The sequence below is a fragment of the Entelurus aequoreus genome, linkage group LG06 (assembly GCF_033978785.1).
Source record: "Entelurus aequoreus isolate RoL-2023_Sb linkage group LG06, RoL_Eaeq_v1.1, whole genome shotgun sequence".
NCBI classification, from domain to species: Eukaryota; Metazoa; Chordata; class Actinopteri; order Syngnathiformes; family Syngnathidae; genus Entelurus; species Entelurus aequoreus.
In genome coordinates this window covers 62,704,080-62,836,523 of record NC_084736.1, presented here as the reverse complement: position 1 = coordinate 62,836,523, position 132,444 = coordinate 62,704,080, and the positions used below count along the sequence as shown (strand labels likewise).

Genomic DNA, 132,444 nt, shown 5'->3' with positions numbered 1-132,444 from the left:
GGATCTGCCCCCCCCGGGAGCCTTTTGGCCATGGAGACCAGCTGCTGGGTCTCTGCCACACCTGAGTCCGTTTGGAGAGATTGGAGGAGATGCGGAAGAAGAGACAGGGCTGCGGAGCTGGGGCTGAGCGCCGGGACGGACAAGCTTCACAATGTCTTGGCTGAATGAGCAGGTATCAGACACCTCGTTCTCCTTAGACCAGTGGTTCTTAACACGGTTGGAGGTATCGAACCCCACCAGTTTCATATGTGCATTCACCGAACCCTTCTTTAGTGAAAAAATAAATAAATACATTCAAATTCAAGACAAAGTTCTATGTTTTTGGTAACACTTTAGTGTGGGGAACATATTCTAAGTAACAAAGACTTAATTTAAAGTTTTTTGGACACTAGGGGAACATATTCTAAGTAACAAAGACTTAATTTAGAGTTATTTGGTTAGGGTTAGGGTTAGAGGGTTAGGGTTATAATAAGGCCATGCCGAATAAGGCATTAATAAGTACTTAAAAATGACAAGTTAAGACATACTTGCCAACCTTGAGACCTCCGATTCCGGGAGGTGGGGGGTGGGGTGGGGCGTGGTCGGGGGTGGGGCGGGGGCGTGGTTGGGGGCGTGGTTAAGAGGGGAGGAGTATATTTACAGCTAGAATTTCATATACATTTCATATATATATATATATATATATATATATATATATATATATATATATATATATATATATATATATATATATATATGTATGAAATACTTGACTTTCAGTGAATTCTAGCTATGTATATATATATATATATATATATATATATATATATATATATATATATATATATATATATATATATATATATATATATATATATATATATATATATGCATATATATATATATATATATATTTTATTTTTATTATACATATAAATAAAAGAAATACTTGAATTTCAGTGTTCCGGAGGCTATCCAGTAGATGGCAGTATTGTCCTGTTTAAGAGTGTCACAACATTGCTGTTTACGGCAGACGAACTGCTTTACGGTAGACGAAAACGTGACTGCTGTTGTTGTGTGTTGTTACCGCGCTGGGAGGACGTTAATGAAACTGCCTATAAACCCACATAAGAAACCAAGAACTCGCCCTCGATCATTCTACAGTTATAACGTGATGGGGCAGGCACGCTGTTTATATCGTGAGAAAGCGGACGTGAAAACAGACTGTCGCCGCTGTCCCCACTCAGGTCCGCATGGAGCTGGAGGGGGCGTGGCCTCCAGCTCCGGCTGAATTCTGGGAGATTTTCGGGAGAACATTTCTTCCGGGAGGTTATCGGGAGAGGCGCTGAATTCCGGGAGTCTCCCGGAAAATCCGGGAGGGTTGGCAAGTATGAGTTAAGAGCCAATATGTTACTAATTTGCATGTTAATAAGCAACTAATTAATGGTGAATATGTTCCCCATACTAAGGTGTTACCATGTTTTTTTTACTGGTGCACAAAATGAACCGTGCATGAACATCACCTTGTTCAAAGAACAAAACCAACACAGTGCATAAACTTACAACAATTCAAATCAGTGTGACTTCTGCTGTTGCCGTATCCGTAATACGCCGATAGGGAGAAGTTTTTATTTACACGATGAGTCGGGTGTGTCTTGACCTCCGCCGAATCCCTGAGCCCGACTCACCGAACCCCTAGGGTTAGATCGAACCCAGGTTAAGAACCACTGCCTTAGACGCATCCTCGCTCATCCATGCGGACTGGACACTGGCCGAGAGTTAGTGGGCGGCCGAGGGTGGAGTCGGCTCTCTTGGTTGCTTTGTTGGGTCTGCTCCTGTCTCTGGCCATGATCCCCCCCACCCCAGCAGACGATGGCGTGGAACACCGCAGAGGCCACCACAGTGTATTTGTTTTGTTTTTTTGTTGTTTTACTTTTGTGGCTGTGTGCAGACCTGTCAGCGATCCTTTTCTGTCTCCCTGTAATGTTTGTCTGCTACTTGAATGGGATTGTGCTGAACATCTTAATTTCCCCTCTGGGATTATTAAAGTATTTCTGATTCTGATTCTGAATAGCACAGACTTTAAAGTGGTAAAAGGAAGGTGCATTTTGCAACTATTCAAAATATTTGGTATTCAAGGTGGAAATGAGGTGTCTTCCATCAATATTTCTAATCAAGATTTACGCCTCAGGAAGAATCACTTGAAGTTATACACAAAATAATAAAATTAAATAGTAAAAAAATTAAGAAAATACCCAGTCTAATTTATTGTATTCTTATATGTGATGTTCTTTCAAAAGACTAAGTAGGAAACAAGGGTTTAGTTTAGTTTACCATTGTCATGATTTTCTTTATAACTCTTTTGTTGAGGTACAATGTTTTATGTTATGTTATAACTTGAATTGTGGTATATGCCTTATTTGTGAAATGCATCCAGTGGCATCCCAGTAAAATAATGTGTTAATAATATAATCATGTGTTTATTTATCACATTACATTACATTATTTATTGTAATAATGTGTTTATTTATTACACGAGATGTGACCTGTTTGTGTTTTGTTACATCAGTTTAAGGGAAGAGCTGCTGCATATTTCAGTATCAAAAATGAAGTGCTGGACAATATAGATATACTGTATCGGACATCGGTAAGAAAGCCAATATCGAGCATCACTAGTATACGGTCATGTACACAACAGCGGGTAAAAAGAAAACCCAAAAAACTCAGTCAAGCAGGTTGGTGCAAACATACACAACAACAAACTTACAAACTAATGTGCTCTCGCTCAGGCGCTCATTAATGGGTTTCTTTTTTTGTTTTTTTTAAATTTCACAGTATTTTTGCTGAAAAAAAATCACCTGCTTGTTTCAGCGGGAAAAGGAGAGGCTGTGCAGAACATGACAGAATGAAGAGGATGATTCCTCAGAGACCTGTGGCCTAATTTCTTATTTTCAAGAGGAAACTTATCTAATTATATATAAGTTAACTTCCTGGTGGTCGATTCAAGGGCAGCACTGATTGGTATGAATAAAGAGCTTTAACAATCTTTAGTCTCATCTCATAGTCCCATATACATACATACACACATACATATAGACATACATACACACATACATACACACATACATACATACACACATACGTACAGTACATACATACATACAGTACATACAGTACATACATACATACATACATACATACATACAGACATAACCAATTGTGATGTTATTGTGTGGATACCAGATATTGCAGCATTTGCACGGATGTCGAAAAGATGAGGAGGAGGTAGTCGATCAACAATCACTTTGTTAAAATGAAAAAAACACACCAAAACAACATATCCATCTGTTTCACCTTGAATTTTCCCTTCTGCCTACCCCACAATCAACCATTGACCAGTCAGGACACATTCAATATGTTGGCAAATACATCTCTGAAGCAGGAATAAACTACAACTGGTATTGTTTTTAAGGTCACATTTCTTCATCACCGATGTTAAAATAATGTTTATTCTAAAAAAATACACATTAAGGCTGTCAAATTTAACGAGTTAAAGTGTGTAATTATTCACGAAACATTACTCGCATTAATTATTTATCAAGATTAATCACCCAATATAGAGGTGATAATCACGATTCTACCTGCTTCTTGTAATACATTATTTGGTACATAAATTATAATAAAAACCTTTTCAAAACAGGTTTCAAAACTCATCTTGGCTCCTGACCTATGACTTATACGTCTTTTGAAAAAAGATTTTTTTTTTACATATTATTTACAAAAAATCATAGAATATTAATCAACCTAATGAAAGAAACAGAGCAACCCTAACTCCAACCGAATCCCAGCTTTACAATATTTAGGATAGAAAGTTACAAAGCAATTGAGAAGACAAAAATACAATACTTGTATAATACTACAAAGACGAAAACCAAAAATAATATAAGTATCAATATTATTATTATTAATAATAATAATAATAATAATAATAATAATGATAATAATAATAATAATAATCAAAAAATTAAATAATAATTTGAAAAACTTTTTTTTTTATTGATCCTCAAAAATTGTGAATCAATTTAGAGTCTGAATAAATCGTGATTTGGATGTGAATAAAAATAAAAATAATTTGTTGTGCGATCAGTGATCAGTTATTGCAAAGATGAGTGAGGCAAATTTCACTTCAAAATACACCCTGCTGCGACTTAAGATTTTACTCTTACCAAGTTAAGAGCAAATAAGTTATATATATTTAGTAAAAAGGCTTACAAAAATGTTTGTGTATGACACTCTGACAATAAAACACAAAAATAACTATTTGACAGCATTAATGAAAACACATTCATCGACTTATAAGCACATTTTGTCCAGCCACAAAAAACATGACTGGCACATAACACCCATGTGTTCATCAATATAGTGATATACTATATGTCAGTGGCGGGCCATGCGTTTCCCACCTAGGCCTTCAGTGATGTCCGACTTCAATAATTACCTCTCTAAATACCACAATTTATGTCACCACATGACCATTGCTGGAGAAATACTTTACAGAAACACATTTACGCACTACTGGGCATTGAATCACCCCAACAGTTTACAAAAGCGGTTATTTTCTGGCGCATTTAAAAATAAATTGGTAGACTCAGGCACCTGTTTAAGGATACCACTTTAAAATTCGATAACAAAACAATCATAAAAAGGGACTTGGAAAATAATCTCCGTATTATCTTCAGCCCTGCTCTCTCGTTTTAAGTCACACATTAAGAGTGTTACCAAAACAACCTTCTTCCATCTCCGTAAAAATCCGTCCTATTGTGTCCATCAATGACGCTGAGCTCAAGGTCAAGGTCAAGGTTTCTTTATACATGCGTTTGTTACATCTCGTCTGGATTACTGTAGCGTATTATTTTTGGGTCTCCCCATGTCCAGCATTAAAAGATTACAGTTGGTACAAAACGTAGTTGCTAGACTTTTGACCAGTACAAGGAAGTTTGATCATATTGCGCCTATACTGGCCCACCTGCACTGGCTCCCGGTACACTCAAGATGCGACTTTAAGGTTGTATTACTTACGTACAAAATATTAAACAGTTTAGAACCATTATCTTATTTTGCTGATTGTATTTACCCTATACGTTCCGTACAAAAACCTACGTTCTAAGAACGCCGGCTTATTAGTGATCCGCAGAGCTCAAAAAAAGTCTGGTCTCTGTTTACCATGAATTGATTAACGTGGACCCCGACTTAAACAAGTTGAAAAACTTATCCGGGTGTTAACATTTAGTGGTCAATTGTACGGGATATGTACTGTAGGATAGGATAGGACTTTATTGTCATTGCACAAGTACACTGTACTGTGCAATCTACTAATAAAAGTCTCAATCAATGCAGGCTCTCGAGAGTTTTCTATTCAGGCTCCAGTACTCTGAAATGCCCTACCGGTAACAGTTGAAGATGCCATTTTGGTAGAAGCATTTAAGTGGCACCTTAAAGGCCTACTGAAACCCACTACTACCGACCACGCAGTCTGATAGATTATATATCAATGATGAAATCTTAACATTGCAACACATGCCAATACGGCCGGGTTAACTTATAAAGTGCAATTTTAAATTTCCCGCCACACTTCCGGTTGAAAACGTCTAGATATGATGACGTATGCGCGTGACGTCAATGGTTGATACGGAAGTATTCGGACCCATTGAATCCAATACAAAAAAGCTCTGTTTTCATCCCAAAATTCCACAGTATTCTGGACATCTGTGTTGGTGAATCTTTTGCAATTTGTTTAATGAACAATGGAGATTGCAAAGAAGAAAGCTGTAGGTGTGACCGGTGTATTAGCGGCGGACTACAGCAACACAACCAGGAGGACTTTGAGATGGATAGCAGACGCGCTACCGTGAGCACAGCTTTGGCTTTCAAACATTTGATCGCTTGCCCGTACGTGCGTGTCGCTATGTGCATGTCACGTACGTAACTTTGGGGAAATATATGTTTCTTGCCGACTCTGATGGCGGCCGGGGTGTGTCAAAAGCTACAACGCCCGCCGCCGCCGCCGTCCCGTAGCTAAGTTAGCTTCAATGGTGTCGTTAACAACAGCATTGTTAAGCTTCGCCAAGCTGGAAATTATTAACCGTGTAGTTACATGTCCATGGTTTAATGGTATTGTTGATCTACTGTCTATCCTTTCAGTCAGGGGTTTATTTATTTTGTTTCTATCTGCATTTGAGCCCGATACTATCAAGTTAGCTCAGTAGCTAAAGAGCTTTGCCGATGTATTGTCGTGGAGATAAAAGTCACTGTGAATGTCCATTTCGCATTCTCGACTCTCATTTTCAAGAGGATATAGTATCCGAGGTGGTTTAAAATACAAATCCGTGATCCACAATGGAAAAATGAGAAAGTGTGGAATCCAATGAGCCCTTGTACCTAAGTTACGGTCAGAGCGAAAAAAGGTACGTCCTGCACTGCCTCTCTAGTCCTTCACTCTCACTTTCCTCATCCAAAAATCTTTCATCCTCGCTCAAATTAATGGGGTAATCGTCGCTTTCTCGGTCCGAATCTCTCTCGCTGCATTGTAAACAATGGGGAAATGTGTGACGTCACGCTACTTCCGGTATAGGCAAGGCTTTTTTTTTATCAGCGACCAAAAGTTGCGAACTTTATCGTTGTTGTTCTCTACTAAATCCTTTCAGAAAATATATGGCAATATCGCGAAATGATCAAGTATGACACATAGAATGGATCTGCTATCCCCGTTTAAATAAAACAATTTCATTTCAGTAGGCCTTTAAAACTCATCTATATACTCTAGCTTTTAAATACACTGTTTTAGACCAGTTGACCTGCTGCTTCTCTTTTTTGCACCCTTTCCTCCAAGGGGAGGTTACCAGAAGGCCACGGATAATACCTGGAGAGGTACCAGTCAGGAGAAGGTGCAAGCTGTTTTAAATCTTGACCTGGGGTGGACCACTCCTGTATGATCTGGATGAAGACCTCCTACGGCCCTCTGCTTGCCCCCAATGGACTGGACTCTCACATTATCTTGAATAATTTGCAAAAACTGTACCCACTTGGCATCCATTGCAGCTGGTCACCTAGGAGCTGGGTCCTCACACCCGTGACCCCTTCCTAAGGTTTCTGTGTTTTCCTAAATTGGGTTTTGAGATGGCTTCATCTGGCCAGGATCTTCAGCTCTCACTGGATAGATTCGCAGCCGAGAATCAGCCGAGGGATGAGAATCAGCACCTTCAAGTCCGAGTCCATGGTTCCCGCCCGGAAAAGGGTGGAGTGCCATCTCCGGGTTGGGGAGGAGACCCTGCCCCAAGTGGAGGAGTTCAAGTACCTAGGAGTCTTGTTCACAAGTGAGGGAAGAGTGGATCGTGAGATCGACAGGCGGATCGGTGCGGCGTCTTCAGTAATGCGGACGCTGTATCGATCCGTTGTGGTGAAGAAGGAGCTGAGCCGGAAGGCAAAGCTCTCAATTTACCAGTCGATCTACGTTCCCATCCTCACCTATGGTCATGAGCTTTGGGTTATGACTGAAAGGACAAGATCACGGGTACAAGCGGCTGAAATGAGTTTCCTCCGCCGGGTGGCGGGGCTCTCCCTTAGAGATAGGGTGAGAAGCTCTGTCATCCGAGAGGAACTCAGAGTAAAGCCGCTGCTCCTCCACATCGAGAGGAGCCAGATGAGGTGGTTCGGGCATCTGGTCAGGATGCCACCCGAACGCCTCCCTAGGGAGGTGTTTAGGGCACGTCCAACCGGTAGGAGGCCACGGGGAAGACCCAGGACACGTTGGGAAGACTATGTCTCCCGGCTGGCCTGGGAACGCCTCGGGATCCCTCGGGAAGAGCTGGACGAAGTGGCTCGGGAGAGGAGAGTCTGGGTTTCCCTGCTTAGGCTGCTGCCCCCGCGACCCGACCTCGGATAAGCGGAAGAAGATGGATGGATGGATGGATGGATGGATGGATGGATGGATGGGTTTTGAGTTTTTCGTCACCCGGATGTGGGATGTCATTGTGGTTTGTGCAGCCCTTCAAGTCACCTGTGATTAAGAGCTATATAAAAATAAACTAATTGATTAATTGATAGATTGAACACTGACACTTGTAAATGTGTTAGCATATTCACTAATGCTAACAACGCTCGGTTGATTACGTTTTGTGAGCAGTTACACATAGGCATGAAAACCCTCCTAAACTCTTAAAGACGGTTTAGGAAGTATGAATTGTATAAAATATTGTCCAACTTACAAACGCTGTTAGGAGTGATGAATGAAGAATCCTTTCGAGCAAACGTGCTATAGACGAATATACTTTTGGTTCAAGGCACCAAACAGGAAGAACATTTTCAACCCGCTGCACCTACAGCGAGCAAACTTATCCAAAATATGGCGCAATAGCGAGAACAATAACACACATTTTTAGTGTCTCTTTTGGTGTTGAATACAAAACATTATGATCGTTTGCAAAGAAAAATCCATTAATTAGCTGCACCATTTTAAAAGTCACATGGTTCAAAGTGTAGGAAAAAAGTAGTGGCTTATAGTTGTAAAAATACGGTACTGCTTTTACGTGATAGCACACAAACCAATTGGCGTTTTACACAATGCACAGCTACTGTAATAGTGGGACCCAAATAATGTCACCCAGATTGTGATTAAAGAGTTTTTTCTTCATCCAATATCATGGGGATTCATTGAGATTTAGGTTATTCTATCCACATTTCCTTTTTCAATGACCATTTGGGGGCCCTGCAGCATACCTTGGGCCCTAAGCTTGTGCATTAATCCGTCCAAGGTGGCACAGACAGTTGGGTTTGGCCCAAATTTCTGGATCAAGGCCCTAAAAAAAGACTAAAGTAGACAATCAGGGAAGAATGCAAATTAATAATTCTGCTGTTCTTGCGTGGTTTAGACCGGACGACTTTGGAGGTAGGAGGATGTGGACTGATGAGGGCAAATTTGTATAAGTATATGAAAAGAAGAAGAATCATAACGGCAGAGGGACCCAAGATTGCATCATATGCAGCATTCCTCTTCCCCAAGTTAAGCCCAGAGGCATGGCCCAGTCTGCTTCTCTTTCTCCCTTCCTCCTTCGCATTGCCATATGGACACTCCAGATCTCACCAAGTCGTTTGCATGATCACTTTCAGCACACTATCTACATTCTTGCACATCTTTAAAGTCTTTGTTATAGACTGTAGAGCAGTGGTTCTTAACCTTGTTGGAGGTACCGAACCCCACCAGTTTCATATGCGCATTCACCGAACCCTTCTTAGTGAAAAATAAAATGTTTTGGGTTTTTTTCAAATTCAAGACAAAGTTATATGTTTTTGGTAACACTTTAGTATGGGGAATATATTCTAAGTAACAAAGACTTAAAGGCCTACTGAAATGAATTTTTTTTATTTAAACGGGGATAGCAGATCTATTCTATGTGTCATACTTGATCATTTCGCGATATTGCCATATTTTTGCTGAAAGGATTTCGTATAGAACAACGACGATAAAGATTGCAACTTTTGGTATCTGATAAAAAAAAAGGCTTGCCCCTACCGGAAGTAGCGTGACGTAGTCAGTTGAACATATACGCAAAGTTCCCTATTGTTTACAATGATGGCCGCATGAAGTGAGAGAGATTCGGACCGAGAAAGCGACAATTTCCCCATTAATTTGAGCGAGGATGAAAGATTTGTGGATGAGGAAAGTGCAAGTGAAGGACTAGTGGGGAGTTGAAGCTATTCAGATAGGGAAGATGCTGTGAGAGCCGGGGGTGACCTGATATTCAGCTGGGAATGACTACAACAGTAAATAAACACAAGACATATACCGTAATTTCCGGACTATAAGCCGCACCTGACTATAAGCCGCACCAGCTAAATTTAGGGGAAAATACAGATTGCTCCATATATAAGCCGCACCCGACTATAAGCCGCAGGGTTTTGATGTGTAATTACCGTAGTATATAGGGGTTCCTGCTACCACGGAGGGGATTGTCGGGACAGAGATGACTGTTTGGGAACGCAAAGCGTCCCATTTATTAACAGTAAATCTTTCAATCATTCAATCAAACTTTCACATCTTTGACATGGCGAACAGCATTCGTGCAGAGTACAAATAATACAACGGTGCAAAGTAATACAAAGTGCTCGCCTGTACATTATCAAAATAACCAGCCTACCGGTATATGAAAAGTCAGTCTTTAATCATTGTGTCATCGTCTTCCTCCTGCGTACTAAAACCACCGAAATCCTCTTCGTCGGTGTCGGAGAAGAACAGGCCGTAAATAAGCCGCACCCTTGTATAAGCCGCAGGGACCAGAACGAGGGGAAAAAGTAGCGGCTTATAGTCCGGAAATTACGGTATATACTCTATTAGCCACAACACAACCAGGCTTATATTTAACATGCCACAAATTAATCCTGCATAAAAACACCTGCGTGTTTGTTATGCTAGCTCCTAGCTCCTCTGCTAGCTCCTAGCTCCATAGAACACGCCAATACAATTCAAACACCTGATCAACACACACAATCACTCAGCCCAAAAGACCGTTCACCTAACCCAAGGTTCATAAAGCTTATATATTTTAAAAAAGTTACGTACGTGACGCGCACGTACGGTACGGTACGTGTTATGCTAGCTCCTAGCTCCTATGCTAGCTCCTAGCTCCATAGAACACGCCAATACAATTCAAACACCTGATCAACACACACAATCACTCAGCCCAAAAGACCGTTCACCTAACCCAAGGTTCATAAAGCTTGTATATTTTTAAAAAGTTACGTACATACGCAAAAAAAAGTTGCGCACATACGGTCAAGCGATCAAATGTTTAGAAGCCAAAGCTGCATACTCACAGTAGCACGTCTGCGTCTTTGTCATCCAAATCAAAGTCCTCCTGGTTAGAGTCTCTGTTATCCGAGTTCTTCCATCTTGACTGCATCTTTCGGGAATGTAAACAAAGAAGCGCCGGCTGTGTACTGTTGTTGCTGACTACGTTCGAAAAATACGTCCATTTCGCACCGACAACTTTCTTCTTTGCTTGTTCAGCTTCCTTCTCCATAATGCAATGAACATGATTGAAACAGATTCACGAACACAGATGTCCAGAATACTGTGGAATTATGAAATGAAAACAGAGCTTTTTCGTATTGGCTTCAATGTGGAAGGCATACCCGTGTTCCCCGGTCTACGTCACGCGCATACGTCATCCTCAGAGGCGTTTCGAACCGGAAGTTTAGCGGCAAATTTAAAATGTCACTTTATAAGTTAGCCCGGCCGTATTGGCATGTGTTATAATGTTAAGATTTCATCATTGATATATAAACTATCAGACTGCGTGGTCGGTAGTAGTGGGTTTCAGTAGGCCTTTAATTTAGAGTTTTTTGGACACTAGGGGAACATATTCTAAGTAACAAAGACTTAATTTAGAATTATTTGGTTAGGGTTAGGGCCAGGGTTAGAGGGTCAGGTTTATAATAAGGCCATGCCGAATAAGGCATTAATAAGTACTTAATAATGACTAGTTAAGAGCCATTTTGCATGTTAATAAGCAACTAATTAATGGTGAATATGTTCCCCATACTAAAGTGTTACCATGCTTTTTTTACTGGTGCACAAAATGAACCGTGCATGAACATCACCTTGTTCAAACAACAAAACCAACACAATGCATAAACTGACAACAAATTACACACCTTCAAATCAGTGTGACTTCTGCTGTTGCCGTATCCGTAATACGCTGATAGGGAGAAGTTTTTATTTACACGATGAGTCGGGTGTGTCTTGACCTCCGCCGAACCCCTGAGCCCAACTCACCGAACCCCTAGGGTTCGAACGAACCCAGGTTAAGAACCACTGCTGTAGAGGAACACTAAATTAAGGGAACTTACACAATATTGCCAAAAGTATTTGGCCACCTGCCTTGACTCACATATGAACTTGAAGTGCCATACCATTCCTAACCCATAGGGTTCAATATGATGTCGGTCCACCTTTCTTTTCTTTCTTTCTTTAGTTTATTTCGAACATGAACACACTTACATCATAGAATTTCATATCATTTCATTTTACATCATGCCCGAAAAGGAGTAGGGAGAAGCAAAGCTTATTTAATCCTACCCCTTTCCCACTTCAAAGCGTTTACAATTATATAGAATCATTTAAAGGTCAGTTTTTTTTAATTACAGCTTCAACTCTTCTGGGAAGGCTGTCCACAAGGTTGCGGGCTGTGTTTATAGGAATTTTCCACCATTCTTCCAAAAGCGCATTGGTGAGGTCACACACTGATGTTGGTGGGGAAGGCCTGGCTCTCAGTCTCCGTTCCAATTCATCCCAAAGGTGTTCTATCAGGTTCAGGTCAGGACTCTGTGCAGGCCAGTCAAGTTCATCCACACCAGACTCTGTCATCCATGTCTTTATGGACCTTGCTTTGTGGACTGGTGCATTGGTGATGCTGTAGTAGCTGCAAAAGGCGGACCAACATCATATTGAACCTTATGGGTTAGGAATGGGATGGGGCTTCAAGTTCATATGTGAGTCGAGGCAGGTGGCCAATATAGTGTATTTGGATTTAATCAATCAATCAATCAATGTTTATTTATATAGCCCTAAATCACAAGTGTCTCAAAGGGCTGCACAAGCCACAACGGCATCCTCGGTACAGAGCCCACGTACAGAGTCCCCAAACTTTACAGCAAAGATCAAAGATACATGTTATCACTTTAAGGAAATTGGATTATTTGATGTAAAGTATTCAGTTTAGCCCCTCCTGCTGCTGTTGCCTCCTATTTTCTTACTCGTCTTTACTCTGTCTGCCTGTCTTCAAAAGTGGTTTCATCCTGACCAGTCTGGGATTTGATCACGCTTGCTTTGGTCATTACATCACAATTATGGAGCTGTTGGTACGGTAGAAATAAGAGATGGAAAAAAGGAGGAGAGAAAAAAAAGCTACAGATAAAATATAGGTCAGTGGAGATGTGCTCGGGGCAGTTTCTCCCTCTCTGGTTGTGTGTGTGTCTCTCTCTCTCTCTCTCTCTCTCTCCGTGGGCCACAGCTAAAGAGGCTGAGAGACTGGGGGTGAAAGTGCCCCCTACCCACACCTGCCTCTTTGCTACCTCGACTGACAGAAGCATGGACAGTGTTAGCTCTCAGACAACTACTCTAATGGCAGACGCTGAGCACCAGGCGTGATGCTAACCATGTGTGACAGGAGGAGATCTTTTCAGCACCGAGAGGACGCACGCTCATTTCAGCACATTCATGTGATGTTGACTTTCTTACTTCTCTTTATATGCTCAATAATAACATATTCCACCAATCAAATCACTGAGAGGTAGGGTTGTACGGTATACCGGTATTAGTATAGTACCGCGATACTAATGAATCATTTTCGGTACGACATCCGTCTCTGAAACGTACCGGTCCCGCGTCGAAGTCACGTCGTGACATTGCTGGTTTACGAGCAGAGGAGCATGTCCGGCGGCACACAATCACTGAGTACTTACAAGCAGACACAGTGTGTAGACAGAAAAGGGAGAACGGACGCATTTTGGCTTAAAAACTAACAATAAAGGTGAAGTTATAACACTGACACGCCCACCGGAAGAGGTGCTTTAAGACATGGCTAAATCACTAATCCTGGTCTCCATGGCGACAAACAAAGTAAGTTTCTAACAAGTATCATCCCTGCAGGACGAGGAATAGCTAAACATGTTTCACTACACACCGTAGCGCACCGGCATCAAAATGTAAACAAACGCCAAGGGTGGATCTACACCTGACATCCACTGTAATGATTTCAAGTACAGGCACGTATCGAGTCGATACTACTAAGATTACGTTGATATTTTTTGGCATCACAACGTCTTCTTTCATTTTTTAAAAAATGTTTACCGTATTTTTCGGAGTATAAGTCGCTCCGGAGTATAAGTCGCACCGGCCGAAAATGCATAATAAAGAAGGAAAAAAACATATATAAGTTGCACTGGAGTGTAAGTCGCATTTTTGGGGGAAATTTATTTGATAAAACCCAACGCCAAGAATAGACATTTGAAAGGCAATTTAAAATAAATAAAGAATAGTTAACAGCAGTCTGAATAAGTGTACGTTATATGAGGCATAAATAACCAACTGAGAATGTGCCTGGTATGTTAACGTAACATATTATGGTAAGAGTCATTCAAATAGCTATAACATATAGAACATGCTATACGTTTACCAAACAATCTGTCACTCCTAATCGCTAAATCCCATGAAATCTTATACGTCTAGTCTCTTACGTGAATGAGCTAAATAATATTATTTGATATTTTACGGTAATGTGTTAATAATTTCACACATAAGTCGCTCCTGAGTATAAGTCGCCAAACTATGAAAAAAACTGCGACTTATAGTCCGAAAAATACGGTATAAACTCAGGAAATATGTCCCTGGACACATGAGGACTTTGAATATGACCAATGTATGATTCTGTAACGACTTGGTATCGGATTGAAATTTGTGGTATCATCCGAAACTAATGTAAAGTATCAAACAACAGAAGAATAAGTGATTATTACATTTCAACAGAAGTGTAGATAGAACATGTTGAAAGAGAAAGTAAGCAGATATTAACAGTAAATGAACAAGTAGATTAATAATTCATTTTCTACCACTTGTCCTCAATAATGTTGACAAAAAATAGAATGATAAATGACACAATATGTTACTGCACATGTCAGCAGACTAAATTAGGAGCCTTTGTTTGCTTACTTACTAAAAGACAAGTTGTCTTGTATGTTCACTATTTTATTTAAGGATTTAACTGCAATAAGAAACATATGTTTAATGTACCCTAAGAATTTTTGTTATAAAAAAGCCAATAATGCAATTTTTGTGTGGTGCCCTTTATTTAGAAAAGTACTGAAAAGTACCAAAATATTGGTATTATTACAACACTACTGAGAGGTCACCAGGGGTCAAGCACTGACCCTCATCTTATTACATTGCAGCATTTTTGAATGGTGAATATGATGCAAAGAGAAGCTCGTCAAATCCAGATATAGTGGAACACGCTTATCTCGACGGCCCTCGGACGGGCGGACTGACGTCAACGTTAAGGAGAATGGGCGATAATAATTTGTTTTATCTGGATTGCTCTGTTTTCATAATGATATCGGAGCGACAGGAATATTGTGTATGGTTCTGAGTTGTGATTCAGGGTTTGGCAATACACGTTTATCCGCCGGTTAAAGCTCATCCAAATTGCTGAGCCATGTGCTGTTTAATAGACACTGATATAGGGCATGTGATCTAGCAATGCATTGTGGGCCGCAGTCGACATTTTTGCAGGCCTAACTTTTTGTTTACATCGCTGAGTTGCACAAGAGCTAGTAACAAACTGCTAAAAAAAAAATGGACCGTACGAACAAAAAGGACTAACTCTAACCGATTCAAAGGCTCGGTACCTTGACAAAATCGGTGAAATTGATTCGTACGAACAGGCGATAAGCGATTTGAATAACCTGCCGCCATAATCCGAAGCTGAGCTTGTCTTTGTTAACGAATCAGTTTTCATTCCGACAAAGTCTGTAAAGGCTCACCGACAAACAAACTTTAGGCAGCTGCAAGACCTGCAAATTTTCTAACGGAAAGAGGAGGCTGTCGTCATTTCAGAGGTATATGTCAAGTCAAGTCAAGTCAAGTCAACTTTATTTATATAGCACATTTTCAACAACTTTTTAGATTGCACCAAAGTGCTTTACAGGTTAAAAAAGCATGGAGCAAACAAAAAACAAACAAAAAAAACCAACAACAAAAAAAAAAAAAAACAACTAAGCAAAACAAAAAAAACAAACAAAGAAAACATAAACAATGAGTGTGCTAAACAAGATAATGCAAATGCAATACGGTAAAAGGGGTCGAATAAAAATTTTTAAAAAATTTGCAGAATAAAAAAAATAAAATAAAATAAAAAAATTTGCAGAATAAAAAAAAAAAAAAAAAAGAAAACATAAACAATGAGTGTGCTAAACAAGATAATGCAAATGCAATACGGTAAAAGGGGTCGAATAAAAAGTTTTAAAAAATTTGCAGAATAAAAAAAAAACAACAAAAAAAACAACACGCCTTGACCTAACACACCCGGACAGTCATTTTTTAAATACTCTGATCATATGGCGCTTCTTCTCCAAAAATAATATTCATTTATTTTTGGGCCTAGAGATCACTGTAAGTAAATGATAACAAGTTTTTTTCCCCAAAATACGGTATGTTGTTTAGCTTGCCTAACACTAACGAGCTGAAACGTGCTTCGACTGTGTCACACCGCGGTAAGGGAGTTCTTGTCTTGGTTTTTGTCTTGTGAATTTCATGTTTACTCTCTTCTCGTTTCAGGTCACTTGCCCTTCCTTTTGTGTCATCAGTCTGACGTCATCCCTGATCCCTGATTGTTTCCACCTGTTTCCGATTAACCCCATGTGTCTTATAGTCCGCGTCTCCCTTTGTTCTGTGCCAGAATGTCTCGTTGACTCGTGCATCTTTAGCTTCATGCCCAAGCCTTGTCTCGTCTCGCTTTTGAGCATCCTGATCCTGAATTCCTTTGTTGGCATTTTGAGTTTCCTTTTCTCCTCTCCAGCTGAGAGATTTTTGGTTATATAGTTTTGCAGTCAAAGTGGTGAGTTTCAGTTATTCTTACAGTTCCTTCTTTTTCTAAATTTTTGAGTGAAATTCTGTTAACTAATTTTCTAGATCAGGAACAGTGAAGAAGTTTTACAGCCATTTTGGAGCGTTTTTTGTTATTGATAAATGTCATAGTTATATTCCGCGCTAAATATAGTTTGCGATTGTTTTGTTTTTTGTTTGTTTCCTCCTTTCTGAGTGATTTTCAGTTGTTCCCTTTTTGTGGAACCTTTTCGGCTAGTTTGTCAGATTATAGCCATTGTTGTATTGCCCTGTCTCTGGAGGTGAAAAGTAACATTCAAAATAAAAGCTGGATTGTTCCCCACTCTGCATCTGAGTCCTATTTTTGACCAAGCCTGACAGACTGTCATTAAAGATAGCTGATTTCGACTAACATAATGTTTTTCTCTCTAGTTAATTGCAATGTCTCATTATATAGACCTACTTTTTATGACATAAGTTAGTTACTGTAATGTATCGATGTCTCGAGTGTGAAGCCCTAACAATGTGATCAAATGTGTGTCCTTTATTACTGTTTTTATTTTAAATTCTTTACTTCATCAGGAATGATGTAATACACGGGTATGAAACTCAAGATCTGGCCTCGCCACATCATTTAATGTCTTAGCACTTTCTGGCTGAATGAATTTGTTCTGATCGTGCAACAAGATGTACCAAACTTTTTTTATTTTTGGTTATAAAAAATAAGTTCTTAAATATCTGCCACATTGATTTAGACTTTTAAAGCAAGCTATCCATGAATCTGTTAATACAATAAATATATAAGCTAAAAATAATTGCATATGCAAATTGTGTAACAAAGTTATTATACATTTGTATTCACATATATTCACTGTTACAAGCGGCCGTCTGAGAGCAGCCATTATTGCAATTTGGCTGTTTTGTTTAGTTTTTGACTCCCTCAGTTCTGTTTTCAGCACCCTTGGGTTTGTGTGTTTTTGGTTCCCATGGGTGCTGATTAACCTGCCTCTGATTAGTGTTCAGGACGCTCACCTGCCCCCGGGCACTAATCAGAGAGCTACTTAATCCTGTTTTTCGCCACACTCAATCTGGCCGTCTTGTTTGCAATGCAACAAGTTATGCGTGTTACCCATTTTGATTCCTGAGCTAAGCTTCGCCATTTGTTTACCTGTTTATATGCTAAGCTTTCGCGCTAGCCTTTTCCTTAGTTTGTTTTGTTTGTTTGGTATCCTGTATGATTTATGAAGAAATAAATAATTTCCTTACCTGCACCTTGCCTCCGGAGTTTCCGTCTGCATCCTGGGAAAGCGATGCATGCAGTAAAATGCGACCACGGCGTGACATTGGCCCTTAATACAAGCAAGTTTGACACCCCTGAAATGGGCTATTTTGAACTGGCTGACTGATGTCAACGTTAAGTAGAATGGGTGACAATTAAGTATTTTTGAACCTACAGCAGTTGGTGCATTATTTTAATTAGAGATGTCCGATAATATCGGACTGCCGATATTATCGGCCGATAAATGCTTTCAAAATGTAATATCGGAAATTATCGGTATCAGTTTCAAAATTATCGGCATCGGTTTCAAAAAGTAAAATGTATGACATTTTAAAACGCCGCTGTGTACACAGACGTAGGGAGAAGTACAGAGCGCCAATAAACCTTAAAGGCACTGCCTTTGCGTGCCGGCCCAGTCACATAATATCTACGGCTTTTCACACACACAAGTGAATGCAAGGCATACTTGGTCAACAGCCATACAGGTCACACTGAGGGTGTCCGTATAAACAACTTTAACACTGTTACAAATATGTGCCACACTGTGAACCCACACCAAACAAGAATGACAAACACATTTCGGGAGAACATCCGCACCGTAACACAACATAAACACAACAGAACAAATACCCAGAACCCCTTGCAGCACTAACTCTTCCGGGACGCTACAATATACACCCCCCCCCCCCCCCCCACCTCAATCTCCTCATGCTCTCGCAAGGAGAGCATGTCCCAAATTCCAAGCTGATGTTTTGAGGCATGTTAAAAGAAATAATGCACTTTGTGACTTCAATAATAAATATGGCAGTGCCATGTTGGCATTTTTTTCCATAACTTGAGTTGATTTATTTTGGAAAACCTTGTTACATTGTTGAATGCATCCAGCGGGGCATAACAACAAAATTAGGCATAATAATGTGTTAATTCCACAACTGTATATATCGGTATCGGTTGATATCGGAATCGGTAATTAAGAGTTGGGCAATATCGGAATATCGGATATCGGCAAAAAAGCCATTATCGGACATCTCTAATTTTAATTAGATCCTTCTGTTTTTATAATGATATCGAAGCAGCAAGAAGATTGTTTATGGTTCTGAGATGTTACCCAGGAGTTTGCGTATAGGTAGAAGAGGTGTTTGTCTGCCATTTCAAGTCAATCCAAGAGAGAAGAAGAGTTGCCGGGGCACATGCTTTTTTTTTATAGATGCTAATAAAAAGCTTATTTGTGCACAGCAGGGGTGAACTGGCCATTGGGAGTCCCGGAAGTTCTCCCGGCAGGTCAATCAATAATTATTTAGTTGTTTTTTTTGCTGCGCCTTGCATTGGTAATTACGATAACCTTCCCTTCATTGTACAAAAAACACATTCCCAGCCTTAAAAAACGCATGTTCATTTTGCTGCTCTCAGGTACGCATTTTGCCAGTTTAAGTTTCCGCCTTGCTCTTGCCCCTGCAAACACTCTTTTGTAGCATGAGGTGAAACTCCAAATAATATAACCAAAGACTGATTGATCAGTTTTAAAACATTTCCTGTATATGACTCATTCAGAGGGGCTACAGCACACCTCTACCATCTATGACTTTGTATCAACATTTGCAAATAAAAGTGTGTGTTTGCACATTAGTTCCAACTGCAATAGCACTCCTCTCAAATTTTCTCACAAGAAATGTAACTAGCAGTATAAATAGTCAACGAGAGTTGTGGTTTCCTACATCGCGCACGTCACGTCATGCACTCAAACCTGACAAGTAGGTCTTAAAGCAGGGGTCGGCAACCCAAAACATTGAAAGAGCCATATTGGACCAAAAATACAAAAAAACAAATCTGTCTGGAGCCGCAAAAAATGAAAAGCCGTATATAAGTCTTACAATGAAGCATGATGTAAGTGTCTATATTAGCTATATTAGCCTACTATCAAAATGACTATGTGTCGCAGGCTGAAACAAATCTTTGTGGACAGAAATGTTGAAATTTAGTAATTATTCCACACATATTTACAACATTAGAAACCATCAGTAAATCAGAGGCTACTCAGAAGGTGAGATAACTCCTGGAAGTTACTGGCTTTTAATGACCAAAGGTACAGATGTGTGTGTCCAAGTTAGAGTTGTCTCCTTTTAATAGATGTATTACAATCTTTGGCAAGCTTGGTAATGTTTGCTGTGGTCTGGAACAACATGGCACACAAACAACTATCTGCAATGCAGCCAATATTACATACAGATAATGTGTCATGAGTCATGCAAAACTAAATTATATACAAAGAGGGTAAAAGTAAAGGGTATTAACTGAGCCCAAATAGCTACAAATGAGGCATAATGATGCAATATGTACATACAGCTAGCCTAAATACCATGTTAGCGTTGATTAGCTTGCAGTCATGCACTGACCAAATATGCCTGATTGGCACTCCAACAAGTCAATAACATCAACAAAGAGCACTTTTGTGCATTCATGCACAGTATAAAATTGGCAGCCGTTTTTTTATTGGCCCGCAGTACATTGTAGAAATAAGATTTACATTTTGCTGAATTTGCACACTGACTGATCATATACGGGGCAGACACCTAAGAAACTTTAGCGCAGTCGTCCCCAAACTTTCTGACTCGGGGGCCACATTGGGTTAAAAGTATTTGGCCGTGGGCCGGGCTATATATATGTATATGTATATATATGTTAAAGCCATTTCGGACATATTTACACATATTTCTTCCAACGCCTTTGACGCGAATCCCTTAGGGGTGAAGAGCTGCAGCCTACCACCGTGGCCCCCACTCCCTCCCACCTGTTGCTAGTCTTGAGATGGATGTTGTAATATGTATATGTGCTTTGCTTTGGAGGTTTTTTCCCCACTCCAGACTGGGCCCCCTTAGGAGCCCAGTCTAGATTGTATTTTTTTACGTATCCTTCCCCAACGTTTACCTTTTTCCCATCTTTTACGGGGCCCCTTGTGGCCGACCCATCAGCGTTCCTGTTCTGTAACCCTGTACACTGTTTGTTTGTCTAATCTTGAACGGGTTTGTGCTGAAAACTAATGTCCGTTGTACTTGTGCAATGACAATAAAAACCTATGTAAACCTATGTTTACATATCATGCTTTGTTTAAAGTAAATTTGATTATACAGAAATAGCTTACATGACTGTATATTTGGTATTTTGCTATATTATTGGTATATAGTTTAAAATAGTATCTTTTACTTTCTATCAATGTAGTTGTGCTCTATTAGTTTGCTCTGTTTACACTGGGTGTCGTAAAGTGCCAGTAACTGTCGTAAATTGTCAGCAACTGCCGTAAATGTGACAATGTTTTGTTTTGGAAAGGTCGAACAGGGCATGGAGCAACAGCTTTTTTGACCGTGTTTAAACGTGTTGAACGTATGCAAATTTGACTCAAGACGTGTTTGTGCTAACGTCAACTGTATTATTTTTTGCTATTCTTGTTACCGTTCCTAAGGAAGAAAAGTGAAAATAAACCCTGTCATTTTTTATTCTTTGGATCGGCGTCAGTTATTGTGGGACGCAGGAACAGCTGATCAAAAGAAAACCACGCGTCAGAAACTTTATGCCCTGCCGAGGAAACGATAAAAGAAGGTTATTTGCCGTTACATTATATATATATATATATATGTATATATATATATATATATAATGTAACCTAATATATATAAAGATATACAGGTAAATATATATATATACATTAATATGTATATATAACAAAATATGTATAAAGATGTATACATATATATATATATATATATATATATATATATATATATATATATATATATATATATATATATATATATATATATATATATATAATATATATATATATATATATATATATATATATATATATATATATATATATATATATATATATATATATATATATATATATATATATATATATATATATATATATATATATATATATATATATATATATAAATTAATATATATCTACATTTTATTTATAATTTTTTTAGTAACAAATAAGGCAACACGAGAAGTATCCCACACTTTTCTTTTGTAAAGTAAATCTGTGTTATTACTAATTGGACAGTATTACTAATAACAATAACTGCAGATTAATGTCACACAATGGTGCAGTTTCCCTTGGTCACCATGAAGAAGTGGGGGCGTAGTGAGCTGGCAGGTGCTAGTTGCTACATCGAGGCAGAGCTAGAGAAAAATAATATCACAAAGCAGCTGAAATACTTTAAAATTTAAAGAAAATACAGAGGACTTTTACTAACAAAATAACAGCTTTCTGTACATAAGGATAAGCGCATGGACCTCTTAGACAAATAAAAGTAAGGTTTTCATTTTAAATCTAAAGTCTATTCTTCTCTATGTTCCTAATCATCCTGTCTTTAAATTGATTAAAAGCACAAGAAGTTAAAGTTTTGAAAAAATGTCACTTTCTCGGCAACTATGACCCTCACTGCACATCACTTATTTTGTTGTATACTTTTATTTTGAAGCTTTATTTTGCAGTGAACAGGAAGCCACTGTGTAAGTGTTAATGTTGTGTAACCAGACGATAGTTATGTTGCGGTAAGCTGGGAAGCGATAATATTAACATTAAAGTTAAAGTTAAAGTACCAATGATTGTCACACACACACTAGGTGTGGCGAAATTATTCTCTGCATTTGACCCATCACCCTTGATCACCCCCTGGGAGGTGAGGGGAGCAGTGGGCAGCAGCGGTGGCCACGCCCGGGAATCATTTTTGGTGATTTAACCCCCAATTCCAACCATTGATGCTGAGTGCCAAGCAGGGAAGTAATGGGTCCCATTTTTATAGTCTTTGGTATGACTCGGCCGGGGTTTGAACTCATGGTGACATAAATGGAACTGTTTTTAAATTAAAAAATGACCCCTTTGGTCCCCAAACATGTGTGTTGACGTCGACTTATGCATAATTTTTATAACAAGTTGTTTGGGTGGGCGACATACGGAGGGAGGAGTGACATAAGCGGGTTCCACTGTAAAATTTTGAATTTGTTAGGTTGTTTTGGTAAACACTATCATAACCAGAAAGATTCAAACATTTCTGTCTCTAAAGCTATTTAATCTAAATGCATTTTTGGGATTAATCACTGGTCTCCATGCTAACTGTTTGGGCCTTTTCAAGGTTTCAAGGTAAAAAAAACAACAACACACAAAGCCCATTGATTGATTGGAAGTCATTTGGTGTGTTTTTACTTACGTTCAGATAATTTCTGGCATTATGTAATGCATGCATTCTGAATTTGGTAATCAAATACAAATGGGTATATGCAGTGGTCTCTGTACTGTACGTACATGATTAGAATCACCTGAAGCCCACAGTACAGTAGGTCAGTCATTGTGCAGTGACTTCAGGTCAGGATTTGAGTGTTTCTCAGAGGAAGGAGAGGACCCCACCCTGAAATTCACCCTATAGGACATCTGAGACAAGTCCTGTCATCGGAGCTACTCTTCTTTCTGTGACATAACCTCCATATACAGTAGATTACCTTTTTGTTGTTGTCTGCAATACCTACAGGTATATACTCTTTGTAATACACACTGGCCCTATACACACAATGTTCCATATGATTATATATTACAAGTACAGGCCAAAAGTTTGGACACACCTTCTCATTCAATGCGTTTTCTTTATTTGTATGACTATTTACATTGTAGATTGTCACTGAAGGCATCAAAACTATGAATGAACACATGTGGAGTTATGTACTTAACAAAATAAGGTGAAATAACTGAAAACATGTTTTATATTCTAGTTTCTTCAAAATAGCCACCCTTTGCTCTGATTACTTTTTCGCACACTAATGGCATTCTCTTGATGAGCTTCAAGCACACCTGTGAAGTGAAAACCATTTCAGGTGACTACCTCTTGAAGCTCATCGAGAGAATGCCAAGAGTGTGCGATCCATTATAAAGTGCTCAATACCGGGGTAGAACTAAATATACGTTATGTCAAGAAAAAACACAGTGGCTATTTTGTCCCTACAAGCCTGTTTCGCAGGTTTCCCCGGATTTTATTTTTTTATTCTGACCTAACGTGTATATATATATATATATATATATATATATATATATATATATATATATATATATATATATATATATATATATATATATATATATATATATATATATATATATATATATATATATATATATACTGTATATATATATATATATATATATATATATATCTACTGTATATATATATACTGTATACATATATATATACTGTATATATATATATACTGTATATATATATATATATATATATATATATATATCTACTGTATGTATATATATATACTGTATATATATATATATATATATATATATATATGTATATATATTATATATATATATATATATATATATATATATATATATATTTATATATATATATATATATATATATATATATATATATATATATATATATATATATATATATATATATATATATATATATATATATATATATATATATATATATATATAAATTACAACAAAACAACAAATGTTGGATATTGGGGATGTGAAACATCGAACAACTAACAATTCCATGCCGATTCTCGGAGTGAGGATTTGATTCAAAATCAATTACCGATTCAAACCCATTCTGACAATATATTATTTGGTATAAAAATTTAAAAAACCTTTTCAAAACAAGTTATATGTTACAAAAGCCCCTCTTGGTTGCTGACATATACAGTAAGCACGAAGATGCCCTGAAAAAAAGAATTAAAAAAAAAAAAAAATGATATAGTGTTTGTATATATATATATATATATATATATATATATATATATATATATATATATATATATATATATATATATATATATATATATATATATATATATATATATATATATATATACTATATATATATATATATATATATATATTATATATATATATATATATATATATATATATATATATGTATATATATATGTACATATTATATATATATATATATATATATATATATATATATATATATATATATATATATGTACATATATATATATATATATATATATATATATATATATATATATATATATATATATATATATATATATATATATATATATATATATATATATATATATTATATATGTACATATCAATCAATCAATGTTTATTTATATAGCCCTAAATCACAAGTGTCTCAAAGGGCTGTACAAGCCACAACAACATCCTCGGTACAGAGCCCACATACGGGCAAGGAAAACTCACCCCAGTGGGACGTCAATGTGACTGACTATGAGAAACCTTGGAGAGGACCGCATATGTGGGTAACCCCCCCCCCCCCCCCCCCCCCCCTCTAGGGGAGACCGAAAGCAATGGATGTCGAGTGGGTCTGGGGTCACCCAAACAATTTTTTTGAATAGCCTTAATTTCTTAGAACAAGAATAGACTGTCGAGTTTCAGATGCAAGTTCTCTTTTTCTGGCCATTTTGAGCGTTTGATTGACCCCACAAATGTGATGCTCCAGAAACTCAATCTGCTCAAAGGAAGGTCTGTTTTGTAGCTTCTGTAACGAGCTAAACTGTTTTCAGATGTGTGAACATGATTGCACAAGGGTTTTCTAATCATCAATTAGCCTTCTGAGCCAATGAGCAAACACATTGTACCATTAGAACACTGGAGTGATAGTTGCTGGAAATGGGCCTCTATACACCTATGTAGATATTGCACCAAAAACCAGACATTTGCAGCTAGAATAGTCATTTACCACATTAGCAATGTATAGAATGTATTTCTTTAAAGTTAAGACTAGATTAAAGTTATCTTCATTGAAAAGTACAGTGCTTTTCCTTCAAAAATAAGGACATTTCAATGTGACCCCAAACTTTTGAACGGTAGCATATATATATATATATATATATATATATATATATATATATATATATATATATATATATATATATATATATATATATATATATATATATATATATAAATGATAAATGGGTTATACTTGTATAGCGCTTTTCTACCTTCAAGGTACTCAAAGCGCTTTGACAGTATTTCCACATTCACCCATTCACACACACATTCACACACTGATGGCGGGAGCTGCCATGCAAGGCGCTAACCAGCAGCCATCAGGAGCAAGGGTGAAGTGTCTTGCCCAAGGACACAACAGACGTGACTAGGATGGTAGAAGGTGGGGATTAAACCCCAGTAACCAGCAACCCTCCGATTGCTGGCACGGCCACTCTACCAACTTCGCCACGCCGTCCCCAAATATGTATATATATATATACATACATATATGTATGTATATGTACATATATATATATATATGTATATATATATGTATATATATATATATATATATATATATATATATATATATATATATATATATTTATATATATATATATATATATATATATATATATATATATATATATATATATATATATATATGTATATATATTTATGTGTATATATATATATATATATATATATATATATATATATATATATATATATATATATATATATATATATATATATATATATACATGTATATATATATATTTATTTATTTTTATTTTTTCTATTTTTTTTTCCAGTCGGCTCAGGGAGGGAAGAGCGTTTAGGAGAGGATTTTTTGTGTGTGTATATATGTATATATATATATATATATATATATATATATATATATATATATATATATATATATATATATATATATATATATATATATATATATATATACATTAGTGTGTGTACAATTATATATATATATATATATATATATATATATATATATATATATATATATATATATATATATATATATATATATATATATATATATATATAATATATATATATATATATATATATGTACATATGTACATATGTATATATTCTTCTTTTTTTATCTTTTTTTTTTCCAAATATGCATCGAGAGTGGAGTCGGCTATCTCGGTTGCTTTGTTGGGTTCGCTCCCGTCTCTGGCCATGCTCCCTCCACCCCAGCAGACGATGGCGTGGAACACCGCAGAGGCCACCACAGTGTAAATGTTTTTTTTTTTAAACTTTTTATTCATAGCTGTATGTAGAAGTGGCTGGTTGCATCAGCTCTGCTCTTTTAATGTCTTTAATGTCCTTTGTGTTGTTTGATGTTTCCCTCTTACACACATGTAAGAGGGATGTGTGCTATGGCTAGGAGTTGTTTTTTTTCTTTCCCTTGGCCTCAGTCTGGATCCCCTCTCCAGGGGCCCAGGCTTAGACCAATTTTTATTCTTCTCACCCCCCCTTCGGAGATTAATAAAGTATTTCTGATTCTGATTCTGACTCAGACTTGGAATTCAGTTATGTACCGGTATCTATTTTTTTTAGCACCCCTATTGGATATACTTCAACGTCCCATTAATTCAAACCTACACTAATTTGAATGACCTGCCAGTGGCAATATTTATAACATGTATTCCATTTTAAGAACCTGTCTAATTTTTGTGAGTACTTCAATACTATGAACAACTACTCATTCTGTTAAAGGCTTAACACCATTTATTTTGTCATGTATGAAAACAACTTAGAGTTTATTGTACTCGGCTGATTAAATGTGGAAGGTGATGTGTGTGTGTGTGTATGTGTGTGTGTGCGGGAGAGAGTGGGAGGAGCAGAAAGTGGTCCAGTCCAATCCGGGCGGGCGGGTAAAGCCTCCCCTCCTATACGCTCTTCCCTCCCTGAGCCGGCAGTAAAGAGTGAAACCTGCCACCGAGGTGAGAGCGCAGATGTCATGAGAAAAAGCCCCGGCCGAGTCCGACGCGATCACCGACACATCGAGCCACCTCAGCCCGCCTCCACTCGCCTCGCTCCGGGATGCTTTTAGCGCGCACACGCCGGCTACAACCAGGGCAGCAGCGGACGTCGACGCAGACCACCGGCACTCTTCTAGTTGTCAGTCTTGTTGTTTTTTTGTTTTTTTAAAACCCCAGGATCTTGTCCGACTATTATTTTGTAGCGTTTATGTTTGTATCTTCATGACTGCTGCGTTGGGAAGAGAGCCGCCACAGCAACACCATGCGAGGTAAGGCGCGCCAAATCCACCCACGAAAGCGCACAAACACTGTCAATGTCCACTGTGGACATTGAAACTTTATTAGGGGGGGAGTTTCTCTTAGCGGACACGTATTTTTTTTTTTGTTGGTGTTATCACGTTGCACGGTGCGAGTAGTGGTTAAAAAAGTGGATCACCAAAACGCACATGCGTAAAGACGCTTGGGAGTTGGAAGTGCACTATAGGCGCGGTGGTGTTTGACGAATTAATCATTGCATCCGTGCTGGAAGCTTCCACTCCGTGAGGGGGGAAAAAAAGTCGTTTTTTGTGTAGTTTTGATGCTAAAAGTTGACTTGACTTGTATTCACTCCACTAACCCATTTATCTGCTGAATTTTAACGTCAATGTCGTCTCTTTATCTCTCTTCTCGCTCTCTCCCTCTCTTTTACACACACATGCACACACACGCACATAACCCCTTTCCTAATATTCTTCATCCTATATTCAATGTCAAGCAACAGCATCATGAGCATTTCTGCACATTTGCCATAAGGTCTACCGTATTTTTCGGACTATAAGTCGCAGTTTTTTTTCCATAGTTTGGCCGGGGGGGCGGGGGGGTGCGACTTATACTCAGGAGCGACTTATGTGTGAAATTATTAACACATTACCGTAAAATATCAAATAATATTATTTAGCTCATTCACGTAAGATTTCATGAGATTTAGCGATTGGGAGTGACAGGTTGTTTGGTAAACGTATAGCATGTTCTATATGTTATAGTTATTTGAATGACTCTTACCATAATATGTTACGTTAACATACCAGGCACGTTCTCAGTTGGTTATTTATGAGTCATATAACGTACACTTATTCAGCCTGTTGTTCACTATTCTTTATGTATTTTAAATTGCCTTTCAAATGTCTATTCTTGGTGTTGGGTTTTATCAAATAAATGTCCCCAAAAAATGCGACTTATGCTATAATGCGACGTATATATGTTTTTTTCCTTCTTTATTATGCATTTTCGGCCGGTGCGACTTATACTCCGGAGCGACTTATAGTCCGAAAAATACGGTATATAGGCTTATATTTTTATTATTGATCCTTATTATTGGGGGGTGTTCCTTCATTGCATGACTTTATGTTAAAAAAAAAAGCATTCTAAAACACTTATATTAAACCTTAAATGCAGAATGTTACAATTTGTGTATAGGCCTGTATTAGACTGGATGTATTTAATGTGGAATTTACTGTCTAAATTCCTCACCGTGGATTGAAGTGGATGCTGCTGCATCTCCTCATTAGATATGTTTGGATGTTTAAGATATTTAAAATATCTGACGCATAGCAGACTTGTTCAGGGTGGACCCGGCCTTCCCGCCCGAGTGCAGCTGGGATAGGCTCCAGCCCCTGCCACCACCGAAAGGGGGAAAGCGGAATAAAACGGATGGATGGATGATGCATAGCAAATAATTCTGCATATACGCCAAAGCAATATTGTCAAGACCGTTTCAATAATAGCTATATATGGTGATGTAATGCGTGTTCGAAATGAACCGATACCCAAATGTAAACAAAATTAGGACCACTGCATGGCTAAACCTGCACAACTTTGCTGTCATATTTACAGTTTGAAGTTTTCTCCTGCAGCTTCAGGCCATTTAAAGCAAAAAAAAAAAAAAGGCCAAACATGGCCCACCTCTCTCTCTATATATATTATCTTACCTAACTCCTCTGCTATAATGTTTTTTTATTCACATTGTAGCAGGCCTTACGACCACTCTTGTGCATGGGATGCTTCGGTGGGTGGTGGGGGTGGGGGGGTGGTCTATATATACGAAAAAGCCCAGCTTTCACTTTACAACCATGGTTAGCAGTGGAGGCCCCTGAAGCGTCTCCCTCTCTCTCTCTCTTTCTCTCTCACCCTTCTTTCTGCATCTCTATCTCTCTCCCTCTCTCCATCTTCCTCTCTCCCTCTGCACGCCCGAAAGGGTTTTGTCAGATAGAATTAAATCAGAGTGGGCCGCACGCCCCCCACTCTCAACCTGTGTGTGTGTCTGTGCGTGTGTGTGTGTGTGTGTGTGTGAGAGAGAGAGAGAGAGTCTCGGCTGCCCTTACATAGAAATGTGCTCACAACCACAAGGTTATGAAAATTAGAGGCCCCCTCATGTGTCGTGGTAATTATTATTTAACAATAGCCACAACTTGTGAAGTTCGGATGATGTCACTTCATCGCCAGGCCAGAGACAAATAACAACCACAGACTTTTCTGCATTTCAGAAAAAATGTGTGCGTTGCTGGATGGCGTAAACTAACCCGACGTGATGCAGGAATTAAATGAAGCCTTTGCACCAAATCTCAGTATCGGTTTTTTGATGCAAGACAAAATAAGGGTACGGATGCATTTTAGTAACTGCAAAGTCATGAAAGAGTGGGGGACAGCTTTGCAAAACACGACACGGGACCCCGTTAGCATGTGTTGCATGTAGGTAAGAGAGAGAGTTTGCATCACTTTGGTGCTGGGACCGGTCACAGAGTTCAGCATAGTGGCGGCGGGGTGAAGAGACTGGCTTTTAGACCACCGGTCTTGCTCATGTTAGCAATACCAGGCAGGTAGTTGACCATCAGATGATACCCTGGCGGGAGCAGTCTGATGTACACCAGAGTACCATTCCAATCTTGTAACATCGCAAACTTTTTTATGTATGCAATATCAATGGCTATTGAGTGATACCCTTATGGGCATCATCTGATGGCTACTGCACTGTATGTGGACTTTGATTAAAAGAACTGCTGCACTTTATATACGTCTGCACTTTAAATGAAGCTGCTAAAATACTGTAACTTGACCGCCCACTGATTTGCAATTCACATACAAATTCAAAATTCTAATTCAAAGCCGCTGCCTGGACCAGGGCTCAGAAAATCTGCAGAGACTCCTCCTTGAGTGATACCCTTATGGGCATCATCTGATGGCTACTGCACTGTATGTGGACTTTGATTAAAAGAACTGCTGCACTTTATATACGTCTGCACTTTAAATGAAGCTGCTAAAATACTGTAACTTGACCGCCCACTGATTTGCAATTCACATACAAATTCAAAATTCTAATTCAAAGCCGCTGCCTGGACCAGGGCTCAGAAAATCTGCAGAGACTCCTCCCACCCCCACCAAGGACTGTTTTCACTGCTGGACTATAGAAAGAGGTTCCGCAGCCTCCGTAGCAGAACCTCCAGGTTCTGCTACAGCTTCTTCCCTCAGGCCATAAGACTCTTGAACGCATCATAATAATCCCCTCAATTCCCCCCCCCCCCACAAAAAAAAACCAGATTAACTCGCTGGAATATATAGACAATAATAACATACATCCATAAACGTGGATGCATATGCAAAAGTGCAATATATTTATCTGTACAGTAATCTATTTATTTATATCTGCACCTTATTGCTCTTTTATCCTGCACTAAAGCAACATGTTGTTCTTATCTGTACTGTAAAGTTCAAATTTGAATGACAATAAAACAAAGTCTAAGTCTACATACCCTCTATGTATTGTACTTGTATTTTAACATGTTTATCATTATGTAATTTTAATATTGGTGTGTATTTTTAAATCCTGTGTAATTTTATTGTGGATGTTAGATGCACCGTAAAAGGACCACAGATGGAAATGAGCATGGTGCTAAAACCTGGTGCAGCCATCTTCTTAATGTAACTGCACATTGTCCTTCAAATAAACAAATACAAAAAAAAAAAGAAAGACAAAAAAAAAGGGTGAACGTGGTCAAAGCGATATGTGTCAATCACTATCTCCTATAATCCTTCACTATAATATGAAAGAGAGGAACTGTCACAACAATACGTCTATAAGGTGGAGTGATGCTGTGCTTCTTGCCGCTTGTTAGCGTCTTTATTCTCATGCAGTCACACACGGCACAGTGAGAGCATCATTTAGCACCCCTACACGCACACACACACACACACACACACCAATACTACGCATGACAACCTCATGCCAATAGAATTAGTCCCATCCTGCTTTGCTGCGGAGGCTTGTGTGAACATTGATCTCTCTGATTCCAACGCATCCCCAAATCCATTTTTAGCACACGGAAGCAGTCTGTTCGGATAAATCTATGGCACGTCACTCGGATGAAATCAACTCATGTCTGTATACTAAAACGTAACGCATAGTTTTCCTGGTGTCGTACCAGGTGAGACGGGGGTGAGACTTCATGTCAGGATGAGTGGAACAGGTTCATTTCAGCCACAAAATTAACTGATTTATCTTATTTGATGCTCATAAAGTACTATCTATCTATCTAAAGCAGTGGTCCCCAACCACCGGTTTGGGGACCGGTACCGGTCCGTGACGCATTTGCTACCAGGCCGCAGAGAAACATTAAATAATTTATAAAGGACTGCATTTTCTCCAACTTAACTTTGGCCTGTCCCACTAGACCAGGGGTGTCAAACTTGTTTTCATTGAGGGCCACACCGCAGTCATGGCTGCCATGAGAGGGCCGCTTGTAACAGTAAATCAATAATGAATTTGCCTATGAGTTTAAATATATATTTTTAAAAAATCGTACGTAAAGAGTAAAAAAAATCTGCAAATTTTACCACTCTTTTTTACAGAAAAAAAGTTGCCAGACTTTTACTGTAATATATATGGTGTTTTTTTTAATTATTATTATTTTTACATCATATTATTGTAAATAGAAATACAGTATCGCTGTTTAATTTTATTTTGGCAACTCAGCTGCCAGTTTTTTACCATAATAAAATGTGGTACCTTAAAATCATCAACCGTGGATTTTACAGTAAAAACAAACAAACTGACAGCTCAGTCGACAGAATTTTACTGTAAAAAAACAAAAATTCGTCGTTTATTTTTCAACTTACAGTAATATGCTGTAAAAAAAACTCCTTACATTTTACGTAAAGAGTAAAAAAAAATATGCAGATGTTACCACTGTTTTTTTACAGAAAAAAAGTTGCCAGACTTTTACTGTAATATATATGGTGTTTTTTTTTAATTATTATTATTTTTTCATCATATTATTGTAAATAGAAATATAGTACCGCTGTTTAATTTTATTTTGGCAACTCAGCTGCCAGTTTTTTACCATAATAAAATGTGGTACCTTAAAATCATCAACCGTGGATTTTACAGTAAAAAAAAACGAACTGACAGCTCAGTCGACAGAATTTTACTGTAAAAAAACAAAAATTGGTAGTTTATTTTTCAACTTACAGTAATATGCTGTAAAAAAAAACTCCCTACATTTTACGTAAAGAGTAAAAAAAATATGCAGATGTTACCACTGTTTTTTTACAGAAAAAAAGTTGCCAGACTTTTACTGTAATATATATGGTGTTTTTTTTTTATTAGATAGATAGATAGATAGTACTTTATTGATTCCTTCAGGAGAGTTCATAATTTTTTCATCATATTATTGTAAATAGAAATACAGTACCGCTGTTTAATTTTATTTTGGCAACTCAGCTGCCAGTTTTTTACCATAATAAAATGTGGTACCATAAACTCATCAACCGTGGATTTTACAGTAAAAAACAAACGAACTGACAGCTCAGTCGACAGAATTTTACTGTAAAAAAACAAAAATCGGTCGTTTTTTTTTCAACTTACAGTAATGTGCTGTAAAAAAAACTCCCTACATTTTACGTAAAGAGTAAAAAAAATCTGCATATTTTACCACTGTTTTTTACAGAAAAAAATTGCCAGACTTTTACTGTAATATATATGGTGTTTTTTTTAATTATTATTATTTTTTCATCATATTATTGTAAATAGAAATACAGTACCGCTGTTTATTTTATTTTGGCAACTCAGCTGCCAGTTTTTTATCATAATAAAATGTGGTACCATAAACTCATCAACCGTGGATTTTACAGTAAAAAACAAACAAACTGACAGCTCAGTCGACAGAATTTTACTGTAAAAAAAATAAAAAATTGGTCGGTTTTTTTTTCAACTTACAGTAATATGCTGTAAAAAAACATCCTACATTTTACGTAAAGAGTAAAAAAAAATCTGCAGATTTTACCACTGTTTTTTTACAGAAAAAAAGTTGCCAGACTTTTACTGTAATATATACGGTGTTTTTTTTTATTATTATTATTTTTTCATCATATTATTGTAAATAGAAATACAGTACCGCTGTTTAATTTTATTTTGGCAACTCAGCTGCCAGTTTTTTACCATAATAAAAATGTGGTACCATAAAATCTTCAACCGTGGATTTTACAGTAAAAAACAAACAAAAAACTGACAGCTCAGTCGACATAATTTTACTGTAAAAAAACAAAAAATTGGTTGGGTTTTTTTTTCAACTTACAGTAATATGCTGTAAAAAAAACTCCCTACTTTTTACGTAAAGAGTAAAAAAAATCTGCAGATTTTACCACTGTTTTTAACAGAAAAAAAGTTGCCAGACTTTTACTGTAATATATATGGTGTTTTTTAAAAATTAGTATTATTTTTTCATCATATTATTGTAAACAGAAATACAGTACCGCTGTTTAATTTTATTTTGGCAACTCAGCTGCCAGTTTTTTACCATAATAAAAATGTGGTACCATAAAATCTTCAACCGTGGATTTTACAGTAAAAAACAAACAAAAAACTGACAGCTCAGTCGACAGAATTTTACTGTAAAAAAAAAAAAATTGGTCGTTTTTTTTTCAACTTACAGTAATGTGCTGTAAAAAAAACTCCCTACATTTTACGTAAAGAGTAAAAAAAATCTGCATATTTTACCACTGTTTTTAACAGAAAAAAAGTTGCCAGACTTTTACTGTAATATATATGGTGTTTTTTTTAAATTATTATTATTATTTTTACATCATATTATTGTAAATAGAAATACAGTACCGCTGTTTAATTTTATTTTGGCAACTCAGCTGCCAGTTTTTTACCATAATAAAATGTGGCACCATAAAATCATCAACCGTGGATTTTACAGTAAAAAAAACAAAAAAACTGACAGCTCAGTCGACAGAATTTTACTGTAAAAAAACAAACATTTTACAGTAAAATCTATTGGTCATTTTCATAGTGTACAATTTGATGGATAACTTGCTTCGAAATCATAAGTTAAGCAGATATTTAAGTATTTATTTGGATTTTGACCAACAAAGTTAGATAATATAATATTTGTTGCAATAATGAACAGGATTTTTTCCCCCCTGTCAAACTAGAAAAAAAAAAAAACCTAATACCTTTAGTAAGAAAATAAGAAAGTAAAGAAAGAAAACATAAGGTATTTTATTGACACATATTTCCAGGCTTTTGCGGGCCATATATAAAATGATGTGGAGGTCCAGATCTGGCCCGCGGGCCTTGAGTTTGACACCTGTGCACTAGACACACCAATGAGCTTGTTTATAGATGTACAATAAAACTCCTCATAGGAAGTCGCCATTTGTTATAACTTTGTGACATGATACAATGCACATTAATAAACATATAAAATATAAATGTGACAGATTGTAGCCAAAGGCTGATTTTTTTACTTTTTTTTTTTCCATTTATTTATTTATTTCAGGCAATGACATAAAAAAGTACAAAGTTGACAGCACATAATAATATAAATTAATATAGTGCAAAAGGTAATCAATCAATCAATCAATGTTTATTTATATAGCCCTAAATGTATAGTATGTAATGCATGATTGTCCAGTTTTGCCTGAAAGGGAGTGGGAAGAAGATAATTTATTTAATCCCACCCCCAGTTCTCCATTCAGTGATTATTCACATGAGTTTCACTCTTACTTTGTTCAAGGATTATAATACATATGTTGTATCATAGTGGCATTACCACAGGTAACAATAATTATTACACTGTAACAATAAATTGTATCAACAATGTAGGAAGAATGAATATACCAACAATGGTAATAGACAACATAGTAATAATGGTAATAGACAACATAGCAATAATGGTAAGGTAACATTGAGCACATGTTAACACTTTGAGACAGAGTATAGCAGCAGGTCAATTTAAAGACCCTCATCTCTATATTTGAACCAGACCCCATGTTTGTATAACAGTTTAAATCGATTAATAGTTTGGCATTGCTTGTGTTGTAAGTCCAGTTTGTTCCATAGTTTTACTACGCATACAGACACACAAAAACGTTTACGAGTGGTTTGAGCTCTCGGCAATAAGAAATATCCCCAAAAAAATAAGAAATATCCCAAAAAAGTAAGAAATATCCCAAAATAATATTTCCATCTGCATCTCATTGCAAAGAAACACGCCGAGGGCTCCCACTAATTCAGCGTTATAGTGAGTTGTATTTTTCATACACTTATTTTTGCTGTATTTATCTGGCAGTCCGTGGCGCAAAAAAGGTTGAGGGACCCCCTGCTCTAAAGTATACACCACGTGCACTATCACCGGGGTGTGAGCACTTCATTTTCAGGCTGGGTTCATGTCGATTGTGTTGTTTATTGTGTGTTTGTGCTGACTAATGGCCGAGTGTTATGTAAGAAGCGAGGAGAGATTACCTCAAGCCCGTGGAGGCCACATAGTTAATCCCTCAACACAGCCCCACTGACTGAGCTACGGTCCCTCAGTGCTGTTGCAACACACATATTTTAGGACGCCTATCCCATTGGCAATACTCTTGTCTAATAGATAGCCAGTGTGTGTGTGCGCTTGTGCGCCCTGTGGTCCCACTGAGCCGCTATCATAGCTCATGTTTGTTTAGCATAGACTCCATGTTGGTTTTATCCCTCGAGCTGTCTGGGTGTACTTGAGGCGAACTTCTATGCCCTTTTCTCCCCAGTCGCTGTTTTTTTAATCTCCACGCGCACAAAGCGTGGGCTATACGGCACGCTTGGGTTTGTGTCGCCGCTTTATCTACGCCAGGAGGGATTTTCAGCCCTGAACAACTTCTAAACTCTAAATCTGCCTTGAAGTCATAAAGTCCTCGTACTGCTGCGCCTTCTGTCTTGCCAGTTTTACTTATCCATAAAGGAAGTGTGTCTCCACGGAGCGACAATAATATTTAATATTCACATTTTAATCCGTTTTACTGCACTCCTTAATCGCAAAAACATTATTGAATACAATTTTTTTTTTGTGGGGGGAATTACTTTCAAATGTACACCAGCTGAACAGGACTATTGCGTTTTATTATGATGTGTGTAAGGACAGCAAATACACACACACACTTGTTATGTTTACATGCACTAAAAATCTAATTATTGCATGGATTGGGTTGAAACCAGCTTTTCAAAACACAAACTTGATTAGGTTATTGACTTTTTAAATATGGGATTAACACATCTATAACATAACTACAGTATAGTAACCCCCCTAAACATTTTTTTTTTTTTTAATTTTTTTTAAAGTCCGTTTTTGGTTTTATTTTACAAAAAAGTGCCAACAAATTCATTATAAAGTGGCCAGAATATGAAGTTAAATAATCATATAAACTTTCATTATTCACTTAAATATGATTTTACATGTGTCAAGTTTTCCTTTACTTCAGAATGTAAATTAGAGATTATAACTGTAGTATAGTAACCCCCCTAAATACATTATATATATATATATATATATATATATATATATATATATATATATATATATATATATATATATATATATATATATATATATATATATATATATATATATATATATATATATATATATATATATATATATATATATATATATATATATATAATTTTTTTAAGTCCGCTTTTGGTTTTATTTTACAAAAAAGTGCCAACAAATTCATTATAAAGTGGCCAGAATATGAAGGTAAATAATCATATAACCTTTCATTATTCACTTAAATATGATTTTACATGTGTCAAGTTTTCCTTTACTTCAGAATGTAAAGTAGAGATTATAACTGCAGTATAGTAACCCCCCTAAATATATTATATACATATATATATATATTTTTTTTTTTAAAGTCCGTTTTTGGTTTTATTTTACAAAAAAGTGCCAACAAATTCATTATAAAGTGGCCAGAATATGAAGGTAAATAATCATATAACCTTTCATTATTCACTTAAATATGATTTTACATGTGTCAAGTTTTCCTTTACTTCAGAATGTAAAGTAGAGATTATAACTGCAGTATAGTAACCCCCCTAAATATATTATATACATATATATATATTTTTTTTTTTTAAGTCCGTTTTTGGTTTTATTTTACAAAAAAGTGCCAACAAATTCATTATAAAGTGGTCAGAATATGAAGTTAAATAATCATATAACCTTTCATTATTCACTTAAATATTATTGTGTCAAGTTTTCCTTTACTTCAGAATGTAAAGTAGAGATTATAACTGCAGTATAGTAACCCCCCTAAATATATTTTATATATATATATATATATATATATATATATATATATATATATATATATATATATATATATATATATACATATATATATATATATATATATATATATTTTTTTTTATTTTTTTTTATTTTTTTTTTTAAAGTCCGTTTTTGGTTTTATTTTACAAAAAAGTGCCAACAAATTCATTATAAAGTGGCCAGAATATGAAGTTAAATAATCATATAACCTTTCATTATTCACTTAAATATGATTTTACATGTGTCAAGTTTTCCTTTACTTCAGAATGTAAAGTAGAGATTATCTGATGTAGGTGGTTAATAAGACTCATTATTATTAAAATATTGTCAGTGCATCTCCTGGGAGTTACGTCTCTCACTGTCTTTAAAAACGAGGAACACCTCGATTTCTAACTTTGATAGAGAGTCCTTGAATGCACCACAGTTGTGGGCAAAGAGATGCAAATTTGAAATGTGTACGTAACTTTCTCCTATGCGACCACAAAAAGAATTATAACATTTTAAACTTTTTTTTCTGTCACCTCATCTTAGTTCCAAAATATTGGTGCCTGTGTGTGAATGTTTAAAAGTGAGTTTTGATGACGTTATGACGTCTGTGTTGAGTGAAGTTGTTAAATGTTAGGTGTGCCGCTATACAAAGGTATCAACCCATTATGTATTTTTGATAGGAGGTGTAGGCAATTTTACAAGTTATTAATTTGATTCAAGCAACCTTATTATTGAACTTTCACGGCTTTATTAATTGTATCAGATACATAATCAGTAGGGGTGTGGGAAAAAATAGATTCGAATTCGAATCGCGATTCTCACATTGTGCGATTTAGAATCGATTCTCATTTTTAAAAAATAATTTTTTTTATTTATTTATTTAAAAAATATATATTTTTTTTTTTTTAATTAATCAACCTAAAAAAACAATACACAGCAATACCAGAACAATGCAATCCAATTCCAAAACCAAACCAGACCCAGCAACACTCAGAACTGCAATAAACAGAGCAATTGAGAGGAGACACAAACACGACACAGAACAAACCAAAAGTAGTGAAACAAAAATGAATATTATCAACAACAGTATCAATATTAGTAACAATTTCAACATAGCAGTGATTAAAAATCCCTCATTGACATTATCATTAGACATTTATAAAAAAGAATAGTGTCACAGTGGCTTACACTTGCATCGCATCTCATAAGCTTGACAACACACTGTGTTCAATATTTTCACAAAAATAAAATAAGTCATATTTTTGGTTCATTTAATAGTTAAAACAAATTTACATTATTGCAATCAGTTGATAAAACACTGTCCTTTACAATTATAAAAGCTTTTTACAAAAATCTACTACTCTGCTTGCATGTCAGCAGACTGGGGTAGATCCTGCTGAAATCCTATGTATTGAATGAATAGAGAATCGTTTTGAATCGGAAAAAAAAATCGTTTTTGAATCGAGAATCGTGTTGAATTGAAAAAAAAAATCGATTTTAAATCGAATCGTGACCCCAAGAATCAAATCGTGGGACACCCAAAGATTCACAGCCCTAATAATCAGCTTTATTGACCGAGTACGTTTAACAAATGAGGAATTTGACTTGGTAGACTGTGCTCTCTTTGTTAGGTGAAAGAAACAAAGGAAAACACAACAACTATATTAACATTTATGATGTCGTTTTAATAGCTTATAAATTTAAATGGTGGCAAATAAATCTTCAGACTTTACAAAAGCCCAGGGGCCCCACTTATCCCCCACCCCATCCCCCCTGTGTAAAGATATATATATCAGTTTTATTGTGATTTTCAACGGCCTAATATGTGTGATCGGAAAATAAAATCTCGGCCACGTTAACAGAAGACATAAAGCTGGTACAGTAGGATTGGTTTCGGCAATTATTATTTTCTCCTTCATTTCGGACGGATTATGCGTGAAATTATTCCCCATTCACACTTGTAGATGGGAAGCTGATTTCAGGTGAACAAATGTTAAAGCACTTAAGATAAAAGAGGACATAAGGGAAGGGAGAACGAGTCTGAGATAAGAAAGGAGCGCAATTCCAAGACTTTGGGGTTATATAATAAAGCAATTGTGTTGGGGGGGAAAGTAAGGAAGAGCTCAAAAAACGCTAATTTCCATGAACTGTGTCGTGTGTAGGCATGCGGTCTACATGATTAACACACAAAAACATACTGTACATAGATACTGTGATCAGATTACACTCGCAAACTGCAGTGGTGAGTAACGCCTGCACCCATAACGGCTGCATCCAAAGTCCACGCTCGCAAAACTTATCCAACACAAAATCAGATTAGTCTGTAAACTGCACGTTGGTGTCAGTGTTACATTTCAACCTCTTTTTTTAAAAACCTTTTTTTTGGAAATGCTAAAATTGCTTTAGAAACAAATGGGACTGGGTTTACCGCACGTACAAAAGGGGCTCGTGTAAAAACGACATGCTATTATTTGATACTCAAAATTACAGGGGTTCCTGAATGCAACCTTGCCATCATTGCAATGGTCATTAGTGCATAATGAGGAAGTGCTATGTTGTTGTTTGCAGCTACTTGCTAGAACAGGCCTGGGCAAATATTTTGAATCCGGGGCCAAATTTAGAGAGAAAAATGTGTCTGGGGGCCGGTATATCTATTTTTAGGAACACTACTACAAAACCTCACAATAATGTCTGATTGAATGCTTAAAGGCCTACTGAAAGCCACTACTACCGACCACGCAGTCTGATAGTTTATATATCAATGATGAAATCTTAACATTGCAACACATGCCAATACGGCCGGGTTAACTTATAAAGTGCCATTTTAAAATTCCCGCCACACTTCCGGTTGAAAATCTCCTTTGGATATGATTTATGCGCGTGACGTCATAAAATGCACGGAAGTGTTTGGGCCCTATTGGACACAATACACAAAGCTCTGTTTTCTTCGACAAAATTCCACAGTATTCTGGACATCTGTGTTGGTGAATCTTTTGCAATTTGTTTAATGAACAATGGAGGCTGCAAAGAAGAACGTTGTAGGTGGGATCGATCGGTGTCTTAGCGGCTAAGTACAATACTTACAGCAACACAACAAGGACTACTTACCCTGATAGAAGACGCCTAGCTGATGCTTGCCGCCAAACCCACGGATGAAGTCCTTCGTCGCGCCGTTGATCGCTGGAACGCAGGTGAGCACGGCTGTTGATGGGAAGATGAGGGTTGGCTGGCGTAGGTGGAGCGCTAATGTTTTATCATAGTTCTGTGAGGTCCGGTTGCTAAGTTGCTAAATTAGCCTTAGCGTCGTTAGCAACAGCATTGTTAAGCCTTACCAGGCTGAGAATTTTTAACCGTGTAGTTACATGTACATGGTTTAATAGTATTGTTGATCTTCTGTCTATCCTTCCAGTCAGGGGTTTATTTATTTTGTTTCTATCTTCATTTGAGAACGATGCTAGCACGTTAGCTCAGTAGCTAAGTGTCACCGATGTATTGTCTTGGAGATAAAAGTCACTTTAAATGTCCATTTTGCGTGCTCGACTATCATTTTCAAGAGGATATAGTATCCGAGGTGGTTTAAAATACAAATCCGTGATACACAATAGAAAAAGGAGAGAGTACATAGTTCTGTGAGTTACGGTTGCTAAGTTGCTAAATTAGCCTTAGCGTCGTTAGCAACAGCATTGTTAAGCCTTACCAGGCTGAGAATTTTTAACCGTGTAGTTACATGTACATGGTTTAATAGTATTTTTGCTCTTCTGTCTATCCTTCCAGTCAGGGGTTTATTTATTTTGTTTCTATCTTCATTTGAGAACGATGCTAGCACGTTAGCTCAGTAGCTAAGTGTGTCACCGATGTATTGTCTTGGAGATAAAAGTCACTTTAAATGTCCATTTCGCGTGCTCGACTCTCATTTTCAAGAGGATATAGTATCTGAGGTGGTTTAAAATACAAATCTGTGATCTACAATAGAAAAAGGAGAGTGTGGAATCCAATGAGCCAGCTTGTACCTAAGTTACGGTCAGAGCGAAAAAAGATACGTCCATCACTGCCTCTCAAGTCCTTCACTGTAACGTTCCTCATCTACGAATCTTTCATCCTCGCTCAAATTAATGGGGTAATCGTCACTTTCTCGGTCCGAATCTCTCTCGCTCCATTGTAAACAATGGGGAATTGTGAGGAATACTAGCTCCTGTGACGTCACGCTACTTCCGGTACAGGCAAGGCTTTTTTTATCAGCGAGCAAAAGTTGCGAACTTTATCGTCGATTTTCTCTACTAAATCCTTTCAGCAAAAATATGGCAATATCGCGAAATGATCAAGTATGACACATAGAATGGATCTGCTATTCCCGTTTAAATAAAAAAAAATCATTTCAGTAGGCCTTTAAAAACGTTATGACAGACCGCCTTAAAAAACGTAATGGAATTTTATATTTTTCTATCAACGATAAAACACTGAATATTGACAACATATGAACGTCACGCCCCCTTTCGATCGACATATTTTATAATCAGGTGAAACGCAACAAAAATGCAACAAACAGTGAAATATGAACGCGAAGGGTACAAAATAAACCCACCTACAATCTGATATTTGCTGAATTTCCCCCAGGGATCAATAAAGTACTTTCTGTTCTATTCTATTCTATATATCACAAAGCTTTAGAACAGGAGTAGGGAACCTGTGGCTCTTTTGATGACTGCATCTGGCTCTCAGATTAATTTTAGCTGACATTGCTTAACACAATAAGTAATGAATAATTCCACTGGTAATCAGTGTTAAAAATAACGTTCAAAATATAGAACATTCTCAGGCATTTTAATCCATCCATCCGTTTTCTACCGCACCTGTTCAAGAAGTCGCATTAATGGTAAGAAGTATTTTATTCATTATTAGTTAGTTTCAGAATAAAATGTTATTCAAAAGAATAACTCTAATGTTGCTTACTTAAAAATGCACGCATTTAGTTGTATTCAGTGTTAAAAAATATTACATGGCTCTCACGGAAATACATTTTAAAATATTTGGCTTCCGTGGCTCTCTCAGCCAAAAATGTTCCCGACCCCTGCTTTAGAACTTTGTTGTGAAAATCTCCTTCCGCGTCTGTGGAAACGCTTCCCACCCACACTGCTTGGTGCCTCGTCTGAGCTGCTGTGACGTAGATTAGCATAGTAACTAATTAGATGACCATAGTAACTAATTAGATTACCATAATAACTGGTATATTATCCATAAGCGGAGATTCCAACCATTGAAATACTTTGTATAGTTGAAGACTTACGGTCATTAGAAAACATTATTTGGGAATGTCCGGCGGGCCAGATTGTAAAACTCAACGGGCCGCATGTGGCCCCCGGGCCTTAATTTGCCCAGGTCTGGGCTAGAATATGAGCATCAAATAATAGCGACGAGTAACTTGGAGTCTCTGAATGTGTCTACTGGCTGAAGGTGCTGAGAGTGTTGGCAGGTGCAACAATAAGCCTGTGACTTAGCCAACTGCATCTTTTCTTAATGACAAAGATTAGGCTGTTTTAGTGCTTGTAATCCCATTGAAGAGATTCTTATTAGGTCTATCTTTCCTTCTCTTTATCCCCCTCTCTTTCTCTCTCTTGAGCAACATCACTTAGCCGAAGTGTGTGTGTGTGTGTATGTGTGTGTGTGTGTGTGTGTGTGTGTGTGTGTGTGTGTGTCAACAAAACTGCTGCGCAGGACACACACAGTGGCCAGCAGTTGGCACGAGCTCCCTTCGCCTTCCTTCGCAAAGGGAATGGAATTATGAAACCAAGACTATTGCTGCTTTTACTCACTCAACTCCAATTTAAGCTTGATAATTTATTCTGTTAAATCATGCCACTAGAGAGAGAGAGAGAGAGAGAGAGAGAGAGAGAGAGAGAGGGGGAAAGCAGGTGAAGAGCAGAGCAGGCTATGTGCGAGTCTTTGTGATCAATTTGCCTCTGCGAGAGATGCCCCTGGGGCCACTTTGGGGAGAACCTTGTTAGGCTGAGTTAAATTGTTGCCCGAGGCGAGCTATTAGTGGCCATCCCTGAGAGAGGACACACACATCGCATGCTCCCGCACTTTAAACAGAAACGCACACACATGCATTGAGACACACACATCGGGTCCAACGGGCTCTCATTCATAGGCCCGAGTTCACATGAACATACAAGCCGTGCGGAAGAAGAACCTTACTATAACATCACCCAAATAGAGAAGTGCCCGTTCATGCAGTACTTCCTCCGCTCTGCAGGAGGCAACAGCGAGACAGATGCGTCGCAATAAAGCAGCAGTATAAGTAGGCAACTTCTACGACACAAATATGGCTAAGGACGGGCACTGTAACCCAGTTCCATAATTACATCGGTGCCGACTTATGCGGTAGTAACCACACCGAAAAAATAAATAGCTACACCGCAAAAAGTCAGTGTTCAAAAACAAGAAAAAAAATTACCAAAAAAAGGGGTATTTTATTTGAACTAAGCTAAATTATCTGCCAATAGAACAAGAAATTTCAGCTTGTCAAGACTTTCCAAAACAAGTAAAATTAGCTAACCTCAATTAACCCAAAAATACCTTAAAATAAGTATATTTTCACTAATAACAAGTGCACTTTTCTTGGTAGAAAAAAAAATTAGACCTTTTTGCTCAATATTTTGAAAAATATTCTTAAATTAAGTAAATGCTAGTGCCATTATCTTGACATAATGATATGCGCTCGGCATCATGATTTTTTTTTTCATGCTTGAAGTAAGAAATGATTTCTTTAAAAATGTAGTTTTATACTTGTGAGTGTTGATGACACAGCCTTGCAACAGTTGATATTCTAGTTTCAAGCATGATTTATTCAATATAGGTCATAAAATCTCAGCTACAAGCTGTAATATCTTACTGAGATCATTTAGGACCAAAACCCTTAAAACAAGTAAAACACTCTAACATAAAATCTGCTTAGTGAGAAGAATTATCTCATCAGACAGAAAATAAGCAAATATCACCCTTATTTGAGATATTTAATCTTACTTATATTTCAGTTTTTGCCTTATTCCGGTGCTAAATTGATGCAGACTCGAGGCCATGTCTACATTAAGTCGTTTAACCCCTTAAACAAATAATTATTTAGCCTAAGCCCCATTTCAGCCACACTAAACCAGCGTTTAAGGTCCCCCTCCTCAGACAAATTTTTACACGGCTAAGTGCACCGTGTATTTCTTGAATCTCCGGCTCTTAGCTTTGTATGGACTCATTGCTCGTTTACAAACTGAGTTCGGAGAGGAAGTGACGCCAGAAAGACCGCGCCCCACACAGGAAGTGACGTCAGAAAGAACGCGCCACAGCCGGCTTCATAATAAAGCGGTTTCGTAACTCGGAGGTAAACAATGGAAATATGAAGACGTCATCCAGACATGCCCGTGTTTCTCATTCTTCTACATGTACAGACGCTTGTGGAAATCACACATGAATACCTTAAGAGAAAGCGATTGCAGCTATTTTGGATACAACACTTCTCAGACGGCAAGAGAACTTTCCAATGTCATCTGTGATTCTACTTTAGTGAAAAACTTTGTCCATTTAACAAAGGAGAGTCAACAAGAATGCGGGCTCCCGTGGATGTGATAAAATAGGTAGAGTGTGCTTTGTATTACCTGGCCGTCGAGGGAAGACGAGGGAAAACTACGGAAAACGGTGAATGCTTTTGGACTTGCAAAGCAGACTGTATCAGTTATTGTCCGCCATGTATGTCGCGGACTCAACGTCTAGGTCCAGAGTATATAAAGTCACCAAAAACTAATGGACAATGGTGGAGAAGGCAAAAGAGTGAGGAGTGTCCTGACCAGATATCTAGATCACTAGATTGATTGAGTTAAAATGTTCTTTATCACATTGTTTACGTGTTCAATAAAGATTTGATTAATTTATGATGGCTCAGGTGTAATTCACTACAATAGGGCCCCACAGCACACTGGATTCCAGTTAATTGAAATACCACAACACTGGATATTGTTCAGATAAGTTACATTTAAGAACTTGCACACAAAACAACACTGGAGATGACTATGACGTGCGCATTTTCCGCGCATGCGTACTAGGTCGGAGGGGGGCGGACGGAGGGGGGCGGGGGTCTTGAACGGTGGCATTGTTGTGTGTGGACACGGATAAGGTTAGTTGGGATTTACCCTGGATAACCTTATCCGGCTTAGTGTAAACGGGGCTTCAGCAACCTGCATCAAGTGCTCGGTGCGATATTTAACAAGTAACATTTTGTAAGTCGTTATCAAATTTTATTGCGGACCTTAACACGCCAACAGCGGCCATTATAACACTGTTAGCGCCGCGCCAGGCTATTCTAGCCAGTAGCTACAAAAACAACACAGCACTTCCTCATTAATGCACTAATGACGACTGCAATGAGGGCGAGCCAGGTTGCATTCAGGAACCCCTGTAATTTTGAGCATCAAAGATTACAACTCAAGTAAGTTTTTCTGTACGATATCTATGTTCTGTATTGCTGCAATCATTTTGTTTGTTGTGGATTGTATTACTTATTATTTATTTATGTATTACTTATTTTCGAATGATATAAGATACACTATACCACTAAAATACCCACGTACCTGTCTAGATACTTCTAAAATGTAAAATATGTTCACCACTTTAACACCAGAGGTAGGTCTACAAATCACGTTCAACCCAAAAAATGTTCTAATTTGTTCGGCTGCTAATCCACCAAAATGTGGAAGTCCCTACCAATAGCCAAAAAGGGGTGTAGATCCATTCCTTCTTTCAAAGCCGCTTTTACTCATAACTGGGAATAGACAAAGCCTTTTACTTTTTTTGCATTTTCATGCAATATTTTGGTCTTTTGATTCCTACTTTCTGCATAGTACTGAGTTCCATCTGTATGTTTTTCAATGTTATATTGAGTTTAAAAAAAAAAAAAAAAAAAAGGGATTTCCATTGAAACAAGCTCAGGTTTTCTTATATAATTTCATTTTAGTTGACCTTGTACCAGTGAATCTGTACTGTCATTAAACTAACTAAATTCTTCAATCAATCACATTTAATTTATATCACTGAAGTATTTAAATTACTAGTCTGTTAAACCTGAATCGTAGAAAAAAATTCATAAACTGACAACGGCATTGTTTTTGTTTTTGCAAAAATGTGCATATTTCAAACTTTAAAAGTACTGCTTTGGGCACCGTTTAGATAGATAGATAGATAGATAGATAGATAGATAGATAGATAGATAGATAGATAGATAGATAGATAGATAGATAGATAGATAGATAGATAGATAGATAGATAGATAGATAGATAGATAGATAGATAGATAGATAGATAGATAGATAGATAGATAGATAGATAGATAGATAGATAGATAGATAGATAGATAGATAGATAGATAGATAGATAGATAGATAGATAGATAGATAGATAGATAGATAGATGGATGGATGGATGGATGGATGGATGGATGGATGGATGGATGGATGGATGGATGGATGGATGGATGGATGGATGGATGGATGGATGGATGGATGGATGGATGGATGGATGGATGGATGGATGGATGGATGGATGGATGGATGGATGGATGGATGGATGGGTGGGTGGGTGGGTGGGTGGGTGGGTGGATGGATGGATGGATGGATGGATGGATGGATAGATAGATAGATAGATAGATAGATAGATAGATAGATAGATAGATAGATAGATAGATAGATAGATAGATAGATAGATAGACAGTTAGATAGATAGATAGATAGATAGATAGATAGATAGATAGATAGATAGATAGATAGATAGATAGATAGATAGATAGATAGATAGATAGATAGATAGATAGATAGATAGATAGATAGATAGATAGATAGATAGATAGATAGATAGATAGATAGATAGTACTTTATTGATTCCTTCAGGAGAGTTTCCTCAGAAAAATTTAAAATTCCAGCAGCAGTGTACACAATTGAGATCTAATTTAAAAAGTCAAAAGTAAATAATGGGGGAATACATGGAAACAAAATAGAAAAATATTACAATAAGAATACAAATAAAAAGCAACAATGAGAATACAAATCTAACAGTAAAATAAGAATATAACAAGAGAAACTAGGCAGTAGTGACCATGTTATGAAAAAGTATTGCACTGTTATTGCTTTGCATCCCCTTTCATCCTAGTACCCCCCTGCCCTCCGCCCCCAGATAGTTTAAGCACCAGCGCCATTTTTTTATGTATTGATTTGGTACTAGTGTCAGTTCAAATGTAAACGATACCCATCCCTAATTATGGCGCTATCCAATCGAGAGCAAAAAAAAGGATGAACAGCTACTGGACAACAAAATGTGCATTTACCGAGAATTTAGTGGTGAAGCCAATGTTTCTACTGTGTAACGAAGTAAACGCTGTTTCACAGGACTATAACATTCCAGACGAAACATCACAACTTTAACGCAGTCCATCCCCCGCTGATTATTGAGGACTGTGCGGTCATGTATTTTTAAATCTGGATAGGTGTAAGACTCTGGACTTGCCACAGTATAGGTAATATGAACCGCCACAAATAGATTTGGCGCTACCGATTAGGGAAAAGTATGTGTCGTATCTCTGCTCCAAATTCCCATGTTAGAAGTGATTGAGGACCACTGGAGTAAAAAAAAAATCAAACTTAATTTAAAAATGTGTTTCACAAAGTGACATTTGACTGTGAAAAGTACTACAAACAATTATTTATTTCCCTTGATAGATGCGTCGTGTCACAGCAATTGATCACCAACTAATAGTGGCCTCAGTATGTTTTTATTGGACGTCCCGAAAGAAACATTATTCAGTGTTTTTCCAGAAAGTATTTAGTGTACCGTATTTTACGGACTATAAGTCACAGTTTTTTTCATAGTTTGACTTATACTCAGGAGCGACTTATGTGTGAAATTATTAACACATTACCGTAAAATATCAAATAATATTATTTACCTCATTTACGTAAGAGACTAGACGTATAAGATTTCATGGGATTTAGCGATTAGGAGTGAGAGTGTTTGGTAAACGTATAGCATGTTCTATATGTTATAGTTATTTGAATGACTCTTACCATAATAGGTTACGTTAACATACCACGCACGTTCTCAGTTGGTTATTTATGCCTCATATAACGTACACTTTTTCAGCCTGTTGTTCACTATTCTTTATTTATTTTAAATTGCCTTTCAAATGTCTATTCTTGGTGTTGGGTTTTATCAAATAAATTTCCCCCAAAAATGTGACTTATACTCCAGTGCGACTTATATATGTTTTTTTTTCCTTCTTTATTATGCATCTTTATTTGCGACTTATACTCCAGAGCGACTTACAGTCCGAAAAATACGGTAATTGAAAAAAGAAGGCCACGTCACTTATAAATGTAATGCAGCACTTTACAAGCCAAGACACCATATTTGGTAACAAGTATCAGTTGAGAGGCAACCAGCAAAGAAAGGTAGTAGTGAAAGATCAAACAATACCTGTTATCATGAACTACAGCAGTGTGTTAACTCATGTGAGTACCGTATTTTTCGGAGTATAAGTCGCTCCGGAGTATAAGTCGCACCGGCCGAAAATGCATAATAAAGAAGGAAAAAAACATATATAAGTCGCACTGGAGTATAAGTCGCATTTTTTTGGGAAATGTATTTGATAAAACCCAACACCAAGAATAGACATTTGAAAGGCAATTTAAAATAAATAAAGAATAGTGAACAACAGGCTGAATAAGTGTACGTTATATGACGCATAAATAACCAACTGAGAACGTGCCTGGTATGTTAACGTAACATATTATGGTAAGAGTCATTCAAATAACTATAACATATAGAACATGCTATACGTTTACCAAACACTCTCACTCCTAATTGCTAAATCCCATGAAATCTTATACGTCTAGTCTCTTACGTGAATGAGCTAAATAATAATATTTGATATTTTACGGAAATGTGTTAATAATTTCACACATAAGTCGCTACTGAGTATAAGACGCACCCCCGGCCAAACTATGAAAAAAACTGTGACTTATAGTCCAAAAAATACGGTAATCCAAAAAATAATGATTGCAATAATAATTTTTAAATGCAGAATAATCACGCAATTTATTACGACAGCACATGCTCCTTTATATTAACTGTTGATGGTTACCTGAAAGGTGGCATGAGTTGTTACAGGTGAATGCATACTCAGGGAAAAAGACGAGCGAGGAGACTGTGTGCTCACAGGCTTATTTCACTCTAAAACACACCTTGTGTTACGCTTTGTGTCACGGTTGTGTTGGCCGTGACCCCAGGACGCAGGCAAAGTGCAGGTTAAGTGTATTTAGCAACAAAAAAGCAGGAAAGTGCACAAAAAGCTTGTCCTCTGGACGAGCCTGGATCGGGTGAGGGAGCCAGCGCTCAGACAAGGGAAGTGATGGCAAATGGAGGCAAAAAGGAACTGGGAGAACGAAAATAAGAAATTAATAATAAATGTCATGAAAGATCACGACACACTGACTGGACTTTGGATTAAACTGTTACCAAGTTTTGAGCAAATAAATGACGTACATTCAAGTAAAAAAAACAACCAATTATTATGGAAGCGAGTAATCCAACTTCAAAAGTGTGAAAAACATAATTGTTTGACAGCATTATTACGAATATAATGAGCATGAATATGTATTTTCTGCTGTTAATTATGAAAAATATTAAGCATTAAGCATTGGTACATTTAGACTCCACTAAGGAACATAGACGCCGATCCCGTGGGTGCTTCGGGCCCGAGCACCCACGCACAATGCCGAGCACCCACGTGGGATTGATTGCAACTATCAATCTTAAACAAAATGTTTGAAAAATCAATCTTGCATCCATCCATTTTCTACCGCTAGTCCCTTTCAGGGTCACGGGGGGTGCTGGAGCCTATCTCAGCTGCATTGTGGCGGAAGGCGGGTTACACCATGGAGAAGTCGCCACCTCATCTTATTGTTGTTAATTTTGTAGCGAGTTTGGTCTGATTTACACAATAAGACAATCACAAATCATATAGACTATAATTGGCAAAGCTTAACCGAGATCTCATTGTGCCCGATAACGAACTAATGACACATTCATCGTGACTTTAAACACGCTGCACACGAGCGAATGAAGAACATACTTACTCAACAGCCATACATGTCACACCATACCATGAATTGATTAACGTGGACCCCGACTTAAACAAGTTGAAAAACTTATTCGGGTGTTACCATTTAGTGGTCAATTGTACGGACTATGTACTGTACTCATAAAAGTCTCAATCAATCAATTACACCAAGGGTGGAAGTATGAACAACGCCAACACTGTCATAAACATGTGCCATATAGTGAAACCACACTAAACAACAATGACAAACGCATTTTGGAACAATATTTGCACCGCAACACAACATAAACACTACAGAACAAATTCCCAGAATTCCCTGCAGCACCAACTCTTCCGGGACGCTACAATATAAACAAACGCCATTGGTGGATCTCCACCTAACATCCACTGAAATGATACCAAGTACAATAGCGTATCTAGTCGATACTACTATGTTTACATCAATATTTTTTAACATCACAAAATCTTTTTTCGTTTTTTTTTTTAAATGTATATTATGTTTATAAACTCAGGAAATATGTCCCTGGACACATGAGGACTTTGAATATGATCAATGTATGATACTGTAACTACTCTGTATCGGATTGATACCCAAATTTGTGGTATCATCCAAAAGTAATGTATCCGAACAACAGAAGAATAAGTGATTATTACGTTTTAACAGAAGTGTAGATAGAACATGTTGAAACAGAAAATAAGCAGATATTAACAGTAAATGAACAAGTAGATTAATAATTCATAATAGAATGATAAATGATACAATATAGAATAGAATAGAATATAAAGTACTTTATTGATCCCTGGGGGAAATTCAGCACCACAGTTCGCTCACAATAGACTATAAACACTTAGGTATTTTTTACATGTGAATAATATAAATACAGTCTATTATACAGCATTATTCACATGTGAATAATATAAATACATTATACATTTAAGTACAGTCAATATGTTACTGCATACGTCAGCAGACTAATTAGGAGACTTTGTTTGCTTACTTCCTAATAAAAGAAAAGTTGTCTTGTATGTTCACTATTTTATTTAAGGACTACGTTGCAATAAGAAACATATGTTTAATGTACCCTAATCGCTAATTTTGTTAAAATAAAGCCAATAATGACATTTTTGTGGTCTCCTTTAGTTAGAAAAGTACTATAAAGTACCAAAATACTTTTGGTATCGGGACAACACTACACACCGAGCACCTATGCGCCTATGCTCAGGAATAATTGCAGTGTGTTAATGATAAATGCATTCATTCCTTCCAAAAACTTTTTACAAGTTTTCCTCTCGCCTGATGATATTGGTCAGTGGTCACTATCATGACCAAGTCCAGCAATATGGAGATATTCTGCCCTTAGGTAACAAACATGGAACAAGCATGGGTGCCCCTCTCTCGTCTTCTACTAGACTCCCTGCTTCTCCGGGATGGCCACCTTTGCTCTCCCTTCCCCCCTTCAAACACACACACACACACACACACACACACACACACACACACACACACACACACACACACACACACACACACACACACACACACGCACACACTGTCATCTACAATTAGACTCAAGAGTAACACCATAGGAGGAGCGTTGAAAGAGGATGAGGACATGGCTAACGCCAACAAACATTATTTTCCCACCCCAGGAAGGCGTGACCCTGCTCCGTGTGTGTCAACATAATCTCCTACTGTACATTGGTCGCCTCAATCCGAGCCAAAATACGGACCCTCCGTCGGTGTTGCATGCATGTCTGCTGCCGCGAGGGCCCAGGCGTGACAGTAAGAGACACAAGACTGCGCTTTAAGCAGTGTGTGCTCCTTATTGTCTGTGAGTGTGTTCTCACGGCTGATTTCGAGGACGATAATGACCAGATGCAGACCTCTCACACTTGGACTCGTTCTTTCCACTCCGACGGACTCACTCTGTCCTTAAGGAAAGGTCAAAGGCTGTCAGGGTCCTACAGGTCACCCAGGGGACTTCAGTGCACGCCTGTGTGGGTGTGTGTACAGTGACCATGAGAGGCAGATCAGAGAGGGCAGATGGGCAGACTCCATGCGTGTGTGTGTGTGTATGAATGTGTGTGTGTGTGTGCAGGGCAGGGGTTGGGTTTACCCTGTGGATTTTTTCCCACGCCTCCATCGCCTCTTATCCATCTGAGGACACATGCTGCATTGGGTGGGAGTGTGTGTGTGTGTGTGTGTGTAGGGGGGGTTAAGCATAGAATGTCATACTGTAAAGTCGTTTGTTTTTTTTCAAAAGCAGCTTGCAGTAATGTATGCATTCAAGCATATCCGAATGTGTTGCAAATGTGTGTGTATGAATCGATGCACTGGGTAACAGCCAGCGGCCCCCTTCTGTTCCCTCGCCGTGGTGTCCAATCACGCCGCAGCACAATATTCTAGGAGCAAACTCCAGCTGATCCCAGACCTGCTATCTGAGCAATTACCCAGAGTGCTTTGTGGCTGCATGGCAAGCTGGACGGGCTCATGCCCTCTGACACACAGCATTGAGAGGACTGTTTTTTTTTCTGACTGTTTGTACATATGTGTGAAGACGGTTGCACTGGCAAATGTGGAGGGGGTTGGGGTGGGGGTGGGGTCTGATGATGATGATGATGATAGACTTTTAGGAGGTTGGGAGAAGCAACGTGCAGCAACAGTGTGGCAATCCATATTTTGATTACTATTATTGCAACACACAAACACAAAACTACACTGTAAAAAAAATAAAACAATTTTATGGTTAATTTAGTCTAAATTTCTACTGTAATTTTTCTATTTTTTTTAAATAGTTTATAAAACTGTAGAATCGAAGACATTATCTGTAAATAAACAATCCGCCTGTTATTTTAAGTAATATGCCAGTAATGACAAACTATGTATATGTCTATTTTTTTACAGAAAAATACCAAATTAATTATACATAGCATTTTCTGTTTTCTTAAATTACTTTCAAATTCATGTAAAATTACAGTAATGATCTTTCATTAAATATGTAGCTTGTTATATAAAAGTCTATGTCCATACTAACAATCGAATAAAGGTATTTTTCTGCAGAACTGTTTGCATCGTCACTTTATTAAAGGTGGTTGATCTTAACAATTCAGAAAAAATCTGTAAAATTACGATATTTTTCCGCAAAACGTTTCATGAAAATTTCTGTAAATATAATGTTTTTGATCATTATTTGGTTTACAATGTTTTACTTAAATTTTATGGTTTTCGTTTGGCAGCCGTAGCTGCCAGTAGATGACCGTTTTTTTACATAATTTTTTTTTACAGTGTAGGTTGTGTCGAGCGTCATATAGTATTAGCACGGCAGGTTTACTTTTGTGTGCAATACAAATATTACATGAAACATCAACAATGTATCATAAAGCTTATCAGTTTCCACTAAGTTTAGTTTAGTACATTAAGAGTGTGTTTTCATTGTCAAAAGCTACTGTATAACCTTACATTAAGGTACCAACCACAGCGGTTGGTGGAGCTAGAAATAAATCATGTCTTTTTGTCGTTATAAAAAGTGTGTTTATTGTGTGTTGCATTTACTGCTCCAAACCGTGAAAAACAGAAGTGAACAGTACCATCTAGCAAAAACATGCAGTGAGTGTACAGTTTTGTTTGGTACAGCTTGGGATGTAAATAATAAAGGTGGCACTATATATGTGATCAATATGTAATTTTAGCAATATAATGGTACCTTGGTTTTTGTGAGTAAGCCGTTCCAAAAGCAATTTTTCCCATAAGAAATAATGTAAACCCAATTACCGTATTTTTCGGAGTATAAGTCGCACCGGAGTATAAGTCGCACCTGCCGAAAATGCATAATAAAGAAGGAAAAAAACATATATAAGTCGCACTGGAGCCCGGCCAAACTATGAAAAAAACTGTGACTTATAGTCCGAAAAATACGGTAATCTGTTTGAGAAACCCATAAATGTTAACACAAAACACGTTTTATTGAGAATAACTATAGTTTTGCAGGCAGAAAATAATGCAAAACACATATACTGTAAATGATGAATGAAGAGGATAAATGAACATCTAACATCCCTTTTATTGATTAGTTTGCTGGTGACACACAGACGCCACATTTGTATTTTGGTACACATTTGTTCTCATTGTGTTTCTTAACGTCTTTATCAAAGTGCTGGCACTCTCAACTTTATTTGGTCCCATGGTGGCTTACTTCATACATGGATATGCAAACTACAGGGTGACCCAGAAAAAAACTGACACAAATACTTGACTTTTTTTTTTTTTTTTCAGGGTATACAAGTTGACTTTGTGCATTAAATATTGGAACAATAGTCTCCCCAAACATGTCTTGAAGAAGACATATTGCCTGGAGGCCTATTTCTCCAACAAATCATACACTGTGGTGCAAGCATATTTTCTGAGAATGTTTTTCGGTGTCATAATGCTTCTTTAAAAAGCAGAATTTATGACTGGCTTATGAAGTTCAGAGAGTACAAAACTGCACAAAAATGTACTTGGAGTTTAATTATTGCTATTTCACATAAGGTGAAGAAATTGCTAAATAAAAATAAGTGTATATTTTTTATAAGTCACTCGTGCAGGGAAGCCACAAAACTGATATATGAACATTTACATTTTTTTTTAAATGTAATGAACTGTTAGGGGAACATACTTTTTATGATGAAGCGTATGCAGCACTTGGCTTCACTGTAACCACGGTGGGAGACGAGGAACGACCGGTGTGTTGTTTCCCTTAATGGTAATAAGCTTACAATGTTATCTAGAGGTATGGTTACAATTTTCTACTCAAATTATACTATTTGTAGTCACGGTGAAGAGCGCAAATTTTTTCTTATTCCTGGGGGGTGAGTAACAGAAACAAATTGAGAAGCACTGGAATGGGTGCAGATATTTTAAGTTTTTACTTCTTTCTGCTCTTTTTCATTCATGATTTATTTTTATGTCGTATCAATTATTTTTATTTAATATTGAGTGAATTAAACAATTCTGTTGCTTCAATTAATCGTTGTTGAGTGTAACTAATAAAAATTGCTGAGTGCCTGGAACTTTAAATATGTGTTCATAGCTTCAGCGTGGCTGCTGCAATAGAGTGGTGTACATCTGTGTGGTGGGTGTGTTATCTGTGTGGTGAAGAACAGCTTGAGTTTTTTTTTAAAATTATTTTTATTAAATCCGACATTTTAAAAGGGCAATTTCAATGTTGATGATGTGCATTTATTAAAAAATAGATATAAAGGCATCATATATATATATATATATATATATGTATGTATATGTATATATATACACACACACACACACACACACGCATGCACACATACGTGTCTTGTATTTAGTAAGTATTGAATTTGTATTTGTCTTCTCAATTGGTTTGTAAAATGTTCTATCCTAAGTATTGTAAAATTGGGATTAGGTTGGAGTTGGGTTTGCTCTATTGTCTTTTATTAGACTGACGACATGTGTGATTTTTGTAAATAATTTGTAAAAATATTTTCAAAAAAATATTTTCTAAATATATATATATATATATATATATACATATATATATATATATATATATATATATATATATATATATATATATATATATATATATATATATCAATAACTGAACATTTAAGGTTATGAGTGAATAAAAACAGGCTTTTTCTCTGTATCATGGGCACTTTAGCTACGTACAGAGCGTTTTTCACTGTGCTTTTTTCAGTTCAGTTTAGTTCAGTTCAGTTTCAGTTTATTTCGAACATGCATACGATACAAAGTAATGCATCACACAATTCCAGTTGTTTCATTACAGCATGTCCGAAAAGGAGTAGGAAGAAGCAGAGCTTATTTAATCCTACCCCTTTTCATACTATAGCAATTTTATCCCATTTCCTTGTTCTCTGTAACAGAACAGTGAACCAATAAATAATAAATAAATAATATACCATAGTAAGCAAAGAAATATTAAATACATAAATACTCTTTGTCTCAATAGAAAAAAAAAGGAAACGTTTTTCTCATCATACATGGTACCCTCTCTAATGATTCCACCACAGTAAGCTGAATTTTAGTGGGAGTCTGTTGTCGGTTGTTACGGTCTTGGTCACCTCGTAAAAAGTAGCATTTCCCGCACTCGGTTTTACGCTTTGATATCAGATGTATGAAAAACTGCTCTCTTTTTAAACAGACTTTGCAAAGTGCATTGGCGTCTTTTGCTGCAAATAAACTATTATATCTAAACCATTGACAACATTTTTATTTTCTTTGGAACAAACTTCTCGCTCTCATTTACATTTTTTTCCCATTTGCTTACACACAATTTTACTAACTGTGTGTCTTTTTCCAAAAGGATTTACACACTTTTCCAAAAACAACATTCAATTTTCTTAATTCCTAGATTATTTGCAAAATGACACACTTCGGTCAAAACATATGCCCATTCATCAAAATAAAGCAAGCATTTGTAAAAATGCAGTTTTATTGTCATCTCACTCACACAGACTTCAAATGATAAGACACTATTGGAGTGAGTTACCCAGAACAGCGATAAATACAAAACACATTTGTAAAAACCCTATTTTACTATAAAAAATCACATGTTTGGGACATTTTGCCTGACCTTTTTAGCATATGTAATGAATGATTACTGTAACTTGACAAAATATATTGGCAAATCCATAGCAATCGTCATTGTTTACTTTGAAGTGGGCCTACATGTAAGGACCTAAAGAGAAAGTAAATAATATCCTGTAATCTTTTCAGGAACTGCTCAACAATGATGCTGCAAACTGCAAATATGTATTGTTACCACAGTCAGGTAAAGGGACATATCCCAGTAGTCAACAATGACATGCAGTACAAATTACTGTAAAATCTGAGACAAATAAAAATGACAGCATAGAGTATAGGCGACATGTGCAGACTTAGGCAACAGCAACTCTATGAAAGAACGTACAGTACTCAAAAACCTCAGTTACTGATTCTAATCATCACCTTCCCGTCTAGCTGGATCAGGCCATAGTATTTTATCCACATCACATGTGCAAGATGGGAAGGTGTGTGTAAAGCAGTGGTCCCCAACCACCAGGCCGCGGACCGATTGGTACCGGGCCGTGCAAGTAATTAAAAAAAAAATATATATATATTTTTTAATTAAATCAACATAAAAAACACAATATATACATATTGTGTATGTGTATGTCAATATAGATCAATACAGTCTGCAGGGATACAGTCCGTAAGCACACATGATTGTATTTCTTTATGAAAAAAATAAAAAAATAAATAAATAAATAAACCCCCCCCCCCCCCCCCCCCGGTCCGTGGGACACATTTTCAAGCGTTGACCGGTCCCCAGCTACAAAAAGGTTGGGGACCACTGGTGTAAAGCATTGTGTGTAATATTTTGCAAAAACTGTGAAGCAGAGTCTATGCCTAATATTAGGCAAATCTGCACAGTGGTTTTGTTTACTGTGTGTAGACTTTGTTAACTGTGTGAAAATGTCAAATTTAGTGTGCAAGCAATTGGAAAAAACTGTATGTTAGCATTATCCATGTTTTGCTGGGCTTGTGAATCTCAGCTAAGGAAGTTAGAGGGAGGTTGGAAGCTCTTGAAGCTCATGGGGGCAAAAAGATGCGTTAGCAAGAGGAGAAAAACATACATTTTTTAATCTTTTAAATTTTCTGCTACAAAAAACCTGCACTTATTGATAAAATAAATTTTTTGCCCAGGTCTATACTCGATTACTAAAATAATAAATAGCTGCAGCACTCAGAGGTAAAGCAGCAAATTCCCAATAGTTCTCAATTTCAGGCCACACCTTATGTTACTGGTACAGTTGTTAATTAATATCTGAGGGAGAAAAGATTATTTATATTTCTAGAATGTAAAAAAAATGGGTACTGAGTATTTGCCAGGTACAGCGTAGAACAGGGGTGTCAAACTCATTTTAGATCGGGGGCCACCTGGAGAAAAATCTACTCCCAAGTGGGCCGGACTGGTAAAATCACGGCACGCTAACTTAAAAATAAAGACAACTTCAGGTTGTTTTCTTTGTTTAAAAATAGAACAAGCACATTCTGAAAATGTACAAATCATAATGTTGTTGTTGTCTTTTTACAATAGTATTCTATCTTTATTTGTCGTTATTTATAGTTTTTGAATAAATTATGTGATAATGTTTATCAGTCAACTCATTGTTGTTAATTTTCAATCTATCAAGATAAAAAAAATGATATCAAAATCAAATTACAGGACGTTATTTATGTAGTTTGCTCATTTTCCTCGACTGGTGCACTAAAATCATGTGGTTTATTTTTTTTTTTTTACATATGTAGCATAATCTACAAAGATACAACAAATTGCTATTGTGACATCTAGTGGACACATTTAGAACAGCTGTTTCTTTCTTTTATTCCAAAATTTTGGCTCATTTTTATACTTGGCAAACTCATCCCGCGGGTCGGATAAAACCTGTTCGCGGGCCGGGCCGTACGTTTGAATTAAGAATTAAGAACCCCTCTATATCATCAATGCATGGTGTTCAGTTGCACTGATGCCAGACATCCACATAGAACAAGGCGAGGCAGGCGTCTGAGTCAGAAAGAGGCCAAAAAAAGAATAGAAGCTGTATGGAAGAGGGATGAAAGCGACTGAAAATGAGTTTGTAGAGGAGCGGATAGTACGCCGCTCTTCACTGAGTTTTAGATGTTTCATGCAGCAAGTACGACGACACACTGCTCGAGTCCATTTGAATCCATAGGCAGTGGCAGCGTTTCTTTGATTTCAACGGGACAGTATGACGCGCAAACATGAGAGGAGGCACAAGGGAGACAACCCAAGCAGCAGTTGAGCGCGCAATTCCCAGCAGTGTGTCTTAATTCACTCAGCAATCACGCCACCAGAAGTTTTCGCTGTGTTTTTTCATCATCAGCGGGTGGAGGGGAGGGGAAAAAAAATACTTGTTTCTCTCTCTCTCTCTCTCGGCTATATAAGATGAGGAAGAGTATTGCAGCGAGATGGAAATAGATCATGAAAAAGCGAAACCGGAATGATTTCCAAGTCACACGGCAACTTACAGCACGGAGGAAGACTCAGAGACGAGCGTCGATGTCAAACAGACTGAAGTGGAAGGGATGGCGAATAGTGATAAGATCATTCGGAGTATGTAGACATCTAAGACCAGCGCCAGGCGTGTTCACATTTAACAAGGAGGGGATGAGGAAAGTGCTGATCTCCTTTATTTCCCCACAAGATATCTAGTTAACTTCGAAAGAAGCGGTGCATATTTTTAATAAAGTGCAGGAGACACCACCCACATTCATCCCCGACAAGTCAACCCCTGGGACCGCAGGAGTTTTGTTTGCCTTTCTGAAGTGCCTCACGCTGGCAAAAGTTAGGATGGAAAGTGATATCAATTGTTCCCTAAGCTGCGATACTACACCGCCAAGCTCACTCATGTTATTGGCACTCTATGCAATTATGGGTGTGCTTTTTTTCTGTTTTGGAGCCATCATACTGCACATAGGCGCTGATCTACATTTCTGCCAGTGGGTGATCGGTGTGTGTGTGTATTAGTGTTGTCCCGATACCAATATTTTGGTACCGGTACCAAAAGTATTTCGGTACTTTTCTAAATAAAGGGGGCCACAAAAAATGTCATTATTGGCTTTATTTTAACAAAAAAATCTTACGGTACATTAAACATATGTTTCTTATTGCAATTTTGTCCTTAAATAAAATAGTGAACATAGAATAGAATAGAATGGACTTTATTGTCATTATATCTGCATATAACGAGATTAAGGACTCCAACTTAAGGTGCGGTAGTGGGAACAAATACGGGGTAAAAAATAAATTACACAAGAGGTAATAAAGAAAAAACTAACAATTGAAATAAACAGACTACTATCCAATAAAAATAATAAGCAATCCTGTACAATATACAAAACACTATAGAAATACAAAATACTGTACAATATACAGAACAAGACAAGAGTACCGGAGTAATAAATAACAATCAGTGATCGGATGTATTGCACTCGAAGGGTAATTTGGTACAGTAGGGTATTAGGGTAGGATATTGTATAGGGGTGAATTATTATTATAAGTTAGAGTTCAAACATACAAGACAACTTGTCTTTTAGTAGTAAGTAAACAAACAAAGGCTCCTAATGTAGCTGCTGACGTATGCAGTAACATATTGTGTCATTTATCAATCTATTATTTTGTCAAAATTATTAAGGACAAGTGGTAGAAAATGAATTATTCATCTCCTTGTTCATTTACTGTTAATATCTGCTTATTTTCCCTTTCAACATGTTCTATCTACACTTCTGTTAAAATGTAATAATCACTTATTCTTCTGTTGTTTGATACTTTACATTAGTTTTGGATGATACCACAAATTTGGATATCAATCCGATACCAAGTAGTTACAGGATCATACATTGGTCATATTCAAAGTCCTCATGTGTCCGGGGACATATTTCCTGAGTTTATAAACATAATATAAATTTAAAAAAAAACGAAAGAAGATTTTGTGATGTTAATAAATATCGATGAAATCATAGTAGTATCGACTAGATATGCTACTGTACGTGGTATCATTACAATGGATATTAGGTGTACATCCACCAATGGCGTTTGTTTATATTGTAGCGTCCCGGAAGAGTTGGTGCTGCAGGGAATTCTGGTAATTTGTTCTGTAGTGTTTATGTTGTGTTGCGGTGCAAATATAGTTTCACTATATGGCACATGTTTATGACAGTGTTGGCATTGTTCATGTTGCCACCCTTAGTGTGACATGTATGGCTGTTGAGTAAGTATGCCCTTCATTCACTCATGTGCATTGTGTTCAAAGTCAAGATGATTGTGTCATTAGTTCATTGTCAGGCACAATTGAATCTTGTTTAGGCTTTGATAATTATAGACTATAAGATATGTGAGTTTTTATCATGTATAGCGGTCCAATTCCGCCACAAACTTAACAACAACAAGATTGATTATTCAAAAACTATTTCAGAGGTTAAAATTTGCCTTCAATCCCACGTAGGTTCTCGGTAGTGATGGGTTGATGAGGGGTCATGAAGCGTTTCGACACATTGCAAAACTGTATTGATACTGTGTCACTAAATATTGACATCTGCTGGACATTAAAAATCCCTACAGGCAACCTATGGACCGACTCAACTGACACTGATTTTATGACCTAGTATATACAACAATATAAACCAAGTCATTGTATTTCATTTAGGATTAGTTCATATCTTCATTTAAATAAAAATATATTTGTATCTTTTTTAGATACAGTCAATAAATAATGGGAACATGTGTCATAACATGGAAATCTAAGAGAACGTGTCGTGACTGAGGATGTTTGTGGACTGGGAATTTTTTTTTTTTACACATTTCTATTAAAAAAAAACAGTTTTTCCAACGTATAAAATTTTAGACGATTTCTCTTCTTAGTTATTATTTCTCCGGCTGTAGAAAAGACCCGCTCACAGGGCACAGAGGCGGCGTCAGTGCGACACAGTTCGCGTATCGGTCACGTGACCGAAACAGCTGATGATCGGTCACGTGACTTTCTAAAAGCGGTACGCGCTTTTTTTTTCCACAGGGTTTTGCTCTATGAGCTCGACGCATGCGCCGATGCATCACTAGTTCTCGGCAATGTCCGCGGGTGCTCGGGCCCCGAAGCACCCACGGGATCGGCGCCTATGCTACTGCAGGCTGAATGAATGAAACATGCATGTCCAATCTGCCTCTTCTCAGCTCTAACGCACAAGCTGAACATTTCCAGCAACACCTAGTGGACTAGATTTGCTGTACATGATTTATGTGGACAAAAAAAGTCATGCCACTGTGTACATTTCTAGTCAGCGTGCGATAAGATGAATTACTGAGAAGATACTAGCGCTCGGCTGTCCCCCCACCCCACCCCAAGTAGTGCACAGTAGATAATTAGGACTCTATTTAAAGAGGGGCAGCCCAGGAAATACACAGGAGATCCTCACTTCATTAAAAATCAATTATGATAACACACGTGCCGGTGCAATATAGCCCTCATGGCCACAATCAGATACGCACACGTGCTGCAGCTATTTGGCCTTGTTATTTCTGAAGTTGTCTTTTCCTTTCTATCTCTCTCTCTCTCTCTCATGCGATTGAGACTGATCCTCCTCTTAGCTGAGGAATCGCCAACATTGCAGTCCTGCTCTTACATAACAACCTCGGGATAACACTCGCACTGTCGCTGGTCAACCGAGCTGTCAGTCACTCAGCTCAGAGGAGAGGAGATCCTTCTCCAACAGCAGGAAGGAGGAGAACGGCACCAAACTTATACAACAATGTCGAGGCCCATCTCTTATGTGCTAATACTAATAGTCTTATGTCCCTTAATTGGTTCCAGACATAACCGCGATGCAAACATTTTGGCCAAGTAGAAATCATTAATTGTAAATAAAATATTTCAATTAGAGATGTCCGATAATATTGGGCTGCCGATATTATCAGCCGATAAATTCTTTAAAATGTAATATCGGAAATTATCGGTTCGGAAATTATCGGTATAGGTTTCAAAAAGTAAAATGTATGACTTTTTAAAACGCAGCTGTACGTAGTGGTACACAGACGTAGGGAGAAGTACAGAGCGCCAATGAACCTTAAAGGCACTGCCTTTGCGTGCCGGTCCAATCACATAATACATACGGCTTTTCACACACTCAAGTGAATGCAAGGCATACTTGGTCAACAGCCATACAGGTCACACTGAGGGTGGCCGTATAAACAACTTTAACACTGTTACAAATATGCGCCACACTGTGAACCCACACCAAACAAGAATGCCAAACACATTTCGGGAGAACATCCGCACCGTAACACAACATAAACACAACAGAACAAATACCCAGAACCCCTTGCAGCACTAACTCTTCCGGGACGCTACAATATAAACCCCCTGCTACCTCCTACCCCCCGCCCCCCACCTCAACCCCGCCCATCTCAACCTCCTCATGCTCTCTCAGGGAGAGCATGTCCCAAATTCCAAGCTGCTGTTTTGAGGCATGTTAAAAAAAAAAAAATGCACTTTGTGTCTTCAATAATAAATATGGCAGTGCCATGTTGGCATTTTTTTTCCATAACTTGAGTTGATTTATTTTGGAAAACCTTTTTACATTGTTTAATGCATCCAGCGGGGCATCACAACAAAATTAGGCATAATAATGTGTTAATTCCACGAATGTATATATCGGTATCGGTTGATATCGGAATCGGTAATTAAGAGTTGGACAATATCGGAATATCGGATATCGGCAAAAAAGTCATTATCGGACATCTCTAATTTCAATGGTTACAGCATAAAAACCTGCTTTTCTACCTTCTAAATACATTTTTCAACATTATGAGAGCCCTTTAGACATAACATAGAAATAACACCCTGTAGTCACCTTTACACTCTTCGATTTCATATAGCATGGATACTAAACTAAATTGTTTTGGGGACCACATTTCTAGGAATCTAATGACAGAGGGGCCAGATTTCGGAGAACTGCAGCGTCCTCCACGGAAGACATTTTATTTTGGTCTGTTTATGTTATAGAAATGCTCTGCTGATTTTAAGCACCTTCTGCAAAAAAGCTAGTCAAACAACATATCTATGACGGCATAGGTGTGTTTTTTTTAAGAATCTGCTGCAAAAATGTGAGAACTCTTACAAGTTTTTAGTTCTAAACTTGGGCCACCAGTAGGGACGGCGTGGTGCCGTTGGGAGAGTGGCCGTGCCAGAAACCTGAGAGTTCCTGGTTCGATCCCCAGCTTCTACCAACCAACTTAGTCATGTCTGTTGTGTGAATTGAGCAAGACACTGCTCCTGATGGGTCGTGGTTAGCGCCTTGCATGGCAGCTCCCGCCATCAGTGTGTGACTGTGTGTGAATGGGTGAATGTGGAAATAGAAAAGTGCTATACAAGTATAACCCATTTACCATTTACCAGTTGAATAGCTCAAATGATGAAAGAGAGAACTAAAGCGGAACCTTGAAGAACACCACTAAAGACGTTGAGCAATTGACTACTGACTGCATCTGAAGCTACAACAACATAAATCAAATTACAAAAAAAAAATGTAAATGCCAAAAAGGAGAGAAATTAAAAGGGTGCTTTAAGAAACGACTCAGTGATGTAAATCATAAATTTGGACACCAGTGTTCTATGTTTGCTAGCAAGGTACAAATGTCAAGTGGTCCAAGTTCCTCTATAAAACCGGAGCACCCTATTGTTTTAGGAATTTGCTGCAAAAAATGTTTATCTCACAAGTTTTGAACTGAATTCGGGGGCCAATATGTTGTCATTTCTGGGCAGGATTTGCCCCCTGGGCCGCCAGTTGAATAGAACTACAATATATTATTGGTTTCTGAGGCTGAGCCGACTAGTGGCCAAGATACAGAACAGCAAGCGCTGATCGGTTTGGTTCCATCTAGTGGCCAATACTGCTGTAGTATTTGTTTGTCCTCTAGTTAATTTAGCTACGTTTATGCTTAAACATGCTTAATTTAGTCTAAAAGGGAATAGGCTGATTATGATTCCATCCATTTTCTACCCCTTGTCCCTCTCGGGGTCGCGGGGGTGTTGGAGCCTATCACAGCTGCATTCGGGCGAGTACACCCTGGACAAGTCGCCACCTCATCGCAGGGCCAACACAGACAGACAACATTCACACTCACATTCACACACTAGGGCCAATTTAGTGTTGCCAATCAACCTATCCCCAGGTGCATGTCTTTGGAAGTGGGAGGAAGGCAGGGTACCCGGAGGGAACCTACAGAGTCACGGGGAGAACACGCAAACTCCGCATAGAAAGACCCCGAACCCGCCTTCTTATTGTGAGGCACACACACTAACCCCTGTACCACCGTGCTGCCGGATGGGCTTATTAGCAACACTAAATTGAGTGTGAATGTTGTCTGTCTATCTGTGTTGGCCCTGCAATGAGGAGGCGACTCGTCCAGGGTGTCCGCCTTCCGCCCAAATGCAACTGGGACTGGCTCCAGCCCCACCTCAACCCTGAGATGGATAAGCGGTAGAAAATTGATGGTTGGGAAGGTTCTAGAACAGTGGTTCTTAACCTTGTTGGATGTATCGAACCCCACCAGTTTCATATGCGCACTCACCGAACCCTTCTTTAGTGAAAAATAAAATGTTAGTTTTTTTCAAATTTAAGAAAAAGTCATATGTTTTTTTTATTGGTGCACAAATTGAACCGTGCATTAACATCACCTTGTTCAAAGAACAAAACCAACACAGTGCATGAACTCACAACAAATTACACACCTTACACACATTACCATGAATTGATTAACATGGACCCGCGACTTAAACAAGTTGAAAAACTTATTCGGGTGTTACCATTTAGTGGTCAATTGTACGGATTATGTACTGTACTGTGTTGACTGTACTGTTTCATATAATGTATTCTCTTCCTTTGCAATCTGCTAGTAAACGTTTCAATTGATCAATCAAACAACCTGCAAATCAGATGGAAAATTAGAGGGAACATTGTTTGGGGGTATCCATAATACGCCGATAGGGAGAAGTTTTTATTTACACGATAAGTCGGATGTGTCTTTACCTCTGTGGCGGAGGCTCCACCGAACCACTAGGGTTCGATCGAACCCACCCAGGTTAAGAACCACTGTTCTAGAATAATCTTTAAAAATGTTTATAAAAGTCTGCGATGTGAAGCCGCAATGTTATAAGGGCGAGGTGGCAAGGGACGACTATACCGGGATTTTAAGAAACACTTACAGAAAATGCCTTCTGATGTCAAAATAATCAAGTGGAATCTAATTCTCGCATATCTGACACTCTAGCACAGTGGTTCTTAACCTTGTTGGAGGTACCGAACCCCACCAGTTTCATATGCGCATTCACCGAACCCTTCTTTAGTAAAAAATGAAATGGTTTTTTTTCAAATTCAAGACAAAGTTACCGTAATTTCCGGACTATAAGCCGCTACTTTTTCCCCTCGTTCTGGTCCCTGCGGCTTATACAAGGGTGCGGCTTATTTACGGCCTGTTCTTCTCCGACACCGACGAAGAGGATTTCGGTGGTTTTAGTACGCAGGAGGAAGACGATGACACAATGATTAAAGACTGACTTTTCATATACCGGTAGGCTGGTTATTTTGATAACGTACAGGCGAGCACTTTGTATTACTTTGCACCGTTGTATTATTTGTACTCTGCACGAATGCTGTTCGCCATGTCAAAGATGTGAAAGTTTGATTGAATGATTGAAAGATTTATTGTTAATAAATGGGACGCTTTGCGTTCCCAAACAGTCATCTCTGTCCCGACAATCCCCTCCGTGGTAGCAGGAACCCCTATATACTACGGTAATTACACATCAAAACCCTGCGGCTTATAGTCGGGTGCGGCTTATATATGGAGCAATCTGTATTTTCCCCTAAATTTAGCTGGTGCGGCTTATAGTCAGGTGCGGCTTATAGTCCGGAAATTACGGTATATGTTTTTGGTAACACTTTAGTATGGGGAACATATTCTAAGTAACAAAGACTTCATTTAAAACATGTTGGACACTAGGGGAACAAATTCTAAGTAACAAAGACTTAATTTAGAGTTATTTGGTTAGGGTTAGGGTTAGGGTTAGAGGGTTAGGGCCAGGGTTAGAGGGTTAGGGTTATAATAAGGCCATACCGCATAAGGCATTAATAAGTACTTAATAATGACTAGTTAAGAGCCAATATGTTACTAATTTGCATGTTAATAAGCAACTAATTAATGGTGAATATGCTCCCCATACTAAAGTGTTACCATGTTTTTTTACTGGTGCACAAAATGAACTGTGCATGAACATCACCTTGTTCAAAGAACAAAACCAACACAGTGCATAAACTCACAACAAATTACACACCTGCAAACCAGTCAGCTGTTGCCGTATCCGTAATACGCCGATAGGTAGAAGTTTTTATTTACACGATGAGTCAGGTGTGTCTTGACCTCCGCCGAACCCCTGAGCCCGACTCACCGAACCCCTAGGGTTCGATCGAACCCAGGTTAAGAACCACTGCTCTAGCAGCATCAGGTGATTAATTTATTGGCCCTCCACAAAGTTGTAGTTTTCGTGAAATCTTGTTTACTAACTTTACGTAAACACACAACAATCAAAACATAATCTTCTTGGTTGAGGATAAAGAATAGACTGCCAGACTACTGTTTCTTCTTCAGATATGTTTGTAGTAGAGCCATGATAGTGTTTTTGCCTAAAGTTTAACGTTTCAAATAAGCACACACATATCTTAATGCTGCTATAATCCACCTGTGCACCTGGAAGCAAACATTGTTCAGTGTAATAAGAAGTGGGAGTCATTTGCTTAACAATCCCTAAAGCCTCAGTAACTGTCGGGGGAGGGTCAAACAGGACATGCTGTGACATCACTTCCTTTAAGAGTGGGACAGCTTAGCACATCATCGTTGTGACAGCCAGACGAGTGCAGCGAGTGGGTGGTCACCCTGGCAACAGCAATGCTGTCATGACCATCTCTCTGTATCCTACCTGACAGTCCCCACAGGCAATGAGCGCTGCACGCACGCAAACATTCGACAATACGCACACCCACACACACTTTTGCAAACATGCACACACGTGCTTATACACTTGCCTTGTCTATGTATTTGTGGAAAAACTCACTAAGACCCTCTGTGGAAAACAAACGCGGCACTAAAACAATGCACATGCCCACACGCTCGAGCTCCTTTGGGCATAATTATGCAGTACAATCTCCCATGGGGTTGGAAGACATACAGAGATGTATAGTCAAAATACTGTAATCACTGCAGCAGAGCTGTAAACCTATGGTGGAAAAACATAAATATTATCTACATCAGCATGATGAACTGTATCATAAACTACGAGACGTTATTGTTTTGTATTGTCCTGGACACAACTGACCTTTTTACAGGCTATTATTACTGTCTTAGAAGCCATGTTATTGACTTACTCATAAATGTATGTATCATCTGTGTAGTGTATCATCCCAGTCCAGTGCACTCTGACCCATTTTAGAGCCAGTAGAGCAGGAATGGGTGGAAATGGGTCAGGACTTTAGCGGCACCACAACTCGCAGCATGAGCAATGCTAGATTTAGCAAAAAGTATGCAGTGATCCATATGATACACTAGTGACAGTCACTCACAGACTATGAAGCTCAAAACACATCTACTTTTTGCATAAGAATCTGCAATGAGGCACGTAAATAGACTACTAAAACCCAAAAAATAACAATGTGTAACACAGTAGACTGTATTCAAGGCCAATAGGGGACCCATCCATCCATCCATTTTCTACCGCTTGTCCCTTTCGGGGTCACGGGGGGTGTTGGAGCCAATCTCAGCAGCATTCGGGCGGTAGGCAGGGTACACCCTGGACAAGTCGCCACCTCATCGCAGGGCAAACACAGATAGATAGACAACATTCACACTCACATTCACACACTAGGGCCAATTTAGTGTTGCCAATCAACCTATCCCCAGGTGCAAGGACGATACAGGAAAATCTTGCTCTATTAGTGCTTTCAACTAGGGTATCCGATCAACCCTTGAAAAACTAAATAGTCCTGCATTAGGCTGCAACGATTAATTGATTAATTTGATCAGGAAAAAAGGTTTAATTTATAATTTGTTGCTTCGATTAATTGTTTAATGAGTGTAACTAATAAAACTGATAAAATACTGACTGCATGAGGTGTGCAGAACTTTAAATACATGAACATACATTTCTGCATAGCTACTGCAATAGCACGCTCATGGGCGCACTGGTTTGTGTGTGCCGTGATCTGTGTAGCAATGAACATAGATTTTATTTTATAGCCACATATAAAAAGTTAAATTTCAATGTTGCTGATGTGCATTTATTAGAAAAAAAATCAAGGTTATGACAAGCAGAAAAAAAAAAATGTATTATTTATTTTATTTGTATTTATTTGTTTCTCGTGTATTCGTATTGCTTCAAAGTATGCATACAAAATCGTGTTTGAGTCAAATACTATACAAAAAAAAAATACTATAAAAAATGATAAAGGCAACAGGTAAGGTCCCTTATTTTTTTATCAGGGAGTTGGCAACCCTACTTACAATAGAGTCAAACATTTAAAATGTAAACTTGTGTTGTGTACAGCACTAATGTAAAATTAAACCATCAGTTGGAGCAAAAACTCTGCAAAGTGCTACTAGCCCCTCTCTGTAACTACCCAATCGCTGAGACAGACAAAACTGTCCCAATTGATCCGCATATAGGATTATCTAATTATACCTACTGCACACTCATTCGTACACACAGCTGTTTAAGTTGTTGGCTCACATTGACTTAAACATGCTGCATAAATATGAATATGGAGCACTTACACACTCACTTGCTATTTTATCACAATTTAAGGTAGACCCCTTGATATTTTGGTTACCTGATTAAGCTACTGCATATTGGGGTATAGCGTCAGTCAATTATACACTGCTGGAAACTACATACACATGACAAATGAATACCTCTCTGACAAAAGCAGCTGAAATATTGATACGGCTCTTATTTTGGAATAATTATATTGAGCAATTCAGCACGTGTACTAATGCTGTGCTCGCTTTACAAATAAAGACCACTAGAGTAAAAAATAACAGCCTAAAAAAATACACATTACATCCATTTTCTAATACAGGAACATGTTTTAAAATGAGTTGGATAGAAATGTGTTGTTTTGTTTAATGTGCAGTGAATTTAAATATAAGTCATACAAATGGCAGATAAAGAGGAAAACAGTAATGTCCATTTGAGCTATTCATGAATTTCTTAGAATTTCTCAATTTCTTGATAGAATATGCATCGGGCTCACAGTTGTATGGCTATCTTTGAGATTAAACAGTGTTACGCACATCCAGCTCGATGGGAAATAATTTAGGATTAGATAGGCTGCATATAATCTCTTTAGAGAGTGTGCCATCTCAGCAGACACACCTGCCTATCTCTGCCTGCATCAATCACTTAACTGAAACCGCGGCTTTCTCTTGACGATGGATGATAAGCTCAAATACACAAGCGACAGGTGCTCTTGCTTGTTACATTGAAACAGGTTCCGTCGTTTATGTGCTGTATATGGAGCTGCCGATACACAGTGAGTAATATTACTAAGAAATTAGTGAGATATTACAATGACATGTAGTTCAGTTACTAAGTATGGGTGTGTATGGTTTTAGATTAGGGGTGTGCACACTTTTTCCACCGAGGGCTGCACACTGAAAAATCAAAGCATGCAGGGCCATTTTGATATTTTTTCATTTTCAAAACCAATACAATATATTGATTTATTTTCAACCTTTTGGGCTCCCATTAAGTGTGGTCCTGGAGACCCGTCATACTTTTTTTTTTTTTTTAAATAAGTCACGTCTTATTTATTGTTGAACGCTTACATCTGTAGATCATCTTCAGATCTATCGTTCGATATAAAAATGTTATATATATATATATATGTGTATATATATATATATATATATATATATATATATATATATATATATATATATATATATACATATATATATATATATATATATATATATATATATATATATATATATATATATATATATATATATATATATATATATATATATAATTTTTTTATGTTTAATGCCCCTTTTGTTTAAGAAAAGCTGTTTTGTTATGGCAAAAACACAAAATATAGTGGAATATTTGATGTGACATATTTGGAGCCTTAAATAGGTAAATAATTCATAACAATATTGATTTAGATCCATTATAATTTTTTGAGCAATGACAGTTAAAAACTCCCACTACATTTCTCAGGGTTTCAAAAGGGCCCCACTCATAAAATTATTAAAAATAAGTCATACTTTTTTTTTTTACTTTGAACGCTTACATTTCTAGACCAACTTCAGATCTATCCATTGATTACATGTTTTTATAAAAATGTTATTTAGCTTTGTATTGTTTACTTTATGCCCTTTTGTCATAGAAAACTTTGTTTTTATGGCAAACACATGCAATAGTTTCAGCCAAAAATTATTTCAAAGTGTAATAGATGATGTGAAGTAATTGGAGCCTTCAATAGGTCAATAATTCATAACAACATTGATTGTGATTCATTACTATTTTTTGAGCAATGACAACCTGCATGGCATCTATGTGTTACTAGAGTCAACATTGCAACTTTTCCTCATTACATTTGATTCCACTGTTTTTGATCATACTAGTTTTAGAATGTGGTGCAGGGCGTGAAAAAATTAGCTGCGGGCCGCAATTTGGACACATCTGGTGTAATTAGTTAAAGGTGTAGGTGGTTAAACAACAAATGTAGTCCTTTACTGATGTAACATGTTTTGTTATTATGAGCAACATTACTAACCAGCAAGGGGCGTTTCCTTCTAGTGGAACCTGAAGAAGAGACACACAGTTGGCACCAAGGTGTTTGAATGGGCTTGTGCTTTTGAGCGTGCATGCGGTCCTCAATGTTACAGTCATTAGAAAAAACTCCTGCAAAGACATACACAAGGTCCACATGTCACACTGCCCTTGTGAAGTTGTTTTTTTTATAACTCTTAGACATACAAGTAGTACACGCACACACACTTCACTGTGGTTTTACAGCCAACTAGATTATGTGATGTTTTTCTAATCCAACCCTTCAATAAGCCCACCGACATAGCTCTAAAAATATGTACACTCAAGTCACCATGTTAAGCTCAGTACATCTTGTGTCCTTGCAGTGTGCTTTACTGTACATCCAGTGTTTAACATTGCTCCTTTTTTTTATTTAATTGCAGCCCAAATCGAAGTTATACCATGCAAAATCTGCGGAGACAAATCATCAGGAATCCACTATGGAGTTATCACATGTGAAGGATGTAAGGTAAGAAAAGGCATACCATAAGGTTAGCCATTTAGCTCAGGTACCTATGAGTCTGTATTAACTTTCTGTGTGTGCATGTGCAACCAGGGATTCTTTAGAAGGAGTCAGCAGAACAATGCGGCCTACTCCTGTCCCCGACAGAGGAACTGCCTCATCGACAGAACAAACCGCAACCGATGCCAACACTGCCGCCTGCAGAAATGTCTTGCCCTAGGAATGTCCAGAGATGGTGAGACCCTATTTGTGTCCCGAAACTAACAATCATTAAAAGGCCTACTGAAATTAGATTTTCTTATTTAAACGGGGATAGCAGATCCATTCTATGTGTCATACTTGATCATTTCGCGATATTGCCATATTTTTGCAGAAAGGATTTAGTAGAGAACATCGACGATAAAGTTCGCAACTTTTGGTCGCTGATAAAAAAGCCTTGCCTGTACCGGAAGTGGCATGACGTCACAGGTTGTGGAGCTCCTCACATCTGCACATTGTTTACAATCATGGCCACAAGCAGAGAGAGCGATTCGGACCGAGAAAGCGACAATTTCCCCATTAATTTGAGCGAGGATGAAAGATTCGTGGATGAGGAAAGTGAGAGTGAAGGACTAGAGGGCAGTGGAAGCGATTCAGATAGGGAAGATGCTGTGAGAGGCGGGTGGGACCTGATATTCAGCTGGTAATGACTAAAACAGTAAATAAACACAAGACATATATATACTCTATTAGCCACAACACAACCAGGCTTATATTTAATATGCCACAAATTAATCCCGAATAACAAACACCTCCCCCCTCCCGTCCATATAACCCGCCAATACAAATCAAACACCTGCACAACACACTCAATCCCACAGCCCAAAGTACCGTTCACCTCCGCAAAGTTCATACAGCACATATATTTCCCCAAAGTTACGTACGTGACATGCACATAGCGGCACGCACGTACGGGCAAGCGATCAAATGTTTGGAAGCCGCAGCTGCGTACTCACGGTAGCGCATATCCAACTCAAAGTCCTCCTGGTAAGAGTCTATGTTGTCCCAGTTCTCCACAGACCAATGGTAAAGCTTGACTGTCATCGTTCGGGAATGTAAACAATGAAACACCGGCCACGACGTAGCCGCTACGTGTTTGTGTTGCTGCAGCCGGCCGCTAATACACCGCTTCCCACCTACAGCTTTCTTCTTTGCTATCTCCATTGTTCATTAAACAAATTGCAAAAGATTCACCAACACAGATGTCCAGAATACTGTGGAATTTTGCGATGAAAACAGACGACTTAATAGCTGGCCACAATGCTGTCCCAAAATGTCCGCTACAATCCGTGACGTCACGCGCAAACGTCATCATACCGAGACGTTTTCAGCAGGATATTTCGCAGGAAATTTAAAATTGCACTTTACTAATCTAACCCGGCCGTATTGGCATGTGTTGCAAGGTTAAGATTTCATCATTGATATATAAACTATCAGACTGCGTGGTCGGTAGTAGTGGGTTTCAGTATGCCTTTAATGTATATACTGTATACAACATGGAAAAGAATACGAGCTAGATAATTTAGTTCCACTCAAACCCTAATTCTTCATAATTTTGAACAATTATTTATCTCACTGCATGTCGCACGCCACAATTAGATGAAAATAATACCAAACCAAGTTGTAATGTTGCCGTCTTTCCGTCTGAGTTATTTCGTATTAGTCCAACTTAGACATCAGAGCAGGTGGGAAGTCATTAGACGGGAATGAATAGCACATGAGGCGTCAGACAGCAGTCATAACAGTCTCACAGCCTGAGTAGAGGGGAAGGAGCCCCCTCCTCGGTCTGATATCTCAATGTTTCTTAACCTTGGGGCCCATTGTTGAGCCGCCCAACATTATCTCTTTCTCAGCTGTGGTCTGTATGGGCCGTAGTAGAACTCAGTTGTAATACCCCTTTTCACCACTTGTGGCAGTAATGACAATATCAAACAAACAGAAGAAGTCTATAGCCAAAGTCATATTCATTTTTAATTTAGTTAGAATGTATTCATTTTAGCAGTCTATAATTTTATGTAATTCTTCTTTGCAACAGTTTTTATGAGTTCCTTCTTTAGCCTTTTCCTTATTTCTGAAACATGCCTGACCTCCGTCCATCCATCCATTTTCTACCGCTTGTCCCTTTCGGGGTCGCGAGGGGTGCTGGAGCCTATCTCAGCTGCACATTGGCGGAAGGCGGAGTACACCCTGGACAAGTCGCCACCTCATCGCAGGGCCAGCACAGATACCTAAGCCTTGATAATAATCTTTGTGATAACACGTGCTTTCATATAATTATTGAATACGATTAACAGTAACATTAATAATTTTGTGTTAATATTTAGTAGTACCCGGTCCCCGCTCTAGTGGAAAAGTTGGACCCCGAGTTTAAAAACCTTCCCAGTGGCCTTGTGGTTAGAGTGTCCGCCATGAGACTTGAAGGTTGTGAGTTCAAACCCCGGCCGAGTCATACCAAAGACTATAAAAATGAGACCCATTGCTTCCCTGCTTGGGACTCAGCATCAAAGGTTGGAATTGGGGGTTAAATCCCCAAAATGATCCCCGAGCAGCGGCCACGGCTGCTGCTCACTGCTCCCCTCACCTCCCAGGGGGTGAAAATGGGGATGGGTCATATGCAGAGGATAATTTCCCCACACCTAGTGTGTGTGACTATCGTTGGGACTTTAACTTCAACTTTAACTTAAAAAGGTTAACAACCCCTGTGATAGCTTATACTTAATGTCCAAAAAAGTACGTCCACCTCACTGTGATGTCACACTGTAGCCACAAATGACGGTCAGAAGCATCCAAAACTGCATGCAAGCTCACGCCCAAATTAATGAACCTCATGATTTGTTGCTTTGATAGTATTTAATATGAGTATCTAACGTTGTAACAATTATAAGTCAGAAAAGACAAAAATTATAATAGGTCCCCTTTAATCTTTAAATGTGTTTGTGTGATATGCCATATGTGTGTGAATAATACAGGTGGACACTTGTCTGCCCATATAGTGTAGGTCTATCTATGTGGATCACATCAATCAATCAATCAATCAATGTTTATTCATATAGCCCTAAATCACAAGTGTCTCAAAGGGCTGCACAAGCCACAATGACATCCTCGGTACAGAGCCCACATACGGGCAAGAAAAAACTCACCCCAGTGGGACGTCGATGTGAATGACAATGAGAAACCTTGGAGAGGACCGCATATGTGGGTGACCTCCCCTCCCCCCCCTCTAGGGGAGACCGAAAGCAATGGATGTCGAGTGGGTCTGACATAATATTGTGAAAGTCCAGTCCACAGTGGATCCAACATATCAGCGAAAGTCCAGTCCATAGTGGGGCCAGCAGGAAACCGTCCCGAGCGGAGACGGGTCAGCAGCACGGAGATGTCCCCAACCGATGCACATGCATGGATAAAAGACCCCTGAATATTATTTCACATTATTAACTGTATCCACTTGGCATCTTTTGCACCGGTCACCCAGGGGAGGCATCCCCACATCTGCGGTCCCTTCCAAGGTTTCTCCCTGTTCCCATTGGGTTGAGTTTTCTCTTGCCCTGATATGGGATCTGAGCCAAGGAAGTCGTTGTGGCTTGTGCAGCCCTTTGAGACATTTGTGATTAAGGGCTATATAAGTAAACTTTGATTGATTGATTTTTGTAAAGCAACGGGCTGTTGATATGGTTAATTAAAAAACTGTCTTTCTGTCCTTTTGTTGGTTAGCCGTTAAGTTTGGCCGCATGTCCAAGAAACAACGTGACAGTCTGTATGCAGAGGTCCAGAAGCACCAAGCCCGACTGCAGGAGCAACGGCAGCAACAGACGGGGGAAGCGGAAGCTTTGGCACGTGTTTACTCAACTAGCCTAACCAACGGACTGTCGACCCTCAACCACGAGATTGGGGGCACCTATGCCAACGGCCATGTCATTGAGCTGCCCAAAGGTGGCCATGTCAATGGAGGTGGACTTCCAGGGGGATATTATGGGATGGATTCTACCCAGCCGTCTCCGGACCAGTCAGGTTTGGACATGTCAGGCATGAAGCACATTAAACAGGAGCCAGTCTATGACCTGACGCCAGTACCCAACCTGTTCAGCTATGGAGGCTATCAGGACAGTCAGCTGGGGCACAACAATGTCAGCATGGGAGAACTAGGTAATCATCACACAAAATACATATTTCATTTTGGAATCTGCATGACACATTTATATGGGAAATTAACCACAATTCAGTCCTAAATTTTTTAAAATCCGAGCATAAAACAGGATTATTCAGATGCTTGAACAATTGTCACTGTGTCTTGATTGTGTTTTGCACAAGCTGTTATTTAAAAGTTAAAATGAAGATCCAAACTCAAAATCCAAGAAAAAGTAATAATAATTGGAACATTAATAAGTGATACATGTATGCAATGGCAAATAGTGCATAACAGGCAACACTGTACCAGACGTATGCATGCATTAGCAAATAAATGAATATAGTGTGTGTTAATCAAATCGGTTATTGACTTACAATCCTCTCCTCCAGACCGCATTGCTCAGAATATCATCAAGTCTCATCTGGAGACGTGTCAGTACACCACAGAGGAGCTGCAGCAGCTGGCCTGGCAGACACACTCCTATGAGGAAGTCAAAATTTATCAGAGCAAGGTGAGCATTTTTTATTATGACACAATCACCATGTGTTGGATGTGGAACATTCGGATTTTAAAATATCCTCTGTACAGTGGGACCTTGCTTTACGAACGTAATTCGTTCTTGAACATTGTTCGGAAATAGAAAAGTTCGTCAAATGAAGCACATTTCTCCATAAAAAAACAATGTAAATATGATAAATGGGTTCCAGCTTCAACAAGTCCGTATTTTAGTAAAAGTTTGTACACTTTTAACACAAAATAAAGTGCTCTACAGTACTGAATAGTGAACAACATAAGGTTTAACTTTCTTTGAATTAGAAAGTCAAAACAACAACTAGACTAGGTCACTACAATGATTGGGAATAAAAAATAAAATCTACCTTACCTTGTCGGTTAATCTTCTTTGCCTGCAGAAGAATAGAGTGGGGGTTTGGGGGTAAAGCAGTGTCGACAACGCTGTGGATACTTTCTGAATGTTTAAAACCACACATCGCTTGTCCATTGTTTTCTTTCAACTTATATTCCTTCAACATTTGTAAAAAAAACTCTTGTGGATGTACTACCAGTCTGTGGTTGCCAGTGTTGTGTACTACATCGTAGTGTTCTGGGGGGGGGGCAGTACATCTAAGGACAGCTCCAGACTGGAGAAACTGATCAGGCGGGCCGGTTCTATGATCGGAATATAACTGGACTCACTGGTGACGGTGGCAGAGAAGAGGACTGTGGAAAAACTAGTTAGCATCTCTGCATACCGTTATCAGTAGCCAGAGGAGCCTGTTCAGTGCTAGACTGCTTCATCCCAAGTGCAGGACTAATAGACTCAAAAACTCCTTTGTCCCACACGCCATTAGACTGTACAACTCCTCTCTGGGGGGCGAGGGGGGGGGTACTCGGATGACAGGGGATGCAAAACAATAACAGTGCAATACTTTTTCATAACATGGTTACTACTGTCTAGTTTCTCTTGTTATATTCTTATTTTACAGTTATATTGTTATTCCCATTGTTGCTTTTTATTTTTATTTATATTGTAATATTTTTCTAGTTTGTTTCCATTTATACCCCCATTATTTACTTTTTACTTTTTAAATTCGATCTCAACTCTGTACACTGCTGCTGGAATTTTTATTTTCCTGAGGGAACTCTCCTGAAGGAATCAATAACGTACTATCTATCTATTGAGCTAGCAAAACTAGAAACATGTTGTAAAAAGGCTAAAAAAAAAAACTGTTAAAAAAGATAGTATTTAATAGCAGCTCTAAATAACCACATAAATTGATAAGCTGTAGGCACAAAATGGTGGCGTTGTGAGACACATACTGGGTGGATGACTCAGAGACAAGGTTCAAACACCATAGCATATTTTTATTCGGTACGTGGTTTGTACATTGAAAAGTTTGTACAATGAGGGGTTCGTAAATTGAGGTTCCATTGTATGTTACAGGGTGCTCCTGCTTGAACAGATCCTATGGATGTGTTTTGTACGTTATAGTTCATTGTCATGTCATAGAATATTTTACTCAGTTCACATCGTCTTCATGAATGATGACCATTTAGGTTTGTTTTCACTGAAAGCTAAGCAAATTTAATGACTCTAACCAAGTAATGAATGTTCTTTGGTTTAGCCTCGGGACGTGTTATGGCAGCAGTGTGCCATTCAGATCACACACGCCATCCAGTATGTGGTGGAGTTCGCCAAGCGCATCTCAGGGTTTATGGAGCTGTGTCAAAATGACCAGATCCTCCTGCTCAAATCAGGTGAGTGCATTTTAACAGGTGTGTTACACTCAACCAGGTTGCTTCAAGGTAAATCAAACACGCTCTTTTTCAGGTTGCTTAGAGGTTGTTTTGGTGAGGATGTGCCGGGCCTTCAACCCTCTCAACAACACCGTGCTCTTTGAGGGGAAGTATGGAGGCATGCAGATGTTCAAAGCTCTAGGTAAGACATGTTAGCAGCTGTGCATTGTTGTCTGGTATGAATGAGAGTGAGGGCCGATTCATAGAAAAAAAATACTAAGAATCATTGGTACTGGTAATGTTTAGTTCCTCTGAGCATTAAAGACAGAAATAAGATTAATGACTTTTTTTTGTCCTCGTCTTTGTTTGCCTTCAAGGTTGTGATGACTTAGTGAGTGCGGTGTTTGACTTTGCCAAGAGTTTGTGTGCACTGCAACTAACGGAGGAGGAGATCGCTCTCTTCTCGGCAGCTGTCCTCATTTCCACAGGTCAGTGAACACTCCCAAATTACATCATAATCAAAGAAGCAAAATACGAGCGTTTACACAGTTTTCGGTCAACTGTTCCTCACAATACCACACATTTTAGTTCAGTCCAACAATGTCAAATTATATATGCATGAAATTTAAACAACTTTATTATTACCTGATTCAGATCGCCCGTGGCTAATGGAGCCTCGCAAAGTTCAAAAGCTCCAGGAGAAGATCTACTTTGCCCTGCAGCACATTATGCAGAAGAACCACATGGATGAAGATGCATTGGCTAAGGTAGGCCAAACATACTACACAACCTACTCTAGAAGTAGCAGCAGTTTATTTCCGTGGATAGAGATAGCAAAATTCATGACTGTGGTAGTTTCACTTATTGCTAGCACACACAAAAAAATGCTGGGTTTTTTTAATAACCCAATTTATGAGTTGCTCATTTTGGGTTACATTTTGGAGTTATTTTTATGAAGAGCAACCCATTGTTTGGGTTATAAGGGTATTATTTTAACTCAATTTCTGGATTTTCAAAATTATGAACCATTTTTGGGTTGTTTTTCAATGAGTAACGCATTTTTGGGTAAAATACTTTTTTAAAAAATAAAAACATACTTTTTTCTTGAAAGGAATATTATTATGGATTAATCTCATTAACATTATTTACAATCACACATCTTATGTACATATAAATATATTTGAGCATGCTGTATAGGACTACAATGACCATACACGGCAATTCTTGTAAAAAAAAAAAAATGTCACCCAAATCTTGCTTTTGAGTATAATTTAATGAAATAAAAATAATTTTGATCAGTACATGGGAAGGAGTAGGACAAACCAGCAGTAAAATGTATAATTTTTAACCAACCATTGGGTCAAGGAGCGCTAAATTGCGCAACCCAATAGTTGGGTTATTAATCAACCAACACTGAGTTAGCATAACTCAACTTTTGGGTTAAATAATTCAATTCAATAGTTTGGTTGGGAATAACCCAACATTAAGTTATCAAAACTCAACTTTTTGGTTAAATAATTCAACGCAAAAGTTGGGTTGAAAAAATGAACCCAAAATGTTGAGTTAAAATTACTCAAATAAGGAGTTTGTCCTTTTCTGAACCAGCAGTTGGGTTAAAATTGGTTTATTTTTTAACCCAAAATTTTTTTGTGTGCAGCCTGTCACATTGCATAAGCCTTTCTTACAGACCAATTGCCTGTCTGAGAAAACATATTAATAGGAGCATCAGTCGCACCCAGAGGGAAATATCGTCCGCGGCTACGCACCTTCCCTCGGAATCAGAGTAGAGAAACTCACAAATACTATACAGAGACACTGTAGTAGCAGTTTTCCTTAGGTTATTCAATAAATATTAACTGCACATAATATTAAATGAGGACTAGAAATTTTGAATGGGCCTGCTATCTGTGTTGTGCACCTACGGCCCAGGGTTAAAGACTACAGTTTTTTAAAGGCAAATGAGCCTAAAAAATTATAAAATTAGCTACGTAATAGCATAAATCATTAGCATACTTGCAAGATGGCGCCAAGCAACAAAATCCATGATTTGTAGGTTTATACAACTATATTGTTCTAGGAGCCACTTTTCAAGAGAGCTAATACTGAACTTCTCCCTTCACTATTATTCTTATTTTTTGGTCTATTTATTTTGTCACAGTTACAAGTTTTAGAAAAAAATGCTCTGTAATGCAAAAAAAAAGTGTCCACAGCAGTGGACGCTGGCCTTAAGGATGTTAAGCTGTCAACGCAAGGATCTGCCATTGTGTTTACTTTGGTCCAAATTCTACCATACAACAGAATTGAAGAAAACTATATTTATATAGCACTTTTTCTCTAGAGACTGAAAGCCATTACCAACATATTTAAGCACGGAAGGGGGATCGAACCTGGAATCCTCAAGTTGCTGGCACGGCCACTTAATCAACCGAGCCACGTCGCCCCAGAAGCACTCTAGTATTTGTTTTTATCATATTGAATTTGCTGTTAAAATGATAAAGTCTGTCCTACGTTTTGAACTGAACTTGGGGGCATATCAATGTTAGCATGTAGACAAAAAAAGCAGTTAGCATACTTACAAGATGGGAAAAAGTAAAGCCATGATTTATATGTTTATACAAACAAAATAAGATCAAATGCTAGCATGCTAACATTAGCAAAGCAAAGTGAATGGGTGCTTGTTTTGCAAGAAAGCCAATAATAAAACAGCACCCAGATGGTTTATGTTATTAATAAGATATGAGATGAATAAATTATATTGTGTGTACATTTTATATTACAAGTATTATAAGTATAATCCATACTTGTCTGTCTTAGTTGTATGGCCGTGTATCCGGCCAGCAATTGTGATGAAAATTGATGACAATAGCCAAGTGATGCTGGAATGTTGTGATATGATTTGATCATGCTCGTGTGATCTGGGCAAAAGGGGCATTACATGCTCCTTAAGTGATACGATTGTTCAGTTTGAAGGGTAGCGGTCTGAAATTTGAATTATTTTTTTTTATTGCAACATTGTTATAATAGGATATTAAAATAAAGTATACACACTTTCTCCTAAGATCTCTTTCGGTCCCATTGACTCCAATAATAACTGCTATATTTTAACAGATTGTAATCCTGGTATAATATTATGCTTTTTCCATGAAAACCAAATTAATCTCATCCTTGCCGATAAAAAAAACAAGAAAGTATTGTTCTGGTGTAATTGCACCCCCTTATCACACCAGACGGCACTAAAAAACCATGATGCATAATTATATATATATATATATACACTTGTTTGAACCCAATAATGTCTACAAAGTTCTGCTTGCTTTCTTTCTCATTCTAGCTCAGTAGGCATGGTAAAATAGTATTTCTGTCCACTTGTTTTTACTGTTTCAGAACCTGTTTACTGTTTCAGAATAAAAGTTGTCATGAATTATTGACTTAATCAAGGCTGAAATTACCCATCCTCAGATACTCTACTCTGCAACTTATTTTTTTTAGAAATATTGCATATTTTAAATGTTTCAATTATATAAAACAAACACTAAATTGGCCCTAATGTGTGATTGTGAGTGGGAATGGTTGTCTGTCTATCTGTGTTGGCCCTGCGATGAGCTGGCGACTTATCCAAGGTGTAACCCACCTTCCGCCTGAATGCAGCTGGGATAGACTCCAGCCACCTCCGAGAGGGACAAGCGGTAGAACATGGATGGCTGGATGGATTTGTTATTCTTTTGACAAAAAGCCATAAAACATGAAACACACAATGAAAGCTTTTATATCAATAGATATATCTGAAGTTGTTAAAAGATTCCAAGCATTGACGGTACAAACATAATAATTCATTTTTGACTTATGACACTTTTGTGGGTGGGTCCCTTTTGGGTTCTAAGACTGAGTGTGTATAGTCAATATTAAGGTTGCACAAGGGTTAAAAAAATCCATCCATTTTTTACATAAAACATTTCCAGTATTTTTCATGCGGCCCAGGTTTAGGTTTTGGAAGACTATTGATCCTTTTAGACGTTTAGTGTGTTTATCTAATTACATATATATTGTTTGTTTTCTCTAACAGCTCATCAGTCGTATCCCAACTTTGTCGGCTTTGTGTACACTCCACACTGAGGAGCTCCAAACCTTCCAGCAGCTTCATCCAGAAACAGTCAATGTACTCTTCCCTCCGCTCTATAAAGAACTCTTCAACCCTGACCCAAACTCTGCCATGGCCATGCCCAAGTGACTGCAACAAACAACGTCAGTGGAGGACGAACAACACAAAAGTGATCGTCAAATTCCACACATCTCCCCGTCCCATTTACGATCGCGGAGTAAAGGGTCACCTGCTAGAAACTTACAGTTACCGCCAACAATACTAGGAATGTCCAGCACTTATCCCATCCTGTTCACCGATACAGTCTGAAGAATGTATATATAAAAGAAAAATGCCCAAGCCACAACCTTAGCAGGAGCATCCTGACCTGAACTGACTGACCAGAAATGTACAGACTTTAAAAATCTAGGAACATTTTATGCTTTTATTCGTAAAATATGGGTAAGTTAAATTTATTTTGAATTTGAAAAAAAAAAACTCTTTGTTGGTTTTGTTAGGGATGAATAAATTGTCCAAAAGAAACGCTGGATGGAAGAGAGGGGGTGAAATTAGAGAAGCTATTGTAGATATTCTTCTTGAACAGAGCGGATTCCAGTATTACTTCTGTTAAAATAAGTTAGTCCTAATTTAAATATACAACAGTCCATCGTGGCTGATTATTCCTTGTCGATGTGTTTTTCTTTGAACAGATAGTTTCTTGTGTACAGAATTTGTAAAGTTGAGACTTGTAAAGGAATACTGGGAGTCAATCTGGGTTTGCTGATATATAGAAGCCTTGTCTGGATTCTGTTAATATGTAAAGAAGGAACAGCATCCTTCTGTTGCAAACTTCTAGAGATGTAAAGAGAACATATGAAGGAGTTTTTTAAATAACTGCTACTTTTCAAGGTGAAGATGTATACAATGATATTATATTTTGAAAGAAAAAAAAAAGATCCAGCAGGTTTGCTGTTCTATCACATTTTTTTTGTTGCTGCAATACCTAGGTCCAAAAAATTTGGACTGCTTCAGAACAATCAAGCAGAAAGAACCAATCAGAAGCTACCACTTCAAAAATAAACCTGATCTCCAACCATTTCCAACATATTCCTTATGTAAAAGGACACTGACTTTAGAGTGGTTGCAATTTTCACCAAAAGACACAAGAATTTAACTTTTAACATTCCAATCTTCAAAGACCTGTATTATTTCTGTGCCCTCATCCCTCCCATCACTTTTTGCACAATCTAGTCCCTGGATGTCCTGGACCACTCCAGGCTTTGAATATGAAGGAACCCACAGAGCAATAACTTTATACACTGCCTTTCTGATCTCTTTTTCCTTTTTTATGTTTAGAACAGGGTAGCGATTTGAAAAAAAAATGCACTATATTTGATTCCTATGTCTATATATATGGTACGAAATTCCACCACTGACTGTAAACACAGTTACACAGAGCACTGGTTGCCGGGTTTGAACAAAACGTGACAATTCCTCTCGAAAAATGTGATAAGACAATCACTTGTGTTGCTTTTTTGTTAGCTGTTACACATTTAATAGCACTTAAAAATGTCCTTGTTTTGAATTGATCCGCCTTACTTTTATGTTAACTACAATTTGGTCACTGTGTAACATCAACCTACTTAAGTTAAACATTATATTCTATCAGGTAGGACACTATAAAGACTTAGCTTTGCGCACTTCTGCATTCTGCCACTGGGTGCTCCATATGCATTATTTTTTCTATCTGGTCATCCTATTGAGGTAGCATATCACCTTAAATGACCACATTAATAAAAAAACTATCCATTATTGGTTGTATTGGCACTATTTTGGCACAGCACTTAAGTGAATCATACTGTATGTGCACTAGAAGTGGGCATATGTTCCTTACACAGTGGCCAAATGTTAACCCTGCGTAGTTATTTGTCAAATTATTGCTCGCCGTTCAAATCAGATTTAAGTAACATTTGTCACCCCAGATTAGTGGCCAGTGACTCTGTAAGACAATCACTCATTAAGGCTTGATGCACTGCCTAGCATCTCTCAGGGAGCAGCTCTTTTTCTGACTTTGCATTAGAAAAGGGTTTCATATTTTTGCAAAATTTACAAAAAATGTAATTTAATGGACTTTTTGCGATAAAACGCAGCATAGGCTGGTAATGGAATCTGCCCAGACAAGGCTTTGATCAGTGTGTGTATGTTGTATACAGAGCATGAATTCACTGTCCAAAGGTCGTTAGTACCCAGACTATAATAATAAGCATTACTAGAGATATATTTGCTCGACATCGTCCGTGTACACTTACGTTTATTGCTTATTTTGCTGCTTTTGGGACCGTGTGTGACGTTCATTAGCAAACTGTGAATCGAGCACCGTCGTAACACCGTTGGACAGTGAATTCAAACTCTGGCGATGAAGTTTTGGTGTGTGATGTTTTCCTTTTCCCTTGTTAGACTGTGAATCAGAGGGGTGGGATGGGGTTGTGAGAGAGGATGTGCTGGCAAGAACAAGTGGTAACGCAACACTGTAAGTAAGATACTGTAGCAATAAGAACTGGAGGCATTTACTACTGTCATGTTTGCATTGTAAGATTATTTTTTATTTTATTACTATTTACTATTATTATTGTTCTTATTATGTCTACTATTCTTCTATTACTACTAGCCTATTGTTGTTCTGTTCTATTTGCATGACGTTTTATTGCAATGAAACATTTGGGGCATATTTGTGTTTTCTCTTCTCATGATATTACGGGGTCCTGGGAGGGATTATTGGCAGGGTGGGTTTAGGACCGGAGTCATTTTCCAACAATCTGAAGGACTTTTAAATAAAAAGTTTTTATTTATACACAAACAATTTAAAAAGATACTGTTCATATGGATAAAACATGCATACTTTTTTTCTTTATACCTTCGAATGTGTGAGTTACTATCACCAGTCAATGAACGGCCCTTTCTGTGCTGGCCTTATTGAACCGGATCAGAGACCCTTACCCTGCAGAGGGAGGGAATGATGTGGGAAGGGTAAACTTTCTGAATGTTATGGAGTACAATTCAGCGTTGAGACTGAACGCAATACGCCTTTACCACTCCATCAACACAGACAGATACATTCTTTTAAAAATCCATTTTCTACACACTTTGTCAAATACACTCCACCTATAAACTCTACGACCTTTTTTGAAAAGAACCTGAGTGAGTGTGTGTGAGAGAGACAAGCGATACTGTGAGACTGAGATGATATTTTCTCTACCAATGCTTTGTAAGCTTTCTCCAAGCATTACAGACGCGTGCAATTGAAGTAGTGTTGAAAATTGTTAATTTATTATTTAGAATGTCTTGGCGTCCAAGCAAGAGCAAATAAAACAAAATGTAGCACTGTAACCAATACTTAAAAAAGGTCATTGGGCTTACAGAACCTCTTTTACACAGGACTAACAAAAAATAAAAAATAAAAAAATATATTTCTGTTGTTTTCAAAGTGCCATAGCTAATGAGAGGAGGAATGATTGAAAAAAAGGACTGTATAGATGTTTTACTGCCCGAGTTTACTTGAGAAGCAATCATTACAAGGGGAAACTTCAAGGAAAATGTGCATTTGATTAACAGTTTTTACATTTTATGCTTTCTTCATCTGGTCATGGAGGACTCTACAGGACTCTGAGCTCTGACTCTATCAATCCAGGAACTCCTCTGTGCAGTTTCATTTTCACATCAGAATGATAGTATATATGTGCGCGCCTGTGTGTGTGCATGTATAAATTTGCATTTAATTGAGTCGCAGACACCCACATGTTAAGGATTAGAATGGGGTGAAGTTCAGAGCTATGCAGGGCCCTTTACGGAGTCCTCCTTTGATATGTGTACATATAATGAGAAGGTCTGAAGTGATTTTTTTTGTTAAATTCTATATTTTATCGCTTTTGTAGACATTTTGTTGTGGGAAGAAAAAATACAATAAATTTTATGGATGCATTTCTGCCTGTTTTTTTCCGCCCCGCACATGCACAACAACAATATTATTAAAAATGTTTTAGTTTCACCAAAAAACATTTTCCACATTTCAACACAGAATGTTTAATGATGTAAACTGATCAAATGTGAACTAATGCATTATAAGCACAGGTGGATTATCCATTCTGTTTTGAGCCCATTAATATATCAGCATTTACAGTAGGTATATTTCTGATTCTATTTTTAATCATTTTAACTCTTACAGACTCTCATATGTCTATTTTTTCAATGACATGGAACTAGCCAATACCTTCCAAAGTGTGATTTCAGAGTTGTTTGTGTACGTGAACTGCTAAGGTGCACGTGTCCTTTCTTCCTACTTCATGGGTCAAAGGTTACATGTCGGTTTGAGCCATCCTCTTGTTCTGCTACGCCCAATGTGGTCTCTGCCTCACGGCTGTACCTACACGTGTCCAGATGCCTCCTTAAATCTGAACAAAAGGAACATCAGTAAGCGACATGTCACTCCAATATCACAGTGATTACCACAAGAAAGAGAATACTGACAGGGCTTTGAGGAAGTCCATGCATCCATCATGAATAATTTGGTTTGATTTGTTACAGAAATCTTGGAGAGGACATAAGAGGAGGAAGAGGAAACACAACGTACCTTTGAAATATCAAAACAACTGTGACTGTATGTTTGTGTGTTTGTCTGCCGCGCTTGTTTGTTTTTGAGCACTGTTTCATTCCGAGCAAGTTATCCTCTGGATGCCGGTATCGTGTCTACCCAGAGACGTTAATTAATAGCTAATCAAAGCTAATGTCTCAGCAGCACATCGCCAACACAAAGACATGATTAATACGTAATCAAAGGCTGTGCAGCGCAAACGCACAAAGCAGCGCCCACCCCCCCGCAACTCCCGCCTTGAACACTACTGTTGTTATAGAAATAAACGAACACTCGCGGCTTAATTAGCTGGCTGTTGATGTGTGTTGTCTTTATTTGAAGTTGTTGGGGATTTATCTCAGAGCCAACTTAGGCCTCCCGAGTGACAACACTGCGGTGACATAGTGCGTGAGTACATTCCCATACACAGAAATATTGAAAAAATAACTTTACATAGTTAGTATTATGTTACTCTGTACCAATTACTTTTCTTCCTATCTAAGTCATTTCTAACCTGATAGGCCAAATATGTTGCAGTAGGCACTGCATGAGTGTTTTTGCAGGAAAGCGTTGATGGCAGAATCTCCCAAGTTGTCAGGTCCAAAGAGCATCTCACCTATGCCACCACTGCACAAAAACCACAACAAAAATGACAAATGTGTTTCAAGTAGGGATGTGCCGATCAATCGATCAGTATCAGACGATTTTCGTGAAAAGTATCTGATCGGCGATTGTCATTTAATGCCTTTTAATGTCAATTACAAACACAGATCCTCTCTGGCTGACAAGCGGATAGCAGCTAGATGTATCGCCATACTCAGTGTGTGGAGCCGCTCCCCTAAACCATACTTGCCAACCTTGAGACCTCCGATACCGGGAGGTGGGGGGTGGGGGGTGTGGTCGGGGGTGGGGCGGGGGCGTGGTTAAGAGGGGAATATATTTAAGCTAGAATTCACCAACTCAAGTATTTCATATATATATATGTATGAAATACTTGACTTTCAGTGAATTCTAGCTATATATATATATATATATATATATATATATATATGTATATATATATATATATATATATATATATATATATTTATTTCATTATACATATAAATAAAAGAAATACTTGAATTTCATTGCTGTTTACGGCAGAAGAACTGCTTCACGGTAGACTAAACGTGACTGCTGTTGTTGTGTGTTGTTACCGCGCTGGGAGGACGTTAATGAAACTGCCTAACAATAAACCCACATAAGAAACCAAGAACTCGCCCTCGATCATTCTACAGTTATGAAGTCATTGGGCAGGCAAGCTGTTTATATTGTGGGAAAGCGGACGTGAGAACAGGCTGTCCCCACTCAGGTCCGCATTGAGCTGGAGGGGGCGTGGCCTCCAGCTCCGGCTGAATACCGGGAGTTCCTTAATGTCAAACTACTTCCTTAACGTAAATGACCGCCATAACCACAACACCAGGGGGAGCTCCACTAACCACGTTAAACCCAGATTCCGAACTAACAAAGGTCTTAACTCATTCTCTTTCTATGCCACATCAATGTGGAATGCGCTCCCAACAGGTATAAAAGAAAGGGCATCTCTATCCTCCTTCAAAACCGCAATAAAAGTTCACCTCCAGGCAGCTACAACCCTAAACTAACACCCTCCCCGGATTGCTAATAATCAAATGCTAATAATCAAATGTAAACAATCAAATGCAGATACTTTTTCCTATGCCTTCTGTTCTCTCTCTCTCTCTCTCTCTCTCTCTCTCTCTCTCTCTCTCTCTCTCTCTCTCTCTCTCTCTCTCTCTCTCTATGTCCACTACTTGCTGTCCATATCCTACCCCGCCCCCCCTCCACACGCCTGATTGTAAATAATGTAAATAATTCAATGTGATTATCTTGTGTGATGACTGTATTATGATGATAGTATATATGATAGTATATATCTGTATCATGAATCAATTTAAGTGGACCCCGACTTAAACAAGTTGAAAAACTTATTCTGGTGTTACCATTTAGTGGTCAATTGTACGGAATATGTACTTCACTGTGCAACCTACTAATAAAAGTCTCAATCAATCAATCAATCAAATTGTCGGGAGACAATTTCTGCCGGGAGGTTATCGGGAGAGGCGCTGAATACCGGGAGTCTCCCGCTAAAAACGGGAGGGTTGGCAAGTATGCCCTAAACTAATAAAAATCACCTTTGTTATGGCAAATTCAATACATTTTTTAGGATCGTCGGTATCATTATAATGTATATTATCACTGGAGGACCAGGCTAAACATGTTACACACCAAGAAAAGAGAAGCAGTCATGCTAAATAGCTAAGCTAACCTAGCTTTGAACAACACCAAGAAATAAGTGTTTAGTAAAGTTTAAGAAGTGTACCTGTAACCATGTTGCAGCAGAAATTAAGCTGATACTAACAGGAAATTGACACGTATATTAGTAAGAGTCTAGAGAGAGGATAATATAACAACTGTTGGTTGGTCAGCATTGTCGCAGTCAGTAGACACGTATAAATTGGTAGTGTCGATATTAAGGGTGATATCACTATATGACAGTGGTTCTTAACCTTGTTGGAGGTACCAAACCCCACCAGTTTCATATGCGCATTCACCGAACCCTTCTTCCGTGAAAAATAAAATGTTTTTTTTTTTCAAATTCAAGAAAATATGTTTTTTTTACTGGTGCACAAAATGAACCGTGCATGAACATCACCTTGTTCAAAGAACAAAACCAACACAGTGCATGAACTCACAACAAATTACACACTTTACACACATTACCATGAATTGATTAACGTGGACCCCGACTTAAACAAGTTGAAAACGTATTCGGGTGTTACCATTTAGTGGTCAATTGTACGGAATATGTACTGTACTGTGTAAACTGTACTGTTTCATATAATGTATTCTCTTCCTTTGCAATCTGCTAGTAAAAGTTTCAATCGAACAATCAAACAACCTGCAAATCAGATGGAAAATTAGAGGGAACATTGTTTGGGGGTATCTATAATATGCTGATAGGGAGAAGTTTTTATTTACACGATAATTTACACGATAAGTCGGATGTGTCTTTACCTCCGTGGCGGAGGCTCCGCCGAACCCCTGAGGCCGACTCACCGAACCCCTAGGGTTCGATCGAACCCAGGTTAAGAACCACTGCTATATGATCAATAGAGTGATCAGGTTGATTTATTTTCCCTCAAAATATTTTTTTGTTGGTTATGGTAATGTTTACATGTTTACAGTAGGACTATAAGCGCAACATCAACATGATTTATATAAGTAACACAGTAGTGTTTGTTTTTGTTTAGTTAGTAAAATTGTATGTAATTAAAGAAAATAAGGTACTTGTTTAAATATTATGTTGATATTGGTAAACTGTCAATAAGTTAAGTTAAAGTTATAGTACCAATGATTGTCACTCACACACTAGGTGTGGTGAAATGTGTCCTCTGCATTTGACCCATCCCCTTGATCACCCCCTGGGAGGTGAGGGGAGCAGTGGGCAGCAGCAGTGGCCACACCCAGGAATAATTTTTGGTGATTTAATCCCCAATTCCAACCCTTGATGCTGAGTGCCAAGCAGGGAGGTTAAGGGGTCCCATTTTTATAGTCTTTGGTATGACTCGGCCGGGGTTTGAACTCACAACCTACCGATTTCAGGGCGGACACTCTAACCACATTCACCATCAACCGAGCTCAGTCATGGATGATCGGTATCGGAATCGGCAGCATAAAACCTTGATCCGGACATCTCTAGTTTCAAGTACAACATTTTAGATAACTTGAGCTAAGTATGTAATACCTGAGCTTTTCTCCCATAATGACTGTTGGATCAGTCAGCTCCTCACCTACTCCTGTCATGACAAAGACGGTTTTTAAAAGTGTTACCACATGTAAACGTGACATACTCTCACGGAGTAGTAAAACCCACCTTGTATATCAAGCACCAGTAGTTCTCTGCATGAGTACTCATAAGTCCAGTGTGAGAACGCTAAGAGCAGCTCTTCTAATGAAGAAGAGGGCGTGATCTCCTCACCTGTGTTGTTGTTGTACTTTCTGAAGTTACCAGACATGTTTCTTTCTATAGTAAGCCACTCTCCATTTGAATGCCATAGGACTAATGAAACATCCAGAAATCTGTCAAGGTAACATGATGACAAGTGAAAACAGAAGCAATAAAAAGTGCAACATAAATCACACTCCGATGCACATACTTTGGTGAATGACTAATGCCAACAGGTTTGATCTGGTTGAAAATGTGCATCATCTTGTGTGCTGCCCTCTGCTGCTGGATTTCCTTTAAACATAGAAAACGTACAAATGTGACATTAAGGTTATAGCTGTGGACAGCAACAGACACATTTTGGATATGAGTTTATATTGATAATAACATTACTAAAAACTGTGTCTGCATCTCAGTGGCTGCAAGCTGCAAGTAATATTTTCCTCTTGAACTGACCAAAGAGCACTTGCAAGTGACGCCATCTGTCAACTGTCACAGTGTGCCTTTAACTGCAGTAGTACCTCAACTTATGAGCTTAATTGTTTCTTTGACAGAGCTTGTATCTCAAAACACATGTATCTCAATTCAACACTGTCCATTAAAATAATTGAAATCAATTTAATTGGTGGTTGCCCCGCCCAAATAGCATAACTTTAACTTGTGACATGCCTTCCAAAAATAAAAACAAACGTTGAGATAGGAGATATTGTATAAAATAATACAATAAATATACTACAAACAGCTATAGTAGTTCTATAAAGTAATGTAATAATAATGTACAGCGTTTACCTTGGAGAGTGGACTTCTACGGTATATCCTTCGAGACGTTTCTACGTCAAACACACATCAGCAGCTTTTCCATATTTTCATGGAAAAATGAACGTTGTTTAGATATTATTTTTACATCCTTGCCTGGCGTTAGACTCATTCTGCTTTAGTACAGACTAGCAGTGATTCGCTCAAATTGCTTTGCCAATTTGGCAACACGCAGTCATGTTTTTGATAATTTTTTTCTTTAATTCAATAAATATCATCCACTTCTTCTCGGCACTGTCCTTTACTCCCACTTTCTTCCTTCCCATGATTGGAAAAACAAAGGTAAGTTGAACTATAGCTAAAAGTTAATGCTAGCGCATAAGACCAGATATTTTGGTCGGATTTTACGGAGTTCACTGTGGCATTTTCTAGGCCAACTAATGGCGGGGAGCTTGTAACTCACATTTTTGCTCCTTCAACTTAAATCATAACAAACAGCCAAAAAACAACTCTTATTTCAAAACACTCTTAAGTTGAGGTACCACTGCAGAAGTATCAACTCACCCTCAAACAAAGCTGGAGTGCTGTACAACCACGAAAGTACCTCTGCCAAGCACACACCACCTCTGGTTTGAAGGCTTTGACCACATATACCAGACCAGGTATAAGCACATCCTGCTCGGCCCATGTGCACAGCACCCTGCAGCCCCGCCGAAGACCACCATCCAAAGATCCTTCTTCACTAGGGAGAGGCTGAAGCAATGCAGACAGGACTCGGGGAGACCATGAAGATGTGCTGGATTCAGGGTCAGCCGACGAGCAAACTTCCTCCAAAGAATAAATGCTGACCTCTTCGCCACCTGCAGAAAGTGAGAAATGGGATAGAGGATGACACAAAATTCATAGCATACATGTGTTGCCCTGAAAAATTATAATTAGGGGCTATACAAGATTGAACGAATGAAGTACCAAGAATGGAAATTGGAGTAAAAGGGATGGTATGAGCCAGTCTCATCAGATTGTTTCTCTCCATAGCTGTTGAAACACACAATGTGCAATCAAAACTTCTGAAAGCCTTATTTAACCTCCAAAACCAAGTAACTATGCTATGTGTTGACAACGTAGGATGTGTGCAAAAAAAGAAAAAGTATATTACAAATTATATATTTTTATTAATACCTGAATAATGTGGATACAATGTATCGGTGGACTGGAATGAGGGACTCCTTCCTGCAAATGATCAAAGGATAGTAATTTAGTACACACCATTTACGCACACAAAAATCTATTTAGCAAATATCTCAAATGAGATTTGTCTTCTATAATTGCATGTTCAATTACTTACATTCAGTTGTTAAAATATATTTCTGTTTTACCTTTTAAAAAAATGTATCTAGATATATATGATACTAAATATATATTTTAGAAATACCTTCAGCGACTCTACTGCTCTGTAACCTGGAGTAGAAACATAAGAATTGAGTGTAGTTGACAATCAAGTGTCTATGGCCACTGAGGCCAAAAGAAGACAGGCGTACTTACAAAGACCTGTGGCTAATTGATCGGGTGCAGCTATTCCATGCTGAATGAGTAGGACTACACACATCCTGTATGCCAAAGTGAATATAATAGAAACACGGTGACTTCCAATATGTGTCAAATACTTCCACAACTAACAATCAAATAATATAATGTATATTGAAAAACTGCTAACATTTACAGTACCTGTTGAGAAAAATTGTGCTTCTGCAAATCCATGGGTTCAACATCTTAAAAAAAAGACAATGTTACGAATCTTAACAATTGATGTCCATTAACAGATGCATTTTGCTACCATCTCGTATCCTAGTGTATGCTATGGTGCTGTATTGCACATAAATGACTGAAAGCTAACATGATGTATGCACACCATTTCAAAACAGTCCTTACTGAGCTGACTGAGACTAGTTGAAGCAGACCAACATGTCGGTTGTCCTCTTAGCCTTCGCTTTCTTTTCCAGCAAGCAGCAGACATATGTGTTGGCAGGGTTTCCTATTTAAAAGCACCAAAAAACGGACATCATAAAAGACTACAGAGGTTGAATAAACACAAACGGTAAGTGTGTGCGCAGAGCAAAATACTTATTTGACAAAACAGCAAAGCAACTCTTACGCTGTCGGGGCAGCTCTCTTGTATTTTGACAGTCTTCCTGTTAGGGCTCATTCTTCTGTTCAAGGTGAAGTCAGATGACTTGGACCAATCTACAGGATCAAAGATTAGAAACCAGACACCAAGACATTTAAAAAGGAGCTCAGAAATAGAAAATAAAATCTCAAATGTTACACAACATATTTGTCAAATGACTTGTATTATCAATCTTATCTTTCTTTTTTAATGTTTAAACTAGTGCTGTCAAACGATTAAATATTTCAATTAAATTAATCACAGGGTTGCGGTGGAATTGTGGATTGATTTGGATTAATTATCCAATATATAATATCAATTAAATATAATTTATTTTAATAGTCTTTGGATGTACTCATTCATCATGGTCTTTGTATTCTCGGGACATTCAATCGATCCCAATTGGACTGTCCAGATCAGGGGTCACCAACCTTTTTGAAACCAAGAGCTACTTCTTGGGTACTGATTAATGCGAAGGGCTACCAGTTTGATACACACTTAAATAAATTGCCAGAAATAGCCAATTTGCTCAATTTACCTTTGACTCTATGGTATTATTAATAATTAATGATATTTACACTTAATTGAACGGTTTAAAAGAGGAGAAAACACGAAAAAAATGACAATTCAATTTTGAAACATAGTTTATCTTTAATTTCGACTCTTTAAAATTCAAAATTCAACCGAAAAAAAGAAGAGAAAAACTAGCTAATTCGAATCTTTTTGAAAAAATTAAAAAAAGAATTCATGGAACATCATTAGTAATTTTTCCTGATTAAGATTCATTATACAATTTTGATGACATGTTTTAAATAGGTTAAAATCCAATCTACACTTTGTTAGAATATATAACAAATTGGACCAAGCTATATTTCTAACAAAGACAAATCATTATTTCTTCTAGATTTTCCAGAACAAAAATTTTAAAATAAATTCAAAAGACTTTGAAATAAGATTTAAATTTGATTCTACAGATTTTCTAGATTTGCCAGAATATTGTTTTTAAATTTTAATCATAATAAGTTTGAAGAAATATTTCACAAATATTCTTCGTCGAAAAAACAGAAGCTAAAATGAAGAATTAAATTAAAATTTATTTATTATTCTTTACAATAAAAACAACTAATTTACTTGAACATTGATTTAAATTGTCAGGAAAGAAGAGGAAGGAATCTAAAAGGTAAAAAGGTATATGTGTTTTAAAATCCTAAAATCATTTTTAAGGTTGTATTTTTTTCTCTAAAATTGTCTTTCTGAAAGTTATAAGAAGCAAAGTAAAAAAATTAATGAATTTATTTAAACAAGTGAAGACCAAGTCTTTAAAATATTTTCTCGGATTTTCAAATTCTATTTGAGTTTTGTCTCTCTTAGAATTAAAAATGTCGAGCAAAGCGAGACCAGCTTGCTAGTAAATAAAATTTAAAAAATAGAGGCAGCTCACTGGTAAGTGCTGCTATTTGAGCTATTTTTAGAACAGGCCAGCGGGCTACTCATCTGGTCCTTACGGGCTACCTGGTGCCCGCGGGCACCGCGTTGGTGACCCCTGGTCCAGATTGTCCTCGAAGACGTTTGGCCTCTCATACAAACAGCACTCATCAGTTTATACACATAGTTTTAGATTCGTCAGATCTAGTCTAAGAGACTAGTAGACTAAAGCTGACTAATCTAGGTTTATGAGCATGAGATCTAGTCAACCAGTCTGTAGTCTCTTAGATTGGAGCTGACTAATATATGTCTGAGCTTGAAATAATTGATGAAGCTTGCTCAGATGAGAGGCCAAACATTGTCTAAGACAAACTGAACATACATTTAAAATGTATTTTCCAATCCCTGCTTTTAACCCATCCTGCATACATATATGCCAGTGACTTCAACTTCCCCAACTTGGGGATATACCTCATCCAATCTAGATGGTGTCACTCTCGAGGAATGGGCATCAGCAACTGGTGTGCAACTCCTCTATGATCCAAAACAACCAGGTAGCTTCCACTTTGGCAGGTGGAACACAACCTTAAACCCAGACTTCACTTTCTCAAACCTGAATGTTCCATCGGCCTATAACATCACCCTGGACCCTTTTCCCAGATCACAACGCAGGTCGTCGTTGATAATCCCAGACAACCCTATCGAACCAGCCCCTACCAAACTAGTGAAGAGGTGTAATTTCCACAAGGCTAAGTGAGAACAGTTCACCAACTTTGTGACAGTCTACCCGCACCAACCACTTCCAACCTGGATTCTGCTTACTCAGGCCTCTGCAAACTTCTCATCAGGGCAGCCATTAGAGCTATTACACACAGTTTTCGTCATCGTTACATTCCCAAATGGGACGAGGCGTGTGATGAACATTGCAATCAATTTCTGCAGACTGAACCTAGTGAAGAGGAAGCCACCTAAGAAACACATCTGACAGACTACCTAGACAATAAACAGAGAAAGTTGGGAAGAGACAATCCAAAGAATGCATTTCACTTACACCAGCAAGCAAGCTTGGAAGACCTTCAACCTCTTTACTGGTAAAAGCTCCAGACAGTATCAATGCCCATTGACAGCCAACTTGATAGCTGAACAGATACTTGCAAGTGGCCAATTCAAAGATGCCAACAAGGATCACACCCATCCGTCAAGCAAGAAACAACCAGCCTATGGCAAGCCCCAGGAGTAGTTGGCCATATTTCAGTACCACTCTGAGCTGAAGAACTCACTAAGGCCATCAGCCAACTAAAGAGTGGAAAGGCCCAAAGCCCTCATAACATCCCACCTGAGTTCCTTTTACCCTGCGTCCAGAAATACCTGGACTGGCTCCAGATGTTCTACTCCTTCTGTCTCCTTTGTCAATCGATACCCAAGATCAGGCGGAAAGCAATCGTCATTGCTCTGCCAAAACCAAACAAACCTATGGATGACCAAGTAACTACCACTCTATATCACTCCTCTGCGTCCCCTTCAAGCTACTTGAACGACTCCTACATGCCCGAATGAAAACCAGTCGTGGACCCCTAACTTCCTGATGCCCAACCGGGCTTCCATCGCAGCACTGTACTACAAATTGTGAAGCTCTTAAATGGCATTGAAGTCAGCTTTGAAAAAGGAAGGATGTCAGGCGGGCATCATCTTAGTGGACCTGACCACAGCCTACGACACAATGTGGCACCAGGCCCTGACTCTGAAACTCTTCCGGATCATCCATGATCGCAACTTACTACATACAATTCATTGCCAACATCCTCGCCAATCACAGTTTCATACTGAAGACAAACAATGGACAGTCCAGCGGCCCAGCACATCTAAGAAACGAGGTTGCCCAAGGCGCAGTACCGGCCCGTGTTATGTAACATTTACATTAGTGACCTGCCACATACAACATCTTAGCAGTAAAGATATACCAATGACCTTGCTCTCCTTTACTTGGACAGACGCTGGTCGAAAGTAGAAAACGTGCTCACAGCAGACAAGGCAGTGGTAGCAGCCGAGCTCATGACCTGGAGACTATAAAGCTAAGCACGGCAAAAACTACCAGTACAGCTTTCCGTCTCAACAACCAGGAAGCTCGGCACCAGCTTACAGTCAACCTTAACGGGACACCTCTACTCTACAACCCCACTCCAACATACTTCGGGGTAGAACTAGATAGACAACTGACTTTCAGGCAACACCTTGAATCTCTACGTGCTAAATTGTCATCTAGGAACAACCTCCTTCGTCGTCTGGCATGCTCATCCTGGAAAGCCAATACTGTCTCGCCAAGAATGGGCAACTCTAAACCGGCTACAAACTGGAGTCGGCCGATTCAACTCCAACGTATGTGGCCCCACTGAGCAGACTGCACACCACATACTATACGAAGGTCCCACCTTACACACACCTGCGGAAACACTCCTTGACCTACTCAACCCCAACCCTGACACAGAGAGCAGGCTGTAACGCCTGAACCGAACTGCTTAGCTTTCTCATACGCAAGAAGAATAATCTATATTAATAGTGTTTCATTTTGCATTAGCAAAGGAACTGCAAATAGAAGGGAATATACCTGTATACTCTAGCCTATGTACATAACATACATTAACCACCTTTAACATCCTGTTCATGTCAACAAATTACATTTTGAAACAAACATGGATCCACATTAATGTGGACCTGTTACTCCTTTTGTGTTATTAATGTAGTATTTTAAGGTGGAAGTGTTTTAGTAAAAAAAAGTGTGCATAGTACAGTGGTACCTCAACTTATGAGTTCAATTGGATCTACAACCGAGCTTGTAATTAAACACTCCACTCTCCAATCAGTGCCGCCCATTGAAATGAATTTAATCCGTGCTTGGCCCCCCAAAAATTATAATATATATACATACTTTAGAAAAGAAACACTAACTTTTAGATAAACAATACAAAGTACTACAAACAAGTACAATAGTTTTGTAAAATATTGTAATAATGCCACAGCATTTATTAACCTTCTGGAGCAGACTTCTGCAGGTGTCTCTTACGGGCTGGTTTTCTGTCGTGTAACAATAGGAATTGTTTTGGGGGGTTTTATGTTGCACATGGACATCTATGAATGACGGACCTAAGGTCAGTGTTGACAGCAAGTGATATGCAATATGTATGTATGAGAACCAAAAGTAATTCTTAATCTTACAGTTTGTAGTCAGGAGACAGAACAAACTGAAACACATCAAACAGACCACTGACACCTTCTCTATGTTTTCATGGATAAATGTCTTTTGTTTGGACGTTATTGGCTGCATGGAGTGGAGGCTTCTGCTTTGTGTGTTACAGACTATGACGGTGCTGTGCGATGGGTTGGCTTACACGGTAGGAAAAGTTTTTAATGGTTTGTTTCATTGATCAGGTGGGTGTCGTCCGCTTCTTCTTCTCAGCACTCTCCTTCGCACTTGCTCTATCTGTTCCGGTGGTTGGAGGGCAGGATTGAAAAAACAACAACTCATAACTCAAACATATGCTTGCAAGTTAAAGCATAAAAAGCAGATACTTTTCGTATTTCAAAATAGTTGGAAGTGGGGCCAACTTAGCTCAGATGGTAGAACGGCCATCCAGAAACTTGAGAGTTCCTGATACAAATCCAGCTTACGCCATCCTAGTCAAAGCGGTTGTGTCCTTGGGCAAGACACTTCACCCACCTTTCTCCCAGTGCTGCTCACACTGGTGCATGAATGTTTGGTGGTGGTCGAAGAGGCCGTTGGCACAAATTAGCAGCCACGTTTACGTCAGTCTACCCCAGGGCAGCTATGGCTACAAATGTAGCTCACCACCGTGAAATTGGAGTGAATAAATAATGAGTTCTCAATTCTCAGCGCTTTGAGTATCAGAAAAGCGCTATACACAGTAAATCTAATGATAAATAAATGATAAATGGGTTATACTTGTATAGCGCTTTTCTACCTTCAAGGTACTCAAAGCGCTTTGACAGTATTTCCACATTCACCCTTTCACACACACATTCACACACTGATGGCGGGAGCTGCCATGCAAGGCGCTAACCAGCACCCATCAGGAGCAAGGGTGAAGTGTCTTGCCCAAGGACACAACGGACGTGACTAGGATGGTAGAAGGTGGGGATTGAACCCCAGTAACCAGCAACCCTCCGATTGCTGGCACGGCCACTCTACCAACTTCGCCACGCCGTAATCCATTAGTATAAGTCGAGGTACCAATGTACTTTATGTTGGTCGACTGTTACGTTATGTTCTTTTGTGTACTCAAATTTCGCATTGAGAGGGCTAACGTGGTGTTTAGGCTCTTCTATGTTTGGTTCTGCAGCTTTTGAATATCGGATCAACTGTACATTTGCTGCAGTAAGTAACACTACTTGGAGAAACTGCCTAAAATGTATTGCGGTAGTGATTTTTGAGTAATTATTTGCTGCAGACAGACTGATTGCGTTATAGTTATAATCCGATTAAAATATGATGATGGATTCATATTGTATTCAAATTGTATTCAAATTCAAATTGTATTCATTTGAACAGCTCTATTTGAAGGTTGTATCTGAGAACAGTACCTCTATGCCTGCTCCATTGTAATGATGCGTCATCTTTTAAAGTTTTTTGTGCAGCATGCTTGTTTGTTGGGTCTACAAGGCTAGGATCGGATCCCTTCCATGGATGTGGGGATGCCCCGGAGAATGTCATATTCTCTACACTGGATGACAAAGATCTGCTGTAGCCGTAAGGGTGCTTTCTTGACAAGGCCCACCTTGAGGGCTTTACCGAAGGTTTGGTCTGGAAATCATTCTGACGGAAGTTATGATTTGCAAAACTCTCAGAGATGTTTCCAGGGTCAGAAAGAAGATGTTCATGGTCTTTTTCTTTCTGTTCTTTTACTTCATCACATCCATTGACTTCTCTTTCCTCCTCCTCTTCTTCCATGTCAATTTCCTCACGATTTAGTAGTGGGTCACAGCTCCACAATTTATAATACAGTGACTCCAGCCCTCTGTCACTAAACCTGAGAGAAAGAGGAGACCCGCAGCGAGATGGTCCGTACGACTCATAAGGTGTCTGATCACTCAAACCACTGAATGAGCTTCCAACTGCATTCATGTGCAAACATGAAACTTGCGATGGAGTTCGAGAAATGCCTAGAATGCGATGGTGGGCCTCAGCCAAATGTGATTCCTATTGTAAAAAAAAAAGTTTTGTTGAACATAATTGTACCAATTTTTTTTCAACAAAAATACAGATTCCAAACAATACCTCCATTTTTCTTACACTTCCCTCCTCAATCTGTCCTTCTCTTTCCCCATTGCTCCCTCTGACTCCTAGGTGGGACTCCTGTGATGTACGTCTAAGAGGGTAGACTTTGAGCAAGGAAGTCGGAGTACTTTTAGAAGGCTTGGAAACCAGCTGTTTCATATTAGCCACATCACAGTCCGCACCACTTCTGTGGAGAAGAGCCCAGCTGTGAGGGAAGACGTGCTGGGATGATGTGATTGGCCGGCATTGAACCAGGCAAGCCTCCTCTTGTTGCAGATTATCAGAAGCGGAGAGCAGGGTTATTGTGTCCACACCCTGCACTGACAGGTCTTGTAGTTGACCCAGGTGACAGTCCAAATCGACAAGGCTGTCCTGTATGATGTTGACTTTCTCTGAGACTTCTCCCACCATTGTGCACATCTCTTCTGCTCTGGAGGGACACATACTGTACAAATCAGTTTCTACTACTGATGCACACTAAATCAAGCACCGAAACAACCATAAAACTGCACAAACGGTACAATATCAAAATCACAAAAGCATAAACAGGGATTTATGTAAGTTACAGCAACACTATAAATCCAACCTGTCAGCTGTCACTCTGATCCTTTTCATCTGACTGCTGTGAAGAGCTTCATTTTGCTCATGAATGTAGGCCTTTACACATTTCTCCTCAAATTCATGAAGCTTCTTACGGTCATCATGGCCTAAGTAGAGCTCTGGCGAAACATATAAGAGAAGAGAAGGTAAAATTTTGTACCAAACATTTCCTCAACACAAAATGTGAATATAGAAAACTGATGACTATTGTGCATTCTAGTACTCACTAAGTCCAGAACCCCTTTCTTCCCCCTCAGCATTCCTGTTAAAAAGCCTATAAATAGCTCTCAAACCAAGAGTCACATGACTGAGGAGAATTAGAGGTGGAGGAAGCCAAGGTCTGTCCTGATAGGTCATTATGTAACGATAGCGATTGTACTTCCACAACTTGTTGGACTTTGACGCCATATCAAAGTAGATGTTGCTGATGATGAAAAGACAACCATTGTGATAAAAAGGCTTTCAAAAAAACATGTTTTTTTTTTTTTTGCTTAAGTACTTACTTAAAAAACGCTATGAGAATGTTGACCATGATGATGTACTGAAAGAACATATAGACCGCCTGAAGGAATGCCGTGAGAAAGGAAGCAGGAGGACATGAATGACCATCATCACATGCTGGTAATACAAACAAATGCAATCCACTTATTAGCATACATGTAAAGACAATGACCCTTGCATTGTAGTATGGCTAGCATTGCTAAAGCAATCAAGGTTACATTGCACAATAGGATCAAGTCATTACTAAACCACTAACGATCGATCTCAGAAGCGTAGACCTCTCCAAAGATCATCCAGTAAGGCTGGAACACAACATCACGAGCTAAGCTCCATGATGGGACCTCATACGGGGATAGGATGGCCTTCCTGGACACTCCAAAACTCAGTAGTACTATCGCCATCATGACCACAATAAAGAACATGTTAGAAGTCTGGAAGAAAACATAGAGAAAATACATAACTATTAAATAAAAAGGTAATAGATATAATAATGTATGTCATTAAGTAATAAAGTATAGTAATAATATATATATATACACACCATCTTGGTGATCATTGTGAGGTAAGGGCCAGCATGTTGATTGACAGCCAGCAGATCCATGACCCTGACAAACCAAAATATGATATCCAGACAATAGGTAATCCGCCCGGCTGTCCGGAATGGATCATCATGCCAACGCATCGTCAAACCAGCCAGGAAGAGAATGATGGCAATGAAGTCTGATAAGTTCCAGTACTCTGAGAACCAAATCTTTAGCTTCTGTCTCAGCTGTCTCGGCTCTGACATTAGCACCTGATGAAGGATATAAATTATTGATATTTATTAGTAATCCTTGTAATTCCACTTTACTTTAAATATTCATTCACTTTTTAACCCCACTACCTGATGGCTTCCTCACCTCTCTGGTTTTCTCCACTGCAGTAGACAAGATATACAAAATGACCAACCACTCCTGGACGCTGGGTTCATCTCCCATCTTCACTAAGATGGTGTAGGAAAATAACATCAGGAAGGCCAGGTACCACATCTACAGCACACACAGTCACAAGAAGATTAACTTAATTTAAAAAAGCAATGAAAGGCTCTTCCATTCATACTGTGAAATATATTTTTATAGTAAATATAGAACATGTAATAAGACAAGAAGGGCATGGGTCTACTGTATATTTTGCCGTATCACACAAATGCATATTTTGCATTTTTATGCCTGACACCATGCAGGTCACCTACTGTATGGAAGCAGAACTTAACAACTGGAGCTGTGTAAAAATCATAGAGCCTTGTGATCCATGACGCACAATGCCCAGTGAATGGGGAAAGGCATTTAGAAACTGAATCACAACATCTGTCCTGGACTGGCAGTCCATGCTCTGCATCCTGATTACCCTGTGAGATGGGATTCCAAATGATAAATCCAGTTAAAAGACGACACACAGTTTGTTGTGTACAATATGTGCCATTTTACCAGGTGATCGGTTTCCTCGTGAGTTGCTCCTGTCTTTAGAGTATCACGTACAAATAAAATTGCCTCATGAGACTGGGGCACATGGCACATTTCAGCTTTGCTTTTGTATTCCAGAAGCAAGATGGCAGGAGGCAGAAGAAGGCTCAAAATTATCTAAAATAAAGAAATAAAATCCAAAGAGTTAATAACAACAGAATCTCAACACCTGACAATACAAAATAATCTCAACAAATAAATTAAACTTCCCATACATTTATATTTCTCTTTTCAGTGATTACGTAAATCAAAATTACATCTCCAATAAACCCTGTTACCTTCAAAAAAGAGTTTTTCCTCATATTTAGGGGGCCGGTCCAGAGATCGGTGAGGAGGGTCTGTGTGCAAGAGTGCGACACAAAGGGTCGATGACAAGAAGAAACTGCAATTTGCAGGCAAGTAAAGTGGCTCCACGCCTCCATCTCTGAAGTAAGCAACTTCATGGCCATCTTCTCATTCTGGCGAAAAGCACAGTCTAATAAATTCACCGCCAGCTGACCAAATTCCCTATGGCACAACACACAACCAATGTAATATTAATTTCCAAAACAAGCAAGGGAAAACACAAAAAAGTACCACAGATAACGGGTAGTTAAACTGCTCCTTAGAATAAAAATGATTAATTTAAGATACACATTGGAATTGAATTATGCAACAGTATTTAAAATAGTTTAAAAAATCATGACTTTTATTTTGTAAGACTCACAGTGAATATGCTTTGAATTGTTCTGCAATGTTGTCATTCATGCTGCTTTGCCGTGCCTCAAAGGCCATGGAGCGGTAAAGCTTGCAGGCCACTGCGGCCCGAGCAAGCGCCTCTTCGCCATGCTGCCACAGAAACAGTGCCATCTCCTGCCGCTGCTGGAGCACGGCCCACACGAAGAGGTCGTTAAAGTTGAAGGAGACAATCGGTGCTTCGCTAATACCAGGGATCCACACAGCCTTTCCAGTGGTACCATGTGGCATATTTTTGTCCTGGATTCAAATATATAGATACAATAAATTGTAGGAGAACAAGGCTAGAGAAAGAAATGAAAAAGGACAAAAATGAGGATGTATTTGTCAAGGTACGCAAGACAGGTTTGTGGTTATGCTTTGAAAGTATAAATCACTTAAACTAACATTACTATGGTGGCTGATAGGGGCAAACGCGCAGCAACCTCAAAATGCTCAAAAGACAAAAATTATTCAACACACAAAACTAACACCACAAACTGCAAGATCAAAACCAAATATTAAAAAAATGTTGCAATTGCCAAAAACGAACATGCATGTAAGAAATGCTGTTCACAAAACAAAAGGAAGTTTGCTGGGCTACTTTGTTTTAGGGGTTTTCTGTGTTTTTGGCATTTGCCGCATTTTTATTTTGTTTTCGTTTGCTTGCAGCATTTATATGATTGTTGTTATGCTCCGTGTGATAGGTGGGACTGATAGTTTTGTTTTTGTGTGATTTCCTGTTGAGGCTTCTTATTTTGACAGTTCCTTTTCCTTTTTGGCACTGTGGTGGATTAGTAATTTACTTATCATTAGTATTTCGTTCACATGTGACTCTGTGTTTGTTGTCAGATCATTGTTTGTGTTTCACATGGTAGTGCAAGTCTTTACATGGCTTCCTATCCATGCTTTGAGGAGTTCTTGGGATTCTGTTGGACATTGGAACTGTTCTTGCCTGTCGTGCTGTCCTTGTGAGCAACTCTTTTTTAACGGGGACCTATGATGATTTTCCTCTTTTCTGGATTACCGTATTTTTCGGACCATTAGAGCGCACCTATTTTCATACAAAAGGCGCTCCGAATTATAAAGCGAATTAAAGGGGTTGTGTTAAAGAATCACAAGAGATAAAGCTGTGAGTCAATTGAGTATTTGTTTATTTTGTAAAACGGTTTTAAATACAAGGAGTTCATTTACAGTTTTCAATAAAGCTGTGCTAGGCTTAGCACATAAATATAGTTGTGGATAAAGTATTACTTTCATCTGACCGTGGCATGCGCACAATAACACCGATGTGCAACACGCAGTGAGATATGCTATGAAGTTTATTTTCGACCGTGTCTAAAAAAAAATAGTGGTGATGATGTTAAAGGTGTATATTTGATTGCACATTTATTTGAATCTAAAAAAACAGTCCCCCAGATACTCAGAAAGGGTATTAAAAATGTGACTGTGGTACAAAATTTACACCAAAGTGTAAATATTATCCACACCATAAGGAAGTGTGTTAATTAAATGTGGATTACAAACAAAATAAGTCCCCTTTAAAGAAATACATTATTGATAACACCATCTAGCCTACCATTTCTCCATATCAAGAGGTAACATCAGAATGTAACAAATGCTGCATTTCTAAATTACATTTTGGTTTTGAATCATTCCGACATTGCTGACGGGCCAAGCACATTACCATTATGTTGAACATGCACACATTGGAGTAGAAATGTAAATTGTAGGAGAAGAAGAAAAAGAAGATTGTTATTGTCACATGTACAATGTATGGAGTGTATGAATACATAATGGGGTGGTTGTTAGTACCTTGATTGCATGCTGAATCACTCCAGAAATCAGTTTAGAATCCAAAGGAGGGAATTACATCCAAATAGCAGTATAGTTCATACAGATATATGGCAGATAAGTTTACCAGATTTCATAATTACCTTCCTTACTAAAATATTAAAATAATCTCTGACCCACCTTGCATTTGTAAGGTTGAGCAGTTCTAAAGAAATGTGGGTCCTGATGACTTTTGCTTTTCTGCAAGTTTGGTATCATTCCTCTTTTTTGTTTGGACAAGGAAAACGTACTGTTTCGTTTACCTTCCTGTAATCATAATAAAGCAGAGAGCATTACTAGAAAATATTTCTAATAGACAACAAATTAAGTTCACCTTGTCTTGCAGTTGGTTGTAAGTAGCTCGGAAGTGTTTGCGTGTATAAGTGCTGCGGTATGCTCCTCCTATGAGGTACTCTATAACCAAGCCCATGTCAATGAGAGAAAGCCGGTAACCTAGAGGAAGAGAGGTCTGCTCACACACATACAGTACACATACACACCACAATAAGTAAATAAATATTATACATATGTAAAACAAATATGCACACATACAGTATTCTAATGAAACGTTCTCCCTAAATGTAACATTTTTGTATCATCCTTACACATACCTGTTTCACATCCTCTACAAGGTGGTGAAGAAAATGGCCGGTGTGGCCCTGGGGCTGAAAAAAATTACATAATTATTATTAATAATGAACACACACTTGTGTTTTGTTAGGACAAAAAAAACTATGGTTACTTTTTAATGATGTGGCAATAAGACAGAAGTCCAAATGTTATATGTGCAGCAACAGCCCTGGCACCAATTTGCTTCTTAGAGGGACTTATTATCCCGAAGTTATAAATAAGTAAACATTTCTTGATACGCAAAAGATGAAGGTAAGTGAGAATGGAGAGAAAGCAAGCGCACACATGACAAAGCATCCTATGATCTCAACAGCATCCTAAACAACGGCTGAATGCAAATGACCCAAAAGCACAAAATATATTTGGGACAGTTAGTTCATCATTGCGATTTCAGTCAAAATCACTGTTTGCACGTTGCACTTCAAGCGTTGTAAACAAAATAAGTTTCTTTCTTCTGTTTGTACATGAAGAGAAGGCCACATAAAAACAAGAAGAAAAGCATAACTACACAAACTTTTTATGTTGAAAAAAATGAAAGCAGCAATTACTCCTAGATAAGTTTATATATTTATAGTAAATATATATAGTTACCATGTTATAAAGCTCCTCCAGGCGACCCACGTTGAGGAAGCGACTCATTGTCATGCCGTTGTCAATCAGCAGTTTGACAAAACTGACACGGTCCATCACCAGAGAATCCAGCATGGCTTGTTCCAAGGAACCCACCTTGATACAGAGGATTAAACAATCAGGGGGCAGCAATGAATAGGCAAATAAGTTAGGTCAGTTGAGAACCCTATTATTTTCAGTTCCATAAAATCATAAAATGTCAAACTAATGTAACTACGGAAATATTTACAACATGAACAATGGCAAAAAAGCCACTTTTACATCACATAGCACATAAGGACCCTTTATAAAAATACAAAACCGAGGTGTCACTAGGTTTTAAAGACAGAAGAGGCTTAACCCTCAATAGATATTTTTTTTCCCCAAGATGGCACCGCTGTAGTGGCTGCTGGTTGCAGGAGCTCTGCGCACATATGTGTCCTCTTTTTGTATTTTTGATGTCTTGTTGTTTTGTGTGTTTTTTTACTTTTGGTTCGGGTCCTTTCGACACTGCGCAACAAGGGCTGGTGGCACTTTCATGACGGATTTTGGGTGCTTTTTTTGTGAAATTTTTAATCTTCCTGCAGGGGGGCCTTTTGGCCATGGTTATGTTTGCGATAGAAACCAACTGCTGGCTCTCTGTCACACCAAAGTTTGTGCGGAGAGACCGCAGGAGTCTAATAATAATAAATAATTAACATTCAAGACTGAAATGCAAGGGCGACAAACAAAAAAATGTATTGCCACAAGTTTACAGTACAGTGCAGTGATATTGAAACCAAAACATATATATCAGAGTTTATGCATTAACTTGTGTTGTAAATGCAGCCACAGTCTTCAGTCGTACCTGCCAATGTTGTCCATGCACTAGAACATCTTTCTGTGCAATGTCAGCCCTGTCCCAAGCTAGAGTCACATTCAACTGCTCTGCAGAGCTGGCTTTTGTGCCTGTTTATTACATAGACAAATGGAACACTTATACTCATTTGTTTTACACCTCGTTGATTGATGTTTCGTTTACTAATTTGTTTTGCTATCCTGGTGAGTCTAAATGTCAAAAAGTTGAGTTTAATACCCTTGAGCGTGGTGGTCAAAATGGCTGCATCTGGGGCCACGTGGTCATCTGACTCAGAATCAAATATGGTGATCTTAAATACATAGTTAAATACATCAGTGGATTTAAGTGCCAATCATAACATATTGCATTTAATTGCACTTTCACCTACAGATTGTCTGTGATCCATGCATTCCAAGAGGAGAGTGCAAAGGCGAGATGCTTCCTCTCTATCTACTCCAAACACCTCTCTGATCCGTACAAGGAAGTCCTGTTTAATATCTGCATCTAACTGTCTAGAAAACAAGAATTCTACGTAAATATGTTTGGCAAATTGTACACATTTCATGAATCAGAGGCAACATTGCAATGTGTGAGTGTGGGTTTTTTTTTTTTTTACACACAAATCATGAGATCATCCACCGCTAATATTACCTGTGTACAAAATACACACCTGTCAATAGCAGTCTGCTTGTGTAAGAAAGCAAGGAGGTCAGCAGCCCTGCCAGATCCTTCAAATACAAACACCGGCACAGGAGGGTTATTGCTGACATAGTCCAGCACTGTGGACACAATGACAGGGCCGCCCTCAACTACCACACAGACCATCGGCACCCTTTGGTTCAATCCTACAGAGTGGAGAGAATATAATAAAACACTGTTTAGCACACAATATGGTTTGGAGCAGTGTCCACGGCAGCGTGTGGAGGTGTAAGCAGTGTAGTATCGCAGTCGCACAACACAGCACGTTTCGCCAATGAATTCAAGTGGAACAAACCACTGAAGATAAAATATAACAATAGAAGACAGTTGTTTATTACAATTTTTTAATTTTTTATTATCTGAGATAATGCATGTTTTGGGGACTTTTCATTCAATTCTTAATTTAATACAGTTTTGATTTGATTTTAGTTACTATACCACTGTGCTTGGTACACCAATAGAGCCCAGAAGGATGGATACAAAAACTTAGAACCTTTATTTAACCAGATAAGAAACCCATTGAGATCAAGATCTCTTTCACAAGGGTGACCTGGCCAAGAGGTCAACAGCACATGTCACAGAACAGTTTCAAAAAAGTAATACGTTAAGACATACATTTTAATATACATAAAAGAGAACTGTAAAACAATAAAGATTTCCACCTTTTAAAAACACAGGCACTATGCAAAAGTCTCTTGCTGTCTGTCCCTCAGGACAGAACGGAAGGCTCCAAATGGAAGTAGTTCAGTGAGTTTCAGTTTCGTCTGCAATGCATTCCATGCCATAGGGGCAGCAATGCCAAAAGCTCTTTTGCCAAATTTAGTCCGTACATGGGGAACAGTTAAAACATACAAATTGTTAGAACGTAATGTATAAGAGCTGTTTTTTCTTTGTAACAAAGTACACAAGTATGGAGGTATTAAATCTAAAAGAGCCTTATAAATGATAGTCAGCCAATGTGTGTATCTGCGTGCACTCAATGAAGATAAGTCTGACTTCATATACAGTTGACAGTGGTGGGTGAGACTACGACAGCCAGTAACAAACCTTAGTGCTGAGTGAAAAACAGTGTCCAAGGACTGGAGGCATTTAGAAGCACTAAAATAAAGCACGTCTCCATAATCAATTACAGGCAAGATAGTCGCTGTCACTAATTTCTTTCTGACTTTAAGAGAGAAGCAGTTTTTATTTCTAAAAAAAAAACAAGCTTAACCCTAAACTTACAGACCAACTTGGTGCGATGTAAACGATGGTAACTATGGAGTTATATTTGTGCTTTAATTTTGAGGTTGAAAAAGGCAGATTTTGAGCACAGAAAAATGTATTTTGCAAGCACTTACAGGACATGCTAGTTTAAGAAGAAATGTAACTAAGTGAAAAATAAAATAGTTTGACCGAATATAAATGTGTTTTGTGCTAAATTAACATGTCTGCATGTTTGCACATTAATTAAGCACAAAATACATTTGTATTCACCCAAACAGTTATATTTATCACTTGAGTTTATTTTGTTCTCAAAATCGCATGTATGTGCTTGCAAAAAATGTTTTTCTGTGCTCACAAATTTGCCATTGTGACCTTAAATTAGGATACAAATATAACTCCATAGGTAACCAGATGGAAAAACAAAGTAGCTATTAGTGCTTCCTTCCGTTGCTAAATGAATGCAGACTCAGCCACCTGCAACAAGTGTTTGAATGTGACATTGTGCAAGTAACGTCTTGGAAGTAATAAAGGGTCCTGACAGAAGCACACAAAGTTTGACACTCTTTCAAAGGGGGCCTATGAAGATTCTAATATACATTGAACACACTTCCTTGTGGTCTAAATAATATTTTTTTGATATGCTTTGGACCCTGCCTTCCGCCCGTATGCAGCTGAGATAGGCTCCAGCACCTCCCGCGACCCCGAATGGGACAAGCGGTAGAAAATGGATGGATGGATGGATATGCTTTGGAGACAATTTTTTTCAGAATTTTTCTCTACTATCACTTGTATAACCAGGTTTTAAGTCTATCTGCAAGCTGTTCGTATGTGGAGGCATTACCTGATTGCTATCGCCCCGCCCTCTCCAAAAGTATCAGAATGTATCTTTTGAAGATGTACACTGTTACGTAAATGTGTTGAAGACAAAAATCACAGCTTTATTTTTAAGTCACAGTCGAAAAAAAACCTTCGCTAGTCACATTAGGTACACCTGCCTACTCAGATCGATATAGAGTTGCATTGACAAAAAGCTGCTTTTAGCAGCATTTATGTCACTGCATGTCGCACATCTGATATTATGTGCATGCCAAGATTATATGAAAATAATACTTAATCCTCCCTACTCTTGTGTTTTTCAAACCATGTCGTAATGTCTTTTTCTGTTGGAGTCGCCCAAATGTCGTGGACAATTAAACACCGAAATATTCATTTTATAGTATATATTCTATAGACATAGAGCAGGCATGTAACAAGAAAAAATGTATAGAAGCTTTAGCGGCAGCAGTCTCAGCTGTTTTGACTCACCAAAGAGAGAGGAGGTTTACCGACACAGCATGTCCGAGAATGTCCACATAAGAACCATCTCAATCTTTGACATCACAAATGACCCACTGTTAAAGAAAATACTCCACAACTCAGTGCTCAGAGGCTTACAAAACTGCATGCAAGAACACCGCTAAATGCATGAGCCAAATGATTTGACAACAACAATTTCCAGTCTAAAAAGAGGAAAATCTTTGCAGGTCCCCTTTTAAACTTAATTGCAGACCCTTGTCAACAGCAGTAGTCAGTTCCAAACTCGCAAATACGTTTCTCGGCCGCTCTCCATACCAGCAAGACAACAATTCCTCATTACACACCAATCACACTCAGGACAAGGTGCGTTTACAAATACCAGGATTCTGAACATCATTATGACAACAATGGCAGCACGGTGGAACAGGGGCTAGTGCTGGTGCCTCAAAATGGGAAGGTCCTGGGTTCGATCTCTTTCTGGACTTTGCATGTTCTCCCCGTGACTGTGTAGGTTCCCTCTGGGTACTACAGCTTCCTCCCACCTCCAAACACGTGCACCTAGGGATAGGTTGAGTGGCAACACTAAATTGGCCCTCGTGTCTGAATGTGAGTGTCAATTTTGTCGATCTATATTGGCCTTGTGATGAGGCGGCGCCTTGTCAAGAGTTTACACCGCCTTCCGCCCAAATGCAGCTGATATAGGCTACAGCAAGCCCCAGAGGGATAAGCAGTAGAAAATGGATGGATGGATGGAATATGACAACACATGCAGTTTATTACACTTAACTTCCATTTGCTCAATTAATTTTATTCATATTCTATTTTATTTATATAATTGTGTTAGTATCTAAACTAGTGTTTTGTTCAACTTGCATGTCACAATATTGCATAAAAATAAAAAGTTGTTTTTGAACAAAATGTTTATGTTTTCTTTTTGGTTCGGGCTTCGTTTAAGCTCTGCACTGTTTCATAAGTACCGATTTGACACTTTTAGTAGATAATATGTAAACAATAACCCTATAGAGGGATAGTAAAACAAAGTGATAGAGTCAGTTATGTTAGTACATGTTGACAACTTTACTGCTTAGGGGAAAAGACAGGCAAAGAAGTGACACCAAAACCATTCTGCTTTTCCCACTTTGTCTTTGTTGTGAAAAACACACTACTCACGAGGGTGGATCTTCAGTAGCTGAATGTGTTTCTCCAGCTTCCTCCTGAGGCCTTGTTGGCAACCATATTTCCCCAAAGTTCCATCATCCACAAGGAGAAAGTGGGAGTGAAAACTATTAAGACAAGCTCTCTTGCTCAAAGGGTTCCCCAGTGGCTGGTAGGGCCTGAAGACCTAAATCACGTAAAGCAGCGTGCAAAAGATGTGTGGTGTATTGTTAAAAACTTTCAAATATTATTGAATATTATTAAAACACAATTAGATTCCTCACATCGCTTCCTATTAAGTCTGTGTTGTTGTCAATCACTCCCCATGGTGTGATCCCAACCGTGTTCCTCTTCCTCAAGTTGTGGCCACCAAAGGTTTTCACTGCCTCACCCACATACTTGGACACACCTAAAGAAGTTACCAAGAGTAGATGATTGCACAGCAAGCATCTAACTATCCAAATTATACAAATGTGAAATTTAACTCAGCCCAGGTTGACATCAAATATCATCCTCTGTGGCTACATTTCAATGTGTTACTGCCAACAAAGTTAAATACTGTTACTTATAAATAGGGATGATGTTTGATAAGAAATTATCGAGTTCGAGCCTATTATCGAATCGTCTTATCGAACCGATTCCTTATCGATTCTCTTATCGAGTCCAGATAGGTTGTTGTATATGGAAAAAAACACACAATATTTGGTTTAACAAAAGCTCACTTTTATTATATAAGAAAAAAATTTAATCTAATAAATAAATAAATATTGACTGTTACCCCCCTAAAAAAAAAAAAATAAATAAATAAATATAAAGTAACACAAAAACAACCTGTCTCTGTGATCACTATAGGTGTATAAATAATAATATAGTGTTAAATAAAATCAGTCCCTTGGGCACAAAACTGAAAATAATACAGCTCTCCAAAAAGTGCACTTCTGCTGCTATTTGAAATAACTCTTTGTTATGATGCTTTGACATTTTTGCACTTTATTTCTTTATTGAAAGAAAATTCTAGGAAGAGAAAAGTTGTTTGCAAATGTGGTTACAATGCTAAAAAATGAAAAGTTAAAGCTAAAAAAATGAATACACTTTATTGAGTTAACATTATTTATTTATAGGGGGAAAGATGTGATGTTATGAGCTAGGAATATAACAACTACACTACCCAGCATGCAACGGGAGTGACGAGCATGCGCGGTAGCCCCGAAAAGTGTTGTTGCATGTCTCCACCCGGCAGCTAAGAATGAGGTTATGAGCACGCTGTGAAAGTAAACGTCAAGAACTCAGCCAACACGCCTTGTCTGCATTATTTATAATTAGACAGACAACACATATACAGTGTGATTTTGTTTTGTTTACAAGGAAAGAAAAACAAAAGTTAAAAAAGGGAGATGTCATATATGTATGTGCTGCGGTTGCTTTAAGAACGTTGCGACAGCTGCCGTAAAGGAGGTGCGTTGCTAGCCTGGTTGCTATGTTTCCGGTTGGTCGTAAAAGTGTCCGTCATGTGTTTGTACCCTGCTCAAATCTCTCAGTAAAGTTATTCATTGGATTATACCTTTTGTTTTGAACTTTATTTCACCTTGGAGCGCTTTTTCCGGTCCATTGTTTTTCCTGCTTTCCCTATCTGCTCCTAATGACTGAGCTACGTGACGTAATTTTTTGTGATGTCTTAAGGGGCATTCCTGGTCGGGACGGGATTGGTCCCAGGGATTCGAATAAAGAACCAACTCTTTTTCTTTACTATAGTGGTCTCGATAACGGGTACCGGTTCTCAAAAAGGGATTCGAGTCCGAGGACTCGGTTCTTTTCTTATCGAACAACCGGGAAACCGGTTTTGAGTATCATCCCTACTTATGAAGACTTATATTTTATAAAACTTACCGTAATTCAAAAAATCTTAGTTACTATTTTAAGCACACTGTTCACAAACTATTATGTTAAAAAAAACACTTACCAGTATTGATACCATCAGTAAGTATCCATGCATCTGTGCTGCGAGCTGCCGTTATCAGACCTTTACTGAAGGAGTGTTTGACTTTGGGAGGGAGGGTGAAGTTTTCACAGCCTCCATGGACAGTGAATAGGAGCTTGGGTCTCTCCATCTGCCACTCCTTCAGCATCAGTTGGAGAAGCGCCTCTGGTTTTGTGTCCACAGCCACACGCACAAACTGTAGAGGATGCACATGAAATTACTGCAAATATCTATTGGCATCTCTAGATGTTCTATTCTGGTTCACTTTACTGATTGCCACCATAATTGTCTAGTTAAAGATACGATCAAGTCTTAACCCAACTGGTGTTTACGTTGAAACAAGCGTTAACCGTGACTTTAAAAGAAAGAAAGAAGCGACCTTTATTGGCCTTGAGCCCACATACTGCACTGTCAAAACACTGACCTTAGCCCGACAGACGCGTGTTGCATTGTCCTGAAAGTCTATGGTACCATAGGAGTCTGTGGGACTGACACTGGTGTGGCGTTCCATGGACCAGTCCTCCGCCTCATCCTGACCAGGACCAGGACAGATGACTGTGGGGGGAGGGGACTCTTGCCAAGAGTGTTCCACTATCAGACGACCACAGCAGCACCTAGACAATTGACAGTTTACAATTAATAGGGTGGTGAGGGAGTCTGTCAAAAACAGGCAAGGTTGAGATATGAAGTCCTGACGTTATGATAACCTTGGGCAAAAATATCACAGTTTCACAGTATAGTATTATTATTATTATCGCTCTAAAATGTGTTATTTGAAATATCTTCATTGAAACAAAGAAAAAAATACATTTTCTGTTTAACAGTAATGTTTAAACAATATAGTAGAACATTATAAAAGTGGAACATATGTATTTAAAGAGAAAATAAGATAACAAAAAACAACTGAATTAGTTGTAAATAACTGCGATGAGGTGGCGACTTGTCCAGGATGTACCCCGCCTACCGCCCGAATGCAGCTGGGATAGGCTCCAGCAACCCCCCGCGGCCCCGAAAGGGACAAGCGGGTGAAAATAGATGGATGGATGGATAGTTCTAAATAAGTAACAATAAAATGCAATTCTAATGCAGTATATTGTAGCTAAACCTGCAACTCAACTGACATTTAGATATTTTCCTTGTAAAAAACAAACAAAAGAAAAGCAAATAAATGCAATCACAAAGGGCCCGATCTACTAATATTAAAACACCACGCGCTAAACAGCATGAGCAAACTATGTATACAATATTATATGTACAATATTAGTGGGCGTGTTGCGTGTGATCTATTAAGATTGCGTGTACAACTAAAAATTCTATGGTTCCATAGGCATCCCGTAGATTAAATGAGGTTTTTGCAAGTACTACTGGGGCAACGTTACTTAAGTGGTTTTGAAAGCGTCACTTCTTCATACCCCGGTATACCTTAATACCAGTAACAGGCCCTGATCTACTAAGACTGCATGCACAAATAATAACAAGTGCAAAAGTGGTGCAGACCGGCCTATTTAACTAATTTTCCTCCATATTCATGTTATTATGCTCGCCAACCTGTGTGCGACGTTGTTGAACAAGCAGCACCCATCAATGATATTTAACACCTTATCTGCAGTATGGAATTTCTATCTATAGACAACAGAAACTATTTTTAGCGCACTGATACTCTGCAGGGAGGCGGTGGACCATCACAACACAATAGGGCATTCATGAGCCTGGAATGATCCAAGTGCAAGAAAATGCATATTGGAAGACATTTTTTCATATAGTACATGTATTATAATAATGTATTTCCGAAATAGAAAAACTAACAACATTAAAAAAAATGTCAGCAAACACCAAAACACATCAATAGGATTTGTTTTAATCAGCCCTTAATAAGCCAACACTACAAAACTATAAAATGATATTTCTGAATAGACGATTTGTCTAATATTTTTTATTTCTGACAGCTCAAATACAGTATGTTGACACACACACGGAGGACGGATTCTCTGTCCATTGTTCGTTTTTGGAACACAATCACCTTTTTTCTCACAGTCGTTTGTGTAACTGTGCCGGTTTGCACGTAGAGTTCAGCCTTAAAAAATCATGTAGCGCAAGCTGAAAATTTATATTTGCATCCCCTCCTCCCAGTATTATGGGTGTTCTGATGATCAACCTAAATTATATATACACATGAAGACAGACACAGTTAATGGATTGCACTCCTTATCCTGCAATCCTCTGCACACAAATTTAGTAGATCAGCTTTGCGTGCGCTATCAAGTTTGCACAAGTCTTAGTAAACATTAACCTTTAGTAAATCAGGCCTACTGTATTTTCACTGGAATGGGAAGTCATTCTTCTGGTTAAAATATGTTGTGTGACATACAAGTATATCCATCCATCCATCCATTTTCTACCGCTTGTCCCGTTAGGGCAGGGGTCGGCAACCCGCGGCTCCGGAGCCGCATGCGGCTCTTTGACCACTCTGATGCGGCTCAGCTGCATACTTGCCGACCCCCCGATTTTCCCAGGAGACTTATGGATCTCAGTGCCTCTCCTAGAAAACTCCCAGGGCAAATATAATCCTATTTTCACTCTAATTACTAAATTAAGGGCGTGCCCTAATTGCACTGCAGTAATTGTCCTCTATAGCATTTACAAACAGCGTGCCAGCCCGCCACATGTTGTATGTTGCTTTTACTTGCACAGTAGGAGACAGCAAAGCATACTTAGTCATCAGTCACACAGCTTACACTGACGGTAGCCGTATAAAACAACTTTAACACTGTTACGTTACAAATATGCGCCACACTGTGAACCCACACCAAAAAAGAATGAAAAACACATTTCTGGAGAACATCCGCACCGTAACACAACATAAACACAACACAACCAATACCCAGAATCCCATGCAGCCCTAACTCTCGGTCTAGATTATACACCCCCGCTACCACCAAACCCCCCCACACATCAACCCTCCCCCCCTCCGTGCGTCGGTTGAGCGGAAGAGTTAGGGCTGCATGGGATTCTGGGTATTTGTTGTGTTGTGTTTATGTTATGTTACAGTGCAGATGTTCTCCAGAAATGTGTTTGTCATTCTTTTTTTTTGTGGGTTCAAAGTGTGGCGCATATTTGTAACGTAACAGTGTTAACGTTGTTTTATACGGCTACCGTCAGTGTAAGCTGTGTGGCTGTTGAACTAGTACGCCTTGCTGTCACTTACGTGAGCAAGCTGAAGCTGCATTCTACATGTGGTCGAGCAGGTACACTATTTGGGCAGGCTGTAGAGGGCGCCAAAAGCAGTGCCATCACGCCCTGATATTCGGGAGTCTCCCGGAAATAATGAGGGTTGGCAAGTATGACGCTATCAAGCGCCATTCATTCAAAACTCGCGGGCCGCACTAACATCAAATTTCCATATTAAGGTGCGTGCCGGTGCGTGTGTCTGAGACCCCTGGTTAACATAGCACAAAGCAATTTAAGCTTTGTATGCGGTGTTTTTCATTTTAAATTTTAAAAAATTTTTTGTGGCTCCCATTATTTTCTTTAATTTGTGAAACTTGCCAAAATGGCTCTTTGAGTGGTAAAGGTTGCCGACCCCTGCGTTAGGGGTAGCAAATATTCTTACAGTAAATCGTACCTGATCAAGTTTTGGCATACTTGACACACTGGGATGCATCTGTAATACATGGGAAATTACAAGTTATCAAAGCGTCAACTTGGTGTCTTTTTCTGAAAAGAAGAACTATGTGCAAAAAAAAAAAACATTAATAAACTACAAAAGCACTCACTTATCTCCCAATAGTAAAGAAACATTTTAAAACATCCTCAATCCAGACGGTGATCTGGATCACCCCCAAAATGTAATCAATTGTGCCTTATCCCATTTATGACATTTCCTGAAAGTTCAATTCAAATCTGCCCATGACATACTGTAACTTTTTCAGGGATGTTTCTAACTAAATAACTAACAAACAAATAAATACATTAAAGATCAGCACAAAGATTATATCATCACTAAATCTTGCACTTTAGAGCTCAACTGTGTAAACAATCGCTGCGTCTATACCTGTGTAGATCTCGAGAAGAAGGGATAAACTTCACACATTCTCTCTTGGAGAACGTTTCCTCCATCCACGACTTGCATGACTGCAAAAAAGGAAGGAAGATGTTTTGTTACACTTATACCAGAGCAGCTTACTGTCACATCCATATTTCTGAGAAAAATGCAAAAATATTCCCAATAAAATGTCACCAATGAGCTCATGGCGGCAGCTTAGATCATCAGCTTCATGCACTGTAAAGGTCAGCTTGACTCCTAGTGTTTTTGTCACAATTCTCCCAGTTTCTCAAGGTCTGTGTCTCCTGAGCACCGTTTCCCAGCAACATTTAACAATGGTGTATTGTTGGTCGGAAACATACACACGTCACATCCCCTTCCTGAGATCTGTAAACATGTTTGAGGTTGGTGCCCTCCCAGAGTCACAAACACACACACATGCAAACTCCAAAGGGTATAGTAACAAATCACCAATGTAAAGCCATTTTAATTCCACTGTTGTCCATGAAAATCAATATCAGTCGAAATAACTAACGCATATTAGGGAACATTTAAGACCTAGGTTTCAAACCCAAGGCCGGACAGCATATGGCCTGCGAAAGCCTGTAAATTATGTGTGTCAAAAAAGTACTATATATTTTCTTACTAAATGTATTTGTTCTTTTCATTTTGACAGAAACAAATACATCTATTGCATATATTTTAAATTTCAATATTGTCTTTTAATGCAAAAAATATATTATACATTCCAGCCTTTTTTTTTATTAAAATAGAAATACATTCTTAAATATTTGCTTGATTTCAAAGCAAGTTATTCATCATATTGTACACTATAAAAATGACAAAAGATTTTATGGCAGAAAAAAGCTCAGTCGCCAGTATTTTACCAATAAAAAAATTACAGTGGTATCATGTTTCCATTTATAGTAAAGTAATACACCATGAAAACAACAACCGTAGATTTTGATGTAAAAAAACAAACAGTGGTACCGTTTTTCCAATTTACAGTAATATGCTGTAAAAACCATTGTACATTTATTTTGGTAAAATTCTGGCAACAAAGCTGCCAGTTTTTATGGAGTATTGTTGGCAGTTATTGCAAGTTTTTTAAAAAGGCTTTATGGGTGCATTAGAGTACTCCCATTAGTTGCATTGTTAGCCACATCGTACTCGCTTTATATTACAATTAAGAATGCATAAAAAAAGAAAGACATATGCGTTCTTGTCTTATATAAGGGTTGTGAAAGACAGGCCAAATTTCCACAAAAAACAGTGCATTTCCCTTTTAATTAAAGTGAGTTTGGTACCCGTGATTTAGGACATCAGCAAAAAAACAATTCTGCATGAGCGACCCATTATGTTTCCTTTATACCAAACAATAAGGCCCCATTTCCACAAACACTAAACATCAAGATGTGTTCACATGAAAATAAAGGTTTGGGAAGAGGAACATAACACAACACACACCATGTTTGTCAAATCTAGTAAACACACACTTTTAAGAAATAATAAAAATTGTACATTTTAGCTTTGTGATAAATCGTATAATAATACATCATCCAATCCCCATTAAAGTCAACAAGGAATATTAGATTACACCAGTGATTCTCAAACTGTGGTACAGGCACCACTACTGATATGTGGGCTCGATCTAGTGGTAGGCCAAAGAATCCATCCATCCATCCATACATGTTCTACCGCTCGCCCCTTTTGGGGATGCGGGGGGTGCTGGAGCCTATCTCAGCTGCATTCGGGCGGTAGGCGGGGTACACCCTGGACAAGTCACCACCTCATCACAGGGCCAACACAGATAGACAGACAATTTAGTGTTGCCAATCAACCTATCCCCAGGTGCATGTCTATGGAGGTGGGAGGAAGTCGGAGTACCCGGAGGGAACCCACGCAGTCACGGGGAGAACATGCAAACTCTACACAGAGAGACCTCGAGCCCGGGGATCGAACCCAGAACCTTCGTATTATGAGACACATGCACTAAACCCTGTACCACCGTGCTGCCACACCAAAGAATCACTTAATCAAATGTTGTACGGTAATGTAAAAGTTGTATTTTCCTATATACAAAAACAGTGTTGCTGTTCAAACTGTGTGTAATGTTACAATATGCTTGCTAAATAAAACCTCTGCTTTGTTATTAATGAATACTTAGGCTTACTACGGTCTCTCTCTCTCTCTAGGTCGTCCTCAGACGAGCCTTCCATCGTTGCTTCCAGTCATCCCGATTCTCCATATATTTGGCCAGTTCCTTGGTACTCTGAGCTCCTGCATCCTTCTTGAGTATGTCCACGTATGTTAGTGTTGGACGTCCTCTTGACCGATGCCCATGTGTTGGTTCCCACAGCACCAATTTTCTGGCTGGCAGCTCCTGATGCCTTTGGCAGTGTCCTGCTAGTCTCATTCTCCTTACAGCAATCTTCTCGCTCACCCTTGGTATTCCCTTGTAGAGGATTCTGTTGGTTACGTGCGCACTCTTGTTGATGTTATGCACTGCACGCAGCATCCTGGTGTAGCAACCATCCAGAGACCTCTCCAGGGTTGGCTTCAGGGTCCAGCATTCGCTGCCATAAAGGAGAACGGACTCAACTGTGGCGTAGAAGAAGCTGAGTTTGATTTGGCGGGGGAGGTTGGAGTTCCATACACTGGTCATGCCGTTCAGGGCCCTCCATGCAAGTGCCTTCCTCACTTTTAAATCTTGCTCAGTTGAGTTGAGCCATCCGCCCAGGTATTTGAAGCCCTCAACTTCTTTCAGCACAGTGCCTCCTGCTGTTATCAGAGGTTGATGTTCTGGTGGAACATTGTAGGTCATGACCTCAGTTTTCTTGGCATTTAGCCTAAGGCCAACCGTGGCGCACTCTAACCCTACCTTGTGTAGGAGTTCTTGTGCTTGTTCCACGTTGTTGGAGAGCAGACTGATGTCATCTGCATAGTCAAGGTCTGTCAGGACCACTGCCGGTTGTCGACTCGACTTCCTTGGTGTCAGCGTGAAGCCAAGTTCCTGCTCTCGCCCATTTATTGCCTTCCTCAGCGCATGATTAAGGACTATGATGAAGAGGAGGGGGGCTAGTGTATCCCCTTGTATAACTCCAGCCAGGATTTCAAACTCCTCGCTGTTGCCATCTGGGGTCACCACCCTGGCCCTTGTTCCTGCGTACATGGACTCTATTGCTCGGAGTAGGTTCGGAGGAATACTGTATGCCTTCCAGATCTTCACCATCGTGCCTCGATGTATCGAGTCAAATGCCTTTTTGAAGTCTATGAAGCATAGGACTGCAGTCAGGTTGTCCTTCCTCACCTCCTCAGTCAATCTCCTAAGTGCCAAGATCTGGGCTGTAGTTGTTCGTCCTTCTCGAAAGCCGTTCTGATTTACTCTCAGGTGAGGGTCGATTGCATGCCGGACCCTGTTTAGGATCATGCGGTTGTAGACTTTCGCAGTGATACAGGTCAAGCTGATGCCTCGGTAGTTGTCTGGCTTCGAGAGGTCTCAGGATTTGGGCACTGGCACGATGTTTGATAGAGACCACATATCAGGCAGCCGATTGTGCAGCAGAGCAAGGTTGCAGAACTCTAGAATGATGTCATCGACTACGGTACTGTATTATAATGTTGGTCATTTGGTGGTACTTGAAGTGTTTTCTGAAGTGGTACTTGGTGGAAAAAAGTCTGAGAACCACTGGATTAGACCAAAGTGCAGACTTTTATCAAATACACATTTACTATGCATTTATATACTAACATTGGATTATTTCTACTCATTTTTGAACATGTTGTAAAGAGAAATGTAAATACTGTATGTAAACTAGATGATCAGTGTTGGCGCTAGGAATCTTCAAAAGGGGGTCCCAGGGACCCCATCAAGTCATAAAAATGGGGTCCCACAGTAAATTTATGGGGTCCCACTTTTTTGTTACCGTTTTGAAAACAAATGATAAATGTATGTTATATCTCACATTGTATATTGTGTTTTGGAAAAAGGTTGTCATAAACGTTACTTGATTCATTAAAAAAATAACACAAAAGAAAACAAATGCAGTATTTGTGATCGTTTAAACTTTCGGTCAGGTGGGTGAGCTCAACCTTATAGTCCGGAAAATACGGTAAACAAAACGCCGGCGGAAAGCGGAAATCGGTTAAAAAAAAATGTTTGCGTCCTTTCTAATTTCAATGCGTAAAAAGACACAAAAAGTGCGTTAAAGCCAACACTGATGATGTATCACTTGTGATTGAATACACGTTCAAAGTACATTTCAACCAAACTAAACCAATATCATGAAAAAGGATTGGGGCCAACGTTGAAAAGAGAAAATGTTGAAATATTGAATGTTTGAATAGTTAAAGTTAAAGTTTCAATGATTGTCACACACACACTAGTTGCGGTGAAATTACCCTCTGCATTTGACCCATCCCCATGTTCACCCCCTAGGAGGTGAGGGGAGCAGTGAGCAGCAGCGGTGGCCGCGCCCGGGAATCATTTTGGTGATTTAAACCCCAATTCCAACCCTTGATGCTGAGTGCCAAGCAGGGAGGTAATGGGTCCGATTGTTATAGTATTTGAACTCACAACCTACCGATCTCAGGGCGGACACTCTAACCACAAGGCCACTGAGCTGAATAGGATAGTTTTAGCATGTTTAATTAAAAATAAATAAATGTGATAAATATATTTTTCACAATTTCTTTGTGGTTTTCAGCAGAAAAAAAGAGTAGGACACACCTGGTTAAATCTATTTAATCAAGATGACCAATATGCATATTGATAGTTACTTTTGACAGAATTAACATCATAGCATCTAGTAAAATGGTGCCTACAAATGACATTTACTTGGTTGGTAGGTTAGTAGCTAACATAACATTATAATAATATTAGTAATAATAATAATCATGATAATGAGATAAAATGTTTGCTAACATTAGCTATTAGCTAGCTAAAAGGCAATTAAACAGCAACAAGTTTTAATAGGTTGATTGGCAACACTAAAATTGGCCCTAGTGTGTGAATGTTAGTGTGAATGCCCTGCGATGAGGTGGCGACTTGTCCAGGGTGTACCCCGCCTTCCGCCCGATTGTAGCTGGGATGGGCTCCAGCGCCCCCCGCGACCCCAAAGGGATTAAGCGGTAGGAAATGGATGGATGTATGGAAGTTTCAGAAATCAATTCACAAACTACAATATTTATATGATTGCACAAGGTAAGTTAATGATAATAAAGAACTTACCATGGCTAGAAGAAGGCTTTAGGTTGAGATATGTTTGTTTAAGTAGGACGGGTGGCCGAGAAAAGTAAAGCTTTATCAGCCATTAGAAGTCCAAAGGGTAATGACTTTTTCAAGACTAATAGAAGAGTCCCGCCTACAAAACACTTATCTTTCTTCCTGCTAACTTCTCACCATGCTCTTACAACATACTTTATTATCTACAGAGTAATAATAATAACATAAAATAATCAGTAATCACGGAGAAGGCATCAGATTAGTTGTGTTCCTAATGATGTTAAATTCGGACATACAGCAGTGTTGCCAGAAGGGAAAACACAAATTATCGTACCAGGAGGTTAAAATTAACGTTGTTCGAGAAAAGAATTAAGTATCATACATACCAGTTGCTACAGTAAAACATTACCACTAACCGTGATTAATATAACTACACTGTACAGTATAATGCAGTTTTTCTTTTAAATAAACTAACAAAAATGTTGGAAAACAACTGGCAACATTGGCTATATGGCGCCTCCGTCTGGTTGTGAAGAAGCTCGTGGGAATTAACAACAACGTTGCCAGACGATGATTATCGAGAAGTTGATGATCGACGACTAGATGATTATCGTATTTGTATAATAATTTCACCCTCTATATGGTTAATAATAATAAAAAATAATAATATAATGTGCGATTATTTGACCCCTTCAATACAAGTATATTAGCAAAAACAAACAAGATATGCAGTATGTTGCACCGCGCCGAATGATGTTGTGCATTATCTCTGGTGCGACTTTGCATGCAGTCAGGTGGGGGAGCTGTTCCATCATTTACAGATTTGTTCCCAACAGTGCTTATATATATATATATATATATATATATATATATACATACACATGTATATATATATATACATACACATGTATATATATATACATACACATGTATATATATATATACATACACATGTATATATATATATATATATATATATATATATATATATATATATATATATATATATATATATATATATATATATACATGTGTATGTATATATATATATACATGTGTATGTATATATATATACATGTGTATGTATATATATATATACATGTGTATGTATATATATATATATATATATATACACACATACATATATATATATATATATATATATATATATATATATATATATATATATATATACACACATGTATATATATATAAATAATATATAATATATATATATACATATACATATATATACCCATACATACATATATATATATATATAAAGATACATATGTATAAAATATATAAATATATACATACACACACCTATCTACACACACGTTCACATGCACACGCACACACAAACATACATAATATATATATAATATATATATAACAATAAATAATGTAATATATATATAATATATATATTATGTATGTATGTGTGTGTGTGTGTAGATAGGTGTGTATATATTTATATATATTATACATATATGTATGTATCTTTATATTCATGTGTGTATATATACATATGTATATATGCATATACATTTATGTATATATATAAGTATATATATATATATATATATATATATACAGTATATATATATGTATGAATATATGCCTATACATTTATGTATATATAAGTATATATGTATATATATATATATGTATACAGTATATGTGTGTGCATGTGAACGTGTGTGTGTATATAATAATGGTCATCATCAATATGTCATCATCGGACTCGATGGACAACCATAAACAAGTAAGCAAGTATATAATAATAATAATAATAATACCTGGGATTTATATAGCGCTTTTCTAAGTACCCAAAGTCGCTTTACATGTTAAAAACCCATCATTCATTCACACCTGGTGGTGGTAAGCTACTTTCGTAGCCACAGCTGCCCTGGGGTAGACTGACGGAAGCGTGGCTGCCAATTTGCGCCTACGGCCCCTCCGACCACCACCTATCATTCATTCATCATTCATTCACCGTTGTGAGCGGCACCGGGGGCAAGGGTGAAGTGTCCTGCCCAAGGACACAACGGCATGGTAAGAGGCGGGGAGCGAACCTGCAACCCTCAGGTTTCTGACACGGGCGCTCTACCCACTAGGCCATGCCGCCCCATTTATATGTATGTATATATTTATATTATACTGTATATATGTATCTTTATATATATATATATATGTATGTATGTATGTATGTATGCATATACATTTGTGTTTATATATGTGTGTGTGTATATATATATATATATATACACACACATACATATATATATATATATATATATATACATGTGTATGTATACATATATATATATATATATATATATATATATATATATATATATATACATATATATATATACATATATATATATATATATATATACATATATATATATATATATATATATATATATATATATATATATATATATATATATATATGTATATATATATATATATATGTATATATATATATATATATATATATATATATATATATATATATATATATATATATATATGTATATATATATATATATATGTATATATATATATATATATATATATATATATATATATATATATATATATATATATATATATATATATATATATATATATATATATATTCCCTTGTCATCCGTGGTGGAGGAATTCAAGGTAGCAAAGTGCAGAGTCTTAATGACATACAGAGACTCCCAGGACGAACAAGTCAGACACGCAGGCGTCACTACAAGATCAGGACGCAAGTGGGCAGCTGACACGTCTGTTGCACAAGCTGAAAGCATGTTGAGGCTACGTGACATCATAGGAACGCCATGCACAGGAAGACAAGGTCTTGGAACTTCCCATGTCCAACAGTGGAGTAAGGCAGAACCCAGAGAAAGAAGAGCTATGATCCAGGAGGAAGTACGGAACCTGGAAGAGGAAGGTCGGAAATCCAGAGCAGTGGAACTAGCGTCCCAGGGAGCCTGGACCAAATGGGACCTCCCCAAGAGAAAGATCACGTGGGCGGATCTATGGAAGCTGGAACCATTCCGCATCTCTTTCTTGCTGAGATCAGTGTATGACACACTCCCGACTCCAACAAACTTGCACAGATGGGGCATGAGAGAGGATCCACTATGCAAGCTTTGCGGACAGAAGGGTACCATGGCGCACATCCTGTCAGGGTGTAAAACAGCACTCACCCAAGGGAGATACAGATGGCGTCATGACAAGGTGCTCATGACACTGGCTAACACCCTGGAGCAGCAGAGATGCAAGAAACAGCAACCACAAGGGAGAACAACATCAATCCAGTTTGTGAGGGAGGGAGAAAAGCCACCAACCACAGCAACATCAAGGAAGAGCCTATTGCAAATGGCCCGTTCTTGGGACATGAAGGTAGACCTGGGAGGAAGGCTTCAGTTCCCCCATGTTGTCCAGACAACCCTGAGACCGGATGTGGTGCTGTGGTCTGAAGAGGCAAAGAAGATCATTCTCATAGAACTCACAGTCCCATGGGAAGAAGGGTGCGACCAAGCCTTCGAAAGGAAAAGTGCCAAATACCAGGACCTTTTGAATGACTGCAGGGGAAAAGGATGGCAGGCATGGTTGTTCCCGGTCGAGGTCGGCTGCAGAGGATTCCCTGCCCAGTCGGTATGGAGAATGCTCACAGCCTTGGGAATAACAGGGAAGGAGAGAAAGACAGCAGCTAGCAGGATGGGGGAGGCAGCAGAGAGAGCCTCTTGCTGGTTATGGAGCAGGAGAGACGAGATGAGCTGGAAGCCAGGAGGAGGAGATAGGCAGTGACTTGGCCACCACTGCCGGCCCACCAGCGGTAGGGTGTTATGGTTCAGGGTCGAAACACCCAATGACCGCTGGATACCATCTGATGATATCAAGTCCTCCTGGCCAAGGCTCCATTCACCTAAGGTGAATGAAGAGGAAAGCATCTCCGGATGTAATATAATCATAGATTTCTGGGAAACCAGTGACTTCCAGGAAAGCCTGGATGGCAACCGAGGAAGTTCGGTGACTCTGGAAAGACAGATGACCTCCAGGAAAGACTGGCGTGGGTGGATGAGGCCAGCAACCTCATGCACAGCACTCGCGAGAGGGCACCAACCCAAGCTACGGAAATTCACAATGAGCAATACCCCCAGAGTCGCCCGAGAGGGGGGGAGGATGAGAGACTCAACGGGACGGACACAACGGTAACGGCCAGGAATGGATCACGGACAAAGAGACGGCTCACCCAAACAACAATAACTGGAGAGGTATTGGAGGTAAAGTGTCATTGCGGAAAGACCTGCAAAAACACAAGAGGGCTTAAAATACACCAAGCCAGGACCACATGTGGAAAAGGGGGGACACAGGTGCAGCGCACAGCGGTAGCACCTGGTGAGACGCAGGAGAGCTCCAGGCAGGAAGCGCCCCACAGCACTGGAGATCTCTCAGCACCTGGGCCACCTCAAGACCTCAGGCGGGATCCACCCCATACCTCTGCAGAGAGCCAAACCCACCCTGCGAGAGAAAGAATTAAGTGGCCTAAGATGAGTGACACCAAAGAATGGAACCAACTAGATGAAGACCTCGACAAAGTGCTAGAAGCCACACTAGCAGGAACAGCTGAACAGAAAGTCAATACACTCACAACAATAACGTACAATCTGGCAAGGGAGCGTTTTGGGATGGAGGACAAGAAGGGTAACACCAAAATGGCGCATCAGCCAAGCAGAAGAGAAAGAGAAATCCATCGCCTAAGGAAGGAAATTAAAACTCTAAACAAACAGTTCAAAAGAGCCACAGTCGAGGAAAGGGAAGGCATCAAGGATCTGACAAGGCAACTCCGGGAACGTCTTTGTAGACTCCGTAGAGCAGAAAGCATTCGGAAGAGGAGGAAGGAGAGGGAGAACAGAAGAGCACAGTTCACCAAAGACCCTTTCAGATTCACCAGGAAACTACTGGGTGAAGCAAAATCCGGAATGCTGACCAGCTCGAGGGAAGATGTGGAGGCGTTCTTAAGGGAAACCCACAATGACACCTGCAAAAACCAGGCCCTGGGTGCCAACCATAACGTCGACAGCTTGGAAAAACCAAGAAAGGAGCTCAACATCAGTGAACCATCCTGGAAGGAAATCCAAGAGGTGGTGAAAAAGGCCAGAACAGGATCTGCCCCCGGCCCCAGTGGTATACCCTATAAGGTGTATAAGAAATGCCCGATGCTCCTTCGGAGGCTGTGGATGCTGTTCCGGAGGATCTGGAAAAAGGGCACCATTCCATCATGCTGGAAGAGGGCAGAAGGCTGTTTTGTGCCAAAGGAAGAGAACTCCTCAACCATAAATCAATTCCGTACAATATCACTTCTAAACGTAGAAGGCAAAATCTTCTTTTCTGTACTGGCAAAAAGGATGACCTTATACATGACGGAGAACGGATATGTTGACACCTCTATCCAGAAAGGTGGAATTCCAGGCTTCTCTGGATGCCTGGAACACACCGGAGTTCTCAGTCAGATGATCCGGGAGGCCAAAGCAAGCAAAGGCAACCTGACTGTTGTCTGGCTCGATCTGGCTAACGCCTACGGAGCAATCCCTCACACCCTCATTCACACTGCACTAAACCATTACCACATCCCTCTGCACATCAAGGGAATGATAACCAGCTACTTTGGAGGCATCCAGATACGGTTCAAAACAGCCAATTTCACAACTCAGTGGCAAAACCTGGAAAAGGGAATCGTAACTGGATGCACAATCTCCCCCATCCTCTTCATCATGGGTATGAACCTCCTCATAACAGCTGCTGGGAAAGAAGCCAGAGGACCAGCAATGGAATCAGGCATTCGACAACCCCCAATAAGAGGTTACATGGACGATCTCACCGTGACGACCACAACCCATGTGGAGGCGAGATGGGTGCTAACAGTTCTGGACCACATGGCAACATGGTCCAGAATGAAGTTTAAGCCCAAAAAATCAAGGAGCATGGTTATCCGGAAAGGTAAACTGACGAACAGGTTCAAGCTGCAAGTGCAAGGAGAAGTGATTCCATCGATTGAGGAGAACCCTATAAAGTGCCTTGGAAAGTGGTTTGACAGCTCACTTACTGACAGGAACAACATCACCAGTACAGAGAAGCAGACAGAGGAGTGGCTGAGGAGGATTGAAAAATCAGGACTCCCTGGTAAATTCAAAATATGGCTCTACCAACATGGACTGTTACCAAGACTCATGTGGCTGTTGACGGTGTATGACATCCCTATGACATGCGTAGAAGGAGTGGAGAGAAAGGTCAATAAGTACCTCAGAAAATGGCTGGGAATCCCTCCAAGCTTCACATCAGTAGGCCTCTACATAAGATCAGGACAGCTCCAGCTTCCCTTGTCATCCGTGGTGGAGGAATTCAAGGTAGCAAAGTGCAGAGTCTTAATGACATACAGAGACTCCCAGGACGAACAAGTCAGACACGCAGGCGTCACTACAAGATCAGGACGCAAGTGGGCAGCTGACACGTCTGTTGCACAAGCTGAAAGCATGTTGAGGCTACGTGACATCATAGGAACGCCATGCACAGGAAGACAAGGTCTTGGAACTTCCCATGTCCAACAGTGGAGTAAGGCAGAACCCAGAGAAAGAAGAGCTATGATCCAGGAGGAAGTACGGAACCTGGAAGAGGAAGGTCGGAAATCCAGAGCAGTGGAACTAGCGTCCCAGGGAGCCTGGACCAAATGGGACCTCCCCAAGAGAAAGATCACGTGGGCGGATCTATGGAAGCTGGAACCATTCCGCATCTCTTTCTTGCTGAGATCAGTGTATGACACACTCCCGACTCCAACAAACTTGCACAGATGGGGCATGAGAGAGGATCCACTATGCAAGCTTTGCGGACAGAAGGGTACCATGGCGCACATCCTGTCAGGGTGTAAAACAGCACTCACCCAAGGGAGATACAGATGGCGTCATGACAAGGTGCTCATGACACTGGCTAACACCCTGGAGCAGCAGAGATGCAAGAAACAGCAACCACAAGGGAGAACAACATCAATCCAGTTTGTGAGGGAGGGAGAAAAGCCACCAACCACAGCAACATCAAGGAAGAGCCTATTGCAAATGGCCCGTTCTTGGGACATGAAGGTAGACCTGGGAGGAAGGCTTCAGTTCCCCCATGTTGTCCAGACAACCCTGAGACCGGATGTGGTGCTGTGGTCTGAAGAGGCAAAGAAGATCATTCTCATAGAACTCACAGTCCCATGGGAAGAAGGGTGCGACCAAGCCTTCGAAAGGAAAAGTGCCAAATACCAGGACCTTTTGAATGACTGCAGGGGAAAAGGATGGCAGGCATGGTTGTTCCCGGTCGAGGTCGGCTGCAGAGGATTCCCTGCCCAGTCGGTATGGAGAATGCTCACAGCCTTGGGAATAACAGGGAAGGAGAGAAAGACAGCAGCTAGCAGGATGGGGG

General features: G+C 38.5%; 2 protein-coding genes across 6 annotated transcripts; one reads left to right on the top strand and one right to left on the bottom strand.

Moving 5' to 3' along the window:
* The first annotated feature begins 27,652 nt into the window (after positions 1 to 27,652).
* Positions 27,653 to 87,857, top strand: rorb (RAR-related orphan receptor B). 2 transcript variants are annotated; one of them, XM_062051186.1, is made up of 10 exons: positions 27,653 to 27,994; positions 73,322 to 73,407; positions 73,495 to 73,636; positions 77,152 to 77,583; positions 77,956 to 78,077; positions 79,690 to 79,822; positions 79,896 to 80,003; positions 80,179 to 80,289; positions 80,456 to 80,568; positions 83,865 to 87,857. In XM_062051186.1, the coding sequence occupies exons 1-10, from the start codon at positions 27,988 to 27,990 to the stop codon at positions 84,027 to 84,029; spliced, it is 1,419 nt and encodes a 472-aa protein (XP_061907170.1). In that variant the 5' UTR covers positions 27,653 to 27,987; the 3' UTR covers positions 84,030 to 87,857. The 2 variants fall into 2 exon arrangements, with proteins under 2 accessions (XP_061907170.1, XP_061907169.1); XM_062051185.1 differs by lacking the exon at positions 27,653 to 27,994 and adding an exon at positions 71,551 to 71,652.
* On the bottom strand, positions 86,013 to 125,262 carry trpm6 (transient receptor potential cation channel, subfamily M, member 6). 4 transcript variants are annotated; one of them, XM_062051183.1, is made up of 40 exons: positions 124,984 to 125,262; positions 119,763 to 119,842; positions 119,334 to 119,372; positions 116,136 to 116,325; positions 115,694 to 115,907; positions 114,018 to 114,142; positions 113,749 to 113,920; positions 110,048 to 110,222; positions 109,766 to 109,889; positions 109,615 to 109,687; positions 109,387 to 109,487; positions 108,522 to 108,656; positions 107,912 to 107,965; positions 107,635 to 107,769; positions 107,442 to 107,567; positions 105,460 to 105,728; positions 105,032 to 105,260; positions 104,718 to 104,870; positions 104,483 to 104,638; positions 104,151 to 104,279; positions 103,793 to 104,044; positions 103,508 to 103,682; positions 103,254 to 103,368; positions 102,978 to 103,174; positions 102,737 to 102,869; positions 102,151 to 102,580; positions 101,457 to 102,072; positions 95,424 to 95,512; positions 95,201 to 95,303; positions 94,997 to 95,040; positions 94,814 to 94,878; positions 94,704 to 94,729; positions 94,451 to 94,501; positions 94,241 to 94,306; positions 93,836 to 94,131; positions 92,727 to 92,809; positions 92,444 to 92,649; positions 92,315 to 92,366; positions 89,021 to 89,133; positions 86,013 to 88,327 (listed from the first exon to the last, which is right to left on the bottom strand). In XM_062051183.1, exons 1-40 carry the CDS (start codon positions 124,984 to 124,986, stop codon positions 88,218 to 88,220), a joined length of 5,904 nt encoding a protein of 1,967 aa, XP_061907167.1. In that variant the 5' UTR covers positions 124,987 to 125,262; the 3' UTR covers positions 86,013 to 88,217. The 4 variants fall into 4 exon arrangements, 3 of the variants coding, with proteins under 3 accessions (XP_061907167.1, XP_061907166.1, XP_061907168.1); XM_062051182.1 differs by lacking the exon at positions 124,984 to 125,262 and adding an exon at positions 119,949 to 120,044; XR_009826574.1 differs by lacking the exons at positions 86,013 to 88,327; positions 89,021 to 89,133; positions 92,315 to 92,366; ... (7 more) ...; positions 94,997 to 95,040; positions 124,984 to 125,262 and adding an exon at positions 119,949 to 120,044 and having other exon boundaries at positions 101,651 to 102,072.
* Positions 125,263 to 132,444: the final 7,182 nt, after the last annotated feature.

Excerpts from the sequence above, each read along its gene's own strand:
- rorb (XM_062051185.1), top strand. The coding sequence starts at position 71,556 with ATGATAAGCTCAAATACACAAGCGACAGGTGCTCTTGCTTGTTACATT. Across the intron at positions 77,584-77,955 it reads TGTCAGCATGGGAGAACTAG|ACCGCATTGCTCAGAATATC; the intron begins GTAATCATCACA and ends CCTCTCCTCCAG. Across the intron at positions 80,569-83,864 it reads ATGAAGATGCATTGGCTAAG|CTCATCAGTCGTATCCCAAC; the intron begins GTAGGCCAAACA and ends TTTCTCTAACAG.
- trpm6 (XM_062051182.1), bottom strand. Across the intron at positions 109,890-110,047 it reads AAGCAGACTGCTATTGACAG|ACAGTTAGATGCAGATATTA; the intron begins GTGTGTATTTTG and ends CTTGTTTTCTAG. Across the intron at positions 94,879-94,996 it reads AGCACAATTTTTCTCAACAG|GATGTGTGTAGTCCTACTCA; the intron begins GTACTGTAAATG and ends TTTGGCATACAG.